The 115,196-nt window shown below is 47.7% G+C and overlaps 3 protein-coding genes across 7 annotated transcripts; 2 read left to right on the forward strand and 1 right to left on the reverse strand.

Annotated features, from left to right (window-relative positions):
- Positions 1–1,952: 1,952 nt before the first annotated feature.
- LOC149344107 (ATP-dependent translocase ABCB1-like) lies at positions 1,953–44,913 on the reverse strand. Of its 5 annotated transcripts, none has more exons than XM_089546151.1 (7): positions 44,772–44,872; positions 24,873–24,925; positions 15,999–16,064; positions 13,334–13,500; positions 9,593–9,653; positions 6,240–6,403; positions 1,953–2,309 (listed from the first exon to the last, which is right to left on the reverse strand). In XM_089546151.1, exons 4-7 carry the CDS (start codon positions 13,450–13,452, stop codon positions 2,078–2,080), a joined length of 576 nt encoding a protein of 191 aa, XP_089402277.1. In that variant the 5' UTR covers positions 13,453–13,500; positions 15,999–16,064; positions 24,873–24,925; positions 44,772–44,872; the 3' UTR covers positions 1,953–2,077. The 5 variants fall into 5 exon arrangements, with proteins under 5 accessions (XP_089402277.1, XP_089402275.1, XP_089402276.1 ...); XM_089546149.1 differs by lacking the exons at positions 24,873–24,925; positions 44,772–44,872 and adding exons at positions 40,658–42,908; positions 43,360–43,848; XM_089546150.1 differs by lacking the exon at positions 24,873–24,925 and having other exon boundaries at positions 44,772–44,913.
- Positions 44,914–48,389: 3,476 nt separating this feature from the next.
- On the forward strand, positions 48,390–64,837 carry LOC149344108 (cholinesterase-like). Its single transcript, XM_089547145.1, has 6 exons — positions 48,390–48,526; positions 59,372–59,518; positions 60,849–61,083; positions 63,429–63,575; positions 64,309–64,542; positions 64,619–64,837. Exons 1-6 carry the CDS (start codon positions 48,390–48,392, stop codon positions 64,835–64,837), a joined length of 1,119 nt encoding a protein of 372 aa, XP_089403271.1.
- A 17,686-nt stretch (positions 64,838–82,523) lies between these two features.
- On the forward strand, positions 82,524–88,602 carry LOC149344109 (acetylcholinesterase-like). Its single transcript, XM_089542547.1, has 3 exons — positions 82,524–82,682; positions 85,295–85,560; positions 87,676–88,602. Exons 1-3 carry the CDS (start codon positions 82,530–82,532, stop codon positions 87,878–87,880), a joined length of 624 nt encoding a protein of 207 aa, XP_089398673.1. The 5' UTR covers positions 82,524–82,529; the 3' UTR covers positions 87,881–88,602.
- Positions 88,603–115,196: the final 26,594 nt, after the last annotated feature.

Raw genomic sequence — 115,196 nt, forward strand, 5'->3', positions numbered from 1 at the left:
CGTATTCCCTTCCGCGGCCATGAACTTCGTCGACATGATGCCAGCAGTTTATTTTTCTCGAAGACTATCGAGCTTCGCGGTGAAAACAGCCAGAAACGCGCCAGAAGAAGAGCTTACAAGGGGCGCGCACGCACTTCAGAACGCCTGAAACTGGCGAGCCGGCGATGCCGATGTCTCAAGTGTGCGTCATTTCCGGTCAGGTTTGTTAGTTATCCAGCACACCGCTAGGGGACTGCGTCGTCTGCTACAGAGGTTTTTGAACGCTTCTAACTAAAATTCTAGACGCTTCACATCCCTAATATTAAATATAAATATTGTTAATAACATGCACAATATATCGAGCGCAAAATTAGCCGAAGTAAAGTTTCGGTCAAGTAGGCCTTTAACACCGTATGTATGCTTCTACCATCATACATAGCGTTTCTCCCATAGCTAAGATGGCGGCAAGCGAAAGTAGTTAGTCGATAAGACTTGCAGTGCTTTAGAACCTGAGCATTGAAAACAGAGCAAATGAGTAAGGAAAACAGAGTGATACATGTGCTTTTTGTTTGAAATATTGAGTTTTCTGCATTGTGTTCATTTTTTTTAATGCATGCAGTGCCGCATGACATAATAACCAACATATCAACCAAGGAGCTCGCGCTCTGGAAATACTTGAAAACTGGCACAAATGTCTTGGCCGGCCGTTTGTTAACCCAATGAGAAAATATACACGGGTGTAAGGTCGAAGTTTCCTTCACTACACAAGCCCGAGTCCGTCCCAGGCCCGTCAGCTACAAGCCTGAGCCCGGCCAGGACCTGCAAGCCAAAGCCCGCACCCGGTCCAAGCCCGGCAAAGCAATGCTGCACCCGGCCCGGACTTTCAGCTAAGCCCGAGGCTGTGCAGTGGTTTACCAGCACGGCGGCAGTGGATAATGTATTGGGGCAATATCGGGAAGGGTATCTAGTACACCTAACTCTTGGCATTTGTCCTCGATGAATTGAACAAAGACGTGCGCGATTTTCATTTCATCACAAACGACACATTTCCAGCAGACTCTGACATGCAGGAGTAGAAAGTAGAATTTATGCCTGCTGTTTAAGGTTGAATGCAATTAGCGGTAAGAGCTGCGCAGTCTGAAGAAGCTAAAGCGTAGGACAGTATGCAGAGGCAAGCTTGCTTATCAGTATAAGCCTGAGGAATATAGTCTCTTAATGTATGTAAATCTTGTGTTCACGCAGTGGCTCAGCTCAATGTCGCGTTGCCAACGAGTCAATGAGAGCGTGTGCACAGTAAAAGATATGTAATCTTGTGTGTATCGAAGTGCTTCCGCCTACAAATCCCTTATCTACCATGAAAACCGGCTGGGGGCTATGTCAAAGCATGTCTCCATGACAGTCCCATTGAAGAGTGGCATGGTATGCAAGGAGGCTGTTTTCAGCTCCAACTGCTTCGTATTTTGCAGCACAAGGCAACTTTGGGGGATTGCTACGGCTGTGTAGACGATTGTGACATGCTTTACAGTTCAGTACTCCCGTTTAGAGCATGCACATTGCAACAGTGACTCTGAAAGAGCTATCGTAGGTGCTTACAAGGCATCGATAAGTACGGCATACCGCTAGTGGCATGGAATTCTATTCTCTGTAGTGTACAATACTCAAACTCAAAACTTCCGGTTTCAGCTAGCAGCTAGTCCTAGTGCTTTTTAAACAGCAATTTCGGTACAGAACCATCGCAAAATCCATCTTCAAAGGTGACACATAACCAGAGAAGATCGTGAAGAGCTGTAAGGCTTAAAAAATCAAAATAAAATCATTACTTTACTCCGCTACAGAACCGATGGCAGCTGGAGGTTTGAACTCTTCTATCCACTATCACAAAATTTCTACTGTTAAAACAAGGTGGCCCTGGCCAAGGTGACGCGAGCCAACCCCCCCCCCCCCCCCCCCCCCCCAATAAAACGAAATGCCAGTAAAATCACGCCATTTATTGGGAAACTGTACATTTCAGAGAACGCAATCATGTGCCTAGTAAACCGGTTTCTTGCGACGTAGTGGTGTCTGTACTGTAAGGCGTGTGGGCTCGAATAGCATTGACTCACGCCGTGATGCGACCGGCGAAGTCCCCTGCGGTGTGGGTGTCGAACCACCCGACCTCCTGGTGCAGCATGGCGCGCATGAAGTAGTGGCGGATGCGGAAGGACTGCTTGGTGGCCGACATGCCGAGGCTGCCCACGATGATGACGTTGCTGAGCAGCATGGCCAGGCCGACCAGGGCCATGTAGCCCGCGATGAGCTTCGCCTCGCTCTGGAACCGGCCGATCGTCAGCCTGCTCTCCCCAACCCGAACGAGACCATTGGCATTGGCGCCACGTATTCGAATGACGCTTCTTTTCACACAATATGATGCTTATAAGCTGAGTATAAAATCCGATTACTTGGACAGATATGGCTTTTCGCTCGGACAGCAGCAGTGTTCAGCAGACAAATTGCTCCCTTCAGCCTTCTTATGCTTATAGTAACCAGAACATAGGGGTTCCAAACGCGCCCTTGCATGCATACGCTAGGGTCCAACCTCTGCCTTTCAGGCGGGTTTCGCAAGCACAACTTGCGTACGGAACGACGAAGAAAGCATAGCCACGCTCGCTGTCCGCACAGCGCTGCCCACAACGATGTCTCGTTCAGTTTTTAGTTGAGACGGGAGGAAAAGTTTACTTGATGCGTGCTCCTATGAACGAATTTAGTACAAGGCTATCTTGTTACCTAGTTGCACGATAGCAGTAACCGCGGATGACGCACAAACTCCAGCCCATTCTCGTATAGTTTTCAGGTGATTCACTTGCGCTACTACGTTGAAGTAGAAATTTTCCTCCGCATCTCGTCAGGGAAATATTCGGTCCATGCTGTCTTTTCAAAGGAAGCCATGCATGCAGGAAGGTTTCTGATCGCGACGTCTAAGTAAATGAAGGCCAAAGCCGGTGATGTCAGAAATGGTTTAAAACTAAAAGGCGATGTTCATAAGTCAGATAATGTGGATAGAAGGAAAAGCGGCACAAAGGAACGCTTCGCGCTGTGTGCAATGAGGGTTGGTATCCCCGATATAAATAGCACAGCCGTGTAAAGCACTAAACTCTAGCAGTCTATGATTGCAGCCTTGAACTAGCAAAATGAATTCCGTTTAGGCGAATGCACTGAATGAATGATGATGTTACACGAGACGCATTTATGGAAAATTCGTGCGAAATTTTTGAACAGAAGGACCCACGAGCTTCACAAAGAAATGTGTCCGCTCAGCGCGTAAGCAACGCAGTAGAAAAGTTTTATTTTGTGTGCTGCAATCGGGAACAATTTTCTCTGGTACTGCTGCAGAAGCATATAGAGCGAGCTGTGAGGTTACAGGCCACCCTTACAAAAAAAAATTTCTTTATGTAGTCCATAGCCTTCTGTGTAAAATCCATACACTGTCTCTGGACAAATCCTAGAGAATATTCCGCTGGCAATACAAATCCTATAGGCTATGTGTAGGCAATCTATAGATTTATGGCCATACACTTTTCATATACTTTTGTCTGTACACACTGTAGAGACTATGAAAAGGCAAAAAGTAATATTCACAGGAAGGCAAAGTCTATAGACTGTCTATAGATAATTTTTACAAAGTTTAGTGCAGCTTATGCTCGTGATTGTGCGATGTCAGTGGACGTTAATCAACCCCAGGTGGTTTGAATTTCCGGAGCCTTTCACTATGGCGTCCCTCATAGCCTGATTGCTTTGGGACGTTAAACCGCCATAGACCATTTTTTGGAGGGGCGCTCTCGCTGTCTTGAACATGAGCCCTAGAGAAAACAGTCTTCGTGGGTCACTTGGCCACGTGGTTGTGGCTTCATACCACTGTGTCAGAACAAGATGTCACCGAACACAGCACTGCATGGACGTCTAGAGTTTAGGCTAACGACACATTTTACGTTGGCTGGTCACGCAGAAGAAAACGAAAAGAGGGAGGTAACTCCCAACAGAAGAGACACGACGCTTGCTTGCTCCATAAAAGGAGAGAGGAGGGGAATAGATGTGAGGCAGAGAATAGAAATAGAATGCTATGCGCAACACCAGGTAGGCTTTCAAGGCCACAGTTCTCGCTGCGTGACGTCACGAGACGGTGCCGAGTGCGCAACGCCGCCATGTGCGCAAGAAGGGAAGCGCTCAAATTTGCGCACTCAAGATCGTCGTATGGCTTGAGTGGGATTAATCCACGAACGCGCCTTTTGTTGTAGGGTACATTTATAACCACTTCCCTTCCCCTGTCAGACCTGCCAACACGTGCTTCCCTCTGCCATGGTCGCCTCCATATAACAACGGGCATCATCGAGTCTGTTTCGCGAACCTGCCTTTACCTCGTGACGTCACGGAGTGAGCATTATGACCCCGAAAGTCTGGACGGTGTTGCTATGCAACGCCACCGACAAGCGAGAAGAGAAGAAGGACAAGGGGCACATAATTAAACGAAACGCTCAAAAGCTGGACAAGAGAGAGAAAAAACAAATATTTCACTACGTAGTCGGTGCACTATCATTTGGCAAAAGGAGTAACCAATACTCATCATACTTATGCAATAGCCCTCACGCCCAGTGTCCTTAGCTACCCAAAAACTTTCTAAAAGCGCCAAAAACGCTGTCAGCGGCCCACCTGGTCACGACTGACTGACGCCGATAGCGAGAGTGTGGTCCCTATGTATGTCATTCCAGCCGCGGCGGCCGCAATTAAGTGCCCACTAGTAAGAACTGTACCTTCAGGGGAGGCGGTGACGTCATAAGCATATTGATTTGTATGCATATTGTTCACAGCTGTTTCCGCTTTGCGACTAATTTGCATTTTAAAGATGCTGCCAAAGGGAGTTCTCGTCGCGCTCTGCAACATCTTAAAAGAAAGTTTCACCTGTATAGAGTTTTTCGAATTCAAGTAGCCAAAAGTAATTACGTACTAATAGGACATGAATACCTTGAAGTATGCGCCTCGATTTACGTGAAGCAGATTGTATATCACAGTGCGTCTCGAAAGCCTGTACAGTCGATTAATCTGCCAAGTATCCGCGTGGTTAGGTAATGACCTTAATGGCTGCCTGAAAAGGGCGTACCACGTGCGCAAGGTGGCATTGAAGCGTTCGCATACACACGTTGGGGCGTCCACCGCACGACGTGCAGTCCTGCCGTTCTAACACAGTCTGGATTCAATGTTAGGTACTTACTCACTGCAAATTTGCCCCACCGCCTATCTTTGCTCGAGATGAGATGATAAAGCCAAACACAACAACCAGAAATAAGTAAGTCTTCTTAATATCTGGGTGCGTAGTGTTGGATTTTATGGCGCCTAAGCAGCGACGCCTATCACGCACCAAACACTGGGTTAAAACGGTGATATGTTGGAATGGAAGATACCTGAGAAATGCAAAATCAGAATCCTCTGAATGTAATGTAGCATGATTAAAAGCACAAGCCATGAACCACCAAAATGCGAAAGGTAAATCATAACAGGGCTTTCTGAAGGCAGTTCCAGAAAAGAACACAGTGCAGTCGGCACCAGAGTGACAGTAGAAGTGAAGAACAGATTTGCTGCGAGGCATACAAAATCAGCTGTCGTGAATGAGAATTTTTGCGTATAGTTACTTTTAGAGGGCAGGGAGAAATATTCGTTCACATGGTTTTATTCTACATGACGATGTAACTAGCGCTAAATGCGCTACCATTTGTTTGTGATGTCAAACTTATGCTCCGTTACTGGTGACAATATTCACACAAACATCGGCGTCAGTAGCTTCAGAGGAAAAGAAAGAAAATAAATTAAATGAATAAATTTCAGTTGCTAAGGCCACTCTTTGGGCTTCAAGGCACATGTTTTCAGGGTCTCCTCACTAATTTCAGCAACCTCGGATTCCATAACAAGCACCTAAATCTGAGCGCCCGGATATGTGATTTTCGCGGCGATCAAATGCATCTCTAGTGGCTGGGATTGAGCTGGCGAACTCGTCTTGAATCTTGAAAGGTGGGCCGGGGCTTCAACCTCACAAGTAGTAGTGCACCTCCCACTAATGCGACATGCGAAACTGGCGGTTTAGCTTCATGCAAGTGAAGGAAAGTTGCGCACGTTGTCAAAACGTATTTAGCTGCACCCTGCTGAGTGGGTTACAGGCGGGCGTTAAAATCTTGCAATGTCGAGTGGTACAAGGGCTCCCCGAAGGGCGCGGAGCGGGGATCAATTGTACGCACCTCTGGTTTCCGCAGAGCTCCGCCTCGACTGACTGGAAGACGATGAACTTGCGCAGCAGGTGTCCCATGAGCACGACCAGGGTGGGAAGGGAGCAGCCCGTGACCACTGCCACCGCGCACCCGATGGCTGTGAAGGCGTGGTCCTTGAACGACGAGTACTTGAACTGCAGGGTCGAAAACACCAAGATCTAAACAGGAGCTTTGCGCAGTTTGGAATGGCAAGTTTATGCAGTGATTATAATGCTGAGGGCAAATATAAGTGGAAATATAGCAGAAATAAGGCGAAGCTCAATGTGAGCGCGAAGATTGTGCAGAATCGAAGGAAGGACGCCAATTCTCAGTTTGAAATGAGAGTACAGCTCCTGAAAAATATCTTGCACGGCGTATTAGCCTGTGTAGCCAAAACACGTTGCCCTCTCCAGTAATATTACAGCAGTGTGTCGGTGCCTCTGCAGCCCGAAATTACTTGTTTATGGGTCCTAAATCTCTATGTTAAGTATTCGGTGATCACAAGGCATGCTCTCCGCTCAGCGCCGCTTTGAGGCACCTATTGAAGCAAGTGTGGAAAAACCACGGACAAGGTATGTGCTGACCTAACCATTTTAGTCGCTTTATGCGGAAATATGCACAATGGTAACGGGCATCTTTTTATGGGAGAGTGCTTCACCTAGCAGTGACTTCTTTGTTTCAGGCGTATTTAACACTCCGGACGTCGCAGGTGGAGCTAGCTTTTTTCATGCTCGGTGGCGAACTGAGTAGTTATTTCTCAAATCGGTCAACTTTCTAGCACGCTTTCATCTATTTTCACAGATTTTGCCACCAGCACTGATGTTTTATTTTTATTGTTACCCCCGTGTGGGTATCGATGGCCTTGTGTTGTAAGCACCTCGTCAGTGCAGGCATTGAAAATCTTCACATCTCAATTAATTTCGCTAAACATGAAGCTAAGACAATGTTCTTTGTCTCCACAAAAATTAACCATAGTCCGTAAGTCTTCCAAGCGATTAGCTAATAGTACACTAGTACACCATCGTACTCACAATAAAGCGCTGCTCGGTACGTCAGACCCCATTCCCAGTGCTGTGCGTCTCATATCAGCCGCACATGTTTCTAGACATGCAAGACCATGTGTGTTCAGCCTTTGGCATATTCGTTTGATGTCACACCACTATTTTTCAAACGAGGACGCAGTTTAGGGTTATCATTTTTCGCAGCAGGTATGTATGCACCAATCCACCGCTACAGTCACGCGTAGTAGGAGAGGTGCAAGAGAGTACCGGGAGTCTTGAAAAGTATGCTGTGGTTTGCTGCCCTTAAGCAGATTGTCTTTACCTGAACGCCCGTTTTACGACCTATGGTGCTGGTCAGCAACGTGACTGCAATGCGTATGTCAGAGTATTCATTCCCGCAAAAGTAATTGGTCCAACACAGAGTTTCACATGTGCCGAATACCGGAAGGCGAGCTGTCAACCGCGAGACAGGCGCTTAGTTGAAGGCATCATAGCGATGACAGAGGAACCTGGATGCCGCGAGGATGTTTATTTGTTTATTTGCACCGTTTGTCACAACACTTGGAGCGAATATCAAGTGCGTTCTGCGTCAACTTGGGTCTCTTTCTGCTTCTGGAATAATTTTGAAACAGCAGCTCAAAGGCTTTGCATTCTTTCTCTTTCGAATGTCGGCATAGCCGAACGAAACCGGGAAATAAGAAATTCCTTCACTAAGTAGGATAACGCTGCTGGCGACCGGACCTCACCAGTGGCTGCATATGCAGCCAATAACGGTGAGTAAGCAGCATTGCACATCTGAATAAAAGCGACGCTTCGCTGCTTACTAGTGTATTATTTTGAGGAGATGGAAAGCTGAAGTCATTCGCTGACAGTTAGCTATTTTTGACAGTCTGCGAAAGGATAAAGAACGTAAATGGTCCCCTATATTGTAGTGCGAAGTCGAACTGAATTTTTCCCCTCTGATATTTTGCATGAAGGAACAGCTAAAGGATGCGCTCCTGACAGGGCTCACACGACCAGAGAAGTCTACTCATACTTGCTAAACATTGCTGAGTTGTGCAAACTCTTGATGTACTGCCACAGAGCGCTTTAACGCTGTGTAAGCGCACTGTCGACCGGTATTCTGCATGCAATTTGTAAATATAACTTGTACGACTATCACATGGCCTAAACACTGATTTGGCTCACGGGTAGCGTTTCACGTAATTCAAAGTCCCGGAGCCACTGCAAAGGACACGCGACCATGGTGGATGCGAACTGAGAAAGCAGGCTGCATTTTTTGTGCTCTTCGGATAGCAAGGATTAGGAATAAACAAAGCCAGGAGACTGGAAGCAAAACTGTCCTGTTTCTCCCAAAACTGTTTCTACCACTCCTGCTGTCCCTAGTTCGGCTACGCCTTGGCCTGATGATCGCGTCCATCATGCGATTGCTCTTAAGGGACGACCGGCACTTACGTGAAGGAACGGATTAGAAAACATGCTTGTTTGTGACGGGAACCCCCTCAAGAAGCCCAGCCTGGCGAGTCGTGATGTCAAGATTGCACGTGCTTGTCAATAGATGACCGGCTTGGACACAGTAAGAAAACGCGGATTTGTCTATGCTTTGCAGTTTTTTCACAGAATGAATATAAAGGAGTGTTAATCCAAAGCTGAGACAGGAAACTAATGGCGACCTGAAGCAGCAGCTTGGCTTACTCATATTGGTATACAGTGTCTTCCTCCGACGCCTTCTTTAACACTTACGCCCCCTGCTAACAACGCCAACGCGAGCGACCACGAAACGCAGTGCGAAATCTCAGCTCGTGTCCTACATTTGTCGCGCCATTTTCCATAACTGCAGCCCCTGAACTGGCTGCAGTTATCGGAAAAAACAAAAATATATATTTTTGCTCCTTTATTTGTTTTTTATAGGTCTGCATATAAACTCTGTATGGCAACAACGGCTTCTCTGCAATTTCTCTACAAATACAAACGAGCAGAAAGAAATTGCTTAATTTAACCACCCAAAAACGTTTTTTTGTAAGTAAAATCAAGAGCAAAGAAATTCACTCACTGTGTGTGTGTGTGCGTGCGTGCGTGCGTACGTCTGTGCGTGTGCGCGTGTGTGTGTGTGCACGCGCGCGTAGGTTAAGTCAGTGGAACAGTGCTTCTCTGCTTTTTATTTCGCTGTATAATTTGATGACCACGTGCATAGTTTACTCGTTATCACCCCCCCCCCCCCCCCCCGCCTTGTGCAATGCCCAACCCAGGGCCGTTCGGGGACAATGAATGATGATGATGATATCACCAAGGAAAAGGCAGCGCTTAAAGCAAAGCACAGCAGCCTCCTCGACTCACGCTCACCAGCTGCAGGAAGGAGGCCGGCTCCGCTTCTTCTTCGAATTTGCTGGTTGCCTTCTCCTTCCTACAACAAAGTGCAGAAAAAACAAAAGGGAAAGTTCTGGTTCACTGCATCACTTTGTAAGAATTTAGTTAGTGCACAAAACAAACAATGGTGACGGAGTTCGACTCATCAGGCGATCATGACTGCCCTATCCCCATGTAATGTGGGTGCGCGCACGTACACCTACATTCAAGAATTCTTCACTGACCGCACGGCTGAGATACACTTCGGCCCTCTCTCTACTTCCTCGTACACGCTTCAGCATATCGGCACCCTTCAAGGGTCCGTTCTTTCCCTTTCCTGTTTAACATCACCCTCATCCCCCTCGCCCGAAAACTGGCAACTATTCCCTACCTTAAGCGGACTCTTTATGCCGACGACCTCACGCAGTAGACTACCCACAGCAGTGACGGCGGCATAGACAACACCTTACTAGAATCAGCCCCCACTTACACAAAATTACGGACGGAACATCGGACTGTCTTGCTCCGCATCTGAACTGCTCCTCATTCGGCCTAACAACCGCCGCTCCCTTCGCTCCCCCATTGCCGCTGAACTGAATGGGGACCTGGTACCGGAGGTTGACAACCTCCACGTACTGGCCGTGCACATTGAGTACAGTGGAAAAAGCACCAGCACCCTCGAGAAAAAGAAGGTTGTAGGCACGATAGCGCATCTCAACCGCAGGCTTTCGGGCCATCATAGAGACATGAAGGAGCATAAACTCTGCCGCCTCATTCATGCCTTCGTCCTCAGCAGTGTGCTGTACACTACCTCATGCCTACAAGTATCCAAACGTGACCTAAATGCTTTGGATGCCTTGATCCGCCAGGAATTTAAGGTAACACTTCATCTTCCCCTCAGCACACCGCAGAACGATTACTAGGCCTGAGTTTCGACAACACGATCGGGGAACTTGTGCAGGCCCACCGACAAGCCCAATACATCAAGCTCACGCAAGCCTCCACAGGCCGGTATATCCTTGACTCCCTCGAATCAGAATATCGACCAACGACACAACCCTCCTCGCCATCCTTCGAACCCTTCATCCTTCGAACTCTTCATGAAACTGCACCCGAGGAATAAGTACTCGTCTCACCATGAGCAGCACCGCAGAGCCCGTGCGAAGGCACTCCATCGAGCGCCCGGCTCCAAGCCGGAGGTGTTCTAGGGCAAGAGGCTTACCGGGCTTGGGGATTAAAGAGACACGTACATAGGTCCACGTGACGGCTTGGCTATTGTCCATGGGTGGTCACAACTCGTTTACGGAGCTGACCGAGGCCCATTGTACGGCGCAGCTCCTCCGTCTCTACCGCACCCGTCCGGGTCGCGCACTTCTCTCCACCCTTAAGCTCTCCCCACTTATCACCCTTCCCACCTCACTGCCCACCCCTTCCCATGTCTCCTCCCTCCTAACCATTCATCTCCTGCCTAAGAATATGCATCCTGAACATCACCTCTCCCGCAGAGCAGCGCGAGCCTCCGCGCTCTGGCGTGAGTACGGACGGAAACCTTCCGTGGCTTATGTGGATGCCGCCTCGTACACCCTCTACCCAGCCCACACCCTTGCAGTCATTGACAACTCTCTCCAACTCATTCTTACTGCCTCAGTTTACACTTCGACCACTGTAGACGCCGAGGATGCGGCTATTGCCCTTTCCATCTCGCAGACCTGCGCAGAACACATTTTCAGTGACTCCAAGCCTGTGGTCTACAACTACTCGGCTGGACGGGTGGCACCCCCGGCCATCGGGTGCCACGTTCCGACACCATCCCCGACACCATCCCCTCTCGCCCCATCCAAATCACCTGGGTGCCCGCACCCTGGCAACGAGGCGGCTAATTATATCGCTCGCGATTCGACGGACCGAGCAAGCCCGCCCCCGCCGGAAGTGGACACGCGCGAAGGGCTCCTCACGTACCATGATATTACTTTACACTACAGCCTCTCTCGTCTCACTTTGATCCCTCCGCGCAAATCCCTTTCCCAGCACCACCAACGCTTGTGGCGCCACCTTCAGGCCCACACCTTTCTCCCTCCCGCACGTCTTGCCCTCCTCCACCTCGGAGCGTACTCGCCGGCCTGCCGCACAAGTGACAGCCTAAGAGCCAACTACCCTCATATTCTATTCTCCTGCCCAGGACAAATGCCCCCCCCCCCCCCCTACCCTCGCCATAGGCACCTCAACCGACAGCAGCAGTGGGAGGCTGCTTTGTACAGCACCGAGCCGAACCTCGAACTTTGGCTGCTGACCTCGACAGAGGACGTCGTGACTAGTGCTGCTGCATAATTTAGTTTTTTTAGACCTGTAAATAAAAGCTTTTCACCACGACCACGACCACCGAGCCGGACGCCGTATGGGTGGAGGCTGCCTGCACGGCTGATGAAGCGGCAGCAGCGGTGGTGGACTCTTCATCCTCCATCCTCCCAGTACCTGTCCCCCGAGACACCTTCCCAGACGCTGCAGCGGAAGCCGTTATCGCAATTGCCATCACCCGCAGGGAAGTCTGATACATTTTAACTGACTAAAACTGCTATTCTAAATTTTGCTCGAGGCCAAGTCCATGTCCCTGTTTTGGTATACTGTGTTCGCCCGATATGGGTTCGCCCCTCACTCCTTTTAGGATAAAGTTTTTTACCTCTCCCTCTCTCTGCTTCAAAGCGGCGTGGAGAGAAAACTTCTTAGGGCGCCTTTATAAACTGCAACCGGGTCTGGGCAAAGGAGACATCATATAGGCACCGGAAATAGGTTTAGAGGAAAGGAGAGGCGCCGTAACTGCGTCGACACGATGAACACCTGAAGTGCACCGTGAGAGAATGAATAAAGGAGGGAGTCACAGAAGTTTGAGAGAAAGAGGTGCCGCAGTGGAGTGCACCGGATTAATTACTACCCCCAGAGGATACCTCATGTGGACTGAACTCGCACACCGCAGAGGCAGCTAGGATTTGATCTGCCGCCAGTGGGGCCAGTAGCCGTACACAGAAGGGAACCCGAAAATGAGGTCACAGCGTGTTTCACCTGTTGCAGAAAGGAACCGCTTGTGCTTAGGCTACTTGTAGGATATTTAGAGTGGACTGACATCGCACAGAACTAAGGCGCCTTTTGCGTTTCGCCTCTATCGAAACGCCGCCGCAACGGCTGGATTCGAAACGGGGAATTACGGCTCGGTAGCCGAGCGCCCTCACCGTTGAGCTACCGGGACGTTTTGGACATCTCAACCACACCCTGAGCGAAGGGATTAGAAAGGGAGTGAAAGAAGGAAGGGATAAAGAGGCGGCGCTTTGGAGGCCCGTTCAAAAATTTCCGCTAAAACAGCTACTGCGTAATTCATTCCCTCAAAAGAAAATTTTTCGTTTGACTAACGCTGAAGTTGGGACCTTTAGCTTAGCGCCTGCACATTCGTATTCGTCGGGCATTAATCAAATCTGATGTGAAGCGAGTAACCAGGAGGTTACAGGGAAAGCAAAGGCGTGGACACTGTCTAGCTATCGCGGACACCTGAAGCGCTCTGTTTAAGAAGGGATGGAGGTTGAAGCTGGTCGCTAGAAGGCACTTCTGAAGTAAGAATCGCGCCTTTTCGAAGAACGTCACGCGAGTCAAACGCTCCGTGGTAGCGGGAACAGTTAGGGTTCACCGAGATCTGAGCGAAGCACGCAGCTGAAAAAAATTAAAAAGAAGAAAGAGAGAAGGTGGTCTCACTCTGCTTCCATGGCAGCTCCCGCATCTACCGACGGGACCTCGCCCGTGGTCGATCCCCCCGCGGCTGCGCTGGTGCTGTTCGTGTCTGGAGCGGCCGTGGTGTCCGTCGCCGGCTCCATGGTTGCTGCTGCTGCTGCTGCGGTTGCGACGTCAAGGGGCGGAGGTCGCTGGGTAAGAAAAAAATGAGATCCTATAGGTGGCGCTGTAGTTTAGGCGCTTGAGTAAATTAAAAGCGCAAATAACGATGTGACAGCAATCTGAAGTGAAATTTTTCGCAGTCCAGTTTCGCGAGTTCAGCTGCGTGTAAATTAAAGATTAATTAGTTCCACCTTACGGTCAGTTGCCGTTTTTCCAATATGAAGGTTTATTGTTTCCTTTCCATGCCCAGCAGTTATGCACTTGTCAAGTGGAAAAAGTTTATGAACTGAATTTTTTCGTATATTGTAAGGTTTTGCTATAACAATCAATATATCCGCATGTGTCTTCGGCAGGCTGGAGTTTTTTTGCTGCTAACGTTCTCGCTATAATCAAAAACGTTCTTCATTGCTTTTTTATTGTAACCTAGAGAGCTCAATGCGAGCGATGGAAAAACTAAAAGAACGATTTCGGTAGGAATTGAAACAAACGGACGATTACCTTCAATATTTACATAAAAGTACCCGATTATATTCCAATATTCAACGATTTTGACCAAGAAAGCTTGAAATGCATCGCTTCCTGCGTTTAGTATTGTTTGATGAAGTGGATATGATCGTGATCTGAAAATAATAGACGGTAACTCGTGTATATACCACCGTGGTCATCCGGTTCGATGTGATTTCAGCCCCTAGCATAACAAAAAACGGTCACACAAGCCCGATTTCACGAATAAGGAGCACTGATCACCCGCTTGCACCGCGACGACGTATCAGAGCGCGTCCGCTACACTGCTGGAGCAGCAACTTGGGAGAAAACGTTGCATAAGCCAGAATTTTTCACGTTCAAGTTCCAAAACCTTCGGCCAGTGGACTCACCAGAAGTCGGGTTGAGATTGTCTGTTCGCTGTAGCACCGGTTGCCTGGCTTATGAACGCGAGCAGGTTGGGGAGGATCGCCTGGAGCGAGTAGGTTGAATCACTTCGCCTGTTGTCTAGGGTGCGCTTAATTTAATTTACATCACGAATTTGCGGCGTGTATAAGTAAAAACAGGTGCTCATTTAGCAGAGTCCAGAGCACGGATGGCTGGGACTCTTTTCGACAACAACGACGGCCAGAGGCACGTGCGTCAAAACAGGCGTCCTGGTTAACTGTTCAGTCCGCCGTTCATGTGCTCGAACCTTGTGCATTCAGAACGAAAAGCCAAGCACTCCGTCTTGTCTTTCAGGACATCAAGTCAACGTCCCAATCCTCTGACTCCACTAACGTTGATGTGCTGTCAGGACTCAGAGCTGTGCAAAAGAATTGGCGATGCTAAACAGTTTCTTCCCTTCGTGAGATCAACCTCGCCTCATACCGCATTAAGCAAGCATGGTGAAGGAACCGCGACAGTTCAAAAGGGTTGAGAATTGGGCGAGTTGGTACGAATTCATACTGAGCCCTTGTGTTGTCGTCACTCTGTCTCCGTCCCTGTCCTCGTGGTGCCACAGCAGCATGAGCCGCGACACATGAAGCAGGGATCCTTGCATGCCGCAGAGTGAAAATTCTGGATGAACGGCTAGTGTTACATAATGCAGCTTGAAAGTGCGGCATCAAGATTCCGCGCGCATCACAGCATTGTGCTCCACAATAACATCAAACTGCTACGCGACAGCGCTTTAGCCTGTATATACTGGAGGCACGCTCATACAGAAAGTTCTTTATAATTTCTGAAGTCTATTCCATCACGGCATGCGCCCGCACATGGTAGTAATGTTGTTAAAAGCATTTGGAGAGCCTTGAGATGAAAATAACTTGAGGCCGACGAGCTAAACAGGGGAACAGAGGAGAAACAGACAAACAAACGAAGGAACCAATGACAAGAGTAGTAAGAAACTGGCGGCAGACAGGACAAATTCAAGAAATAACTCAGGCCACCAAACCTCCTGTTCAGTAGAAATACACTGTGAAGACTGCGGAGATTTTAAGGCGGATAGTAGAAAAATAAAGAAACTTTTTTAGGTTTGGTTTGGTTTATGGGGTTTAACGTCCCAAAGCGACTAAGGCTATGAGAGACGCCGTAGTGGAGGGCTCCGGAAATTTCGACCACCTGGGGTTCTTTAACGTGCACTGACATCGCACAGTACACGGGCCTCTAGAATTTCTCCTCCAAAGAAATTCAACTTTTTTAGTTAGCTCACATTTACCTCGAGACACGCCTTCAAGCACACTGCCCTGACGCGGTGCATGAACCAGTTACTTGAAGGAACAATGCGAGCAGTAGGTAGGCACGGTGCAAAACAACGCATGAATCCTTAGACAAAATACAGTGAAAAAACAGAACAGCTCATCCAGTGACTTATCCTGCCGAAATCTAGACGTGATAAAGCGGCGGCAAGAGTGAAAATTAGCAATTAAAAGAGATCATCCTGCATAGCTCAAGATGCGCTGTTACAAGGAAGCGTCGGGGGCTATACTCGTTAGCTGAGACTGAAGAGCTCCTTTCAGTCAGCTACACCCGGAGGCTGGCTAGTGCAGATATTCGGACTCACCTTCAGGAAGTGCCAGCGGACAGGAACGATACGCTGCGGCGAGACAGGGAAGACCGTGGCCTAATGCTGCGAGAATCGAACAAAGACTGCGCGTGAGGCGGTCTTCTTCTTCTTCTTCTTCTTCACCTCTTTATAATGCCACAAACCCACGGTGGGGGATTGGCCAAGGTATAGTGGTATAAATAAGGAAATTTCCATAGGATTACGACAAAATATCGGAGCCAAACGTGAATTTTGAAAAATATATTCATGAAAAACGGCAGACGAATATACGCAGTGAAATAACAAAGAACATTTTGGCGAGAATAATAATAATAATAAAAAAAACTCCAAGACTTTTAAAAAAGTTAGCAAATCAACCTACCAGTTGCAATTATGTAATCATGGACATCCCCACAAATTGAGCCCAATGCAAATCTTTTGGCGCTCCGTCCGATCGATAACAACACTGGCAGAGATAAAGGGAGCCCTAACCTGGAGAGAGGGACCTCCAGGTAAATCTTTCTCTGAAGTGCGAACTTTGGACAGTAGAGAAGGAAATGATCCACAGATTCAACGTCCCCGCATGAGTCACATAGGTTTGTCGGTGACCACCCACATCTGCATAGGTATAAATTTAAACTGGGAATCCTGCACCGCAGTCGCGTCATTGACACCTCACACTGCCAGCTTTTACACGAACGGACGTTCCATTTATACGCTAAGTGCTGATAATCAGTAGTATTTAGTAAGGGATCGCGTAACCTGGCTGATATGTGTTGGAACCGCTGAAACCTGGAGATCGCCAGCAGACTGAAATTCGGGACGGGATGCGTTACTGGCCCGTCAAGAGCTGACCTTGCTAAATAATCAGCCACCTCGTTGGAATGAATGCCTGCATGACCAGGAACCCAGACAAAACGGACCTCCTTTAAAGTGGACGGGACAAAAAATCGCAGAAAGTGGCACAAAAAATCATTTTGGGAAGATTCAAGGGAGACTAAAACTGACAAACAATCAGCCAGGATAATAACGTGAGATACATGACACGGAATTTTGTGCAGGGCCATTCCAAGAGCCAAAAATTCTGCAAAGCATATGGGGATATAATCTGGGATGCGGACAGAATAGCTCCATGCCAAATCCTGCGAAAAGATGCCAACTGCAGCTTTTTGGCAGCTGACGGAGGCATCAGTAGAAAGCACCACATGATGGGGGAATTCCGCTATATGACCAGAAAGAATGCCGTTTAAAATGTTTGTGGGCATGTGTTTCGCATGAGGTGGGAAGATGTGGTCAAAATGGAATTCCATTGCTGCCGGCGTGTCGTCAACCCACTGCAAAGAACTGAGATCAACACCAATCGGGGTTAAAAGTATCTGCGTTAAGGTAATTTGTGGCATTTGATATCGTGACCAATGATGGTTAAAAAATAAGGCCTGCTGAGACACAAAAATAGGAGTACTGACATTAGTCATCGGGTCCAACGACCTGAGGAAAGTTCGCACCGTATTTGAAAGCGGGAAATTAAATCGGGCACACTGGCTTCGAGATAAAGCAGGGCGTTTGAAACTGATTTTGGGAGACCAAGGCAGAGACATAGAGCACGCCTTTCCAGTAAGATTAAGGGTTGAACCTTGTAGTTTGCGCTAACAGAGAACAAAATGCAACCAAATTCAAGTATAGGTCTTACATAAGCTTTGGAAAGTAACAATAATGTGTCACTGCGCATCCCAAATCTTTTATTGGCGATTCGTGGCAGGCGGCCTAGAGCGCGTTCTCCTTTACGCACGTTGTTCTTGATATGAAGGCTCCAACCTAAGGTTGAATGGTAACACCTAGATATGCAACAGATTCCAATTGTGGAATCAGATTAGAGTGATGGGCTAATGAAATGCACAAAGGCGTGTCTGGAGGAAATACCAGTGTGCCACATTTGTTAACATTCAGGGATAAATTAATACGGTGCAACCAAACTCCAAGAGCATCCAAATATTCGTGCAGAATCTGGTAAAGCGAATGGATATCCGTGGCCGAGGCGAAAAAAGTTATGTCATCTGCATACACAAAAACTGTTATATCAGGACGGATGGGGATGCCACTGACCAAAATATTAAAAAGCAGCGGTGATAGTACCGAACCTTGCGGCACTCCTCTTGATTGATGGTAAGTATTAGGACATAGGGTACCCTCTGCGCAGTAAAAGTATCTGTCCTTTAGAAATTCAGATATCCATGCATAAATGTAGGTTGCAGGATGTAACTGCGCAAGTCTGTCAAGTAAAATAGTATGCTCTACACTATCATAGGCCTTTGCTACATCAAGAGTCACCAAAGCTGAAACTTCTCTTCTGCGTATCGAGAGCCGGATTCTACTCTCTAGATCCACATGCGCGGTCCATATAGAGCATCCGCGACGAAAACCAATCTGTGCTGGGCTAAGGCCATTAACATCCTGAACATGTTTTGTGAGACGGCTGTGCACTACCCTTTCAATTAATTTGACTAAATTTGAACTTAGCGCAATTGGCCGAATATTATCTAAAACGTGCCCTTTACCTGCATCTTTCCTCAATAAAATAATTTTCGCTATCTTCCAAATGCTTGGAATCCATGCATTTTTCAATTCGAAGAAATTAAAACAAGGCTCGTCAAAATAGAAGAAGATTGTTCATCCTTTGCCGCGATTCGGGAAGATATTAGCGATGTGCGAGCGCTTGCGGAGCAAAATTCAGTTGAAGTTGCAAATCTGTCTTCCAAAGTGGCTGATTTTGAAGATAGATCCCGCAGAAACAATTTATTATTTTTCGGCTTGTCAGACACTGACATTGAAACATGGGCCGAGTCTGAAAAGTTGGTTACGGAGTTATGTAGGGATAATCTCGACGTCACAATCTGCCCCATGGATGTTGAAAGAGCGCACAGGCTTGGAAAGTTTCAAAGCGACAAGAAACGACCTATCATCGTCAAATTCGCTCACTTCAAAACTAGAGAGAAAGTTCTTTCTTGCGCTAAGAAACTAAAAAACAGTAACTACAGAATCTCGGAAGACTACTCAAAACCTACCCTCTTTGTCAGGAAACAGTTACTGCAATTTGCGAAACTCCAACCACAGACATACAAACTCCGCCATAATAAACTGATTATTGATAACACTGTCTATATTTTCGACCATTCCTCACAGAAAGTAGTCACCCTCCACCCCCCGCCCTCCTCCGTCCGCTCACCCTCCCCCGACCGCACGCCATAGCTACTGCATAAACCTCCCGTCACTCCGAAGCTCTGCTCCTTGTCCTTCCTTTACACTAATATCCGAAGCCTCCTGCCCAAACTTGACGCCCTTGAAAGCCTTACGCGCACAATAGACAGCAACATATTGATACTCACTGAAACTTGGTTAACATCAGCCATACATGACTCTGAAATACTTTCCGTTTTTCCCAACTGCACCATTTTCCGTCGCGACAGAACTAATAGACGGGGAGGAGGCGTACTAATAGGAACCCATGATTCGCTTCGTTGTTCTGAAATTAAAACTTCATCCCCTCTAGAAATATTGTTCATTCAGTGCCACGCTTCATTTCCTCCCGTAATCATCGGAGTTTGCTATCGTCCACCTGATTTAACCGATTCTTTTGTTGCTAATTTTCACGAAACACTTCGCGCGATAACAGCGGCTCACCAACATACTCCCATTGTTCTTTTCGGCGACTTTAACCTTCCTGCAATAAACTGGTCCGACCTTTCCACCACTACATGTAAAGATAACATCGAAAGCGATTTTGTCAACACGTGTCTAACCTTTGATCTGTCGCAGCTCGTATCAAACCCGACAAGACAAAGCAATCGTTCCTCCAACATACTCGACCTCGTATTAACTTCTCACCCTGATAACATCCCGCCGCTTCTTAATTTACCAGGACTCAGTGATCATTCCGTAATTCAATCCACGTACTCCTGCCAGTTGTCACACACAAAAAAAAATACAAAAAACATTAACCCTCTATGACAAAGGCAACTATGCAGCCATTAATTCTGAACTAGCTGATTTCTGCATGTGGTTTCTCCGAGATTTTTTAGCACGATCAATCGAAGATAACTGGTCCCTTTTCAGAAACAAAATGCATCAGCTTATAGATAAACATGTCCCTACTATCACCATCACCGAAAAACCATCGTCACTATGGTTCAACAAAGAGCTGAAACGCCTCAGAAACAAAAAGAAAAGACTTTTTCGATCCGCAAAACGCTTTGACACCGCATCTGCACGGGAAAGATATTATTCTGCAGAAAAAACATACTTATCTTTAACAGGCAAAACTAAACGTACATTTTTCTCGTCTGTTCTACCTTCCATGTTGCACACCAACCCCCGCAATTTCTGGAAAACTATAAACCCATCACATTCGAAGCCTCTAACATTACATGACGACGACAACAATCTTATCCCGGAACACGAATCTAGCCACGCTCTTTATAACTTTTTTTCTTCAGTTTTTACTAAAGAACCTGACGGTGACTTACCGGATTTCGCAGCTCTCGGCCACCCAGCTATGCCACAGATTACAATTGATGCTAATGGAATCATGAAACTTATTGAATCATTGAAACTTACTTCTTCATCTGGTGTTGACGGCATAAATTCTAAAATCCTAAAAAATGCTAAAAACACTGTAAGTGTAATATTGTGCCACCTCTTTCAGCAGTCCATATCAACAGGTGTCCTTCCACAAGATTGGAAAGTTGGTAAGATCATTCCAGTCCCCAAAAAGGGCTCACCTGTTTCATGCAAAAATTACCGCCCCATTTCCCTCACAAGCGTCTGTTCGAAACTAATGGAACATATTATTTATTCGCACATAGTCAAATTCCTTGTCTCCGTAAAATTCTTTCATACTAATCAGCATGGCTTTTTGAAAGGACGTTCATGTGACTCCCAATTGGCTCTCTTTATTAATGACCTAAGCTCCAACCTTGATTTAAACGTTCCTACTGACACTCTCTTCCTTGATTTCGAAAAAGCTTTCGATAAAGTACCGCATAAAAGACTGCTACTAAAGTTATCGTGTCTAAATCTTAATTCGTTAGTATTAGAATGGCTTTCTAACTTTTTGACTAACAGAGAGCAATTTGTCTATGCTAACAATCATTCTTCTCCACGTAACCCGGTCATTTCAGGTGTTCCCCAAGGTACAGTCCTAGGACCTTTGCTTTTCCTCATATATATTAACGATCTTCCTTCCAGTATTTCCTCTACCATCCGTTTATTTGCGGACGATTGTGTAATTTACCGCCCAATCACTAACGGTACTGACGCTGGAATTCTTCAACAAGATCTTAACCGAATCCAAACTTGGTGCGAACGCTGGTTAATGTCTCTCAATATTTCCAAAACATGTTTAATCTCATTCCATCGTCGGCAGATGCATACTCCTTCTAAATACACTCTTTTCGGTTCAGAAGTATCGTCCGTCTCTTCCTGTAAGTACCTGGGTATTACTGTAACGCAAAACCTAACATGGTCATCTCATATCACGAACATCGCTAACGAAGCTAATCGTACCCTTGGTTTCATACGGCGCAATCTACGTTTTGCCACCCCATCCATCAAATCATTAGCATACATAACTTTTGTCCGTCCTAAACTAGAATATGCTTCGGCAATATGGGATCCTCACCAGTCTAACCTCTCTTTAACCTTAGAAAAAATACCAAATCGAGCTATCCGTTTCATTTATTCTGACTATTCGTACTACACTAGTGTGTCTGCCTTAAAAACTAAAGCTAACTTACCCAGCCTTGAAACGCGACGAAAAATTTCTCGATTGTGCCTCTTTCATATGTCTTATCATTCATCTTTAGGAGAATCAGTCATATCACCTGCTTATCGCCTCTCAAGCCGTATTAACCACCATAAGGCCGTCTACGCCCCCACCGCAAGAACTACCGCTCATTCTCGATCTTTTTTCGTCACGTCATCCCGGGACTGGAGTGATCTGCCACAGGACGCCGTGCATCACATCAAAGCCATCCATTTTAAGAACGCCATCAAGACCATTATTGTTTAACTGTCATGCCCATCCCTCATGTAATGCCCCATACCAGGGGCCTTTGAGGTATCCAATAAAAAAAAAGGTATTGACAATATCTAAGAGGTTGCTTGTGAAATCCTGGGCTAAAATTTTAATCATACCAACAGTGACACCATCTTGTCCGGGAGCTGCAGTGTGCATCATTGCCAGGACTGAGAGGAGCTCTGACGCATCAACCTCGGTATAATCTGAAGAGGGTGTGATTGCGCGCAGAAGGACATTTCTTTGAGTCTGGAAACGTACCGCTAGTCCCTGAGCAATACTATCCAGGGTTTCCTGAGCCTGTTGGGGTGATAACACTGTTGAAGAAGTAAGGTGAGGGACTGGAGACTCTTGTTACGTTCCATAAATCTATGCAGGGCCTTCCGATTACGAGGGTTTGAAAGATAAGTGTTCAAATTTTGGTTATAGTCCTCCTTGGCTTTTGCAATTGTTATTTTGAAAGATGCAGAGAAAAATTTGTAATTTAACCAATTTACTGGACTCTGGTTGCAGGATAGCCTCTTCCAGGCCGCTTTTCTGCAACGATAGGCCTTCTTACATTCTTGTGTCCACCAGGGAGACGGCTGTTTATTAGAGACTGCTGCGGGCACAGTGAATATTGCATGGTCTACTGCACTTTTTAAAAATGAAACCGCCTGCTGAGCTCTGTCATCCCGGCTAGTACTGACTATAGAGGCAAGTGAGGCGGTCATCAAACTTTTATAAATGTTGTGGTTGACAAATTTATGGTTTACACAGCTATTTTTGTGCGGAGATAACCGGATTGTGAAAGTTATAGGAAAGTGGTCACTAGATGTACCCGAGTCTTTTGTCAACCAATCAGTCACCTCAAGCCTACCTGCTGATAATGTTAAGTCAATGGCTGAGCGAGCACCACCTCGCATAAATGTTATATCTCTTGAATTACAGCAGCGTACAGCATTTGCAGACAGCCACGACCAGAGAAGCTCGCCGCAGGAATCAGTGCGACTTCCCCATTCACTGTGGTGGGAATTATAATCTCCCGCAATAACTACGCTGCTTGCGCCAGCCACCAAGCTGTCTAAGCAGTCTGTCTTCTGTACACCTAAAGGAAAGTAGGTATTAGCAATTGTAATATCTGCACACTGCGGAAATGAAATTTTGAGCGTTAAAAGCTCACCGTCAGGGAGAAGAATTTTCTTAGAGATAGATGCCTGATGATATATGTGTTTAGAAAGCATGATTAACAATCCGCCTCCCCTACCAGCATTTCGATCTAATCTGAAAATTCGAAAGTTTTTCATTGAAAATGACTTATAAGGTGATAACCACGTTTCTTGTAAAAGCACAATATCAGGGTTGTGTTTCCGAATAAGTAGTTCTAGATCTGGAAGAGAAGAGAATGCGGAGCGGCAATTCCATTGTAACACTTTGATACCTGCCATGATTACTGACGAATTGAAGAGGCAGACACCGCCTCTTTGAGGATATCAACATTGGGAAGAAGTTGTGGTGGTCCTTTTCTAGCTTTCATCTGATGAGAACTAGATTTAGATGGTGACGAGGAAGCACGACGCTTCTGCGTAGGACACGACATTTCAACATCTGTTGGGCAGATATCGGTACAACATGCATTGCTAGGAAGAGAGATGTTAGTTGGGACCTGGGAAGCATCAGGAGGTGATGCTGAACTGCTAGCAGTAGCGGCACAAGCTGAAACAGACGCAGGCTTCGCTGCCAGAACGGATGGAGATGGTGACACAGATTGAACTGCAATAAACTGGGCCAACGCCTCAGAAAATGTGTTTAGCATACGCTCAACAACATTGTTAAGGGCTTTTTCTACAGTGGAGACAATGGAGGCAGTCAAGTTAGACTCAATATCCCCAACAGAAGCGCGCACACGACTAGCGTATGAATCCTTCTTCCTGTTAAGAAGAGCGTAAGCATCGGCTCTTGAGCACCGCTTCTCTTTGATAATGTCCAACAAGCTGCGCTCCTCACTGCGTTTTGCGCAGTCGGCATCATCTGCTGGGTGGTTATTGCTGCAGAGGCAACAATGAGGCTGCTCTGAGGTGCAGTTATGCGCAGCATGACCTTCGCCACACAAACGGCAGAGGGTCTCTGACTTGCATGCTTTGCCGCTATGCCCGAACCGCCAACAGTTGGTGCATTGAAGTGGGCGCGGTTGCAGAGTGTCTACATGGTATACAATAGACCAGATTTTTAGTTCAGTAGGGCAGGAAGAGCCAGCAAAAGTTGTTATTACCAATTCAGTAGCAACATGCGAGCCGTTTACTTCTCTACTGCACCGATATGCCGAAAGGACTCCAACACCTGCATCCTGAAATTCTCCTAGAATTTCTTGCGGGGACGATGCTGGGTCCACACCGCGTACAATGCCCTTGACGCATGCAAGTTGCTCGGGAATGAATGCTTTTACCGGTAGTGAGCTGAAAAGTTTGCACTGCAGCAAGTCAGCAACACAAGTGATATCGGAGAATTTGCAGACAATGCCTCTACGACCAAATGGGCGCACTTCAGAGATCTGAAGATAGTTGGCTGTCAATGATCGTAGTTCCTGTTGAATAACTTTGGGTGTTTTCATTTTGATCGCCCCCTCACCGATTGGGACGAGAGCCACAGGAATTGCCTCAATGCCATTTTTCTGGAAGCACTCAAGCGGCAGGCTTTGGGCTGGCAAGCTGGCGAACCAAGCTACCGACCCTCCACCTGGGGAGGTCAAAGACATCTCACAGCCAAACACCCCCTCAGGTTCACATTAACCTAACCTTAACCTAAGCCTTGGCCAAAAACCCCCCAACGTAGAACGGCCTCACCAATGAAGAACAATCCGCGCTCGGGGAGGCGGGAACCCAGAGGCTGCGCAGTCCTGAATGGGAGTAAAATAAAATAATGGGAATTCAATTCAGTAAACTCATTTTCAAAAGCAAGACCTGAAGGTGTTTGCTGGAGAGAAAATATAGTAGAGAAGGTACAGAAGGTACGAAAGGGAAGTACAGTATGTCGCCTGTCAAGGTGTCGTTTAAATCAAATCAAGATGAGATGTTTGGCAAGTTCGCGCTACCTATCCTAACACCCTTGCCACATCAGACCCTGCTCTCAGTTACATGTACCATCGGGGACGGAATCTCCAGGACGCACCGCCGCTGGCTCAAATGCATCACTGTGTCATCAGTCTCCTGGCGGTCAAAGAATCGCGCGTCTATTTCGCGCGCCAAGTGGTGCTTAGGGTCTCTACGCGCCCGCTTTGCTTGTCATGCGCTCTGTGCGAGGCACAACCCACACATTGAGTTCAAAAGCTGCCGCGGTTCGCAACATATGCCGTCACTTTGATAAGGCGTAGGCAAGCTACATTTCCTATTGGACTTTACGAGCTGCTCTTTGTTGAAGGCTGCCGGAGCGTTGCTTGGCGTTTCAAGCCGAAGGATTCGAACATCGTTTCGGGAACATTCTCGGAGGACCGTTGCTTCTAGCAGGAATTGGCATGGCGATAAAAATAAATCGTAGTCATCGCCATTAAACCGAGTATTACGTGCGAAAGCACTTGGTTTCGAATTACCGTGACTATTCCCTAAGCATTGCCTTAACTTGTCCTTCAGATTCGCTCGACTCTTGTCTAGACCATGCCTTACATTGTCCTCCAAGGCAAATTTATTTTAAACTTTCGGACCACATGACATTCCCCTTGCAACACCGACACCGTATCCAAGTCATGTCATCTGAAGGCTTAGGTGTCAGAGGTCAAGGGTCAAAGGTAGAACGTCAAAAGTCGAGACGAGACACACCGGCTTTTTCAGGATTGTTAGATCACCAAAAACATATCCCTGCCAGCAGTACGCTTTTTGCGAGCGCTCGCTCGTCGTCCTGGGCCCTCCTGTCCCCGTTAGTAGATTGCAACGTTTCTTACAGCCTGTTTATATTTGTGGGAAAACGCATTCATGGTAATGCGTCATTCTTGAATATTTTCTTATCTATATATCTCGTCAAAGTAAGAGCTTTACAAGGGCCTTCAGGGCGAATAAAATGAAGAAATAAAAATTAAAAATGCGGGCACGTCCATTGAGCACATCGTCGCCGTACTACAGACTGCCGGAAGGACACATTTAGGGCAAATATTATGGCGCAGCGAAACCAAAAAAAAAAAACATTCCCAGAAGAAGGCAGTAATGGATGACGTTCTTCGTCTTACTCGATGAGCGCTGTTTCAAGACTGATCATGCAGAGCGAGTTTTAGCGTTGTGAGGCGCCAAACGCTTTGAGGGTTGACTAATGCGTGCAAAGCAAAAAATCACCTGCCATATTTTCCTGGCAGTAGAGGATATATCGACTTTTTTGTTTCTTTGTATTAAGCAGCCGTCGAAGGCAACCGCATTGGTAAATATATAAGCTAATGATAAAAAACACAGAAATATCTGACTCACATTGTAAAGTTTTTTCTTCCCGCTATAACTGGAGAATTGTGCAGGCGGAAAAGAAGAAATGCAAGAGCGCGTTCACTGCCCGTGCGTCGCGCGCCTCTGGTCATCTGAGAAAGAAGATTCCGAGCCGGACACCTCACAAGGAACCGCGTCCCTGGCCGCCTTGACTCTACTTCACAGCTACCAACTCATCCCATCTTCGCGGACATGTCTAAGAAAGTAAGCCCATCTGAGAGCCTCATATTCGATGTGCGGTGTACGTGTCAGGCTTCAGCAGCATTCGCTGATCACTAAACAAAATTTCGGCTCGTAAATCAGCTCTTGGCGTGTAAAGCATTTATTTCCTGTAAAAAAAGATAACTGCTTGAGCTAATCAGGTTCGTTTTCTTTTGCTCAGTGATCAAGCAGAATTGAACTTCGCTGCCTACATCCACATAGAGTCCGTACAAGCTCTACTGAGTTAGGAAGCTAATGGTGACACGGTTCATTCCAGCGGTCATATTTTTAGTATGTGGCAATAAACTTCATTGCCACCGGCTGTTTTCACCTTTGGGTGTCGGTGCGACATCATAATTTGCCTTTATGATTGTAATCCATTTCTAAAAGATTTGCGCGTAGGCCGTGCGCCTACGTCGTGGAACTATGAACACGCACATACAGCACAATGTCCACTCTCGGCTGGATGGTTAAAGCCCTTCCTTAACACCTTATCACTGCTGCTGTGCTCTACAAAACGCCTCAGTGTCTGACAGGCAGGTAGTTTAGGTGTAGCAAACTCCCACCTACGGGTGCAATTTGCACTGCATCACAGGACAGGCGGCCCTGTTATAATAAATTAAAAAGAAATTTAAAGGTGAGAACAACGATTTGTGGCCTAGTTTTCCTATAATAAGCGTATGTTAATAAGCTTAACAAAATACGCGGCAGGATAATACTTGTCATACATGATTGTTCAGAAGCACGGTATCATTGAGAAAAAACGTGCTTGACAGCGCTAATTACGACCGGATTTCTAATTTTAGAGTTCCGCTCCAATCGTGACTCCGAGCCGTACAGAGCTTTCGGAAGATGAATGGAAGACCACAGGAGTTTGAATCCGGTCCATAGCTGCAGTCTCAATTAACCGGCTCAATGTTAAACGAGCGGCAACATAGAGCCCTCGGTTGTATTAGGATATCAGCTTGACAAACAGCTGCTCATTTTGGAGCGAGTTGAAGGGATTGAGGGGTAGACTATCAAGTCGCGAAACTCGAGTCAGGTTCGGTTTAAACTACTTCAGCGCGCCACGTGTCTAATGGAGAATTCATTCTTAAAAATGAATAATTCCTGCACACCAGTGCAGCGCGAGGGGCTGCGACGGTGGCCGAGTTAAGTACTTGGGAGTCCCACTACAATACTATAGGGACAGTGAAGCTTACTGTATTGAACAGACCAGACAGTTGCGCGCCAAAACAGAGAACCTCAACGGCCTTGGCGTATATTTTGCACGTGCCACGGTGTGCAAACTTTTCCTACTGAGCTAGCTTTGGTATGTGCTTCAGGTCGTTCAGTACTCGCGAGTTAACGTGCAGAAACTACATCGTATATTTGCAGTATTCATTTGGGTGTCTATATACGAGAAACTGCGCAGTACAAATCTTTTTTAGCAGTAGTGGACTGAGTTTGGCTCACCTGTATCGGCGGCAATTTGTCAGCAGATTTTTTTTCAGAGATGTTTCATACCGCTTCTTGCCAATTGCATGTGAGTCTAGGCTCGGCCTTTATTTGCCCAATTGGATTGTCTTAACAATACAAGTATATAGTGGACGTTTTCAGAAAACTATTTCACCTTCCGTTGCGTTGAAGCCCGTTTTTCTTCAGTACATTAGCAGCGTCTCTCGGAAAAAACTCTGTGAGGATATACCTGCCCTCTTTCTAAGGTATAAGGAAGTGTGTGATGCTTTTCTGCCATTCGCAATGTAGAAGTCTCTGTGGAATCAAGGCCCAGATCAGAATGTTCTAAAAAGGGTGGCGGGATTAAAAAGTTATTGTTTTAAATAACGCATGCACATTCATTAGAAGCACACATATAGGGCGGACAAGGGTTTTTTGCACCGTGGGGAACACACTGGTTAATTTGTCGAAAGCCCGAAGCTATAGCGCTTTTCTTTAGACTGTTGGGATGTTTCTTCTGGGACAGTTTCCAAGGGACACTCAAAAAGTCTTTCCACTTACACGCCTGTGGAATCAAGTTTCAGCCAGTGGAAGGTGATGACGGAATGCTTCCAACTATAATAATGCTGCTGGGCCTTCATAGCATTTGACCATCTAGAACGACAGCTGGACACACTGACGCGGACGCTAGGGCTTTAAAGGCATGTTTTGAAGAATCCATCCGCAACGCAACCTGTAGGTGTGAGGATACAATCTCAAGCAGAAAGACTTTCAAGGATGAAAGCATTTGAGCCGTATTCAATTTAATTCCTTTCTAAATATTGCATAATGCTTTCTGTGCGAATATGTCTTCTGTATGTGATTATCTCTTGTTCCCTTATTTGGCAATAAGAAAAGTGCTGATGACCGAGCTGTTTCAGGCGCCGGAAATGGAAGTTCTCTGTTTTCGCCGGCGGTGGTTTGAATCTGCCTCATGGGTGCAGTTTTTTCCGTCTGTTTACCGCTGCCATGACAGCAATACGACACTCCAGATGGATTTGCTCCGCCACTATCGAAGGAATTAACGATGATATCTGGAGGGGCTGGACAATGATATATATAAAAAGTTCCCTACCGTTGACTGGGACTCGATACCTGCTCCTTCCATGGAACAGGTATTACAAGACCCAGTGGTAGGCGTTAGCTTTACAGTCCGCTTTTAAAACAGTTCTGATTTGAAAGAACTTAAAACTCCTCGCTATTGCCTAGCGTGGTTGTCCTGTATATAGTTCAGCACTTCTTTGAGCTGGTTCCTGTAGCGGTGGCACTATTCTCGTTTATTGCAGCCTAAATGTCTCCAAACTCGCGTGACATGCATTCTCTCCGATGCACTCCTTATGACACTCGTCGTCTACCATCGTAGACAGGGGCACATATGTGCGGCTCTTCTGAATGACATGGGTTACACCTGTTCATCGCACTTGATGTCTCCTGCATTTACTGGAGCTATTACATAATACGATGCTTCATGCCCATCATTATTATAGGCATGTATACGACTCAAATCTGTTTGCTGCAGTCAAGCTCTCAAAGGCAGTGCAAGGGTTTCAAATCTTTAGGCAGGGCCATATGGCAATCAGCGAACACTACAGACAAAGTCTTCAGCTAGCTGCAAAGCTGCAGGCAGCCACATGCCCTCGGTAGCGCTAAATAGGCACTCGCTTTCGTCTACCCATAAGCGCGAACAGTGCTAGCCGCAAAGCAATGGAGTCTGAGGTTCAATGAAGGTGAATTCCGAATGAGGCGCAGTCGGAGGCATATTACGCTCTGCACCCTGTGGACAACTGGACCACTTTCACACCCCACGGCTTGCCCGTACCGCACGGGGGGCTCGTAGCTCACGCAGGCCTCACTACTCCGATTTCCTAAGCCCACATCCTTTACCCTGGCGGAGACACAAAGCTCGGTGCACTTTTATACAAAAGTAAACTGCGGCTAGGGAGAAAAATCTGAGCTGATGTATTATACATTTCAATCAGTATCCTATCATAAGGGAGTAGTTGTTATCCGGCACTTCTTTCATTTTGTTGTAATTTTCCCGAGAGAAAGTTATATTTCCTATATCTCTCCTAGTGGTTTATAAGAGGCTTTGCTTCCCTCTCTTTGCGGCCTTATGTTTAAATTCGCCAGTCAGTGAGGTGCATATAATCTTATGCAACCCTTTGGAGTGTGCCCACCTGCTGCAGTCGTAACCCTGGTGTTGTACTGGAATTGAGATAGGTCATCACAGAAAGATATTACTGTTAAAACCACTGAAAATAGGCTCGATATTGTATTACCCTTTAGTTTGGAGTCAGTTGGAACTGACAGCTTTAGTCTTGTGGTTTCGACGCCGTCCTCAAGAGCTTCGTGTGAGCAGGTTTTAACGGGACTAGAAGCACTCATATTTGTACGACCGTGTAATTGTGGACGTGCCATACCGTCTTTTAACCTTACTACATAGTGTCCACCTTTTTCAGACTCACTGTTGTTGCAATTACGAAGCTAGCTGGACGACAGAACGTGGAATGAGGTCTATTCCTCTTGAAGACATTTACAACATTTTAATTACGGTAACCTTTTACAGGAGGAAAATAACGAGCCCGAGCAGAACCTACCGGGTCCCAGCCATGTTGCCGCTTCGCCGCCAAGGCACGGACACAAGAAGTCTAAGAAGGGTGAACCTGAATTTGTGTCAGACTGCCAAAAGGCCGGAAAAAGAAGACACAGCCGGGGTGGTAAGAGTAAGAAGCGAGATGGCGCTCTCTCCGCTGAAGCATCTGTCTTGCGGACCCGTAAGGCCTCCAAATCGCGCGGCAGAAAGCGCTCGAGAGTACCAAATCAAGACGGAGGAAAGTTGGTGAAGGAAACGCCCGCTGAGGAAATCCCGGATATAGAGGCCGAGAGGCAGGAACTGTCGCCAAAGGAGGAGGAGAGCATTCCACATGGCCGCACTTCGGGGTGGACGACGAAAGGTCGCAAATCTTTGGGCGCTGAGGAAGCATCTCCGGTCACGAAAGGCCGCCCGGGTAAAGTCGCCGACAGTGACGCCGGAGCGAAACTGTCTGGTACGCCTTCTCTACCAAGTACCAGAGACCACTCTACCTTGGAGATAGCGGTCCGTGCCGATTCTGCGAAAGGCCAAGCCCATCAACGTGATGGAGCAACACAGCCTTCTCGCAGAACCAGCACTATGAGGCAGGCTTTATCGCCACCACATGGTCAGGAAGGAGCAACACAGCCTTCTCGCAGAACCAGCACTATGAGGCAGCCTTTATCGCCACCACACGGTCAGGAAGGAGCAACACGGCCTTCTCGCAGAACCAGCACTATGAAGCAGCCTTTATCACCACCACACGGTCAGGAAGGAGCAACACAGCCTCCTCGCAGAACCAGCACTATGAACCAGCCTTTATCGCCACCACACGGTCAGGAAGGAGCAACACGGCCTTCTCGTAGAACCAGCACTATGAGGCAGCCTTCAACGCCACCACACGGCCAGGAAGGAACTCTGCACCAAGAAAGCTCCTCCCGCCGACCAAGCGCGATGCTTGCGGCCGAAGTCCCTGAAACCAGCGGTCGAGTGCCAGAAGTCCCTGAAACCGGCGGTCGAGTGCCAGGAGAGCTCTGCGTTCTAAACGGAGAAAAGGAATCACCGGAAGTGAAAGGCGTGGATCTGGAGGTACAACGCCCACAGGGGAAACGCGATTTGGCCAGCCCAACAGCATACTTGCCAGCACCAGAGCACAGGAAAAGCGCACAAATGATAAATGCGTTCTTTCCACGTACTGCGTCCAGGCAATCCGTAGTGACCGAGGGCTTCGAAGAACAACGATTAATTCAGGAGGAGCACGATGTGCCGGTCGATCCTAAAGAAATTGCGCAGTCCCCGCGAAGCGGCTTCCCCGCCACTGTATTCTCAAGCACTACAGACTTTTTCGTCTCTCCAGATTTCCAAACGGAGAAAACTGAAGTCAGGCAAACAGACAGTCCTAATCGCATGACTGACCGGTTTGAGTCGCACGACCCTGAGAACCGCTACCGGGGTGTTCAAGCCCGTAGATCGGTAACAGCGCTTAAAGAAGAGCTTCCTCCAACAGTCGAGCCGCAAAGACTAGACGAAAAAGAAAGACGGCCTGAGACCGCAGAACCCGAGCGCTATAGGAGCCCTCAGAAAGCGCAAGTCGCACAATATGTCGACAGGCCAGTCCCTCTTAGCCAGGGCCTAGATCACGAGAATAGGCTTCAGCAAGACCAGCCTACGATTCCAGCTGGCCTGCAGTATCCTCGGGAAGTGCCTGTCAGGACCGACAATGCTGATCGCCCCGTGGACCGAGTCCAACCGCAAAGCGAGTGGGAGCAGCGTCTCCGCACAGGTGAGGTTCAAAAACCACTGCTTCGGTGGACACGGCAGAGCGGGCTAAGTGTTAGAAGCAGCGGCGCACCTACAGCAGCTCAGGGTTAAGAAAAGTAAACGCCGCAGGAATCCCATCGAACCGAGTCGTGCGTCGCAGCAGCCAGCAGCCTTCGCCGAGGGAAGCTCGGTCCAGGAAACCAAGCCGAGCAAATGTAAAGGGCCTTGGCATTCAGGCAGAAAGGAGCCCGCTGCACGGCCGGGACAGCCGAACGCGTGGAAACGTTGATGTGAGTATTACATTTTACACCCGCCTGGCCACGATAGTCTCCTGATACGTAGTTGCTTGCAGAAACTTGAAGTTTTTCGAGCCTCCTTCCCTCTCTCCCCCCCCCCCCCCTCCACAATTTCCGCGAAAGCAATCCATCTCGAATTCTTTGTGCCAGACAACGTCTGGTATCCATTTTATAAGCGTTATTGGTAAGCGTTATTGGTGGTCGTATGGAAAAAACTGGCGCATATTATTTCAGCATATTTCTCCACCAAATAGCTAAAATTGACTATTGAGAAGGTCCTATAAGCGCGCAGAATTTATTAAAACAGTGCGTATGGCGGATATGAACTTCACTTTGCGTATTCTGCAGCACGGAAAATGAATTATTTGTATTGCGAGTGAAAAGAACTGAATCGGGGTTTCAGGGCAGTCAGCTTAGTCGCAATTACGGAAACTTCACCTAATCTGTTACAATATTATACGGGAGCACTCTCGAGCAAAGGAAATTGGAAATTATAGCACCGAAAAGTTGTTGTGAGCGTTTCACTGGTGGTGTTGTAATCGCAACAGACAGTTTCGAGCAAACTTATTCGCTAGGAAAACTACGTCTCCAGTGTTTCTGTGCGGACAAGTGAAGCAAAAAGAGGTGCTTGCGATGACATACATGACAGAATCCAACAGCCACCGCAACCAAGAGACAAGGGGGATGTCTTTAATTAAGAGTTTTCTATCAGTGGGAGATTATTAAAATCAGAAGAAAAAACAACCAGATGCCCCTGCGGTATCTGACTCCATGACTTCCGAATTTCGCGTGCGGGCCTCTCTAATGTCAGCCTTGATGCCATAGGTAGTTTTAGAGTGTTCTCACACAGCTTCCGCCCTCACCGTTCGACCACGTCTAGCGGTACTAGAGGACGTACTACGTCCGTCGCTATGGTCGAGGGTGGCGCTGGTGGACACTCTCAAGGGTCGCTTGTACTACACAAATAGCCCAGGAAGCAGTATATTGGCCAGCCATCGCCGTGGCTCAGTTGATGAGCACAGGACACGACATTCAGAGGTTGTGGTCAAATCCCACGAGCGGCATGGGGTTATTTTTTCTTTTGCTTTTATTAATCTCTTATGAAAAACGAGACATTAAAAAAAAAAACTGCCAAAGATTACGTTACTTCCTAATGCGAAATTTGAGCGCAGCTGATTAGCTGCTTCAGCTTTTCGATAGATTGAGGCAAAAAATTTGAGCAAGGCTTGCATTCACAATTAGAGCCAACTTGTTATTTTTCGCACATTGTCCTTCTTGAAGAAACACTGCACTGATATTTCTTGATTGCCATCAAGGAATGTTTGTGGTTGGAGAAATAGATGGATATACGCTCGACCTGCTGCTCCAATGCCTGGTTTTGAAAGACGAGGTCTGTGCAAGTATTTCGCGAGGTTGTCACAGTCGTGGGAGGCGTTACGAGTGAGATTCAGAGCCCGCAGTGCAACATAAGCAGAAGAGGTCGCAATTGCTCTCGCGGCCTCACATTCCAATTCAAAATACATAATCACCGACTTGCGAGGGGCCTGTCGGAACGTCGAACAAGGCTGCACTCCCTTCCTAGCCTATCGAATATACCAAAATTGCATACGGGATACGGACCCCGAACACCGCTACCTTATATGGGCCCCTGCTCATCAGGGGTTGGCAGGAAACGAGGCAGCAGACGCAGCCGCCCGCGCGCTCTCTCACCGGGCTGTTTTCTCCTCCCCACCTTATCAGGAACTCGATTTTAATCCGGTCTATACGTTCAAAGATATCACGACCTACTATCAAGATAGCCATCGCCTTTACCCTAGCCCATGTAAAGGCCTCAAAAAGGCGGATGAGCGGCTCCTTCTCCGCCTCTTCACCAATACACTGATGTGCCCGGCAGCCCTAAAACATTTCAACCCCTCCTTTCGCGGCAACTGCCCGCACTGTAGTGCGGTGTCTTCGGACACTTATCACATGGTGTGGGCCTATCCCTCCAACCCGGCTATTCCCCCCATCCCCAACCCAACCCGGGAGGACTGGGAGGCGACCCTGCTCGGCTGCCACGACTTACAGGCCCAACAAGCCTTAGTCGGGCGCGCCCGGGCGGCGGCTACCGCCACTGGGGTTCCAAACTAGGGACCTCCACCTAGTGTTTGTAAGGATCGGTCCCTTACAGGCTGATCCAAACACCTCCTGTCCGTTCTGAATAAATGTTTTCACCACCACCACGAGTGAGAGGAATGGGATGCTCTCTCATATAAGTGGTAGGAAATTCCTGTTTGTCTCTATATCTACATTAAAGTCCCCACCCACCATGCCACCGTGCAGGCGGCAGTTAATGGTTGATAGAGAGAGTTCGCTCACCGTTGTGAGCGCTAACGTATACAGCCCACGTCTCTCTCTCATCAACCCTACCTATAAGCGCGATTCAGGCGTCCACTGACCCAGGGATCCAGTTATGCGCAGTTCCTTTCCTTAAAATGATCGAAGTGCAAAACATTGTCAACGCCCACGCCAATGAACAGAACAAACGCCGACGGCCTATCAGCTACGCGTTTCTGTCACAACGTTGTCAATGCCAACGCATGCAGCGCACATCTGTCACTACTGCCACATACCTTAAAGCACGATTGAGGTGTCCACTGTTCTAAGAGGGCAGTTATGCGCCTTCCCTCTGGTTCAGGTGTCCACCGAGATGTGTGAGACAGATACTGTGCCATTTCCTTTTCTCAAAAATCAATTTACGAAATTTTAACCCCTGCTTTCCAAGCTCCCGCTCCATTAGTGTCGCAGCTTAAAGCGCGACAAACGTGTTGTCCGCTGCTGGCTACAACGGACAATGGCGACAGCGACGCCGCGAAATGCAGAAATGGTCGCCATAGAGCTGCGCTCTAAAAACATAAAGGGTAACTTTGGCTTTCTAAAGTGCTGCAAGGCGAACGCCTTTCCTGGGGCACTGTTTGGCATTGATTTTTTATTTTTGCTTTAATTTTGCGTTTTTAAATATTCTGTTTATTTTTGATCTTTTATTTTTTGATTTGCTCAACTTGATATGCTTATTTTTTGTAGTTTTTAATTTTACCTTTTTAACTGTTATTTCAACTTTTTCTTAATTTTTTTTATTTCCGTCGGTGACCTCACTACACTGATTCCGCGCACTCTGACGTCATAACCATTTCGAACAACCGAAAAGCGTGACATCTCTGCTGACAAGCTTTTGGTTTTGTTTTAGTTTTGTGGGGTTTTAACGTCCCGAAGCAACACAGGCTATGAGGGACCCCGTAGTGAAGGACTCCGGAAATTTCGACCACCTGGGGTTGTTTAACGTGTAGTGACATCGCACAGCACACGGGCCTCCACGGCCGCCGCGGCCAGGAACGACCCCGCTCTTTCGGGTCAGCAGCAGAGCGCCGTAACCACTGAGCCACCGCGGCGGGGTGACAAGCTTCTGCTGACAACCTTCTGTCGACAACGAGGTGGCATTTAAAGCTTCCTTAAAAAATTGGCTGTGGTTTAGCTCTGGTTAAACCTGGAGAATTACGGAAGCAACATCTGCGCGTAGCCATGTATTGTTGCGCGAGCTACGTTGCCCACAGTCTCGCCATTTCTCGTGCTCTTGCACGACCATACTGCGCATGCGCGAGGACACTGCGCACAGCTGGCGTGCCTCTCCTCGCGCGCTGGCCTTCCTGTTCTTAAAATGACCGGAGTGTAAAACGTTGACAACGCCAACGCCAATGAACACAATAAACGCCGATGGCCTATGGCTTTAACGCCGCGTTTTATGCGAAGCATATTGTTTGCAGCACTACGGAAGGTAGAGCTCTCTCGTCCAATCAGGGCTGCAGAAACGCAGAAAATAGTCCCTCGAATATTTGAGGAGTGTATGACTATTAATCAAAACAATAAGCATTGCAACTAAAAACATGATTTGGACAGGTATATTTAAATGGTAGGGAGTGTTTCAATCAGTGGTGAAATTACCAGACAAAGCCCGTACGGACACAGCTCCGCGGAGGCCTGGTGCGAGGTAGTGATGCGTCGCCACTTTCAAACATGGCGTCGGTCGAGTCTGTTGTGTCTCTTGTGTGCTCTACACCGACAGTGCGCTGTTTCCCCAAGCAGGTGAAGCAGGTGGCTTTAAATGTTCTTGAAGCGCTTCGCGTCGAGTGCGGGGGCAGTTGGAGTACAAATGCGCTCATCAAGAGGACGGCAAAACTCACGCAGGTGAGCGAGCGAACGCTTTACAAGTGGACAACGGAGACGTTGAACGCGGGCCGAGTGTTGTCACTGAAGAAGCGTTCTGGCGGAAGAGGCCGCGAGCGGACGAAGAAGCTGGACGATTTTGACCTGAGCGTGTTGCGAAGGGTGGTACACACCTTTTTCCAGAGAGGGGAAATTCCAACTATCGCGAAGGTGGTTGCGCATTTCGAAGAGGACGAAACGCTACCGACCGTCTCCGCAGCGACAATGCAGAGGATGTTGAAGAAACTTGGCTTCCGATACAAGAAGCGCTCTCGGAATGCGATGTTAATCGAAGCGACGCACATTGTGCAGTGTCGCCGCCGGTACCTGCGCCAGATAGCGGAGCTGCAACACCAGGGTAGGCATATTTTCTTCACCGATGAAACGTGGGTTAACGCCGGCCACACGCGAAGTCGACTGTGGACTGACTGCACCATCCAATCTGCACACCAAGCGCATCGATCCGGACTGTCGACTGGTCTACAAAACCCCAGTGGCAAAGGTGGCAGGCTTATTGTGACGCATTGCGGTAGTGAGCAAGCGGAAGTTTTCCGAGCGAAGAAAAACTCGGGCGATGACCACGAGGAAATGAACGGGGAACACTACGAAAACTGGTTCTCCATTAGACTTCTCCCACTACTACCACCCGGCAGCGTTAGAGTGATGGACAACGCGCCATATCATTCTGTGAAGCAGGATAAAGTGCCGTGGATGAGTAGCCTCAAAAAGGGCATACAGGCTTGGCTGTCCGGAAAAGGTGTCGCGTGGAGCAGCGGCATGGTGAAGGCCGAGCTCATGCAACTTGTCAGCAGTGTGAACACAGGTGGGGAGCGATACCGTGTCGACTGCATTGCTGAAGCTGCTGGCCATCTCGTTGTGCGCCTGCCACCGTACCACTGCCAACTGAACCCGATAGAGCTTGTCTGGAGCGACGTCAAGGGTTTCGTGGCTAGCCAAAACAAGACGTTTAAGCTCCAAGACGTCGAGCCTCTGGTTTGGCAAGGCATCACGCAAGTGACTGTTGAGAAATGGAAGAATTACGTGCAGCATATTATCAGTGAGGAAGATGTGATGAGAAAACTGGACCACATCATCGACGATGTTGTTGACCAGGGACCGGCCATTGTTGTCAACCTGGAGGACGACACAACCAGCAGTGCTGATTTCAGTTGTTATGAGGACGATGAGATGATCGAGGCCGATTAACGTGCGTTGCCTCTCGCGCAGCACATGGGCTTGTTTTGCATTTCGCCACCATCGACACTCGGCTGCCTCGGCACGCTGGAGTAAATAAATTTATATGCACATGACACGATTACTGAAATTTACTGCGACGCGACAACAGAGGAACTGATGAGAACAGGTTGCGACAAAAAAAAAGTGGGGCTAGTTCCTTTGGAACGGGTGTCCGCCTGTCCAAAAACAAACCAAAAATTACCGACGATTACGTTACTTCCTAATGCGAAATTTGAGCGCAGCAAATGAGCTGTTTCACCTTTTCGATAGATTGAGGCAAACAAATCGAGCAACACATGTATGCGCTATCACAGAGTTTTTTTTTTTTTCACACGTATTCCTTTAACAAAGATTCCACTAACAGTTCTTGACAGTCATGAAGGAAGCTTTGTGGTCGGAGAAATAGACTGATATATGTTCGACTTGGTACACCAATGCTTGATTCTCAAAGACGAGATCTATACAAGTGCCTCGCGAGGTTGTCACAGCCGTGGGACGCGTTACGAGCGAGAGGAACGGGATGTTCTCCCGCATAAGTGTTAGGAAATTGCTGTTGGTCTTTATGTCAACATTAAAGTCCCCCACTACTAACATCGGTGTGGATCGATGGACGGTTAATGCGAGTTGCAGGAAGTGCACGACGTCTTTCGTGAGTGTGGTAGGGGCGAAGTAGGCAGCTACTACCAGCAAGCCGTTGGGCAAGTTTGCGGCGCACAGTTCGCCAACTTCATGTGACGTGCCAAACATTTCGACTGGTATTGCAGAGAGACCTGTGCGCAAGTAGATAGCGACTCCCGCCGCTCTGTTGTGGTCTCTGCGAGCACCACAGCAGTATAGGAAATGTATGATTTCGAGAGGCTCTTCGGGATCCATCCAGGTTTCAGCAAAGCAAAGTACAGAGGAATGGCGCAGAATGTGATCGTGGTGTACGTCCTTGGCATGTGCGGCAAGGGAGCGTACGTTAAGAATATGGTTGTGAATGATGAATCAAGTGCTGCCAGCGAATGACGCGTCCATTGGCTGTCTGCGTGTGTTACTGATGTGTGGTTAACATGTTAAGCTTCGCCTGTAAGAGTGGAACGCGACAGCGTCTTGCAACGCTGCCAGGGAGTCCACAGAACGCCATTGCCAATTCGGCTGTACGCCTTGCTGGACGGTAAATTTATTTTTTGAGGAAAGGAAATGTATCTCTCTTGCATATCTGGGTGGACCAACACCACCTAGACGAACTTAAGGCCTCAGTGCTCCTCCAGTGACGTCACAGGGATGGGGCCTCACCGGTTTTTCCGAGGAGCATGTATGTTTCTTTTTTACTGCGCGAGGATATGAGGCGGCAGCACAGTTGGCTGCAAAAGGTTGTTTTTACTCAAGTTGAGACATCAGTGGAAAGAGTTACAGGCACAAAACATTTATTTACATTTCGATTATTGTAACACTGTTCTTGATGCGGAATAATATATACATTTAAAAGTCCAACAAACAAACAAACAAACAAACAACTTTTCACTTCCTTGAAAGCGTTGCAGCTTTTCTTTCCTTAGCCTTAGCATTTGCATCGGCTACATCATCGTTGAGCTTGCGGCTGAAGTTTTTGAGCAGAATGTTAGTACTGCTCCACAACACATGCTTCAACAGAAGCTCAACTGTGTGCCCATCTTCGCAGGTGTCAAAATCTGATGACTCTTGATCTGCAAGCAGCTGTAATGTGAGTTCGGTGACTAGACGGCGCTTCCAGGCGTGTTCGCTTCGCCTCTGGCTCCTCTCTTAAAGTCTTTGTGCTTGACAGGTAACTAGGGCAGCCTGGAAATAATGATGGAATTGCACCTGACCGAAGCCGCAGATGCGATAACTCTGCTGTCGTCACTCAACCTGTAGCATCGCCGACATATGACGCCTCTCGCACGATGTCGTCGTCTGTGAAGTGATGCTCACAGACCTAAAAAATAAATATTTGTCTAATATAAGTAACAGCCTGCTACAAATAAGAAACCGTGATCAAATATTAAATACACATTTAGAAGGTACTGTTACGTTTCGGGCGAATCGACGGACGAGCAAGCGGCGACACCGAAGGTTGTCTGGAACGCCTTTATTCCAACTTGGCAGACGGGCAGGAAAGAGCGGCGCAGCGCTCTACCGTGGCGTTTGTATAGCATCCCCAAACGCCGGCGCGCGTCCCACTCGGCTCGCCTAGAACGCCGGCACGCGTCCCACTCGGCTGGTCCAGAACGCCGGCGCGCGTCTCACTCCCCTGGCCCAGAACGCCGGCGCGCGTCTCACTCGGCTCGCACAGAACGTAACAGTACCCAAAACGTTTTGCAAGTTTGGCGGTGCTACAATTAAAAGCTACAAAAGAGGACGAATGAAAAAAATTATTCATCTCTTACCCTGGAATGCTCAGAAGGGACGAAGTTTTTCCGTGGAATGGCACGTATCCATGATTGCTGCAGCGCTTTATCTTGCGGGAACTTAAACACATGAACCTTTGGTCCCGTTTTATAGTTACCTCGGCACTGAGGCACACAACATTTGTTCGGCATTTTTGCGTTAATGTCGAAGCGTCATCACAGCACTCGCGCACAGAAGAAATAGACGGCAGCCAAATAAGCCGTGAACACACCATCGGACACGAAAGGCGACTGACCGCTCCTGCCGGAGCCACGTGCAGTGGCTTCCCGATTCCCGTCTAGGAATTCAAGGAAGGCATGCTTGGGGCAGACCGATTTCTCGCGCCCCGTCGCGACTTCCACGGCTAGGGTGCCTCGATGCGCGCCCGCTCTAGAGGAGCAGAGCCGCGTCGCGACACCGGCCTCATCCTTGTGACGTTGCTGTGACGTCAGCTCTCAGCGCAGAGGCCTTAAGTTCGTCTAGGTGGTGTTGGGTGGACACCTGCACCTCGCCGTAAGGGAAAGGGGGAAGATGGGAGTGAACGAAGACGCCGTATTAGCTAGACGCGCCTTTGTTCATTCCAAACCATTCAGCTGGCATTACAGAGTGGCTAGCGTGCTCGTATCGCACTCCGGAGACCCTGGTTCGATTCCCCAACTCGACCAATTTCGTTCTCGGTTTTATTGATTTATGCGGTCTAACTAGAAAGGTTAATTAGGCTATTTCATATTTATATTCTTGTATTTCTATCCATCGTGTTCTGTCATTAACCTGTCAATTGTTGGAACTGTCTAGGATGTTCGACACAACGTATATGAAACGAGCAACGTCTTACTGAGTGGGGAAGTGCGTGGTGGTGGAGGGAACGCGGCTTCGTACTTATGTTTTTTTCAGCAGCGTCTCCTTCCGCGGACGCTGTTGTCGCTGCGGCGCGCGTCTTTCTTTTCTTTTCTTCTGACCTCTTCATTCTGCTCTCTATTAATTAGGCTAATTGATTAATTAAGCAATTAACTAAACTCAGTCCAACTTAGTTGCAACATCACTATACGATCCCTTTGATTGGTTGCATGGTTACTAGCCAAAGTACAATTGGCCCCATTTGAAATTCGCGCACTGTGACGTCACGAGCATTTCGACCAATTGAAAAGCGTGACATTGGGGGCGGAGCTGGTTACGAGGCCGACGACGACGCGAAACCCAGGAACAGACGCCAAAGAGCTGCGCTCTAAAAAAAGAATAAAAAGACATCACGCGCCACCTGCTAGAGGTAGAAAGAAGCCACCTGGACATCAGGTGGACTGAGCCACAGGTGAGTAGGAACACACTAATGCAGTGCGCGCCATCCTGATTGGACGAGAGAGCTGTACCTTTCGTAGTGCTGCAAACATCTTGAGAGACGGAGTATAGAGGTACACTACAGCCCTTCGCCGTGGTTACGCGCCGTGCACACCAGGTGGTACAGTGACGTCACACCACGTGACATACCACGTGACACATGACGTCACGACAGAGGAAGACGGAGGTGCGCTCAACACCACCTAGACGAACTTAAGGCCTCAGTGCTCCTCCAGTGACGTCACAGGGATGGGGCCTCACCGGTTTTTCCGAGGAGCATGTATGTTTCTTTTTTACTGCGCGAGGATATGAGGCGGCAGCACAGTTGGCTGCAAAAGGTTGTTTTTACTCAAGTTGAGACATCAGTGGAAAGAGTTACAGGCACAAAACATTTATTTACATTTCGATTATTGTAACACTGTTCTTGATGCGGAATAATATATACATTTAAAAGTCCAACAAACAAACAAACAAACAACTTTTCACTTCCTTGAAAGCGTTGCAGCTTTTCTTTCCTTAGCCTTAGCATTTGCATCGGCTACATCATCGTTGAGCTTGCGGCTGAAGTTTTTGAGCAGAATGTTAGTACTGCTCCACAACACATGCTTCAACAGAAGCTCAACTGTGTGCCCATCTTCGCAGGTGTCAAAATCTGATGACTCTTGATCTGCAAGCAGCTGTAATGTGAGTTCGGTGACTAGAAGGCGCTTCCAGGCGTGTTCGCTTCGCCTCTGGCTCCTCTCTTAAAGTCTTTGTGCTTGACAGGTAACTAGGGCAGCCTGGAAATAATGATGGAATTGCACCTGACCGAAGCCGCAGATGCGATAACTCTGCTGTCGTCACTCGACCTGTAGCATCGCCGACATATGACGCCTCTCGCACGATGTCGTCGTCTGTGAAGTGATGCTCACAGACCTAAAAAATAAATATTTGTCTAATATAAGTAACAGCCTGCTACAAATAAGAAACCGTGATCAAATATTAAATACACATTTAGAAGGTACTGTTACGTTTCGGGCGAATCGACGGACGAGCAAGCGGCGACACCGAAGGTTGCCTGGAACGCCTTTATTCCAACTTGGCAGACGGGCAGGAAAGAGCGGCGCAGCGCTCTACCGTGGCGTTTGTATAGCATCCCCAAACGCCGGCGCGCGTCCCACTCGGCTCGCCTAGAACGCCGGCACGCGTCCCACTCGGCTGGTCCAGAACGCCGGCGCGCGTCTTACTCCCCTGGCCCAGAACGCCGGCGCGCGTCTCACTCGGCTCGCACAGAACGTAACAGTACCCAAAACGTTTTGCAAGTTTGGCGGTGCTACAATTAAAAGCTACAAAAGAGGACGAATGAAAAAAATTATTCATCTCTTACCCTGGAATGCTCAGAAGGGACGAAGTTTTTCCGTGGAATGGCACGTATCCATGATTGCTGCAGCGCTTTATCTTGCGGGAACTTAAACACATGAACCTTTGGTCCCGTTTTATAGTTACCTCGGCACTGAGGCACACAACATTTGTTCGGCATTTTTGCGTTAATGTCGAAGCGTCATCACAGCACTCGCGCACAGAAGAAATAGACGGCAGCCAAATAAGCCGTGAACACACCATCGGACACGAAAGGCGACTGACCGCTCCTGCCGGAGCCACGTGCAGTGGCTTCCCGATTCCCGTCTAGGAATTCAAGGAAGGCATGCTTGGGGCAGACCGATTTCTCGCGCCCCGTCGCGACTTCCACGGCTAGGGTGCCTCGATGCGCGCCCGCTCTAGAGGAGCAGAGCCGCGTCGCGACACCGGCCTCATCCTTGTGACGTTGCTGTGACGTCAGCTCTCAGCGCAGAGGCCTTAAGTTCGTCTAGGTGGTGTTGGTGCACTAGAGCCCTTCGCCATGGTTATGCGCCGTGCACACCACGTGGCACAGTGACGGCGCACCACGTGATATACCAAGTGACACATGACGTCACGACAGAGGAAGACGGAGGTACACTACAGCCCTTCGCCGTGGTTACACGCCGTGCACACCACGTGGTACAGTGACGTCACACCACGTGACATACCACGTGACACATGACGTCACGACAGAGGAAGATGAGGGTCCACCTCGCGGCGTCGCTGTGGTTGCACGCCGTGCAGACCACGTGTACAGTGACGACACACCACGTGACATACCACGTGACACATGACGTCACGACAGATCGCCGTCACGCGCTGGGAGAGGGAGAACGATGCCATCGCACAGACACCGGAATGTCCTCGAGCGGCATTCCCGCGCATTTCGAACGCGCGTTCACACTCGGTGTAGGTGAAACGCTCGCTCCACCGGGCAGGCGGACGCGGCTTCCGTGGCAATCCAGGCGCCCACCCAACGCGCGTCTCGGGGTTAGTCGGCGTTCCGCTGTAGCCATGCGTTGTCTTCCCCCACGACGAAGGCTTCTAGTGGTTGTATTAAAATGACCAAGTATTCAACCAAGGAAAGCCATGTATTACCAAGCCTAGCCATCAATATGCTTAGCATCTGACCAGGGTTAACCAAGTTAAGCCTCAGCCATTTTTTGTCACAACCTTGTGAATGTCTGCAGCTCACATCTCTCATCACCCCACGTACTTATAAGCACGATTCAGGCGTCCATTGATCCAGGGAGCCATTATGCGCACTTGAAACGTGTTCAACGCCAACGCCAATGAACACAACGAACGCCGACAGCCTATGACTCCAGCGTCGCGTTTCTGGTACAACGTTATCGATGACAACCTTTGCAGCGCACACTTGCCACCAGCGCCACTTACCTTAAAGCATGGTTGAGTTGTCCACTGTTCCAAGGTGGCAGTTATGCGCCTTCCCTCTGGTTCAGGTGTCCACCGAGATGTGGACACCTCGCCCTCACCTCACGCTGTGTATATCCTGGCATAGCTGACCTAAGCCACAGCCAATTTTATATACACCACAAACCACGCAGATGGCGATGCGCAATCGCTATTGCGCACCAGAGAGGGAGGTGATGGAGAGCGCGCGGCGGCGGCTACGTTGGCGGCCCCGGCGCGCCAGCTGTGCGCCCTCCTCCGCGGCGCTGACTTCGTGAACGCATTCTCCGTCCGTTTAGGTGTGATGTTACCCGATGCCACGCACCTAGCAATTCCACCTCTGCGTGGCTCTACGTAGCCGCCGCCGCACCCTTTTTATCTGCGAGCTAATTTCGTGAAGGCAGTCGCCGCGGTACCGCGGCCTGCGCTCCGCCTTAAAAGTATCATGTAACAGCTAATGCCTTATTGCGTATATAAGTCGGATTGATCTTTCTCTACTTACTAATCAGAGATCCTTAGGAACCCTCATACCACTTCTGGTGCAGTGGTGCGGCGGTTAAGCGGTGCGCCTGTAGTCTGGGAAGGCAGCTGCTGCCACCGGTGGGGCTTGTGCGATACAGGTTGCACGAGGATGCGGTCTTTTATGAGTACATAGAGGGCTATCACACACACACACACACACACACACACACACACACACACACACACACACACACACACACACACACACACACACACACACACGCACACGCACACGCACACGCACACGCACACGCACACGCACACGCACACATACACACACACACAAGCACGCACGCGCACACCACACATACACGCGCACGCGCACACAAACACGCAGACACACACACACGCACACAGACGGATCTTTGCTCAAGTCGTTTCCGTGGATATAAGGTGTTCATTGCTGAGCAGACTGAGGCTTTCTCCACCCCCCCCCCCCCCCCCCCCCCCCCGCCTGGTTCAAGTAATTTTGACCATATTTTCTTGTAAAACACGCGCCCTTTAGCTAAGTGCACTTGGAACAGATTGCTCTACGCTATATATGCACCGCCGCCGCGGAGGCTCAGTGGCTATGGTGCTCGGCTGCTTTCCCGAAAGACGCGGGTTCGATCCCGGCCGCGGCGGTTGAATTTCTTTGGAGGAGAAATTCGAGGCCCGTGTACTGTGCGATGTCAGTGCACGTTAAAGAACCCCAGGTGGTCGAAATTTCCGGAGCCCTCCACTACGGCGTCTCTCATAGCCTTAGTCGCTTTGGGACGTTAAACCCCATAAACCAACCAAACCAGCTATATATGCACCAAGACAAAAGAGGATATTCACCAGCAAATTCACAAACAAATTCACTAGCAAACGCTCAGTAACAAAGATTCGTGAAAAACCGGGAACAAACAGGTACTTATTGCGGTACACGCACAAAATATCCAACGCAAACAAGTTACACGATTCGTTTCAAGGGGGTAAGGAGATCCCTTATCATGAGATGGAGTCGCATTCATCTAGTAGAACGTATATTAATATGATTTATACCTTGTCCGAACAGCCTATTTCCACCCTAATCAAGTGAGTCAGGATGCACCTCAGCGCTGGCGCCGACCAAAAGCTAAACTTGCGGTAAAAAATCGTTGTAATTAGCAATTCACGCTACTCTATAGTGTCTTGCTAGGCTCATAGGCCTCTTTCAAGGTGAAAAAGAAGTGGGGGGGGGGGGGGGGTTAAATGTAGTTAAACGAGTAGACGTGCGGAATCATGCGTTTTGCCTTGTTGGCTAACGTTTTGCTTTGCTTGGTCGCCTGCACGTCTGGCGACAATATTAGTCCTATAGTAGTAGTAGTTGACGAAGACCATGATGTTCAATGCACGGTGGAAGGATATGTTGCAGTTTAACACGAGGCTTGATGGGCTGCGGCGATAGCATATAGTGCTCTCGTGCAATGGCCAGCGAAGCCGATGCGTTCGAGCTGGCGCGGTCTGCGAGTCTCAGTCGCGGCAACATCTGCTTTGTTTATTTATGGTTTGGTCTACGCCACCCTCAAGGTCAATCTTCACAGAGACTCGTTGAGCCGGTTTGACCTCGTGAAGTATTGCTTTCGCATGAAAAGGCAGACATTTGGTAACATTGTGTTTGCACCCCCCTTTAATAAAAAGAAGCCTTTCATGCATCTGGTGGTGAACCTTTCATGCATCTGGTGGTGACCTCAAAGGCTATGGCCAAGGGTCACTGAATTGTAAAAGAAATTTTTACACAGAAATATTTTCTTTTCTATACGCAATGGTTCCCAGAGAAGTGATCTAAAAAAGTGTCTTTTACATCTGGCTAAGTTTCGACGCACGTCGTTCTTTGGTTTGTATGTCCACCAAAGAAAATTATCAACACAAAGAATAAATATCCTGCCTATGCAAGCGTTCTCTGATGAAGATTATATCTTATGGCACCACTGCATGACGCTGGCAGACGCGAGCGCTGATAGCTAACTGTTGCTTGCGCAAACTTTCACCTGAGTTGTTTTCTCTCAAACGGCCCACGTGTGATTTTCGAGAGCCTGTGATGTGTCGGAAAAGACAAAAAAAAAAACATGCTCTTTTAATAGCGGTGAAACTGTATTTCTAAAAACAAATTTCGTATTGAGAATGAAAGGTGGAACGCATGAGCAACTTTTTTAATTTGGTATGGCGGAATACAAGCCACCAACAGAAGCACTCTTAAAAGGCCATGAGCTTCGGGACACTAATTTGTTTGCTTTTAATGCGGTGCCTTAAATGTCCCGTTCAGTGGATAACCAGGAGTAGTTGGCGCCCTTGCCGGAGTGTGAGTAAAAGCCGGGCTGGTCCACAGGGTTGTGACGTTACACGTGGAGCTATGGAGTGAAAAGTGATCACGAGATTAGAGAATGGGTTATTAGAAAGTCGCAAAGTGACTCGAATATTATTGTCACATCTCAGTATATAACGCAGATAAATTGCGCTCAACGGAAAATTGTGCTGATTCGAATCGTACCCCTGGCATTTCGGTTGCGAGTCATACACGCTACGCAGGCCACGCAGATGTGTTCGTATGGGTTGGTTGAAGCGGGGCTTTACATGTGTGTCGTGTGGCCTTTCGCATAGCATGTCTGCATGGGCAAGAGGAGCCGCTGACAGGACCCATTAACGTTACCGCGTCATACCCTCAAACTGCGTATCTTAATTCTCCCATTCATTTTTTTTCTGTATTTACATAAGTTTGCAATATTATGCAATAACATGCTGCCATAGTTATCCTGTTGTGTACTTTAAAGATTTATTGTGATCCCTTGATATTTAAAACAAAAGAAATTTCTTAATATTGCCCCAATTTTTTTGAGTTCAGAACTATTTTCCAGCATATACTATACGTCCTTCTACTAGAGAAACACTTGATGCCACATAGAGGAATAGGAATACGAACACTACTCATATTTAGAACTTTTATCCCTGTCCTGCTTTTCCTTAGCCTGCCTCGATTTCATGTACACCGCTTTACAAAGTCATAATAGCGCAATCGTATTCTTCCCTTCTGTGAGCCAATGCTTGGTTGCCTTCCTCTCTCAGGAGTTTGTGGAGAAGATGTCTGTGAAGCCCATGTTCCAGGACGGCTGCACTAGAGGCAGCTACATCATCACGGCCGACATGGAGCAGTTCATCCCCAAGCATGTCATTGCCACAGCCACCGGAACTGATGCACAGACTCAGAAACTGACTCCGTGAGTACAGGCGCCATGTTTGCTTTGAATGGCAGCAGACGGCAATGAAATGCGCACAAGGATTTCTGTTCTTTATAAAGCACAGCACTACATACCGGCTGCGAATTCGCCAAATGCAGCGACTACAGCTATCTCTTGTCAACGTACAACGCTGACGTAGCACATAGAAATGTCATAATCTTGGCCAAATATAAAACACACCAAACACATCGTTCATGTAAAAAAGTGCTCGTGCCACTTACTAGCTTCGCAGCACTGAACGAGCCTAATACTCACAGGCCTCTACGAAGACGGAAACATTACATTCACTTCGTCGGTCGAGTGCTATACTGCGTCCTCCGCGGTTTTACGGATCGCTTGCGAGCTATCACTAAATTCACGATGACGAGACTGAATCACAGTAGCAGACAGTGTTACAGCGCTGCCATCGTCAATCCTTCCGTCGTCCTGAGAGCAGCGGCTTCGAGAGTCCCCACTCACCCTGCAGTGCTGGTAACCGTTCGGACAGAAAGTCTCCGAAAGTTCGTGTCACAGTGGCTGCCAGAACATGCTGGATTGGTTTGCAGAGAACAGGAGCTAAAAGTGTTTGGCAGGACGGTTATAACTCTTGTCTCACTAAAGGCTTTTGCGACAGCTGCTTGCGAGACCCCTTGGGCCACAAGACTCGTCTATACACGGCCTTGGCGAACTCAAAAAGCGTGCCAGTGGTTCGTGGAGTGCAGAACGATACCAGTTGCGTTGAGCATTAGCGAAACTCCTCCCGCCGTGACATGGCCTTTCCTGCGGAAGGCATAGAGCGACTGCTGAAGCTGATAACCTTCGCTTTCCCTGTCGGCTATCGAAATGTAAGAAAATATATGAGGTGCACTTAAGTCTCCTTACATGAGCAAATGCCAAAGTTGTATGCTGTGCGCCACTTGCGCCATCTGCTGGGCGAGTGCCGTAGATTGCGAGAGGGGTTTTCAGTGGGTGCCACATGATGGCGCTACGACGAAGGAAATTTACCACTTAATTGCAACATCTGTGATTAACATGCTCATAATTACGCTTATAGTCAACAGTACCCATCTCAAAGATACGTTTTCAAAAACTGTGCATTCACTAGAGGCGCCTTGATTCAGCTGCACACGTATTTAAGCCACGCAAAGTGTACAAGGTGCTATGTTATGGCGATATTGTTATCAGTTCGAGGGGGCAGTCGTATTCCTTGAAACGGTTCTTAGTTTCTCATGTGAGTGGAACGCATGTCCGCTGCTGATATTTGAGAGTGGAGTGCAGCACATAATCTGTTTGGGACCTATTGTAAACTGTCAAAACAGCCATTACAGAACAAACAAGTCTCTGGCCGAGTGGCAGCGCGCCCGTCTCGCACGCCGGCCTCCCTGGTTCTATTCCCCACCTAACCAAAATTTTCGTTAATTATTACTTTAATTACCATAGTGCGGATAGTTTTCCGGACAGCCTTTGTCTTCAACTTTCGCCCATGCCACTGCGGGTGGTGGTGGCTGTGAAAAAACTACGACGGAACACGAGCTACGCTTGCACAAGCACTAGGTGGAGGTCCATACTTTGAGACCCCAGTGGCGGGGGCCGGTGCTCAGGTGTGCGCGACTAAGGCTTGTTGGGGCATGTAAGTCGTGGCTGTCGGGCAGGATCTCCTCCCGGGATGGTTTGGGTATGGGTGGAATAGCCGGGTTGGAGGGGCAGGCCCACACCACGTGACAGGTGTCCGAAGACGCCGCTCTACAGTGCGGGCGGCTGCCGCTAAAGGAGGGCTCAGAATCTTGTAGTGTTGCCGGGCGCAGCAATTTATTGGTGAGAAGGCGGAGAAGGAGCCGCTCATCCGCCTTCTTCAGGCATTTACATGGGCAGGGGTAAAGGGAGATGGCTATCTTGATAATAGGTTGTAATTTCTTTGAAGGTATAGAGCGGAATAAAATCGGGTTCCTGATCGAGTGGGGAGAAAAAAAGAGCTCGGTAGGAGAGCGCGCGGGCGGCTGCGTCTGCTGCCTCGTCTCCTGCCAATCCTTGATGAGCAGGGCCCATATAAGGTAACGGTGTGCGGGGTCCGTATCCCGCATGCAATTCTGGCAGATTCGATAAGCTGGGAAGGGAGTGCAGCCTTCTTCGACGTTCCGACAGGCCCTCGCGAGTTGGTTATTTTGAATTCTGGATCGGAATTTCAGGCCGCCAGAGCAATCACGACCTCTTCTGCGTGTGTTGCACTGCGGGCTGTCAAGGTGAGGCCGTTAACTGTGTTGCTGTTGTGAACTACCGCGGCCGTGGTGCAGGCCGGAGGCGTTCACGCAGTATACACCTGTTTTGTTGCCATAATGTCTGTCTAGGGCTTCCGCTCGTACCCTGCGCCGACCATTATGATGCTCGTAAGACATGTTGGCTGGAAGAGGGTGCACATGGAGGGCGCGTCTACACAGCATGAGAATGGTATGCTGGATATGGAGTCGAGCAAGAAGGAGGCGACCCGAATCCGTTCGCGTCACGCGCGTGTACTCGTTTGTAAGGTGCGCCTCCCGGTGCTCCCAAAAGTATTCACCACCCCAAAGGCCATAAGCCGGCTGCTTGAAGTAGTGATGGGGAGATCCAGAGAACACTTAATTTTGCGAAGGATGACCTACAAGGCATCCTCTTCTTGTTTTCGTAGATGGAGATAAGAAGCCGAAAAGAGAATGCGAGTGGTCACGAAAGCGTTTGCCATTCGCAAGGCATCCTTACTTCGTAACCCTTCCCCCCCCCCCCCCCCCCCCCCCCCCCCCCCTTGGCCAGTCTAGCGTCCGGTCGTCTGTGTTTTGGTCGTAGAGTACGAGTAACTGTATCTCGCCAGTTTCGCGTGTGAGACTACTCTCAAGGGAAAGAGAGATTTCAGTTGTGCACTTTGTTGAGGGGCAGAAGTGCACAAATTTCGATTCTTGAGGGTAACATTGAAGACCGCAGCAGCGGGCGTAGCGGTGTTCTATCATCACCGCTGTTTGCAGGATGGTTTCAATGTCCCCTATGCTGCTCTGCGTGGCCCACAGGGTGATGTCATCGGCGTACAGTGCGTTCTGCAGGCCGGCAACATCACCCAGCTGGGCCGGCAGATGCATCATAGCCAGATTGAAGAGCAGTGGAGGAAGTACCGCGCCTCCGGGGTCCCCCACGTGCCGAGTTGGTAAGGACCATGCTCTCTGTCTGATGAGGATGTAGGATTGACGATCCGTTAGAAATTAGCGTATGTATCGGAATGTGTTCAGACCACAGTACGTCTGGCGTAGTATGATCTCTTGTGTTACATTGTCAAATGCCCCTTGAGAATCCAAAGCGAGTGCTACCTGGTCATTGGGGGGGGGATTCGAGTGGGTCATGGACTTCCTGATTGAGTTGCTGGAGGACATCCTGTGCGGACCTCTGTGGGCGGAACCCGAACATGGTGCTGGGAGAGACATGTTTGTGTTCAAGATATGCAGATAAGCGATCCGACCCCATTGTCTCCATTAGTTTGCCGGCACAAGAGGTGAGAAAAAGATGGGGCGGAGGTTATTCCAAGTCGGGCAGGTTTGTCAAAAGCTTAAAGGTGACCTTATGCCTTCCCGGCGCAGAGTCCCGCTTCATTTTGGCAACAGCCGCCCGCAGGTCATGGATCTGGAAAGGTTGATCCAGCTCCATGTTCTCTCAGCGTGCATACGAGTACGCATATCCACGGGGTCTTGGGCTGTATACAGATACTGGTCCCGAAGTTTCTGTGCCAGGGAAAGCGTGCATGGCTCGCTGCAAATGCTTTTGTGTTTCGGTTCGGGTTGGGTCGATTAAGGCTCGAAAGGAAGGCCATGTGTTGGGACTGGACATTTGTCGCACGGCCGTGTTGCTTCTATCCACCTAGTTGTAGTAGGAGAGTTGGCCACCTCGTACACTGCTGCTTTCTGGGTGAGCTCGGTAATTTGAACTTTAAGCTTTCTATTGCGCTTCTGGCGTCTTCAATGGCGGACGAGGCTGCGACGGGCTTCCCAGAGTTGTAGAAGGTCCATGACCGTCCGTAACCGCCACGTCTGTGACCGCCTCTGAGAGCTGGATGTGTGTTTCATGCGAGCGGAGGTGTGCCAGCAGAGGTTGAGACCATGCTGGGTAGCCTTACTCGAAAATGAGGGGGTTATTGTTGTATCGTAAGAAAGGTTAATTAGAAATTAAGAAACAGCACACGCAGCATACAGTCGAGCCCATCTGTAATCTCTCTACTTCCTCCTCTTCTCTCGTGCGTGCGAGGGCGTGCAGCGCACCTGCCACACTTCGTCTTCATCACAGTTATCAAGTGAGTCAACATTTTCCCTTAATTTCGTCCAATCTATGATACGGACTTGTGTTCTGGGACGCTTGAGGGAGCGTGTGCGTAGTGTAGTGTTAAGGATGCAGTGGATGCTACCGATAGTCTTCTCGTTGCTGAGTTAGTCTGCGTGTCGTATCTAGCGAGTGAAGATTAAGTCCGGACACGTATCCGTGTCACGGAGTTTCCTAGCCGGGTTGGGTGGGCGGAATCCGTGTGGAGGGTGAGGCCCTATGTGAACGCAAGCTGCGCCAGCTTACGTCTGGGCGACTCTTTGCGATACCCCCCCGCTGACTAGGGGATCGTGGCCCGCTACTCTTAGCGCGTGGCTGAAGAGGTCCACTCGCTTGAGTTTGGGAGAGCACCGTTGGGATAGTCACCGTTACATAGGAATACTCGAGCTGGGGGTCGAGATCCACTAAGTTTGCTGTGTAGGCAACATTTTCCCTGAATTCCCTGGACGCCACACTTTCAAATTACACGACGTTCCTATTGGAACGTCGTGTAATTTGAAAGTGTGGCGCCCAGGCCTGGCTCCTGGAGGGCAACCACGGCTGGTAGAGACTCGAAGGTTTCAATGTAGAGGTGGAAATTGGCCCGCTTAGTGCGGTCCTTACAGCCTCTACACTCCCATTGTGTTAGTGAAGTTGACTTGACCGAAGTGGAGGTGAGGGAACACCTTTGATTAAGGCGTCTCACCATGATATAAAATTTTTAGGGCGGAGGAAGGGGGTGTGGCTTCCCCAGAGCCAGCTGCCTGCGCCACCAAGGGGTGCTGACGGAACGAGAAGGGCAGCGGTCCTCATTGTCCGAAACAGTGTTCAGAGAGGTGAATTTTGATGGACGGGATACGTCCCTAATGGGCGCCGTCAGATGGAGGAGGCGGAGGTTGTCCGACATGTGTTTTGAGACCACCGCGGTGACGGAAGTTGTGACCTTAAAGATGTTGTCCATGGTGGTCTCGATCAGAGATCGCAATCTTGAGGTTAAAAGTATCGCCATCGAGCAGATTCATTCATTCATTCATTCATTCATTCATTCATTCATTCATTCATTCATTCATTCATTCATTCATTCATTCATTCATTCATTCATTCATTCATTCATTCATTCATTCATTCATTCCATTTATTTCTACTCTTGCCATACAAATCATCAAAACACTGACGGAACCCATAGCCAGAGGCTAGTGTGGGGTTCAGAAACAAAATACATGATGGCAATGACACAGCACTTATATAAAATGAAAAGCACAAAATCACAGCGAAAGACCAAAATGCATCATACAACGAGGAAAAAATAAAATAATGGGCATTTTACAGCAGAATGAATAAAAATATGTCATGAACAACATGGTACAGCCGACACAAACCGAAAAGGACTGTCACATATGTCGAATAAGGCTCATAAAGTATGTTCGTAATGCTCTATTTGTTTCATGGGGCTGTTTTATTTCTGGGGGTAAAGCATTCCAAACCTTGACTCCTGAAAAGAGCATCAATCTTTCGCTGTAGATGTTATTATTCGGTGGCAGATTACAGTTACTATGTGTAAGGTTTCTTGTAAGTCGAGAAGAAGAGCGAAACAGGGAGGCATTGACAGGTTGATTATGTTTTACTATGTTGTTTAATCACACCGTTATCTTTAAAAAGAGCAAAAGGTCAAAAGGCAGGATATTTAATAACTGGAAAAGTGGTTTACTTGGCTCGGTATACTTGCTTTGTGTTATAATTCGGATAGCCCGTTTTTGTAAACGCCGGATAGGATCAAGGTAAGTGTTGTATGTCAAACCCCATGATTCTACACAGTATGTTAAATGAATATTAATAAGTGCAAAATAAAGGGTACGCAGTGTTTGTGGGTTAAAACAATCGCGGGACTGTAATAAGGCATAACAGCCAGAAACCAACTTCGAACAGATGGCGTTAATCTGATCTTTGCAGCGAAGATGTTCGCCTAGAATGACTTCAATATACTTAAATGAGTGTGTTCGTTCAAGTGAGTGGTCATTATAAAAATGTTAATTTGGTTGTTACCAATTACTTTTCCTCTTGAGCTAAATACTATATATTTGGTTTCGCTTGAATTAATTGTTAGCTTGTTGGTAAAAAAACAGCTTGAAATTTTTTCCAATTCAATGTTCGTTTTTGCTTCTAGATCCTCATGGTTGTCAGCTGTAACTATCATCGCAGTGTCATCTGCATACATTAAAATATCAGAGCAACTTAGGACCTTCGGCGAATCATTCAAATATAACGAAAATAACATGGGCCCTAAAACAGATCCTTGAGGAACCCCGGTCTTCATGGCATGATATAATGTTATTCATAATTATAGCTTGTTGACAGCGTGTTCAGATGGCTGTCACGAGGGCACGCGACAGCTCCGCTCCGGTCGAAATTCCGTGGCTCCAGCCAAAAGTTGGCGGAGCCGATGCGCTGCAGGTCCTCTCGCTCCGCACGCTCACACCGCCCCCTACGCCACTGCAGACAGCCCGTCGACCATTTCCGTCCTCGGCACTCATGAGCTAGGAAGGGCTTTCGCCTTAAAACACCGTCGCAGTTAACTGCCACGCCACACCAGAGGGGAGTTTCTCGTCCACTTCCGTCACCTTGCATCAGGAATTACGCGAAATCAATGGAAAGTTTAGGGGTGAATATCGGAAAGCGCATGCCCTAGAGGAATTCTACCGAATGAAGTAGTTATGAATGCGGCCACCGCTGTTTTCGCTATAAAGATTCGCTCTAGCCTCAGTGGCTAAGAAGTTTATTATGGTGGTGCAAATCATCCGTGGGCAGAGTTGTAGGGAGGATATTACAAAGGGAAAAATGGGGATAATGGTTAAGGGAGCATGGTATCATTGCAAGAAAAGCAGGTAAACACAGCATGAAAAAAATTTCTTCAAGTCAGAAGCAGTACAGAGAAGCGTCATTTCTTCAAGTCAGAAACAATACAGAGAAGCGTCAAGACGAACGAGCAAATTGTTACAGACGGAAAAATAAGCAATACAAAAATACACTGCGGAGCGCAATACATGCTAACAGACTGGTGACACGCTTTTACAAAGATGATTTTTAAGCACAGTCTTGAATTCCTTGTCACACGTGTACATTACGGCCAGAGGCAGTATGTTCCGTTCATTAATGTTTCGGCGAAAGAAAGACGATTATGACACTTTTGTTGGGCAGGAAATTTCGCATATTTTTCTGCAATGGTCATGTCTTTGTGATGAGAAGGTAGGTGGTTTTAGGAAAACGGTAGCGGTTGATAGTGATATGACTGCGCTCAATTTAGTTTAACAGTAAGCACCTAGCTACGCTATGGCGGATATCAAGCGTGTCCCAGCTGAGCATTTTCTTCAGTGTGGTGACGCTTGTGTTAATCAGAGAGAGTTTTTTTACTAATTGAGCTACATTTTTTGGACAACTTTAAACTTAATAGCGAGGGTTACAGACTCGGAGCCCCCTACCGAAGCTCACATTATAACATAGGCATACATCAAAAAGTATAAAACCTGTTTGACTTCATGCGATGCTTTCCTGGTTTCTTCGCAAAAAGTTAAGTACGCGGCTACCTGTTACCGTTACGTGTTATGTTTACGTGTCTATTCCAGGTTAGGTTCAAAGGAAATACAGCTCCCATGTATTTTGCTTCCTCAGTTATTGCTCTTTGCTGACAATTTAAAGAGTAGTCGTTTCCTATGGTCTCGCATTGGATTTCCAACATTATGGTATGTGGCAAGACGTGGGAATATTTATTGTTAATTGCCATTTACGGCACCATGAAGCTACGCGGTGTCTACGTGACTATTAATGTCTCCATAAATCACGCAGTAATTGGCTCATAATCTAATCTTGGATCTGACGCGCAAGTTATTCACTATATTTCAGTTAATTCGGTGCCTAACGGTATTCATAAGGAAATAACGCGTGTTGGCAATACTTTGTAACTAAATAAACATAGCGCAGGAACAAAAACACGACGACGAAGAGGTGGGACAAGTCTGTAGCATTGCTACAGATGGCCATCTGGCTAGAAATTGTAAAAAATGCGACGCGGAGCCGCCTTACCATCCCTTGTTCGATAAGGCCTTCACTTTGTATCGATACCGCAATGATCTGAGAAGGGAAATTATGGAAGCTGAGGAGATAGCTCGGGCTGGGGATAAATGTGTCAATAGGCCGTGTGTGGCGTTATCAAGGAAAGAGCTTGATATCTGGTCTGAGCACGTGGCTTGGCTATTTGTCAGCAACTTCTACGTGATTTGTTTTGTTTATTCCCTTCCGCTAGTCCAGAAGGGTATATATGCTTCTTTTCCGCAATAAGCGCTGTGTTGGAAGTAGTGCTTGTCCCGTGTCGTCGTCGTCGTCATGTTTTTGTTCCTGCGCTATGTTTTTTTGGTTACAATGCCTAACGGTGACGGTTATCAAATCTCAGTTTGTGTGCCCCTGGTCACGTAAAGTATATGCAAAAGTGGTTTTCAAGCTTGACTCAATGGCTAATTCTAAGAAATCTGAGCTTAATTTTGAACACATTGTATATCTATCTGTGAATGAAATCACGCAATCCGCGCAAGTATGATAGGGAAACCACACACGGCATTCACCAAATGTAAAATTTTCTGTCTTTTGATATATTTATAACTTGCTGCACTTTTTCTCCAAGGAGAGAGCCTTGTTTCGACAATTACCATTTGGTTTTAAGGCGTGCAGTTTTTACCCAAACAGTCTCTTAATGCTACATCTGTTTGTGAGAGATTGCATATCATGGCACTGTAAGGTAATGTAACAAGGCGTCCACTAATTCAGTAAATGAAAGTACCGTTTTCTATGGTCCTTTCTGCTGTAGCAATGCGCATCGCAAACAGAGATGCCTCTGCAGAAATCTTTTCCTTCGCAGCCTGAAGGTGAAATAAAAAGTGTGGTTCTGTTTTAGCAAAAAGCTTTTACTTTTGTTTTAGCAGCACAGTTATGCAAGCCAGCCGTCGTTACTCCGCCTTCCTATGTGAAGGGTCTTCTTTCTTGTTATCTTTAACTGAACGTGTTATAAAATTGAGTTCTAAGTCACACATTTCATTGCTCCTTAAATCACAAAGATAAGAGCAATATGCTGTCATTTAGAGCTTCACTTTCCAGTTTTGAACAGCAAAATGGGCTGAAGACTATTTTAGACGTGGTAAGGCATGATTCGGTGGTGTTTTTTAGTCATTTAACTTTTTCTTTTTCTAAAAGAGCTGTGGTGTCTTATGTGCACAGCTGGCCAGTGCTGTCCTAAACAACGAGAAGCGTCCAATAAAGCTACATTTCTAGGCACTCTGTGCATCGCTACCTTTATGTCATTGTTGTCGTGAACTTCTTCATTTCTTGATAACAGTGAACAGATACTGCTCTCCCTCCAAAATACAGGGTGTTTCGAATTATTCATTACAGATTTTCTTCGAGAATACGCGAAATATTAGCCTGTACGGTCTCTGCAGGCTAATTATACGGTGTGGCGGACATTTTTTACGTTAAGCACTGCAACAAAAACACGAGTATGCATCTAAAATAAGCTGATCAACTTCTTTATTTTTGGCTTCAAGGCACAAGATTATATTCAGAAATTGAAGGCCTCCGACATAGAAGGGGAACCCAGATTATAAAACTTCTCAGTCAGGATTGTGCTTCGCGATGTGGAGCCTAGAAAATGAGCGTTTGGCAGCTCGTTTAGTTGGCTTTCCCGCGTAGCGTGTTGATGTGGCGTCGCTGGACGTGGAATCATGCCAACATTATCTACGTACTAAGAGAAGTAAACTGCGGCTGGATTTTTCATTCATCTAACGCGTATTTTCTCAACATGCAACGTGGAAAAGCCAACTTGAAGAGATTTCAAAAGACTTTTTTGGACGTTATCTCAGAGCATAATGAATATTATGATTTTTCAAAAAAGGCGCTCACCTTGGATTTTGAGAGGGTTAAGTTTCGAAATATAGCATTTCATCCTAAATTGTAAATTTAAAAGGTAATGAGCTAACTTTAATTAATTATTAGCCTTTTCATTGCACTTCATCATACAAATAATGTCCCCCTTCGCATAAAATAAAACTACAGACACCGCGCCAAAATATCTTTCACGGCTTTTTAAAGAAGAATCTGTATTGCAAAATTTGAAACATCTTGTATATACTGTACAACCCACGGGTGCGAGCAAGCAACATTCCTGACGAAATTTTAACTAGCGGGGAGCATCAGTGTGCTCACCGCTTTCACAAGAGGTCTTGTCTTTATCTGGGGCGAAGCGCTCATGACTGGCACACCCTGCCCATGGCGAAACCCCCTCCAGTGATGACCACTTTGTCCACACGAAGACAACTGCCCTTGTTGAAATGTTGGCTAAGCACCTGATGCTCGCTTTCTCTTGTTTACTTTGTGTTGTCAAGAAATTCATCTCCTTGCTCTAAATTTGCCACAGCGTTATAACTAGTTATGTATTACTGGCTGTTTGGATTGGCGCCATCGCTGTCTCTTAAATGGCGCCCATCATTCGAACAGACACAAGTTGTGCCTGCTGCTCCTCCTGTTGACGCTGGCGGTCTTCCTGCTCCTCGTCTACTCGCTGCCGGACAACAGGGAAGTGCTGGTGACTGTCAACACCACCAGCGGCATGGTGCAGGGCTTCAAGGTCGCCTTCGAAAAAAGGCAAGGAACCGCGGCCGCCTTCGACACTTCCATTTATTTTGTCAGCAGACGGCAAGCCTCCACTTCCGTTCCGTTTTCTTACAGTAAAATGCAGAAAAAGATTCCAATAAGCAACACACCTTAAGGTTAGGCTGCCGTATTTTGACCCAAGCCAGAAAAAGAAAAAAAAGCTTTCATATACTGTAATATTGAATCAGCGTCAAATGTTCAGCTGTCATTTTGTTTTTAACTAGCGCACGAGAAGGAAACGAGGACTGAAAGAAGACACACACCACAAAGCGCCGTAGAGGGAAAGAGCCCGAAGAACTGGTAATGAATGTGCTCAGGACGAACTGGCGGGCTAGTTGGTTACACATCTCAAAAATTTTAACGAGCGCACGAGAATGAAACGAGGACTGTAGAGGGAAAGATGGTGTAACCAACTAGCCCGCCAGTTCGTCCTGAGCAAATTCATTACCAGTTCTTCGGGCCCTTTCCCTCTACAGTCCTCGTTTCATTCTCGTGCGCTCGTTAAAATTTTTGAGATGCGTAACCAACTAGCCCGCCAGTTCGTCCTGAGCAAATTCATTGTCATTTTGTGTATAGTGGTCATGAGGTCAATATATTCTAAGGGGGCTGTGTGTAAGGGCTTTTTCGGTAATGTGACCTCTTGGTTGTGGTAATCACAGCTAGGTCACGTGAAGAATTTATGAATTAGTAGTGGCAATGGCTTCCGATACAATTCGTTTCAAACAACTCGATGTCTGCAGAAGAAGCCAGTAACAGCTCATGCTGCAGAATTGCCCACGACGGCTTTTGCAGTACATCTCTAAAAGCAGATAAAACAACTGATTGGAGTCAGTGTCGTGTGAACAGGAGCACCCGATTTTCTGTTTTTCAAGGCCCTCTTAGCGCTTTGGATCTCACGTGGACTCATAAGTGTGATGCGAGATGCACTTTTGACTCCATGCAATTCTTTCGCCAATCATCACGTGAGACGAGCGATTACATAGTGCATGGTTACAGCCTGCACTTTTACTGCGGGTGAAAGATAGCAATTATACTTGGTTTAGCACCTAAAGCTTTACATAATCGTGCGCACTCTATTTGTCGCCTCATTGTGCACGTAGGAGTGATGTGCGTAGCACGGCAGCAGATAGAAAGAAGACAGCTATTTAGAATTTTTGGGTGCCTTCTAAGCAATTTTCCCATTCACGCCCCAGGAGCGGCGGCAGGAGTGAGCGTCATTCACCACGTGATAATTGATTATCTTGACTCGATGCGCTCTAGCAGCTTGCGCTTTTACCTCACCGAATTTAACTTTCGTATACTCGCACCGTGGCCTCCACAGAACCGTGTACGCTTTCCTGGGCATCCCCTTCGGCAAGAGCCCCACTGCCATGGCGCGATTTCTGCGACCACAGCCGTTGACACCGCGAGAAGAAGTGATAGACGCGACAAAAGTGCCGAAGCTCTGCATCCAGGCCAGGCCTTCGACAGGCCCTGATGACCTTTCTTGGAACGACACCGTCGAAGATTGCCTCAGTCTGAACGTGTGGACGCCCGTGCAACCTGGTAAAACTATGGTACGAGCCCCCAATCTAGCGCGTCAATTCTGTTTTTTTTTTTTCGTTTGAGCTTGCTACAGCTTGTGTGTATGAGAAAGGCTGGCTCTTGTTTTTTAAGGACCTGAACGATAATTCTCGTAGTCCCTTGCAGATCCTCATACATGAATTATTCGTTTCGTTCTTTACATGGTTGCTAGCTAACTCATTATAACTTGCCGCCTGAATACAGGACTCGTAATTGTGACGGCGAATTTGGTTAGAACTCCGGATGTTAGTCAAATGCTCGCAAATATTACTGTCTCCGCACTAAAACTTTCAGGGGAGAAGCCTTGTTTACTCAAGCCGATGTAGATAAGTATACCCTGTTTCAGCTTAGATAGTCACCATGTTCCCTGGCTGATGATGGGCAGAGAGAGAGCAAGGAATTTTAATGTGAATAAAAGGAGTAGAGGTCGGCCGGTGGTAATATGGCCCTGGCCTGCTACTCCACACAAGGGAAAGGGAAGGGGCGGAAAGGGAAAGTGCGAATGAAAGTTGATGATGACACACACACACACACACACACACACACACACACACACACACACACACACACACACACACACACACACACACACACACACACACACACACACACACACACACACACACACACACACACACACGCACACACACGCACGCACACACACACGCACACACACGCGCACACACACACACACACACACACGCACGCACGCACGCACGGACTGGCTGGCTGGCTGGCACTCGCATCGCGGTGAGTAGACGCACGTGAAACTCGTGTCTTCAACACACACACCGACACATGTAATTAAGACATACTGGAGTAGGGGCTCCATGACAACACAAATGTAAACCATGTAAACTGTGTTAACCATGCAGGTAATGCACAGGCGGTCAGAGACGGGTATCCAGGCCTGTTTCACACAAAAACTTGAGTCACACACCACCAATCAGAACGTTCCGCCCTGGTGCCCAAAAAAGTTTCTTCAGAAAGAGGGCGAGAGTCCAGTTGTTTGGCGGTTGCTTGTAATGCTCTCCTCTCATCACTATAGTTCGGGCACTCGCAAATATGGTGCCCATCTTTGCGAGAGTCTAGAGTGTGGCGCTGTACGCAATTTGGGTTAGTTTCTATTCCGATCTTGTGAAGGTAGTGTTTGGTGTAGGCAACATTTTAGGCCCGAAATCGAAATTGGCCTCAAGATCATGGTCTCTCTACAGCGTATTTAGAGCACAGCAAACGATAAAGAAGACGACGGACAAACCCATGCTCTCAGTCAGTAGCGAAGCGAACAGATCATGGGCGACGATCAAAGACAGTAGAAAAGACTGCTTTTGTCTTGTCCATACGCTCTCGCTTCGTTACGGATCTGGTCATTTCAAAAGTGATTTTCCCGCTATCTCAACTTTCTGTACTGCGTTCGATCAAATCTGCAGGCGTACACAGTGACCAATATCGCGAGTCTTAATTCAAGTCAGCACAGCCCCATAATATTGAAGAACTTTGTAGGGCGGCTTAAGTAAGGGTCGCTTGACTAGCTTCATTTATGTACAATGCTTTTTATTCATTGGCGCTAAGCTTATAGTATGTAAACCTCATCCGGGAAAATCGTGTTTGCAATGTTACCTGCTTCAGGGCTTTCCGTCTAGTATATGACATTGCCGTCGCTGTTCAGGAATGTTGTAGCCGTCCTCAAATTAGTGCCAAATAAACAGTTATTAGCTCGTTCTGAGGTCTGTGATCTGGAAAATCTGCTCTGTCTATGAATATGATCACAGTAGACGGGATGTAGCTGGTGTCGGAGTAAGCATTACCATAAGGAGGAGGCAGCTGTCTTGCTCTCTGTGGTAGTTTTGACTTCATTTTGGAGGACGAAAATTCTTGAAGATATTTCCGTGCCACTACAACTACCACACCGTCTATTTATTTATTTATTTATTACCGTTGCTTCTTTTCTGCACTAAAATATGCAACTGTCAAGCTTAAAAGCTCTGAACTGCTCGACCGTCTACAATCGTCAGAAAACACATTCTTCCCTCTGCCGGTTGCATGTCTTTGCGAACACATCACTCTGCAGCAGAATTTGAGTGTTAGACAAGGCAAATATGCGCATTATAGAACACACTGCTAAACTTTCTCCGCCACTGGAAACAGAGCGTGTTATCGAGAGGGTAAGACACACTAAACTTGCGCACTCCCCGTAGGTCTTCCGTTAGACGGCTTCAAGTAGCGAAAAAGGTGAAAATAAAATCTATTCAAAGCGGACAGCGGCGAAACAGCGTCATGGCGCATGCAGGAAAACTCTCGCACAGTTCTCTTTGTTCTCCACGGCCGGGATTTCAAGTGGTCCCGCGAGTACGATGCAGTGGCGCTGTCTGCGCTCGGAGACCTGCTGGTTGTCGTGCCCAATTACAGGCTGCATTTACTAGGGTTTCTCAGCAACGGCACCGACTTCGCTCCTGGGAACCTGGCGCTCCACGACCAGATACAGGTAAAAATTTCTGTGCATTAGCTTCCGAATGCGCTTCTTCCGGGCATGGACGTCTCTGAGACGCTTTGATACAGACTAAGACGTACGTGAACTTTTGTAGTTGTTTCTAGTCGTTCTCGTAGCGAAAGCTACACTACGCTAACAGAAGTGCATTTCGCGATGCCTGCCAAAGGCCACTACTGCGCATGCGCCGCTACCAAGGCAACTAGTACGATTGTAATCATGGCACCGCTGCCGCTGCGCCGCACTGCGCATGCGCAGAGTCGCGCCGCTCAGCTAGGATATAAGACGGAAGCGATGCGCTCGCTCCTCAGACGTGCACCATAAAAGAAGGTAAGCGGCCGTGCTTGTCAAGGCACCAGGACAGGCTGCGTGAAATTGAGTCTTCTGATGCAGAAGATGTCGCCTGGTACAAGGCCGCCGACAGCATGAAAAGTAGGCGAGAAAGGCTAAGCCGGCGGCCGAGACGCCCGAAGAATGAAAGGAACGTCTCGCGAAGAGACGCCGCCAAGCTGCTGAACGACAACGACGGCATGTCGCCACCGAAATGTCATTAGACAAAGCTGCTTTCGCTACGTATATCTTGGCCTAGCTGAGCTAAGCCACAGCTAATTTTGCTAAGCTCTTCTCTGATTTCATCACGGTTCTAATGTGGAACACCGAATAGCGCTCATGGTCGTCATCCTGAACACAATAGCGCCGCACTCTGCCCTTCACCTCTGTCAAACTGCAGGCACTGAGATGGACGGTGGACAACGCAGAGCAGTTCGGTGGGAACCACTCGTCCATCGTCATCTTAGGCCACGGTTCCGGCGCGGTGTCACTGGGCCTGCACCTACTCTCGCCCATAGGGGAGCAAGATCTGCGGCCCATCACCCGACTGGCTTTCATGAGCGGATCGCCCCTGCAGCCTTTGGCCCCCACCAGCGAGGTCGCTGTGGTCGCCGCCGAACTGGGCTGCAACGGGGTGCGCTTACCACTCTGTCGCTGATGCTACGGTGCTGTCTGGATTGTCACTGATGCTTTTTGCGCGCATTATGCAGACCCGGCCGGAGGAAGATGCGGAATGGCAGTGGGCGTGCCTGCTAAAGCAGCCGGCCAGTGAGTTCGTCAGGGCGCACGTTTATGCCAGCCTAGCTGCAGGGCCGTCCTTCGACTCCGACTATTTGCCACAGCGGTGGCCACAGCTCAGCGAACGGGTGCTCCGCAAGCAAATCCTGATGGGAAACACTGTCAGCGAAGGAGCCGTCGAGGCAAGATGAGAACTGATCTCGCTGCTTTCAAACAAAAGTAGGGTACAGTTGCATGCCAAAGATGCTATGACGACGACCCCAAAGACATATCCTGCCGTAACTCGGTATTGACGTAATGGGACCAAGTTGTCTGACCAGAACCGGAAATGAACCGGTATTTATGGCCGGAACCGGATAAGAACCAAACCCATGTATATTTCGCCATCTTGGAACGTAAACCGATCCGAAACCACTCCCACAAACACGTGTTACAAGTCAATATATTGTAAAAGAATAATCACTGAACCTTATAGCCGATACGGAAGAGTGAAGTAGAAATGATCAAAATCGTAAATGTAGCAGAGATTGCTAAGATATCAAGCTGGATAACGTGACCCACATTCTCATACTCCATAAGCTCTTTTGCGTTCTGTTTTGCTGGGTCTGCTAGCGCATTAGTATCTTAGGCGGTCATGCGGCAAGCTCAAATTCTATAAAAATTGTATTATGCTGTATTTCATAAAAAGTGCAATGGCGGTGCTCCAAAGGGCCTAAAGAGTTATTTCACACTACCTAGTTGTTAAAGAACAAAAATTCTGGAAATGGCTGTTAATAGAAGTTCGCGACCGCCCTGGGCTGAGCAAGGATCTCGAGGCTCCCAAAAACTCATGTAAAAGCCTCAGCGCCCTTTTCAGGATGGAAAAAGTGGCTGATGTGTGTCACTATCATGAAGCACAGGGTCAGATAATTAAGGGTTTTTGAAGCATACCGGCTTCCCTTAAAAACCTAAAAACATATTCAGTGTCAACAAGTACATGTCCCCTAAAACAAAGGCTGGATAAAACAATGTGTTCTCTGTAAAATAGGGTAAAGTATTTTTTTTCCCCAACGATTCAAGCTTTGTGCATGAGAATAAGATATGGTTTACTGTAAGTTCATCTCCACATGTTTCACAAACAGGTTTCACTTTTCTCAGTAGGAAGTAGCGTGCAAGTTGTGTGTCCTATACGGAGACTGCCGAAGATAACTTCAGCGAAACGTTCTTGGTGTGCGCACGACTTCAGTCCTTCTCTGATGTGCTTTACTGTGTGTAGCTTATTGTTTACTACAATATTTTATTGAGTGCCTGCCATTAATCTCTGAGCTTACACTGTACCAACTTCATGTCATCTTGGTGAAAGGTTAACTTCCCTTATTTCTTAGTTCCGAGCATTTGCAGCACATGCTTTCGCTTTCTAATTGCCAGTGATTGCGATGTGGCTGGAAACCAAGGAAAAGTTTCTCTTCTCTTGCGTTGTGGCTCTAGTTATGTTGTTTATGATGTCTCCAATTGGCGCCGCAACTGCATTTCTATGATGAAATGAAGTGAGTTTACTCAAATAAGTATAAATGACACTGCTCTCAATCTCATCAATTATTTCTTCTATAGTCACAGAGACTGTTCAACACTCAACACTGGAAATGGATGCGCACTGAGGTAGCCGTACTGTTTTTTTCTCGATTGTTTTGAACCACAGTACTTCCGACATAGTGTGCTGGTTTTGATGCATTGATATTATATGTTGTGCATTGTCCGTATTTTTCCGTTAGTGCTAAATGTACTTGTACTACATGCTCATGCGGTATTTGTTTTTTCCAAAACTGTGTTAATGGGAAGTCGCACACAGACGGCAGACAGTACCAATGAATCAGATTTGCGGGCAATATTACGCAGTGTGTCCATTACGCCTAGCTCTTTGCATTTCTCTTTAAAATAGAGAAGTGGTTTGATTGCTTGAGGTCTCTTGGTAAACAGTGTTAGAGATGGGCACTTTGTAACTATTGCGTAACATAAGTCTTTTGGCAGGTAATGGATTTCTATAATGGATGACCATGTGAACGTAGTTCTGTTTGCAAGTGGGGGTTCATTAGTGTCTACATGTAGACTGCTTATGGGCAATGTCTTGTAAGCAGCAGTTGAAAGGCGCAAATATAAATGGTGTACTGGGTCCAGTCATTTCAAGTATGACGTTCATGATGTAACAATAGCGCACAAGGAACACGAGAGACGGAAAGGAAACGACGCAGACAAGCGCTAACTCGCAACTGGGGTTTATTGCTTAAACACGCAGTTTATAGAAGTCACTTTAGAAACACAAAACAAAAAACGGAGCCCCTCCTCGGAAGCCCAAGTCCGAGGAAACAACGGAAACAAACCACGCAGCAAGGCCCATCAAGAATCAGGCGCCACTCACTGCTGTGGAAGAATCAGTTGAAAAATTCGTTATCAAAAAGGATGCCAGTGCAATGCTGAGGCTAAGAAATCGATTTCACAGTCTGCCATGGTAACAGAGGGGTCGTTGATACACAGATTCTGACATTTCCTAATATGATATGCCTCCATTGTCTCGCGTACACGCTGATCGCGATGTATGAAAAGTATGATGGTAGAAGAAAAAACTGGTGTGCAATTTTTCCCCTTTGCTCGTCTTTTTTGCTGCATTCTCGAATGCTCAGGAAAATTCCCGTAATGATATTTTTGGGAATTACTCTTGTGAGTTGTGTGCGACAGAGAACTCTTGTGAGTTCTGTTCACAGAAGTGCAATCCTGTAGAAGGGGCGAAGGCCTCGTCAGGCTTTTTGGCTTTGGCCTCCTCTTAGACACTGTCGGAGGACCAAGCAAAGCAAAGAAAATATTTATTTTCAAAAAGTGGTTACAATTCGCAAGGCGATTACATTGGTCGCAATTCAAAATTTGGGCTCAGCTGTTACAACTTAGGAACGGTGCTCCGCGAGAGTAGAGGTTAACGGCCGTATGTATCCTGCGACTTTGGTAGTCCTGAAGCAGTTTTCTCGCAGTGTATCTTGAGCAAGGGCTTTCTTACTGAGCACAAAGCTACCGTCGACCTCTGATGCAAGCTCACCAAGTTTTCCACGGACAATCCGTACCTTCGAAAACAGTCTTTATTTATCCTGTTTCCCTGAGTACCCTCGATGAGCTGAGTTCCCCACCTCAGTCAAGCCTCCGCTTTCTCCTGGGTAGCAGGAATCCAAAGGTCATTGAGGCATCATTGAGGGAAATGTGCAGTTGCCCTCAGATCGCGAACTCGGCATCGCAAGTGGCGTAGGCCGTTTCGGAATGGAAAGGCTGAAGTGATGCTGAAAACCCTCTGCAAAGAATTCCGACACATAAACCGTGGCGCAGAGATAGCGTTCTTCAAGGAACTATACCGTCGGACGCCTTCTCCCTCTCCGATCGATGCGCAAAATAATTTAGGGAAGTCCACTCACCCGCCTTGGTCTCAAATCCAGCCCTGCCCCGCAACAGACACGATCACATCTCAGTCTTTTTCGAAGTTACAGCGAGTGCTTCTTTCCGTTGTCAAAGACTCGACTAACACCGATCGCCGAGCATCGGATTAACCTATGAGCTCGCTGACCTGTCCGCCAAAGCTCCTGTTGTGCGTAGCTGCGAGTGCCAAGCCATCCGGGACTGGAACAAATGCTTCGTGGCGACCTCATCCAGCCGTCCAAGAGTCTCTATTCGGCATCGGTTATTCGGGTGAGAAAAGAAGGAGCTGTACGGTTAAGCGTCGATTACAGGCGACAGAACAGCATGGCGAAGGAAGACGTCTCCACATGACCGCGGGTCAACGTTATGCTAGATGGACCTGACACGCCAAGTGCTTCTCGTCGATGGACGTGAAGAGCGGATAATGCCAGAGTGAAGGCGGCTAACGAGACCGAGAGAAGACAACCTTCATCAAGCCGGATGGCCTATACGAGTTCAAAGTCATGCTTTCAGTCTTTGTTCCGCATCAGCAATGTTTCAACGATTACTGGTCATGGAGCTGACAGGCCTCAATTGGCAAACCTGCCTACTGTATCTGGGCGACGTTGTGGTCTTCACGACAAGCTTCGACGAACACCCGCAAAGGCGGAGATGTGCTGCTACACCTATTAGTTGATTGCTTTCGGGCAGAATATCAGCAAGGGCACCTTGTGCCCCGACCTGCAGAAGACACGTGTTATTTCCCACTTCCCGCAGAGTGACAAGAAAACCTTCCGTAGATCTCTGGGACTACTTGCGCATTACAGACGGTTTTTTAATAACTTTCACGCATCGCCGAATCTATGACCGAGCTGACAAAGGCGGAAGGGCCGTATAAATGGGAAGCGCAGTAAGCGGTAGTCTTCAAGGCACTATAGCGTCGTTTACAGTCGCTTCCGGTTGCTTGGGCACTTTGACGAAGATTCCGGTACCGAAATTCATAGGGACGTGGGCCTAGGGGCCTTACTTATTCAGAAAAGGGATGCTCTGGTGAAAACCATCGCGTGTGCTAGCCGTTCCCTGCCAAAGGCAGAGACTATGTACTCATCGTCAGAGGGGTGTCCGGTCATTACCTAGGCGACATCGAAGTTCTGCCCGTAGCTGTACGGCCGACTGTTAAATATTGTCACTGATTGTAAGGGATCGTTAGTGTACGCGGGGTCATCGGAACGCGGCTGGGAGCGCTCAAAGCGAAGCGTCTCCTTTCTTGGAACGCGCCCGCTCGCGAACGCGCTGGGAAGAACGGGTGTCCCCCGCCCCGCGGTACCAATGCACGCACGTGCTGGCACGAATGTATATTTGTGTTCGTTTTTATTTTATTTTGTGGTAGAGAGGGTCGTCTAACTTGTAAAAGCCGGAGGGCTGGCCATGCCCTTGAAGAGCCAATCATGTTAATAGTGCAACATGATTGGAAGTTACCGAATGTGGGCTGGGCCTTTAGGGCTTTAAAACCGGGCCCCGGAGCTGGAAGCGAGGTTCTGCGCTAAGGTGAGATGCTATGCATCTTCGGCTATGCCCAGTAGGGGCCTCCCCTAGTATTAGCCAGTTCCGCCTTTTTGTTGTTTGTCCTTTTGCCCTTGTATCTAACTTGTATATTCTGTAAACATTTGTATATATAAATCTTCAGTTATTCCCTTTTTTATCCCTGCGTGTCAACACATCTTGAGGCCGTCTCTGACGGGGCACCCCTGGTGCGAAGATCAAGCTTCAGTCTTGAGAGTTAAACCAAACGTCTCTGGCGGGGCACCTCTGGTGCAAGGGAAGAAAAGAACCTAGAAAATTTACTGGCGCAGTCGGCGAGGATCCTGTGGCCATCGGAAGACGGCGCAGGAAGAAGATTGAACGCAGGGAGAAAGGCGACGATCAGGCAACAGCAGCGTTCGAGAAAGGACCTGCGGAGAGACGGCGGCAAGGATGCAAGGACCACGGCAGTAGTCCAGCGACGCGGGACGGCATACGGTCCAGAAAAGCAGCGCGTCGATAACTTGACGGTCACCGGCGGCGGACCAGCGGCGTGCGACAGCTCATCTCAGCGTCCGGGGAAAGTGGCGGTGGACTCCGACGCCAAGGAGCTGGCAATGCGGATCGACGCATCGAAACCGTGAGTTTCCTTGGTCGCATTGTTCACGTCCCTGTGTTCGAGCCGGTAGGACAGCTGAGGGGTACGGAAGGCGGTATGGAAAGCTATCCAAGCCGGCCCTCACTTGATGTGAAGTACCGAGTAGAACTGGCGAAGGCGCGCTTGGCTTATTTTCAGGCAGAGCTTGTAAAAGTGAATGGTGGAAAGGCGCCGCTATGCGAGGAAAAACCTCCGGATTTGCAGGAGTTAGAAGCAAGGCGCCAGCAGCTAGAGCTCGAGCTGGCTAAGCTCAAAGAATCTAGGAGAGCTAGTCAACTAGCCAGGGAGAACTGCTCCGAGTCCCGAGCGGAGAGGCCGCCAGTGCTGGAAGGCAAAGGCATATGCCTGTCAAGCACAGGTGAGGAAAACAGCCAGGCAGAAGTAAAAAGTGAGCCCGATTTCTGCGAAGCTGGAGTCGCAGTTCAAGAAAGCAGCCTGATGGAACGCAGCGTCGCGGTGTTAGAGGCGGTGAACGCGCACCCCGACGATCCAGCTGCACAGGTTAGCTCTACCCCAGATAAGACCAGGGACGAGGGCGCGAGTTCCGGAATAAAAACTCGGTCTCAGGCAAGTTGCGAAAAAGGGCAGTTGGTCTAGCGTGAAAAAGACAGACGCCAGATCGGCGAGCGAGTGAAAGAAGGAAGTCAAGCGTTGCCGCAGCGGCACACTGTGTCAGGGCATAAAGTGTCCCGTAGCGCTATTGACGCCAGGAAACTTCCATCCGAGGCAAATAACGAAGGTTGGCCTGATGTGCCGACTGGACCGAGCGCCGCGCAGTTGTTGAACGCACCCGGCGGGTGTCCCACCAGGTCCTTCGAGGACGATGAAATGTGTGGCGAGTTGCCACAAAACAAATTCGGATCAAGCGACTGCGAGGGAGCTCATGCAGCCTCAGACTATGCCACGAAGCCGGCAAGCGCCGATCAAGCGCGGAGCGGCAATTTGAAGGTTTGCCCGTGCAGTAAAGGTACATACAAATGGCTCCAAGCGAGGCAGAGTAACAGGAGGCAGGTGCGTGGCTTTCACGGTGGAAGTCGGCGCGGGGAACAGTACGTCCCATGCTGCAGAACGCCAAATCACGTGTGGCAAAAGTGGCCGCACTGATATGATTAGGCTGGACAGGGACTATGTTCCTCACGCAGTACGCGTTTCGAACCGGCGCGCCGGAGAAAGCTTGCCCTCAAGTGCGTCGCGTGCTGAAGTATTTGGACTTATCGAGGATCAGGACGTTGTTTTCGATCCTGGAGGGCAGCAATTTTTGAATTCTTGCCCCGCTGTGGCACCGGCCTAATGAGCATAGTAGCCATTGGGCGTTGATCGTGTCGGTTGAGACGCGTGGTGGCTCGAACTCACAAAGGGACGCTCGGTGCGACCAAGGAGGCTCACGTGGCCGCTTTCGGACCCCGTATCAGTGCTACTGAACGCTCTGGTTGCTAGTGTCGGTGTGTGTGTGTCGAGCAGGACGCGGGTGTGCATGCTGTTGAACTGGGTGCAACGCACCAACTTGGACGCTGTGTTACGGCGCACGGCAGGCATGCCACTGTGTGTATTTAAGTGTGCATTTTGCGTAATGTTGTGTTGGTGCCCGTGTCCATTTTTTTGTTTTTGGTTTTGTTGGTGCCAGTGCTGGTGTAGCTGCGGCATGTCACCCACAGGGTGGTTTTGTGACCCGTACCGATCCCTTTGTTATAATTCTAAAAGTGGCATTAGAGCCCTTTGTAGAATCTTGGGAAGGGCGTGTAAGCGATCGTTAGTGTACGCGGGGTCATCGGAACGCGGCTGGGAGCGCTCAAAGCGAAGCGTCTCCTTTCTTGGAACGCGCCCGCTCGCGAACGCGCTGGGAAGAACGCCCCGCGGTACCGATTCACGCACGTGCTGGCACGAATGTATATTGTCACGTTGTAGTGACGGCAGTCCAGCGGTCAGGAAGACACCAGAAATTCTTGCAAACGAAGCTCTTTATTTGGGCTGACTTGCGCCCGCAAAAGAACTGACTCACTCGGTGGCGGCGTAAGCAACAAGCGTGCTCGTCAATCGTCGAACTACGAATGTCCGCCGCTCGCGGCATCGCTCAATTTAAAGGCGGCAAGGAAACTTCCAGATAACAGGACAAGATCATCTACAGTAATCTGGAAAAACCTAGATGCAGCCTTTCATGGCTGCGATCAATCGAGATTAGACTGGTCGGTTCTCGCGTCAGGAACAAAAATGATAACAGCCCTTTCCTGCAGCCTTGAGCGTGAACGAACAAACACTACAATGATACGTGGCATTACCCCCCTTCCAAAGAAGCATCGTCTCGATGCTTTAAAATGAAATTAAACACGGAGAATGCTTCGAGAACTTAGAGTCCTTTAGCGTTCCTAATAAGGTGTAAGGGCAGCGGTAAAAGCTTCAAGTCTGGCCGTGTCGTCGTCGTCGTCGCTGTTGTCGTCGGTGTTGTCGTAGTTTTTGTCGTCGTAGTAGTCGTCGTAGTAGTCGTCGTAGGGATCGTCGTCGTCGTAGGGGTCGTCGTCGTCGTAGGGGTCGTCGTCGTCGTAGGGGTCGTCGTCGTCGTAGGGGTCGTCGTTGTCGTAGGGGTCGTCGTTGTCGTAGGGGTCGTCGTTGTCGTAGGGGTCGTCGTTGTCGTAGGGGTCGTCGTTGTCGTAGGGTTCGTCGTCGTCGTAGGGTTCGTCGTCGTCGTAGGGTTCGTCGTCGTCGTAGGGGGCATGGTCTTCTGTTTTCGTCGATGGAGGATCTTAGTTCTTGCGCTCAGAAGCAACCTCACCTCCAGAGGCTGGTTTATTCACTTTAACCTTCGGGGGCTGGGGGAGCGTCCACGCATGGCGTAACCTCGGCTAGGAGATACAAAGCGCGGGGACGATGGCGACGGGGAACGTGATAGGCGGCTCGGCGATGAGTATTCTTCCCGACGCAAAAAACTCCTCGATTTCGGCTGGTCGCTGGCAGGGTCGGGGTCGTGGAGCATCGTAAGAGAACCCTCGGATGCCCAGTCTTCTGTATGGGCAGTGCCGGAGGGTGACCGGCTTCGCCACAGTGGAAGCATAGTGGGCGGCGCTGGTCGGGAGTTCTCCACTCGTCGCATTTCCTCGGCTGCGCGCGTCGCTCGTAGGACGGGCGGGTTGGGACGAGTGAGCGGCGGTCCAACGCAGCTGGCTGAGGGTGATAGGGGCTTGGGTCCCGTCGTCGAGGTGTAGGACGGCGCACAGCTGCGGCGTAAGTCATGGCTGGGGGCTGCATAGGCTGCATGGGTGTCGGCGTCACACCCAAGGCCTGTTGAACCTCGTCCCGGATGACGTCAGTGAGCGATGAAGGTTGCGGCTGCGTTCCCGTTGGCAGCAATCGTCGGAGCTCCTCTCGCACAACTTGACGTATAACCTCCCGCAGGTCATTGCTGTTAGCGGTGTCCAGGCAGCTTGCTGAGAAAACGCGCTGCTGGCGGTCATACTGGCGGGCTCGGGCATCAAGAGTTTTTTCCATCGTGGATGCCTCTTCTACAAATTCCGCGACAGTTTTCTGTGGGTTGCGGACGAGGCCGGCAAAGAGCTGCTCTTTAACTCCTCGCATGAGCAGCTTTACTTTTTCTTCTTCCTTCATGTTTGCGTCGGTACGCCGGAAGAGACGCTTCATTTCCTCAGTGTACACAGCAAAGGTCTCGTTTGGGTGTTGTATGCGAGACTGTAGCAGCTGCTGGGCTCTCTCCTTTCGCACGACGTTCGTGAAGGTCTTTAGAAGCTGCTCCTTGAAGGTTTCCCAGTTCGTGAGGTTAGCTTCCTCATTCTCAAACCAGACTTTTGCTGGTCCCTCCAAGGCGAAGAACACGTACCTAAGTTTCGTGGCATCGTCCCAGTTGTTGAAGATAGCCACACGGTCGAACTGCTCCAGCCATTCTTCGGGGTCGGCGCCAGGCGAAGCGTCGAAGGTTGGTGGCACCCGAGGCTGCTGAAGAATGATTGGAGTCATCGTCTGGGGCAAGCTCATGGTAGATGTTGCTGCTGGCTTTCGCTTCCGGGTAGGGTCCGGCAGAATCCCGAACTCAGGTGCATCTCCTAGCAGACGTCGGCTTGCGCGGTGGACTGGACTCAGGTCCTGCGGTGAATGACTCGAATGGCTGGCGTCGCGACTTGCTGGGGGTGTCCGGTACATGGAAGGCTACCCAGCACCTCCACCAGATGTCACGTTGTAGTGACGGCAGTCCAGCGGTCAAGAAGACACCAGAAATTCTTGCAAACGAAGCTCTTTATTTGGGCTGACTTGCGCCCGCAAAAGAACTGACTCACTCGGTGGCGGCGTAAGCAACAAGCGTGCTCGTCAATCGTCGAACTACGAATGTCCGCCGCTCGCGGCATCGCTCAATTTAAAGGCGGCAAGGAAACTTCCAGATAACAGGACAAGATCATCTACAGTAATCTGGAAAAACCTAGATGCAGCCTTTCATGGCTGCGATCAATCGAGATTAGACTGGTCGGTTCTCGCGTCAGGAACAAAAATGATAACAGCCCTTTCCTGCAGCCTTGAGCGTGAACGAACAACACTACAATGATACGTGGCAATATTTGTGTTCATTTTTATTTTATTTTGTGGTAGAGAGGGTCGTCTACCTTGTAAAAGCCGGAGGGCTGGCCATGCCCTTGAAGAGGCAATCATATGATTGGAAGTTACCGAATGTGGGCTGGGCGTTTAGGGCTTTAAAACCGGGCCCCGGAGCTGGAAGCGAGGTTCTGCGCTAAGGTGAGATGCTATGCATCTTCGGCTATGCCGAGTAGGGGCCTCCCCTAGTATTAGCCAGTTCCGCCTTTTTGTTGTTTGTCCTTTTGCCGTTGTATCTAACTTGTATATTCTGTAAACAATTGTATATAAATCTTCAGTTATTCCCTTTTTTATCCCTGCGTGTCAACACATCTTGAGGCCGTCTCTGACGGGGCACCCCTGGTGCGAAGATCAAGCTTCAGTCTTGAGAGTTAAACCAACCGTCTCTGGCGGGGCACCTCTGGTGCAAGGGAAGAAAAGAACCTAGAAAATTTACTCTGATAATCACGCTTGCCGTCATGGCTCATCATCATGGCTTGCCAATTTTAAGAACCCCTCCGGCCACCTCACTCGATGGAGCGTGCGTCTCTACGAATTCGACGTTTATTTATTTACGAATGTTGCTGTCTTTTGTAAGATACATAGGAGGGGTGGGTTACTCAGCATTTTGTTACAAGAAGGTCAAGTAACATGCTTAGGCGGAACACAACAATGTTAAATTGAATTCAGCGCAAAAATACAGACAAGGGACAAACAGAGACACACTGAGACGTTCACGAGCGCTAACTACCAACTGTTTATTCATGCTGAAGTACAGGGGATATATAGGAAGGGAATGAAGAGCATGCGCGTAGCGAGGTACAGATAATGCACATCCGTCAAGCAAACGAGTTAATCAAAAAACGAATCTAAAAAAGCACATTCAGATGAGTATATGTGTACCGACGTGTCACTGACACAACGTTCGGACAGCTTTCTGATATATCAGAAAGCTGTCCGAACGTTGTGTCAGTGACACGTCGGTACACATATACTCATCTGAATGTGCTTTTTTAGATTCGTTTTTTGATTAACTCGTTTGCTTGACGGATGTGCATTATCTGTACCTCGCTACGCGCATGCTCTTCATTCCCTTCCTATATATCCCCTGTACTTCAGCATGAATAAACAGTTGGTAGTTAGCGCTCGTGAACGTCTCAGTGTGTCTCTGTTTGTCCCTTGTCTGTATTTTTGCGCTGAATTCAATTTAACATGCTTCACCAACTAGCCCGGCAGCTTGCTCTCCTGAACAACAATGTTAAGCAGGATGCTTACGCACTCCGGTCTTTATTTGATTAGTCGGCAATGAGCGCAAGGAACCACGGAGGCCTACGTTTTTCCATAAACAATGTGTGTGGAAAAAAAGACAACTTAACAAATTTAAGGACCGAACGAAAGGAACTATGAGCAGTGGGTGAATCTGTCGGGTAACTCGGCCAACAGTAGTGATAAGTTATATAGGCGATTATATCTTAGTCGATCCTTGTACGGTTTTGTGCAGCATGATCAGACGGTCACACGTGCATCTATACGACGATGGTGCTAATGATAAAGCGCGGGTGTGAGATGATGGTGAAAACCTACGGTCATACTGATTTTATATCAAATGGACTGCTTTTCTTTGGACGGATTCTAGTTTGGAGGTATGATTTATGAAACGATGCGACCACACTACAGACGCGTACTCGAGAATGGGTCCAATTGGTGCTTTGTTAGCTGTTAACTTGCATTGTATAGTTGCGTGCTTTAAAGTCCGTTTTAGGCATCCAAGTTTTCGAAGCGCGTTAGAGTCGATTACATTGATATGATTAATTCTAACATGAATGTATTGAATTCGTCAGCGTGCATTAGACTATAGCATTAAATCTTACCCGGTAATTTGAAAGGCTGTTTCTTGTTTGTAAAAGCCAATGCACCATTTTGGTGGAATTGGTGTTCATCTGCCATGCATTATTCCGGCCTAAAATAATGAAATGACGTTGTTCAGTAATTGTTGGTCTTGAGTGACACTAATGTTAGAGTAGAGAACTCAGTTATCTGCGTAGAAGCGTCCTTTCATGGTATGCATTTGGTTACTCGAATGATAACACATGCAATTAGTAAATATGACTCTATAGCATGGATCGTTGTGGCCTGAACTTTAGAAGAGTTGTTACGATTAAAATTTACCGATTAAGATCCTGAGTTGAGTTCATCAGATATCCAATCTTTAAATTTGCAACCTGAAAAATTGGAGGAAGTTTTATCAGTTTATTGTGACTTACCGTGTCAAATGCTGTCGAGTACGATGGCGTCAAGCTTGTCATGGTTATTTATTGTTGTGGTCATATCATGCGAGAATTCCAAAAATTGCGTTGTCATGGAAGATTCTGGTCTGTAGCTGTGCTGCTGAGACAGAAAATTGTTTGCTGATAAACACTGAAGGATGCGCTTAAGAATGATGCGCTCGAAAGTTTGCAGCAAGTGGACAGCAATTTTATTGACTGCAGTTAGTGATTAGCTCTTTGTTGTCAGATTTTGAGACCAGAGAGACAGCGTGTTTCTATACCCGCTAGACGCCTGACGTGTCGAGGGATTGACCGAATATTACTGTCAGGTAACGGGCATTTTATTCAGAGTTCTACTTCGAAAACATCGCTGGCCCTTCATGTTGACCAGAACTTTTTGTTGTGCCAGTTGTCAACAATAGGTTATGAACGTTAGCGGTAGTTATAACAAGGGCAGGAAGTTCTGGCAAGGTGCCACTGACACAGAAAGAGGGTTTGATGCCATCTCTCTGGCATCGACTCTTTAATGCATCTGAAATAATCTGAGGATCAGATGAAGGATGATCGTTAGTGAAGACTCACGAGATGCGGAAAGTATCGTTGTTCAGAACTTTGATGGGTTTGCTTTTCTGAATATTGATAAAGTGCAACTGAAATAAGAGTTCCTCGCTTCATTCACTTTGGTCTTTAGCTCAGCTTTAAGCGTTTGTAGCTTTAACTTGACTGCGCGGATTCATGTTTCTGCGTTTCCGGAGTCTTTTTTTATGTGGTTGATGAGGTGAATAATGTCCCTGTTACAGCTTAAATGCTTCCCGTTGAGCTTTATATACGTTCGGGGAAAGAATTGTGAGATAAATTCTTGTGCAATATAAAAGATTTTTTAACCAAGCTCGCCAACACTGCAAATGCTGCTACTGAGCGGAAACTCTTCAAAAGAAGACGCTAAAACATTTACAATAGAAGTTGACAATATTGACGTCAGCCTTCGAGATTGAATTCTGCAGGCTCTCTACAAAGAATTGTCAGCTGGGCACCTCAGGTTTACCAACACCTTACGTCACACCCAAGAAACATACTATTCTGCTCGACTACCGCCGACGTCGCCCGGTACGTAAGAGCCTGTCGAGATTGTCAGGGCTGAAATAGACCTACGAGCAAGCCGGCAGGGCTACTCAAGTTAATGTCACCACAAACTAGGACCTTCCAGTCTATCGGCATTTATTTCCTCACCCGCTTCCCGACGTTGACACTCGGAAACAAACACATATTGTGGCGACTATTCACCCCCCCCCCCCGCGCCGAAGCATAAACGATACCAAACGGTAGAGCAGCAGCAGTTCTCACAGTTTTCTTATGAATCATCCTCAGGCACGGCGCCTCCGAAGGGCTAATCACGGACACGGCAACAGCGTTGAATGCAGCGCTGGCGCACGCCATCGTAGGCTACAATGAGAAAGCCACTGGAGGTCGACTGCGTATCACATGCAGACTAACAGCCTCACAGAGCGCTTGAACAATCATTTTAGGCATGCTTTCATATATGTGGCAAAGAACACAAGACCTGGGATTTCATTCGCCCCCAAATCGTCTTCGCCTGCAACACTAAAGTGCACGGGGCCGCCGAAACGATCCATTTGCGGCTCGTCCACAGCAAGGATTCAACTACCCCGCTCTACGCCATGCTCCTAAACGTCAGCATTAGTGGCGCATTCCGTACGTCTGCGTCCCCATACACGCTTAATAGATGGAGGCGAAACGCAAAAGGCGCCCATGTGCTGTGTGATGACAGTGCACTTTCAAAGATCCCTAGGTGGCCGAAATAACTGCGGAGACCTCCACTACGGCACCTCTTTCTCTCTTTCTTCTTTTCACTCTCACCTTCCTTCCTTCCCTCACGGCGCGGTTCAGGTGTCCACCGAGATATATGAGAGATACTGCGCCATTTCGTACCCTAAAAAACCAATTTACCAATTTACGCTACTGTTCGAATTTTCGACGTGTCTTTGGGTTTCCTTATTAAGTTCTCTGATGTACTGTCGCGATCACAATATTGCGGGACGTCGGAAAGTGTGGCAGAACTGCGTTCCGCGCCATCTAACGGCGCAGCCTCGCTCCTTCTCCCCCTTTCGGGCATTTCTGTACTGTCACTCCTAGCTCGCGCGCAGCACGTAGATCGCCACTGGCGCCAGGTGCCGCTTCGGAATCTAGCCAGCATCAGGCTCAGCCGCTGATGAATGAAGCAGATAGCGTGTCGCTATCGCGGTGCAGCGACTGTTGATAGGGGACAGGGAGCGAGCAATTATGTTTTGTCTGTTTTTGTTGTGCGAGAGTATGCGCGTTGAACGAACAGGCCTCAAGGCTGAATGCCGGGATGACCAACTTCTTGTCGCCAAAAATTTTGGTGTACCAAGCACTCCCCTGAAAAACAAACTACTCGTCTTTGCAACTCCCCTCCCCTTTCCCCGGAGTCAATCCTCCGCGAAAGCGGCAACTATCTACTTCACCCATCGCAGCGCCAGCGGCCCCTGGCGCTCGTTCCGTTCTTCATGCACCGCGCGTAAAGTAGTAGTGAGGTTACAGACATGCCCGAGCAGAAAGAACGAGCGGGAGTGCGCCGTTAGATGGCGCAGAACGCAGTTCTGCCACGCTTTCCGACGTCCCGCAATATTGCGATCGCGACAGTACGCTAGTGTTCGTATTTTTAGATTTTAGTGCCCTAGCACTAAAACCGCCAATCTCAACTTTCGCCTGTTTTTCTCAGTGAAGCCTTTGTCCGTGACCTTGAGGATACTGGGGAATAGCAACAGTCTCACTAGGCCTACCGGTGGCGGCACCTGCCGTTGTAGGGCATTTGTGCATCGATTAACCGCTGCACCCCTGCGCCAGGAGTGGTATGACTACTAGCAATCTATGAATGTAAAGTAGAGGATGGCCAATTCCGCATATGTGGGCATTAACTCATCGACGGTGTCGCGTCGTACCCTTGAGGAGGAATTGAAGTCCGATTTCACCGAGCCTACTTGACCTGAAAAACCGAGTCTGGATGCTACACCGAATCGAAAACCCAGGTGCGAGCGCCCCTAATTCGCATTTGACCTAAGCACGCTAAATCCTCCTCGATTTTCTTGGCTATCATTACTTTTGCTTTTAGCGTCGCGTCGATGTGTATTCAAGAGTGGGCAACGAGCGAAGCTTTAAAATAATTGTTTTTTTAATGCTCAAAGCCGCCGGCACATGGCTTTAATAATTTGTTTGTGACCGTAGATGCGGCCTCACTTATCTTTAATGTTTGGAGCCCTGCGCAGCTACTTTTACGTTGTTGGAGATTGTAGTTTCTTTCAACGCCTGATAGCTAAGTTCCTAATGACATCATAGGGCAATTGAAAATTGAAAATTGTTTTTTTTAGAAAGGATATGGCGCAGTAGCTTTCTCACATATCTCGGTGGACACCTGAACCGCTCCGTAAGGGAAGGGATAAAGGAGGAACTAAGAGAAGAAAGGAAGGAAAAGGTGCCGTAGTGGAGGTCTCCGGAATAATTTCGACCTCCTACGGATCTTTAACGTGCACTGACATCGCACAGCCTTACGGCGCCTTTTGCGTTTCGCCTCCATCGAAACGCTGCCGCTCTAGTCGGGTTCGAACCCGAGTACTTCGGCTCAGTAGCCGAGCGCCCTAACAACTGAACCATAGCGGCGGGTAGGGCGATTGAAAAGCTTTTAGAATTCGACGAGCTTAATGACGTAGCATACGCGAAACTTGCGGGTAATGAATGCGAAGTATTTTAGGGCTAGCATTGAAATGATGACATAATCGACGAATGCAGCCGCGTAGATCGACATTCAGGCTTTTCCGCAGTGCACAGCTCCAGGCAGGGGCCGTGATGATGACTACATGTACGGTGATGCAACGTTTATAGCGAAGAAACTGCTGCTTGAAGGAGGAAAACCAATGCCACTGAATGTAAACTCAACGAAGAGTTGCTTGATAGCGTCGGATGATGGACGGCAACCTTTGGTTGAAGGCAGCGGGAACCCTCAGTTTCGCTAACAATGGCGCCATCACGAATTTCTCCGCATTTCGCCGCAGTGAGGAGAAGCCTGAACAACGTCGCTGTTCTAATAGGCGCTTATGTCATCATTTTAAATGCCAGCACAAATCTACTTGACATGCTTCATCTCGAAGCTTCATACCTTGAAATCCTTTAATCATCTCAAACTCTCCGAAAAACCTCTGCTTCCGCTTGAATACAGCGTTGCAGGGATTTCACTCGAGGACCGCCGAGTACGACTGTCTATTGCTACCGCCGAGGACTTCCTTTCTTTGTGGATGCGAGTCAGCCCATTAAAGAATCAAATTCAGATCCACGGCAGTCTGCTAGTCTGTTCCCTACGGCGTTGAAACCATCACGTTACACTATTTTTCACATTTAGCTTGAGACGCCTACCCACGACTCCTGAGGACGTGCTCCTCGATAACTCGCACGCCCTCCTTCGGCTGGGGCACCCTTTTCTTCTTTCTTCTCCATCTTCTTTCAACTCGATAGCGTTGACGGTTCCGTTCAGCAGAAAACAGGGTCGTTGTCGGCGCAAGAGAGAAATGCCCAAATACGCAACTTAGGTGGGTGCCCAGCAAGGCTGTAGGTGGGCCAACTAGGTCACATGACCTTCTTACGTTTCACAGCCTGCGCATCGGATCGTGAGCATCATATGACCTTTTTACGTTATCACAGCCTGCGTATCGGACTCTGAGAAAACTGCCCATCGTAGTAGGTAGCAATTAAATTAAGGTCTGGTCGCGAGAGGTTGCTCAAAAAGTGTAATCTCGGTTTCACTAGCGCCACCTGTGGCCGCGCCTGCCATCGTAGGCCAACGGCGCATAGCTTAACGGCCGCGTCAGTTCGCCAGGAGTGCTATGAGGACTACCAATGATCTATGAATGTAAACTGGAGAACGACGACTTCAAGATATATGGTCCTCAATCTATTAACGCTGTCATGTCGTAACCTTAAAGCGGAGCTTAAGTGCGCGCCCTCTGTCCCTGTGACATGGTGGTCGCTGGACACTTAGAAAACTCATTTCCTTGCCGCTCTTTTTCCTTTTTTCCCCTTTGTTCCCCTCCCCAAGTGTAGGGTAGCCAACTGGGCATCGCCTGGTTAACCTCCCTGCCTTTCCGTCCTTTTTTCTCTCTCTCTCTCTCTTAAATGTCCCCTCCAGTTTTTTTTCCTTTTTTCCTCCTCTTTCAGCGTGGGAGCCGCACCTCATGCACTGATCCGCCACAGCTCACTTCACAGCGAGAATCAACAGTAACACTTTAGTGACCTCTCCTCTTGAGTTGTTTTCGCTACATGTGCCCTACAATTTTTTTCCACGTAGTGACTGCCAAGCCAAAAACTACGCAATTAGGGGCCGAAAATAATGACGCATGCTGCATGTATCTCCTGCAGCTGGCACTGAAGATGCAGCTGCTGAGCGAGGACGAAACAAACCTGACTGCGTTCATCATGGACGAGATGGACTCCCTCGGTGTGAGCAGCGGATTCGATGTTTCCCGCGGTGTCTACACCAATGCCACCAGCTGCACTGACCTAAGATGCACCGTTGACCTCAAGGTGCGTGTGCAGTCTCCGCGCTTAGGTTTAATTGCATTTCATGAATTAGCATTGTCAATCCAGAGAGTAGTTGAAATTATTTCTCAAGGACGAGGAGAGGTGAGAAACATAACTTTCAGGTTCAGCGGATAATGGAGGTGAAATTCTAGTGGCTCGTGTACTGTGCGATGTCCGTGCACGTCAAAGAACCCCAGGCGGTCGAAAATTCTGCAGCCCTTCACTACGGCGTCCCTCATAACCTGAGTCGCTCTGTGGAGCTTTACTCCCATAAACCGACTCGAGCACTGTGCAGTGCACATTGTCATCAACTAGACGATAACGATATTAGTATCTATCGAACTAATGTCGTCGCCTGACGTGCTGACGACCCAAAGAAGCAAAGAAATGAGCCTACAGAGACCGAGAGCGCTTTGCTAACCCTGCAGCCGATCACGCCTCATGCTGAATTGCAACACACTATCACCCTGTGCATTGCACATCGGCGTCGTCTTCTACTAATACTGCCATCGAACAAATATACACGTTATCGCGCGCTGTGCATAGCAGATTGTCGTGTTCAACTAATGCTAGTATCGAAATATCTTCGCTACACGTGCTGACGACCCAGAAAAGCAAAATAATGATTTACAGAGCCTTCGACTTCGATAGAGGTGCTCTCAAATTTCGCATCAGGGAGAATCGTAATCATCCTTAGAATTTTCGTCTTCAGCTACGAAGTTTCTGTAAAGACTGTATAGCGTCCCTGTGTGGCCATAGGCGAGCGCTTACGTGGATGGTAATTAGCATGTATTTACTTTGTTGTTAGAAATCTACTCTCACTTAGGGGTGCTCCTCAGCACCGGCCAGCACGATTTTCTGCAGCGTTGCGCAGTGTTCGGCAGACCCAGTTCTGTAGCTGCAGCGGGCGACCCTCCCATTAGAAGAGTTAGGGAGGGCACTTAAGACTACTTAAGGGCTGTGAATGCAAAATAACCATAAAAGATGTTCACCTTAATGCCTTCAACTGAAATATGTTTGCCTTGAACGACAATATAACTGTGATTAATGACCCCCTTCATTATTTAGTAACACCAGTTTCATTACCCATTAACTATACATTGAGTACAGGTGACGTCACCGGGAGTCTGGACGCCACTTTTTCTATACGACGCCGGGATCGGTTGCGAATGAGGCATATAATGCTTCTGCATTAATAAATGGTCAGTGCAGCACTGGAACATCGGTATCGGTGGTTGAGTGGCAGAATACTAGCCAGGCACGTGGGTGGTTCGGGTTCGATTCGCGGCCGACGCATGTTTTTTTTTTTTCAGGCCAGCAGGAACATACGACAGTAAATGTTGTAGTTTGGGAACGGCTGTGTCGTATTTTCGAATGGCAACGCCCATGTTGTTAACGCTACATTATTTAGAACTGGCCATTCATACACAGGCGCAGTCAAGGTACATACTATGTTCGGGACTGAGCTGCGTGTCAAATGAGCTATGTAAAGCACATTGATAATGCGAATTAAATGCAACACAGATGTATGCCACGTCTACCTGCTTTCATATTCAGGCGCTGAATTCTCTACGTCTGTACGCCCCGCTCTTTGATCATCCCTCAAGACAAGAGTGATGTGGCTGGCAACCGGTGAAAGCGATTATTCGTCTGCATCACAGCAGTCGGAGATAGACGTTTAAGTCAGATTGGATGTTGTAAAATGGACGTTCTGTACTTTAATGCGACATTAATGGCATCACAACACCAACCGTGCGCAGTATTCCAAATCTCTCAGAATACTCATGGCTCCATCACTTTACCGGAAAATCCTGCACAGATTAGCCAGAATTAACTGTGTGAGGGCCTTCTGCCTTCGTTTAATGCACCATAGAACCACCAGCCCGCGTTACCAAGCCTAAGTTTTCTGACTGTCGTTTTACTCTTTGCTTTAAAGTTTAGAAGCTTGGCTAATGACTCCGAAGATATGTCTTCGATCCCGGCAAATGCGGACGCATTTAAATGGAGGTCACATGCTAGAGGCCGGCATACTGTGTGATGTGATTGCACGTTGAAGAACCCCAGGTGGTCGAAAATATCCGGAGCCCTCCCTTACGGCGTCCCTCACAGCCCGACTGGGTTTGGGACGTTAATCCCCATAAACCATGCCATAAGCAATTTAGATCTTTTGAGCTGATGAGAATAACTGTTCATTTTTGTTCGAATCGACCATGATCACGTTGCGACTCTCTCGTATGCAGGCTTTTTCCTATGTTTATTTTTGCTTTGAATTTCGTTCCACGGAGGATCACGAAGTCCGCGAAAAGGGGGTATAATGCTTTCACCACTATTCGGTCATAGCCCCGAGAGATACCAGAAACTCTTGCAGCTTTTTGTTCTGGTGAAAGACACAATCATTTCCTCACTTGTGTTAAAAGCACTGCGATAAAGGCCTGCCGGTCGCGGAGGGTCCTACATCATTGTCTTTTTCAGAGTAGAAGCGAAGCGTCCCTGCAGCACGCAGATGAATAGGGAAAGCTTGTCCTCAGCAGAAGTCAACTTATTGCTGAAGAGGGCATGTGTAAAGGTCAAGATATGCTCTCACAGCGACCGTTCTGGCGCCAAAACTGTCGCAGGAAATGTACGGCGACGTGATGACCAAGTGTCCGGTGCTGTACTTCTCCGAGTACCTGAGTTCTCTGGGCCACAGCGTGTACTCGTACTTGCTCAACTACAAGTCGATTCCGCTGCCTGTTGAAGAGACCGGCCATACCGTCATATTCAAGGACGACCTTGCCCTTCTCTTCGGAGAGCCACTATTGGACGTCAGCAGTACGCCCTACTACGAGCAGGACATAAGTCGGAAGCTTATCGGCATCTTCAGCGGCTTCGCCAAAACTGGGTGAGTAGGTGCATGATGCTTCCACGCTGAATGCACCCCGACTCATGTTCAAAGCAGAACGTGCAAGGCATCTCCGATTAGCAGCGCAACCTGCTAAAATATATCTAGCACCATCTTCTTCAGTAAGAACAGGCACTATAGGCTCACCTTAAGGAGGGCTGCATTTGTGGCACCACAATTAATGCATACGGGTTTCACTAAACCTTACACTCCTAACCAGGAGCTATATCCAAATCCGTAGGAGACAGTTAATGTCCCAAGTGCAATAAAGACTTTCAAACGCAAGCCTCGAATCTTTTTAGAGAAGCACTCAAAGTGGAGAATAGTCGAAATATGGGACTAATTACTCGCCAGAAGCCACTCCAGCGCAGCTCTACGGCCCCAAATAAATGAAAGCTTTCACGGAAGCTTCGTAGTTGAAGAAAGATGCGTCCTGTTCTGCGTATTCAACCCGAGACCGCCGTCTGACCGGAGCAGCTGCGGTACCAGCTAAGGGACTCTGGTCAGCTAGGAGATGGTGCGGCAAGACAGAAGTGATGAATAATTCGTGCTGAGAACTGCGAGAATGTCATATGTTGAAGAAAACCCGCAGGTGGAATAGACTGCAAATAAAGAAGTAGTTTACTCGCTTTGTTGCGATGACGTCACATTTTTTTTAACGACGAAGGTTCTGTACAACCTTACACCTTCACTTTCGGGTCGAATGGCTGGGATTGGGCGGGCTGATAAGCGATTATTCAAATATTTTCAATGGAATCGATGTCACATGGAAAAAAGCACGAGAGCAGTTGCGTAGACATCGGTTGCAGCCAAGAGTCCAATGGCAACGAATGTACAATATGCATGTATCAAGGCAAAGAACCGAAACTGAAAGCGTGGAGACAACTAACCCTATATATTGGATTAAAGAGGAGCTGTTGCGAATAATAATAAGTTGGTTCTGTTTCTCAGTGCTTAATTGTGTGTGCGTAGCTGGCTAGACAACCTTCTACTTTCATCACACTATCGCGTAAGAATTGAGACATATCGGCCAGGTTGCGACCGCAATTAATTTTAAAGCGCAAGCTCTGCTGCTCCCGTTCTTCAAGTGACCATGGGAGGTAGCGGAGCGCAGAATAAAAATAATAAAATACTCCACCGGTTCTTCAAGGCCATCTCGATATGTAGAACGACTTTAGGAGGCAGCGGAGGGCGAAATAAAAACAAATAAAAATAATGCAAAATAAGCAGTAAAAACAACATATATAAAAGTAATGAATTGTAGAAAAAAATTTGTAAAGAACTGCAAAACCAATTGCAGAAAGAATGGTAGATTGATATGTGCTAAAAATTGCAGAAAGAATTGCAGAAAGAAATGTGCAATGAATTACAGAAAGAATTGCAGAAAAGCAGCTTTCGCTCTGTATTAGGCTTCGGCAGAATTGCAACTAACATGCGTTCATATTTTTCTTGTGAACTTATATACATCTCCCGAGAACGCTCCGTTAAGAAAACAGAGTACAAGACAATGAATAACAGAAGGAATCAGACTCATGTAGGAATGTTTATTGAAGCCGCTGACATAAATGGTTAATTTACCAGAACGATAATCGTTAGAAAGTATAAAAAGGTCACGTTTATCATTTCGGGTGCCATAAATCTCTAGCTCAAATTGGCGACGGCTGACATTAAGAGATCAGCTGAAAAAAAACAATTAAAGGGGAAATATAAGCTACGCTTTAAAGGTATGCCGCGGTAGTTTTAATGGGTAATTAATACCCATATATGCGGAACTGGTAATTTTCGACTTCACACTCATAGATCGTTAATTCATAGGTTAGTTAACAGCCATCTGCCACGGTGGGTAGCTCCTCCGCGAATATTTTGTAGATGTTTCACTCGCGGTCACCGAAGCCGATGACGACGCCTGCATTTTTGTGACACGAGCTCCGTAACGCTATCGCTTGAAAACTCCCGAACCACTGCGGCCGACGTAAACAACTGTCTTGTCGTTGCTTTATATCGTCCTGTTCAGCCTTCGCGGCGTGAAGAAATATATATATTGATAAACATAATTTAAATAACCGCTTCATTTTCACTTCTCGTCTAACCACACGCTGTGTGCTTTGTGTGCAGGAGCCTGCCGCACGCGAGCAACGCAGAGTGGCCAAGGTTCTCGCGCAGTCACAACTACCACGTATGGATAGATCACAAAGGAGCCGAGCTCATCAGCGACACTAGGAAGGAAGTGTGCGAAAAACTGCGCACTTCAATCCTTCCTCCTGGCTTCCCTAATCTACCGGACAAAATTAAGTCGGCGAGGAGTTACCGGTACTTGTAGGGTGATCGCCTCGCCCTGAGCAAGATTTATGCCCCAGGACTCCTCCCGATGAGCTGCCTGAACCGCAATGTTATTTTAGGCTCTTTTATTCTTTTGTGGTACTACGGAGCGCGCTGTATTTACAGAGTGAAGACTTTTTCCTCTTCCAAATTGATTTAGCGCGTGCAATTCTCGTTTTTTTTTGAAGTGAATGTGTTCCTTTCGTTTTTTTCAGTGCCTTCTTTAAAGCTTTTTCAGTTCGCACGAGATTTTGCGATGTTAACTGACTTGGTATAATTTTTCTATTTGTCGAATGTGTTCATCTGCACTAAATTTTGTTCCTTCACCTAGATTTGGCTGTACATGTCAACTAGAAATCAATTTGTATAATGTCTGTATAATTCATATAATGTATAACAGCAATTTTTTCAGCAAGAAGCGCTGTGTTCTGCCGTCAAAGCTTGCTCTACGTTTCACCATTATGTAATACTTTTTTTCTGTCTTCTTTCAGGTAGAGGTAGCTTTATGCGCTATGGCTTCGTCACCTGAATGGAACCCAATTTTTCTAAGTGCGCGTGGCTTCGATACGTGTGCCGTAGCCTGTTTGCCATGAGATATTGCTTGCCTGCGATTGCCTTGAGCGCCGGGCACGTTTGTCGTAAGGCGATTTGTGTTAAGGACTTCATGCGATCAGCTGGGAGCTCACTGCATGCTACCGATTGGGAGCCACTCCTCCGACTGAGACTGCACTTTTATGCATAAAAGCATTGTGAATAGTCGGCATCAGGACATTTACATGTTCCTCATGACAGCGCAGAGTGGCACCTCCCCCTCTTTAACATGCAATAAAGTTTTATTACTGCTGGTGAAGCACCAGACTTTCCATGTTCACTTTGTGGCTGCTACATTATACATCACACCTGCAAGGATGTAAGAACACTAAATACTGGGTGTTTCACTTAAAACATTCTGCAGTTTGTTCTGGTTTTCATAGGGGAATGCACTATACGATTCGAGCGCGCCCTGAACCTGGACACTATAGAGTGCATTTGTTATGATAGCTATTTTTGGAATATCCATGGACTAGATCCTTCCTTGAAAAGATGGTCGTGCCATAGAGCTCTGGGCAGTGGGTAGCGATAGGCCATGGTGCGGGCTTCAAGAGACCGGTGGTCGCCATATGGCTATCAGTTCCTGGTCTTTTTGAGGACCCTGTGAAGAGGACAGGCCCAACTCCGAATTCGGCCAAACATGTCAAGTTCGAGCAGGTGCTCAAATTCCGCATGCGCGATCATGAGCTTGTCTGGGGCAAGGCGACTTGGTCGGAAAATGACAGGCGGGAGTGTGTGCCGAGACGACTGCATTCAGGTGGAGCCGTGGGGGTGAAATACACTCGTACTAAAGGCGCAGCTGATGAATGGCAACTGTGCCACAAGAAGGCGCCACACGAGTAGTTACCTGCGGTTCATGACCGTGGATAGAGAGATGCATTGTCAAATCCAGAAGGTGGCGGCACGTGATGTCGACGAGAATATTATTTTTAGCGATGAAGTTGGTACCAATAATTGATTACCGGACGTCGACTACCAAGGAGATTGTCACAAAATTCGGCGCATTTTAGAAACAAACAAAGAAAAACCGCCGCGCGCACGGCGTCTCGCCGGCGCGAGCCCAACGGGAGAGAGGGAAAACCCCCGCCGAGCACGTGCCTCTCTCTCCACCGCCACGGCGTCCGCCGAAGGAATGAGTCTTCCACGCCGATTTCTCTAGAGCATGCGAGTCGTTTCGACTGTTAACCGGGGGAAGAGGGGGAAGCCTTGCGTGCGCTAAGACATGTCCCCCCTCCTCTGCACTCGGACGTCGGCTACGCCGCCACGACGGCGCCACGCTAGAACACGCTGGAACCTTCGCGAAACGACACTTGACTTTAACCAATGAGGACGCGCGGCCGGCGAGAGAACAGAAGGGAGGCAGCACTGCCAATGATGCGTGTATGTGCGCGCCTACTTCGGCGCGTGCAACAAACAGACATGAGAGCGAGCCTATAAAAGAAGGACGTTGACCGCTGTCAAGTCAGCCCGGACCGCCGTTTAAGCTTCATCGAAGCGCGCCCGTCCGACTCCCGGGAAAACACCACTCGGCCAGCATCGGACCAACGAGGCAACGTTCGCCAGTCTGCGGGACGGCATCGTCGTGGAACTCTGGTCGTCGGACTGCCGCAGTGCCCGGTGAAGAAATTGTGTTTTGTTTCTTTACTTCTCTCTCGTGTGTTAGTGCACTTTAGGTGCAATTTTGCCTTTGTATTGCATTCTCTCTCGAGTTTAACTTTGCACGAGCTGCATTGTTCTGTTAATCACTTTGTATGTGTCTGTACTAGTGATTGTGAAATCCTCTGTATCGTCTCTTTGCTGTATAAACTTTGTTTTGTTTGTGAACCTTTGGCTCCGACCCATTCTCTAGCTTGCGACCAGCGAAAGTTGGGCACCGAACGCCCAAAAACCTCTTGTCACTTGGTAGCTGGTCTCCGCTGAGCTTGCCACGCTCAGTCGAGGGCATCTCCTTTGAGTCCGAGACCGCTACTCCCACACGCTCTAAGGGTGTCTGGGAGCTTCCCACGTAAAAGTGCGCGAAGTCTGGGTGACAGAGATCTAACGAATAACTCGACGCAAGCCCAAGTTCGATGTCAAAGACCGTAAATGGCCGGGACGTACGTTCGTGGCGCGTGCGTGAGAACAGTTACTTGTGCGCCTGTATCCGTGACGAATTTGGTAATGGTGGACTTATGGGTGACGTACAAAAGTCGACAAGCTTCCTGACCTTGACCACTTGTCACCGCTAGCGGCTGACCGGCCAGTTTTCCGCCCAAGACGACGGTAGCAAGCAGCGACGGGCGTCGGCGCTAAAAAGGGTGGTGGTACAAAGCGTGTCTCCACTTCATTTTGTGAGACGGAATGGGAGCCAGGCGGGGAGAAGTGGCGGTGTGGCTACAGTTGACAATGGCATCCAATGGACAGGCGTGGCAGTACAGCAGCCAGAATCATCAAAATGTTCGCTGGAGGCTGCTTGAGGAGCAGCTGTCGTAGAGAATGCCATCCGCAGGTTGGTCTCGTACGTCGAGGAGCGGCGTCATGCGACTTAAAGTTGACTGACACAACTTTGCACAATGCAGCGGAAAGGACGGTGTCAAATTCTTCACCACTTTTGGAATTAACAAATTTTTGAGCCACTCCACGAGATGCGCCACTTCGAAAAATGCGCAGTGTTCTATAGAGCTAGCACAATCCCGCGCATATGTCAAACCACGCGACAAACACCGACACACGGCCGCAGCAGACGAACGTTTCTGCACTTTCGCACTCGATTTGGCCGCTGCACCGACAGCACTAGTGTCAGGCTGCACTCGCGCCGCAAGAATTGGCACTGCACTGGCACTGCACTTTTGTGAACTAGTGCAGAAAGTGCAGCCAAATCGAGGAGACCTTCTATCCCGTCGTGGCAGTTCTATGACGTCTTTGCAATCCGACCAATCAGATGCGACACTTCCAAGGACTGGAAACGCGGCCAGAAATCGAAAGTCAACAAACCAGTGGTCACGGCGGCAAGGTGCAAGTGCATGCCGCCGCCACCCCCACCAATGTCCATTCCAGCCACGCGCTCGAGCGCGACGTCACAAGGTCACGTGTCCTCTCTCGACCAATCACCAGTTTATTTGACACTGCGACGGAGGGCGGGTTGCTCACAGTCCGATGGCCAGGTTGCCACTTGTCACGATGTTTAGGCTGCGATGACGTCACCATGTCATATGACCTTTTAGGGCCAATTAGCGATTTTTGTGACAGCGAACATCAGCGGGGTATTGGTGCAATAAATCTACTATTATCGAATTAAAAACACCGTGTCATTTAATTAAAATATGTGTTGGCTATGAGGTAGGATTCGAATCTGTTGATGTATTTGCTTGACGTTCAGGTAGAGCTTGTCAGACTCGGCTTTCTCTACCCAATCTCTTTACGTACGCTAGCTGCCGCCTGTGCTGGTTGCCAGGTGGGGCTTCACACAGAAGAATTTGATTCGCCGACATCACTGCCAATCTAGTGACGTCACTTCCTGTAGCGAATTCTCATTACCCCCTCTATTCTTGTAATGTCCCTTCTGCCAACGTTTCAATATAGGGTCAGTTAGTAAAGGGAGATGGCGCGCCAGGGAGCGAAGCGGGCCCACGCAATCGCCGCTTAGGCGTTGGAGTTGCGGTTGCTTTGCGATGTCGCGCGCACCGTCTGGTACACCTTGCATGATGAGCGCCAGCTGACGGCGGCTCGCGTGCGTACAAAAACGCATTTGAGCAATACTAAAGCGGTTTTCTTCTTGATCTCTTTTGGATTACTGAGCAAAGAAGGTTTAGTAGCAGTTATAAGACAATCTCACCCTGGGAAAATAAAGACGCGCTCTCAAAAATGTCTGCTGACATGCGCACGAGACGTGCGCTCAGTAGAATTGACTGCCTCAAAAAGATAATTGTTTACTTTAAAAAACTCTTACAACTGACATTCCCATTATGCTTCTAGCTTTATATATTAAAGAGCTGCGGGCTACTGAAGTAAAGCGAGCACTGGCCGCGAAATTCAAAAGGTCGAGAGAAATGGGTCTTCATTCACAAAACTGAACAAATTATTTTCGTAAGTTTTTGTTTCAGAACATAGATTTACGGCGAACTAGTAAAAGTCAGCCGGCTCCAGATATTTATTAATTCACATCTATGAGCGAATCTTACATAACGCATTCCGATAGGTTATTTTTTCGCCTTTTAAATTTTTTTTTGTGCTGAGTTGCTTTATCCGATTCAACCATGCGCGATAGCATGGGCGAACGAACCACAAAAGAGGAAGTTGCATTCGGGAAAGCTAGCGGTTTATGTCTGAAGCCTTTTTTATCATTTTTGTGCGAAGCCTTTTCATTAAGTCCTTTTGCTATCAGCTGTTAACAATCGCGGTTCTATATTTTTTTATGAAGACGGGTGTAGGTGGCCATTAAGTTTGCAACACCGCAACAAAAGCTCGTCCTGACTTCTTAGCTGTGCATGTTTCAGGGAGCTGATATAGTGAGGAAGTGCCGTGTCTCGTCAGTAAAGCTTGAAAGCTCGTCCTTTGGGCTACTTTAACCGTAGCTGCATGCATGCCAAGGCAAGCATTTTTCATTAGCCGCTTAGAAGGCGCCAACACGGCTTCTAGGTGTCAGATTTCGCATTCTTTATGGCGACTTTAAGAAGGAAATGGGAGTTTGCACGTAGGCCAATAATGCGAAGTGTTGTGAAATTGTGAATCAGTTGCGAAAATCTGAATCGCCCAAACCTTTTTTCCTTAGCGCAGCTGTCCAAAGAAACCAAGGGAAAATCTTCTTTATACGGCTGCTTTCTGCCGCAGGTAAGCAGTAAGGAGCCGCCGCTTCGGGAAATCTAATGCTGCAACTGCTTCTCCAGCCGCAGCTCAGAGGCAGCAGCGCGCATAAATGGGACATCACGCCAGTAACCAAAGGCGACGGAAAAAAAAAACTTAAAGTAATGTACGTAACGGGGGAAAACAGCTGGTGAGGATCAGGTAATATCATATCACTTGAACGACAGAGGGGAAATTGTGCTAGAAAAACTAGCCACCCTGTATACACAATGCATTATCACCTCGAGTGTACCAGAAGCATGGAAGAACGCTAACATTATCTTAATTCAGAAGAAAGAAGACGCTAAGAACATGAAGAATTCCCGACCGATCAGCTTACTCTCCGTTGCCAGCAAGGTATTTACTAAGGTATTCGCTAATAGAGTCGGTACAACCTTAAACTTCAATAAAATTCCAGTAAGAAGGGTGTCAGGCAGCGAGACACAATTTCGCCAATGCTATTCGCCGATCCCTAACTGTTCTCTTTTCAGGCCCCGGAATGCCTCTTGGGCCTGAAATGGGAACAGTTGGGGATAAGGGTTAATGGAGAATACCTGAGTAATCGGTGATTCGCTGCTGACGTTGCCTTGCTAAGTCCTTGAGGACAGGAAAGTGAAAATCATGATCAGTGCGTTAGAGAGGCAGAGCAGAACGCTGGGGCTAAATATTAACATGCAGAAAACCTAAGTAATGTTCAACAGTCTAGCAAGGGAACAGCAGTTCGCAACTGGTAGCGAAGTGCTGGCAGTAGTAAGAGAATATGTCTACTTAGGGCAGGTAGTGACCGCTGATCCGGATCATGAGAGGGAAGTAACTAGAAAAATGAGAATGGTGTGGAGCGCATATGGCAGTCTCTCTCAGATCATGAATGGCAGTTTGCCGATATTCATAAAAAATGTATAGAAGAGCTGTATCTTATTAGTACCATGGAGCAGAAACATGGAGGCTAACGAAAAGGGTTCAGATTAAGTTAAGGACAACGCACCGAGCTACGGAAACAAAAATTATAGGTGTAAAGTTAAGAGACAGACAGCAGGCGGAGTGGGTGAGGATCGGGTTAATGACATCCCAGTCAAAATGAATAAAAATTCTTTTTGAGCTAGTTGGTGCATTTTGAACCTAAGAAAAGAACCAGCGCCAAAGCATGCAACCACAGACGAAGAAAAGAGACGGCGAAAGTGCTGACTATCCACTGAATTTTTTTCAAGGAAGGCACACCTTAAATAAGGTCAGGAAAAGAGGTGAAAAGGAGGGAAACGAACCGTCGTGAAAGATAACAGCAAGCCCAAGCAAGCAACACGACATACAAAGTCAAACGTTAGCTGCTTCTATAAAGTTGACCTCTGCTGAAAAAAGGGATAATGAGGGAGTGCTGATGCAAGTGTCGCCATATCTCTTAATATATTATGCTTCCAGGCTAACACGCGTAGTCTTGTGGGCAGTCTTACCTGGAATCCTAGTCTCACCCAAACGAGCCACGCATCCTGTACTTACGTGCGCAACCAAATGTGCACACTTATCTTTCAATTGACTCAAAAGGAAGAGGGAAGGAATTAACTCGAAATCAAGAGGAAGAAATGGGCTTGGGCAGGGCATGTAACACGAAGGGAAGCGTGGGATGGGGCGACAGAAAGTTAGGTGGGCGGATGAGATTATTAAGTTTGCGAGGATACGACGGCCGCAGCATCTGGCAAAGGCCAGGGTTCATAGAGAAGACATGCTAGAGGCCTTTGCCCTGCAGTGGGCATAGTCAGGCTGATGGTGATGAAAATATAAATGTTCGGCGCGTAGTGTACATCGCCAGTAAGACAAGGAAGGGCAACATTAACAGTCAACAAAGATGCGGCCTGAACATGGTTGACGAAGCGTACCTGCTTAATGCTCTGGCATTAAAAGCAGAGACATCACTTACTGACAGGTGTCCATCAAGCACCTGTACCAGCAAAGTAAGTAACACCCATGGCGCTCTAATCATCACTTACTCACAGGTGCCCATCCAGCACTTATATCAGCAAGGTAACACCCATGGCGCTCTTACACAGGCGCCCTGTAAATGCGCAATATTGTGGCCTTTGAATGTAAGATTAACAATTTCTGTCATCTCTGTAGTTCTGCAACGTCAGGCTCATTGTGGGTAGTGCCAGGAAACATAAAAGGGTTCTGAAAAAGGCGCTAAAGTTGCGGTATGCATAGGATGTGAAAAACGCCACTTCACAAATATCCTCCAGCAACAATTTTTCTAATCGCCTTGTTGAAGCTTCTGCGGTTAAAATTTGAATTTCGGTGTTTCCGTGCCTTTCTCTCTCCTCTCGTCACTTTTGCACACTGAAATATCGGCGCTCTTCCGCACGCACTCGCCCCTCCGCCGGGTGCCGACGTGCGCTGGAGTTTCCCGGTGGGCGGACCTGCATGACGTCAGAACTAGTAAATTCTGTGTAAGAAAATCCGCAGTGTTCAGCTCACATGACCAATGCCATCACCTCTAGGGCCGGACCGCTGTGGAGGTACATTCAGGCATGTTTGCCAGCATTTCAAATGCGCTGTGGCAGCGCATAACTTACAAAAATGTATTTCGAAATGCAGTTCTCCCTTTCACAATATATTTTTATATGTTTCCGAAAAAGTTCTATTTCAATGTCTTCTAGATTAATGGCTCCCATGAATTACAGTAACCTCTTCGAATTAAACATTTTGTACCGGCAGATTAAAATATTATCCGACAAAATCCGTGGTAGGTAGGTGCGGAGGGAAAATCAGAGCCTTAATAGCGACAAAAAATTACGCTTATGAAATCTGCAAGACATGTCGAAAAACGCTTGTTCTCACGACAAGAACGTCCGCAAAATTTAGTTTTGCAGTTTTGTTAAACATATCACGCTTATTTTACTAGGCTGTCTTCGTGCAAAAGAAAGGAAAAATGTAAAGGTACTCGCGGGTAACCCGCCATCATGTGAATTGCTCTCGCATTAACCGAAGAAGATAATATTGAAAGAAGGACCGTACCTTGGCTAATCCCCCCTTGTGGCTATGTGCAATGTTTACTGAGAAGAAGAAGACGACGACGTTTGGGTTTCTTGGTCAGCCTTTGGTTCGTCTAGCGCTTCTGCCATGGGTGAGTTTTATTTGAGCGAAACTTTTCCACTGCGAGGAGCAGTGCAAATAGCAATCCCCATGTCCCGCGATTTAAATGCATGGTTATGGAATGAGGCCCCCGTTGACTGGTTCCGCGGATGTCATCCCCTCGCAGACAGTCTTACTTGGTGTAATCACCTTGGTGTAATGAACATCCTTGGTGTAATGAACGCCCCCAAATTTAGTTTTGCAGTTTTGTTAAACATGTCACGCTTATTTTACTAGGCTGTCTAGGTTAATCCCTCTACATTTAGTCTCGAGAATGAGTAATGGTCGTGCCGATGTGGTTCGTCCGCGAGAGGACAACAAAATCGCATAGAATGTGGCGTACACTAACATGCCTCAGCACTCGGGCCTTCTGTATTAAGGCGGAAGCCTTTAATGCCTCATCATTGTAAGCAGGGGTTGTCGACAGAAATGTCACGCTTTTCAATTGGTCGAAACGGTCGTGGCGTACACTAACATGCCTCAGCACTCGGGCCTTCTGCATTAAGGCGGAAGCCTTTAATGTCTCATCATTGTAAGCAGGGGTTGTCGACAGAAATGTCACGCTTTTCAATTGGTTGAAACGGTCGTGACGTCACAGTGCGCGAATTTCAAACGAGGCCAATTGTACTTAGGCTAGTAACCATTCAATTGATTAAAGGGATCGTATAGTGATGCTCCAATTAAGTGGGACTGAGTTTAGTTAATTGCTTACTTCACCAATTAGCCTAATTAACCTTTCTAGTCAGACCAGATAAATAAATAAAACCGAGTAGGAAATTGGCCGAGCTCGGGAATCGAACCCCGGTCTCCGGAGTGCGAGACGAGCACACTACCACTCCGCCATGCCAGCTCAATGGTTTGGAATGAACAAAGGCGCGTCTAGTGAATACGGTGTCTTCGTTCATTCCCATCTTCTTCCCTTCCCGTTACGAAGAGGTTTAGGTGTCCACCGAGATATGAGAGACAGATACATTTCCTTTCCTCAAAAACCAATTTACCGACGAGCAAGGTATAGAACCGAACGGGCGATGGCGTTCAATGGACTCCTTGGCAGCGTTGCAAGACGCTGTAGCGTTCCGCTCTTAGAGGCAAAGCTTAACACCTTAACCACACATCAGTGACACAAGCAGCAACACCACGCTTAAGGCTTTCGCCTCACCGCACTTTAGGTCAACAAAGTGGCCCTGATTTTTTCTGCACAACTGAGATGCGGCCGCCGTAGCCGCGATACTACCCCGCGACTTGAGGCTCAATAACCGACTGCGTGAGTATGTCGTCGATGGAGGCCTTTGAGTCCCTTATTGTCCCTTAAGCTACTCCAGCGTTTTTTGCACATCCGCGGACTTTCGTCAAACCTTCAGGCTAAGTTCTTCGCAGTGCCCTGGTGATTTTTGTCAAATTTAGCAGCCGGGCGACGTCTTGTTGCAGCGCAAATGAAATTTAAAACTTTTCATTTTGTGTCCTCAATCGGGACGATTTTTATGGGAAATCTTGCGTGGAACGACCTTATTCTGCACGTTTGAGTGTGTGAATACCTCGAGTATGTTACGCGAGTGACGCGCATTCTTGAGTAGGAGGATGGCGCGAAATGAAGAAAGGCAATTATGATGTGCGTACACAAGACGCTGGTCTGTTATCGAACTTAGAAATTTAAGATGGGTGTATAACGGTACCTGTGCTAATTCTCCTCGTATTTTTGTGTGCTGCAGAAGCTCATTTTTGTTCTTTTTGAACTATTCAGGCACTCACACAATGTAATATTTGTATTAATATTGGGTCTATCACATTTAGACCCAGAGGCCTCCTAACAAACAAAACTTCAACCGGTGACAGGAACACGGGATGAGCTTTTAACTCTTCCTGATTTTCTTTCAGAGCCCGAGCGTTCCTTTCAACCGGAGCCTCAGCCAGGAACAGAGCCCGAAAAAGAGCCAGAAGGTGAGTTCCTTGCTGCTTTCTGTTCATGCGCGTATGCCAATGCTCACGATGGCACTGCTGCAGACAAGCTTTCAGTTTTAGTGCGCGAGCACTGAGACCCCCACTCACCAATATCTTTGGCTCCAGTGAGAATCTGCCTGCTTTACTTTGAAGCAGCCTAGGTCTTCCAAGTAGGTAAATTTTCATTAGAAGTTTGTTGCGCTCATTGTGGCGGTAAATCTTCATGGCGCTCTCGTTCTAGCGAAGAGCATCGTGCGAGCTCCACATTGTAGGGTCTCTTTGGAAGACATCGCAAGCTCTGGTTGCACTAAACGATAGACACACCCGATTGAAAAAATGCTTAGCACAGTACGTAATACGGTGCATTGAGCCAGAAAGGTGTGACTTGAGATCTACTTCCGGTAGCATTGTGCGGTTTAAGCCTTTTATTTAATTTCAACGCTTGCAGCCACAAAACTATTTATAGCTCTTAAATACTCCACATTCTTATTCGCATAGAATGTCTATGAACTAAACGGATCCTCTAGAGCTGGGTGAGCCTCTACTGACAATCTTATTCTAGTTTAGCGCGAATAGCATGAACGGCCAACGTTTGTCAGCCACAAAGAGAAGAAAGTTGCAAAAAAAAAGCACGATGTAATTTTTCGCGCCCTTATGTTAGACAGCAGGACCGGTTGGTAAAATGTGGCAGGACTTTACATGGTATTATTTGTCCCAAAATATGTTTTCATACAGATGCGGAAGCACGTCGGTAAGTATTACTCCAGCCAGTGAATTGCACGAAAAATAGTTTTCTTTTCTACGCGTCGTGCGACGTGCTGATTGACATGAAAGAGGAAGATATATCAGCGTCATTGAAACAAAGCGGTGCAAAAGATACCGCCTTTTCTTCTGCCTACTGTTGGGTTGTTGTTTTTCTTTTACTATCCTGTACAACATTATTTCCACTTCAATCTCGGTCTAAGGAGAGGACTGGTACACTGTTCTCCACAAAGGCCTGGCTAGGCTTTTTATTCCGTCCAGTTTGTAGACTGTACATACGCATAAAACTCTAGGTTATTGAATTATTTCTGTGTGTGGTCTTTAACGCTGGTAACCTGACACTTTCGGAAGTCCTTATCCCAAACACTTTGGATGACCAGTTCCGCGATGATAATGCCACCCAGTCGGGCTATGGGAGCCATGCGGTCATGATTTGCCACTGCTGCTAAGGTGTCACTTGCAATCGTCTCCTACATATCGTCTTTGAAGGGGACGCTGAAGATTCTGTGCCATAAAATTGAGCTAAAAGCCGCAGATTGTTTATTGCACACTTTGCGATCCTGACTGACGATAAGGTTGAAACGATTCGCGAATTTCCTGGCTTATATTAAGGCTTTGATCACTCCGTAGACATCTGAATGGAAAACTAAAATGTGCGGTGTTTTAAAGTGAGGTATGTTACATGTGTGAAATGTGCTATCTAAAATAGGTGCGTTTCATCGGAATACATGTACGTTGAAACAAAATCCATATGGCTCATGTGCTTGACACGGTGCAAATGTTGGTTTGGTTTATAGGGGTTTAACCTCCCAGAGCAACTCAGGCTATGAGGGACGCCGTAGTGAAGGGCTCCGGAAATTTCGACCGCCTGGGGTTCTTTTAACGTGCACTGACATCGCACAGTACACGGACCTCTAGAATTTTGCCTCCATCGAAATTCGACCGTCGTGACCGGGATCGAACCAGCGTTTTTCGGGACAGCAGCCGAGCACCATAGCCGCTGCGGCGGCTGATGAAAAAGTTTATTAAAGAGATCTACACACCCAAAAAAGTTTACTAAGTTCATTGTAGGGCGTGCGGTTTTGATATGTGCATTTTAAGAAACGTATCTGGCTACTTGGTTTCTTCATTTGTGCTTCTGTTGAAAATTTACACCCTGGTCTGTTTATTGGTTGAAGTGTTTTTTTGGTTATCTTAGACCACTGGGAATTTTCTCCCTTTCGGCGAAAAAGTAACACTGTAGTGTGTGGTACATCAGCCTGATTGGACAGATGCCCGAGTAGTGCAGGTATAAAAGAGAACTGGGCAAACGCCTCTCTGTGCGACTACTTTTTGTTAAGGGTGTGCGAATAGGGATTTTTCCAAACGGAAGGAAAGCCGAATAATGCAGCCTCGCTTCAGAATCGAATATGAAGCGAATAGTGATACGATTCGAATATGAATCAAATATTAGTCCGGGACGGGAGATCGTTCATGTCCAGCGCCTCAAGCCCTACTACGACCCCGCCGTCTTGCCATCATCCTAAGTCGCCAGGATGGCTCCTCTTGTCCCCGGGGCGATTGTAAGGATAAAGAAGATGCGTCTGATGGTTTGCAAAGACGAAGACGAGGTGACAGTGCTCTCGAGAGTCTTTGGCCAGCGCTACGCTTGTGTGCCTTTCGCCGACCTGATCCCGGACTGCTGCCGTTGCCATTCCCGTCGCCCCAGTACCTCGTAATAAACCCCCCGTTACAGTACTAATATCTGCTACTTGTTCAAGTATTCTTGCAAAAGGAGCAATCGTAAGAAACACTGAAGTGCTAATGGTGGCCCTGCCGTACGATGTAATACCCTTAAAACTTCTGAATGCTACAGCTGCTAAAAAACGCAGAACCAGTCTCCACATACGTGTCGCAAAACGAGGACACTGTAATACTAAGACCATCAAGTTGCAGGCATAGGAAAATCACCATTTGCTTGATTTGGTCAGAGACCCGTTTCCCAAGCATTTGATCCCAGAATAGCCGAGTAACTGACCCGATGAAGCATCTTACCCATTATAAAACCGGGGTTACACGGCGCCACTAGATCGACACCGTAGGAAATGAGACTAGTGACCCTAGGTATAAGCCTTGACCTCCGAAATCGAGCATCCAAGCAAGGTATTGGCAAATTTACCTTAGTCCTGCCTCGTTGTCCAATATTACAGACAGTCTGCAAAAACTGTAAACGCCGCCAAACAAATCAACCCCATCGGGGCGCTTAACCCTTCATCCAGTTCATACTTTTCGCGGAAGAACCGTGCGTGGCTTGGGTGTGGGACGTTTCTGGAACTGTGGCCTAAGAAAAAATACGGCGTCTTATTTGACCTCCTCCCAATTATTCGAAAAGCATTCGTTAAGTTGAGAGCATATTCGATTCGTTTTGACCAATTTTTGAAAATACACTCTTGGAATCTTTCGAATAGTGCATTGGAGGGTATTGAATTATTATTTTTATTTTTTTTGTTTTTGAGGAAAGCAAATGGCGCAGTATCTGTCTCACATCTCGGAGGACAGCTGAACTGCGTCGTAAGGGAAGGAACAAAGGAGGGAGTGAACGAAGAAAGAAACAGAGAGGCGCCGTAGTCGAGTTCTCCGCGATAATTTCAACCACCTGGGGATATTTAACGTGCATTGACATCGCACACCACACAGTCGCCTTTTGCGTTCCGCCCCCATCGAAACGCTATTCGAAGTTTTCGATATTCGCACAGCCCTACTGTTTCGTAAACGTGCCGCCGACGCGTCTCGAACCTCCCAGTGGCAGTGCGGTAGCAGTGGGGCAAAAAAAGAAAGATAATTTAAAGAGAGGAAATTCTGAGAAGCTAGGTAAATTTTTCAATGCAGGAAATGCTGTACAGCGCCTTAATCTGCTGTTCACCTTACTTATGTCTGTTCCTCACGACTACACTCGTCTGTACACACGCGCAGGAACAGACTGGGCGATAAAGTGCAGCGCGGGATAATAATAAGCAGCACCGACCCATTTCTAAGCGTTCGCTCTTAACTGGCAACGTCTTTCTTTGGATGCAGAGGACGATTTCAGTTTTCCTCCGCAGTGCCCGTCAAGCTTATATGAGGAGTTAAATAGAATTCAGCGCAAATTTTTTTTTTTTTTGCGCTCAATTCTATTTAACATGCTTCACCAACTAGCCCGGCAGCTTGCTCTATATGAGGAGAGCTAATCTCATATGGGGGGCGATAACAATCTCAGCTCACGTAGGTAACGGAGAAGTGTCCGTGCATTTTCAGGCGTACACTTCTTACACTCGGCCATGCATTGCATAGACTGCGTGCCCGCCCGCGTGAGTCAGTTGAAGGTCACATTATCGGTATTATTCTGCTGAGCACAAGAGAAGACGAAGAGGAACAAGTAGACTGAGGCGTAACCATCGAAGGAAACATGGGCCCTTGACAGCCCATTTTCATGGCAGGGGCAATGTGAATACTACACCTTTGTCAAGAGGCCCAACAGGTGTAATTCTATGTCTTGTAGTGATGTTCTTGTAGCATCTCTGAAACACCAAACTTTTGGCATAGTGAGGGCGAGAGGTGATTTCACTTTGAAGGATTTGCAGTGTTGGTTCTGCTTAAGAGGCTCCACATAATGGCGTGGAAGCAAACGCTCTCAGCTCTGAACTATCCGCAAAGGCTGTACGTTTCAGTACATAGTTTTGCACGTAGTGAGATACAAAGAAAGAAAGAGAGAGAGAGAGAGTAGGGGAGAATTAAGTTTTGTAAACAAACAATAAATGTTGAAAATGTCACCTGTTTGGAGCAATAAAATCAGCTTATGCTTTAGTTCAGCAGGCGCCAGCCGGCAATTTATGGAGAGTGGAGGTGGATTAAAAAGAAATAGAGCGGATGATTGACACTGTAGGAAGCAGAGATGCTGTGTCACGTTTTTTGTTCTTTAAGACCAACAAAAGCGACGGAGCTTAAGAACAGGAAGTCTCCGCATTACAGTTGGACGCCTGGAGGAATTTAATAGAGACTAGACCGTATGGTTGAAATTATTTAAATACGGATCACGTTGCCCAAACGCGAAATTTTCGTCTAATATTCATGGGTGTTATCAGTTTCACACCGGGTTTTGTATTCAGCTTTCAGAATGCCCCGCTGGGGACAGGCGAGCTATGGCCAGAAGGACAAACTCGTAGAGTAATGACACCTTGGAGAAAGACTCGCCTTCGCTAAAACGGCCTCCACCAGGCATAACAGCTAATGACATGTTTCAAAGTTAGCGGCCTTGTTCCCCCCTGACTTCTACAGATCGTTTCATGGATGACCAGCGATTGAGCCTCGTAGGCTCCTGTTCGTCTACAGTTGTGTTAGGCAGTCTAAAACTTACGACATACATCTCTTGTAAATTTACTAACCGGTTAACCTCTTACTGACATTTCTGGTCCACTTTAAGAAGGCCTTGCGGGTCTAGATCAACGCAGAAGCTTCCTCTAGTGCGTCCTGATAGCTTAACTACACGTTCAGCAAGTAAATCCTACTTTTGTAAGTCCACGCGTCATAACCGTGCAGCTATTCGTTGAAGCTTTTCTCCCTAAGGATATTTTTCTAATGTAGAAGTGCCCATGTGAAAAGCAGGTGGTGCTTACTAGCATACATAGCTCAGCACAGCCATTTCTAGAGCGAGCAGTTTTTAGCGTGCCTTTTTCACTCATGAACGCCATTATTATAGCGCCTTTGCATGGTGATGCGATAATTCACTACCGACGGGGTTGTTGATACTACTGTCTTAACCGAATTCTATTTGAGTTCAATTTTCTGCGGTCATCGTCATTGTTGCATAGCCTCGCTGTAACTGGTAGCAGTTATTCGGGTAGATGGGAAAAATTGACCCGAATAGAAAAGAAAGGATTGTCACATGAGCATTAGAACCATCACACGTTTATTATCCAGTGCTTACGACAGCACTGAATGCAGAAGGTACTGATGCTTTTAAAAGGTAGTGCGCGAGAGAAATGCCACCTTTGCAGTTTCGCCTTGCACTTTACGGGTGTTTAGAAATCTTCCTAATAATCAAATTCAAACCCCCAAAACAGTATGAAAAGGGCCAGTTTTACGAGGCAAAGTCAAATAAAGCTCGGTAACAAACATTCATGTTACTCATTTACTTAGGAAGGCGCATTACGATTGCACTGCTTTTTTAGATTTTAGGATGATCGCGAAAAACTGTGGGAAACAACCGGTGATCAATCCCGAGATTGAAAAACAAACCCCATACTACATACCGCAAAATCAGTCCTCCTTAACCTTTTCAGGCATGCATTAAGCTCTATTATCTAGGAAAATCTAAAATTTTCGGTGTGCATATTTGGAGGAGGAGGAGGAGGAAGAAACTTTATTCGGCTTTTCTGTCGTCGTTAATCCAATTTCACCCCAGGTGGCCTCCATGAAGGGGCGACATCGAGGATCCAATCTGCGATGTTGGCTTGTACCTGCTGGAGTGCTGCTGTTCACAAAAATGACAAGAATGGCTAGAAACATTTATAAATTCTCGGAAGGGGCACATTTTCACGCGGACGAAATTGCAGCCATATTCTTCAAAAATAAGTATTGCCCACTTTTTATCATTCAATATTGTTTCCGCATTGAAAAATTAGCCACAGTGTCCTTTACAAAAGCATTGCACAGCGTTCGAGAGAAAAGAAGCTAGAGCCCCACACAGCCCTTCCAAAGCGCGCCGCAGAAATCCGCGATGTCCGACTCTGTTGACTAATCTTGAAAAACGGTTCTGTTTTCTATGCTCTGATTGAGTTTTCCATTGTGTCCAGGAGGGAATTGAAATGTTGCCGGCATCACTGGCTTTGCGAAAATTACGCTAGGACTTACCGGCAAAAGTCACGCGCACAAAACTGGACACCATGCCGCAAAGGGTTAACGACGCCATATTGGCTGTATCGACAAGCCCCGCCCAGGCTGAAAAGTTAGCGATCTCAGCACATCATAGTCTGGAAATATATTTTTTAAACGACTGGCAACTAAATATAACTGCGAAAAAAAGTCTGAAAGAGCGACGGCACCTGTGGCAATACCAATGGTCAGCGCGAGCTGCTTGCGTTTCAGGCTTTTGCGTCTCCTTTCCCTTACGTTGTGGTTTGCTTCAAGTCTGCCTTGTTCGTTCTGGCAGTTACCACCCCCATCATCTTGACCTGTCCGCGCCGGTGCCTCACAATTACGCGCCGCGTCATGAGCATGAGCTTCCATGTGCTGTTTCTCCGCTTTATTGATGGCACTGCTCTTAGCGCGACTCACCTACCTCGGCGATATTCCGCGACTAACGCATTGGTTTTAGTCGTGCTCTCCGAAGCCCGCCGCGTGTGGTGGCGTTGAATGTATGCTTTATTCCATTAATGCTGTTAGAATTAAAGAACTAAAATGTTACGGCACGTGGCGTGATGCCTGATTTATAAAAGAGTTCCGATATAATATACTATTAGCATCATTGCCAATTTCACATTTGCTGCCGTTGATGCGTAGAGTGAGTTAGTTTGATCAGGCTATAGGTCTTTTTTTTCCCGGAGTCGAAGTCAGTTTGGTCATGCTAAAGGTATACTTTTTTTTCGCTAGAGTCGAAGATAGGAAGAAGCCGTTATGGCTCTGTCTGGTGGTGATCGGCGAACTCCTCACTGCTTCAGTGCTGGCTGTGGTGTTTTACTTAATGCACGGTGAGTAAACGATGCCTTTTCTTCCATTGTTGCTACTCAAATGAGGGCTACTATAATAAGAATCAAACGATTCAAGGACCGCAGTGATGTGCTCCTTTTATTCGAATCTCTATTTTTTTTTTCACGACAATTATGCTGGCTTTAAGTTCTCGGCAAATGTACATCACTAAGCATTCACGTTACCGCAAGGCACGTAAGGCACAGCGAAATAAAACAGAGCTTCACGTACCTCAACTGCAATTCAAAAAGCGAGTTGGAAGTCACGCACTATTCTTTCTACATAATTTTGGTCGAAAGAGCCACGGCGTAATTGAAGCCAAGGAGCATGACGACGAGCGGGCTGCTACGGTGTGTGTACGCATACGACGTCCCGCAGTAATGAAAACACCTTTGGCTCCACTCGCTTGCACCAGTTGAACAATAATTTTGAAGCAAAACTCAAATATCTGTTACTTCCATCTTGTCTGAACAATGCAGACGTAAGACATGAGGTAATGAAGCAAGATTAGGGGTCTCACTACATTACCGACGACGCTGCATAGTTGGAGTAAGAATTTTGCAAAGTGTATTCGACCCCTATGAAGGCTGCAGCTTTTCGAATTTCGCGGGTTTTGCCCACGAAACGATGTTATCCGCACTGGGATTCGAAAAAAGGGGGACAAATTTTGATACCTTGAAAGATTCTTCCTAATCTTAATTCTTAATCTGCTCTCCTTGACCTTCTAAAACAACGTCACATTTTCCGGTCGATCTTAAGGATACCGACCGGGTATATGCGTCTTCGTTAAAAACTGTATGATTTCGTCTTTCTGCTCTTAATAATCAAAGCAGAGTGTAGTAAAAAAATTGGGGTCGGTCTTGTCCGTGAGTGTCACTGTAACCAGAATGAAGATGCCAAAATAATGCGCACAGCAAACTAGGCATGCGTCTGCGCTGAACATCGCTTAATGGCTTGCCCTCCCAGCGCGGCCTTAGTGAATGCTTTGGCGGAGCACGTCAATACTTTTATCGTTTCTACACAGAGGACCTACCGTTGCATTGGCCGGCTTTCCCTGCTCTCAAACAGCATGGAAGACGCCGCATTATTCGACAAACATCTCATTTAAACCGAGTTATTCATTGTAATTCGTTTTCTCAAGATTCGCCTTTCAGGATTTTTGTGCTGCAAGAGGCTTAGTTGGTCCGACGGGCTCACCATGTGCAATAACTGTTTGCCTGGAAGAGCAGTTTCATTCTGAGGTCGGATGCGTGATATTTGGTCTAGCCGTACAGTGTATATCAAGTTGTAGATATCGCACAAATCGCTACAAAAAGAAGAAAATTTTCTGTTAGTGTCTGGTAGAGAACAGTTTTGTTAATTAATAAGTGCGAATTAAGTGTAAACCAAGATTTTTCAAGAATAGGCATTTTCATAGCTTTTCGCCGATGAACAAAGGTGCGGTAATATTCTGTATCAGCTGTAGTCACGTGTATTCCTTCAACGGAAAAAAGCTATATTAAACAATTGCGCGGCGTCTTCAGATTTTCGGTAACCTCTTGTAAAACTATTTTTTTTTTGATATTCTACTAACGTGTTGAACGTTCAGTTCTGGCAGCGTGATCAGCTTTGTGAGGTTTCTGCCAATGTCTGGTCCGGAATGGGTCTTTTTAGTCTAGGAAGCTGTATTTACTGCACTCAGCTGCTAGCGAAGAAACGCGATGTCGAATAAGCAGCGCGATGAATATAGGCACGCACTTCTCCCGCTTTGATCTGTAATAACACTGCACTCAGACAGACACGGACATACGTGCAACACAAATGCACTAGAGAGGGGAATCTACGCCTGACTTGTTGCGGTGACTACAACATCGCCTGCGATATCCGCTAGACTTTGTATCCAGTAGGGCCTTCTCCAGGCTATATCGGTAGAGGAACATTTTAATAAATTTCATGAGTAGTCAGGTTCATGCTCTACTAACTTAAGTGGATTTTACGAGCTGAACATGGGCTGCAGTTTTGGTTTCTGCCCCGAGAAACTAACAGTGGTTCCACTTTCGAAGGAATAAGTTGGAATTGCAATTATTCCAAATAAAGGTTGTAAGCTGAGGCATAGTGTAGAGAATAATGGAAATCTTAATCACAGGAGGGATTTAGATTTTGTGTTCCGAATGCCATGTTCATGAGAGTTATCACACAATTGGCGCAAAAATTGGCACCTGAGCAACAAATACAACATAGCCGGCCCTGCAGCGGTGGCCCCTCTTGAACAAAAAAAATTTCAGCTTTAGAAGCTGTTCGTAATCATGCCGCAGGCCCTTCACACGTGAAGACAACATTGAAGATATGTCCCAGGATGCATTGTATTCTTTCTTCAGCAGAGTTTCTAGTAGCAGTCGCAGCATCTGCTTGCTGAAGTCTGCTTATTGGCCTAAGTGCTTCATCGCATTGTGAAGACTGCAAGCGGTCATATAAAGCGGCTCTCCTTTGCTGTATAAAATGTATACTCTAAGACTAGGCGACCATTTATTGGGAACCTTACGGAGTGCACATTCCAAAATCTGTGGCCTCAAAGGGAGCTTTTATTAAGCACGTAAGAGGTGTCCACCGGAAGCGCTGAATGTTCTTCCAGGTGGTGATACATTATTAAAATAGTTAAACGCAGGCACACAAGACAGACAGGTAAACGTGCGTAGCAAGCGCTTGTTTTCGAGAATTTGAATTCTAAAACTTAAATGTGGCAATAAAGTTTTCTCTCTGCATCTCAAACAGCCGGGAAGTCGTCAGATGTTGCAATGACCACTTCAACTGTGCCACGTGAGTCTGCTTGGCAGATTTGCTCATTGATTTCATATAAGGGTTTATGGTGCTGACGGCGATAACGTTTCCAGGATTCTTATACAGTTATGGCTATACAAATAGCAATTAATCAATGCGAACAAAATTTTGGTTGTGCCTCAGCTGCTGCTCTTCTTAGTTCCTCTGCACAATATTGCATGATCTAGCGATTTCAGAAGTCGAACGCCGTCATCAATGTTGGCAGAGGCAACCCATTTTGTAACCGCAATCCTGAATTCCATGAACTTACTTTGACTGAGCGTGCAGCTGAGCTACTACTATTCCATACTTCAAGGTTAAAAAACTAGAGCGTAAAGACCGAAGTAAAAAAAGAATGCTCTGTTCCTGATGTCATTGAAATGTAAATAAGCTATGAGAGTTCTAGACTTTTAACTAGAGTTCTAGCCTTTTAATGAGAGTTCTAGCCAAGAGTCATCGAAACCATGGGAAGCAAAGGGTATTTTCCTTAGTTTCTATTTTTTATCACTGTGAAATTAGCACTGTATTGTTTTCTACTCTAGAAAAAAAAAAAGAAAACTAGTCTTATGTCGGCCGAGGGATCCAAACGCACGACCTCAGTACGCCACATACGGAGGTCGTGCGTAGGGATTCCACTGACGCTATGTGGCCGTCTATTTCCTAATCAATTATATTTAAGGCAAAAATGATTAAACTACTTATTTCGCATTCATCAACGTTGCAATGTTTTAAAAATTCTACAATGCTTTCGTTAGTTTTGGTCTGATATGCGTGAGGCCAGTGTAACATTGCTAGAGCGCTACAGGCTAATTTGTTTTAGTGTGAATGATGTACAGTCCAATGCCTTATTTTCTTGATCATTCAGTCCAAAAGAGCTAGCACAACCTGATAAATCCGTCACGGAAGCTGTCGCTCTGAACAGTGAATGTAATAACTAACCGTGGGGGCCCTAGAGAGAGTTCCCAAAAGTAAATAAAAGTGAATAGTACTCGAGGTTCAAAACATCGTTGGATAAAAGGGCAGTCAAAATTGATCTGTTTTCTCTGTTGAGATTGTGCACTTTCTTTGTGAAGCATTTTAAAGCAAGAACAGTGCACCTTGGCAAGAATTTACTCTTTTTATTTATAATTATTCCGATCTCATAGAACACCACGGAAAGGTGAGTGCACAGAAAAAAACGCACGTAGAACACATAGGCAAAATGATCAGATATAAAGCCCTTGCAGGGGTTTTTGGGAGACCAATAAAGCATTCTCTGCAACGCTTAAGGTTATTCCAGTCTACAGTCTTCCTAGGGAAGAAACAATACAGAAAATAGTCATTTCGTGCATTTAAACGTGTTATTGCTAGAGTATGCCTGCGTTCCGCAATAAAACCTGATGATGAACAAGTAAGCGCAAAGTAACAATGTTACAATTAGCATTTACGAGTTGTAACAAAGTTCTTACCGGTAAACACGATTGCGCACAGACACCGGGGGCAATCCTACGCGTTTTAAAACCTGAGTAACATAAGTACGACTGCATGAATTGAAAATAAAGCCGTATACTTTGTTTATTCTTAGTGTTGCCACACTCAAGACAGATACTTGGATCGATTTTTAGCTCGCACGCAAGCAGGAATCCTTCAATAGTATAGCAGACAAGTGAAGAGAAAGGAGCTGCTCTTTATCACATACTTGATGGAAGCCTTCCATTCCCTTTTATACTTAACAGTGTAACGAGGGCGTCGAATCTGGGCGTTTTACGCCGTGGGTAGTACGTGTAATAAGGTACTCGCACAGCTTCTTCCCTCGCCGTGCGATCACGTTACTACGTGGCACTCGTTGTAATACAGGCCGTTCTACCTCCGCCACTACGGACGAGGGTGGCGCATGCGAACACTCTCAAGGTTCGGTTACACTGCACATAAATACTCCCGAAAGAAGAAGATTGGACAGTCATTGCCGTGGCTCATTGGTAGAGCACGGGGCGCGAAATTAGGAGGTTGTGGGGTCGGATCACACCGGTGACGTGAGGTTGTTTTTCTTCTGCTTTGTACCTTTAAGCGATATATAATTACACTACACACAATAACGGAAAAGTGAGTAAGTATGGGTGCACGCTTAAGCAGCGCAGAAAATAGGACAAAAGTCGAGCTCAAAGGGCAGCGCTCGTGTCTCCTCCCGTCTCCCTTTTGTCCTGTTTTTTTTTGCGCTTCATAAGCTGAATTACACTGTTATTATACAATTAATTAACACTACACATAAAAAATCATCTATGCTTCTTGGTTTCGGTAACTTTTGGCTTCCTTTATCTGTATAGGCCGTTAGGGTACCGCGACCAGCAGACATAAGGTTCACGAGGTGGTGAGAGACAAACCAGTTCCTATCGCGCATCAGGAGCGAGAGGTATCTCACCGTCTCCGGCACAGTCGACTGCACCACCCCAACAGGGGAAAGACAAACGCTCGAACACGGGCGCCTTCAGACTATGGACACAATTTTGCGGCGCCACCAGGAAACTTTAATCTCCGACGTCGTTGACAATGGCGGCCGAGAATGGGCATGAAATATAATGTGGTTCATCACTGTTTGGCGTACGGCAAGCAGAGGTGCAAACGTCGGCCGCAGCAATACCCCGAGTGAGACGTTTTTTTTGGTGTCGATTCGGTAAATATCGCATGGCATGGAAGTTCCTTGTGCAGTATGATTTACCCTTTTCTGATTAATATCGCCGCTGATTGGTCGGCCCGTGGGCTTCGCCTGTTGTTCTTGTGGCGAAAAAGGATGGCACTCTACGGTTCTGTGTTGATTACAGGCGTCTCAACAAAGTCACCAAAAAGGACGCTTATCCTCTGCCGCGGATTGATGACTCCCTGGACAGGCTACGCCACGCCACGTATTTCTCGTCACTAGATTTACGTAGTGGCTATTGGCAGATGGAGGTGGACGAGCGCGACCGGGAAAAGACCGCCTTTATTACACCGGATGGCTTGTACGAATTCCGGGTGCTCCCTTTCGGACTGTGCTCGGCTCCTGCCACCTTCCAGAGAATGATGGACACCGTGCTTGCCGACCTAAAATGGCAGTCCTGCCTCGCCTACCTGGATGACGTTGTCATCTTCTCCGCTACGTTCGAAGAGCACCTGATGCGCCTGCGCGCCGTGTTCGCCGCAATTCGTTCGGCCGGTCTTTCCCTCAAGCCCGAAAAGTGTCACTTCGCTTTCCAGGAGTTGAAGTTTCTGGGCCACATCGTGAGCGCTAAGGGAGTAAGCCCTGATCCCGATAAGACAGCCGCCGTCGCTGCTTTTCCCATGCCAACCGATAAGCGCAGTGTGCGCCGCTTTCTGGGCCTCTGCGCCTATTATCGGCGTTTTGTGCGGAACTTCTCCCAGATTGCTGAGCCCCTCATCCGCCTCACGAAAGATGCCGACCCGTTCTTCTGGGGCCAGGAGCAACAACAGGCCTTCGAAGACCTCCGCAGTCGTCTGCAAAGTACGCCCATCCTTGGCCACTTCGACGAGTCAGCCGACACTGAACTGCACACAGACGCCAGCAACATCGGCCTCGGTGCGGTCCTTGTGCAGTGGCAGGATGGTCTCGAACGCGTAATCGCATACGCAAGCCGCACCTTGTCACGCTCGGAGGCGAACTATTCCACTACTGAAAAAGAATGCCTGGCAATTGTGTGGGCAGTGACCAAATTTCGTCCATATTTATACGGCCGCCCGTTTCGAGTTGTCAGTGACCATTGTCACCATTCGCTGTGTTGGCTAGCGAACCTGAAAGATCCCTCGGGGCGGCTTGCACGCTGGAGCCTTCGTCTTCAAGAGTTCGATGTCACCATCGGTTATAAGTCCGGTAGGAAGCACAGTGATGCCGACTGTCTGTCTCGTGCCCCTGTCGAGGACAACCGAGCTGATCCCGACGACGATTCTGTGTTTCTCGGCGCCATCTCCACGTCCGTCCTCACTCAACACCAAAGAGACGACAGTGAACTCCGGCCTCTCATTGAGTATCTTGAAGGCAGCGCAGAGTCGCCCCCGCGACTCTTCTCACGTGGTCTGTCGTCATCCTGTTTGCGCGATGGCGTTCTGTATAAGAAAAACTACCGCCCGACGGAAGCTGTCTATCTGCTCGTTGTACCTGCGGCTTTGCGCGAAGAAGTCCTGCAGGCGTGCCATGATGACCCATCTTCTGGTCACCTGGGTTTTTCTCGCACTTTGGCGCGGATACGCCAAATGTACTACTGGCCCAGGGTTGCGGCAGTTGTACAGCGTTACGTCCGAACTTGCCGCAAGTGCCAACGTCGGAAGACGCCACCGACTAAGCCAGCCGGACTACTACAGCCCATTGATCCGCCACAAGCCCCCTTCCACCAAGTCGGCATGGACTTACTCGGCCCCTTTCCGCAGTCCTCGCTGGGTAACCGCTACATTGTGGTGGCCACCGACTACCTCAGCCGGTACTGTGAAACTAAAGCTCTTCCCCGTGGTACCGCTGACGAAATTGCGAACTTTTTCATTCAAAACATTGTGCTTCGTCATGGTGCCCCCCTCGTCGTTATAACTGACAGGGGAACGGCGTTCACCTCGGCCCTCATACAGGAGGTTATGCGCCTTAGCGGCACGAGTCACCGAAAAACAACCGCTTACCACCCTCAAACGAACGGACTCACCGAACAGCTCAACAAGACGATCGCCGACATGATCTCCATGTATGTTGACGCAGACCACCGGAACTGGGATGCCATACTCCCTTACGTCACTTTCGCCTATAACACTGCACTACAGGAAACTACGCGTTTCACTCCGTTTCGTTTAGTGCATGGTCGCGAAGCCACCACCATGCTGGACGCAATGTTGCTTCCAACTAGTACTACCTCAACTGTTGTGGGTGCTGACCACTTCGTTCGTCACGCCGAGGACGCCCGCCAACTCGCTCGACAGCGCATCCGGCACCAGCAAACCCACGACGCTCGCCGCTATAACCTCCGCCACAGAGCTATTAGTTACAAGCCCGGCGAACAAGTCTGGGTTTGGAGCCCAATCCGCATGCGTGGACGCTCCGAAAAGCTTCTGCGCCGATATTTCGGCCCCTACGAAGTACTCCGCCAAGTAAGTGAGGTGAACTATGAGGTCCTTCCCCAAGGAACAGTTCGCTCCTCCAGACGGCCGACCTCCGAAGTTGTCCATGTCGCACGGATGAAGCCATACCACGCCCGCTAGCGCTTCAGGCATGTCTACACCTGCCGCTGGACACATGCAGCGTCCCTTCTCTTCGTGCTGCCCATTGCTGCGGCACCGAGTCGGTGCCCTTCAGAGAGGGGGAGCAATGCCACCGTCCGACCAATCAGTGGCGCCGTACCGCGGCCGAACTGTTTAAGCAGGGATTTGCCAAGCCTTGGGCATTCGAGGTGATCGAAGATCGACTTCTTCCTCGCTCGAGCTGCCTGCTGGCTGGCACGCCCACCTCGTCTAATTAGAACCTGGGCTATTTCTTCACCCGTTTGTCGGTGACAATATTGTTATGCTTTTGTACTACTTCAGAAAATTCAGTAAAACACAGGTAAACCATTGAACAGGCACTACAAACGGTACATTGACCCAAAAGCTTCGAAATCTTGAAACAAAACATTTGCTTCCGAGTGAAAACCGCCTTGCAGGGAAGCAACCTAGACTATTGTGCTCGCACTTTATGATAATCGCGCTAAACAGAGCACAAGTTTCACTGCCTGGCCAAGGTTTGGATACCTGCAGGGCGAAAGAAGCCTTGAAGCGTAAAGGCATAGCTATGTTCCGGCATAGCTAACATATGCCCAATAAAATGACATTGCGGAAATAGAAATAATACCACTGAAAAAAAAAACAGCTGTTAGTACTGAAGAAAAAAAGCTTGTGCAAAAATCCGCACACATCAAACGCATGTTATGTGGGGTTTAATCTCCCGTATCGTCACATAGACCATAGCGGCCACCGCAGTTGAGGAATTGGGATGAATCTCAAGCCCTCAGGTTCGTTACCGTGCATTGGGATGCCACAACACACGAATGTTCTTAAATTTCGCCTTCATTGAAGCATGGCCACCGCAAGAGGATTCTGATGCCGCGTCCGTGAACTCAGCAGCCGAACGCTGCACCTTGGCATTCACTGCGGCGGGTTCATCAATCAGCACACATATTGTCACGTAGCGGTGAATACAGTCCGGCGAGCAGGAAAGGAGTGATAATGACTTCCGAACGAAAGTCTTTATTTGGGCTGACTTGCGCCCGCAATAAACTGAACGGCTCGGTGGCGGCGTAGCAACAGACGCGCTCGGCGGTCGTCGAACAGAATGCCCGTCGATCAAAGCTGAGAGCGAACTTTCGAGATGCGACTCGCAAAGTTACCAAAACATTCTGCAAATTACATGGAATCTGCTCCGCCTGGATGCGATCAATCCAGATTAATCTTATCGCGTCTCGTATCACAAACAACGCGATAAAACAGCGCGCAGGCAATTTTGTAGAATTAGCAAACAAACAACACAAAGATGTGCGGTATTACTCCCTTCTCAAAGGAGCATCGACTCGATGCTTTAAAACAAAGCGCCTTCAAACCAATGAAAC

Source organism: Amblyomma mixtum, chromosome 5 (assembly GCF_055824585.1).
Source record: "Amblyomma mixtum isolate Tamu chromosome 5, ASM5582458v1, whole genome shotgun sequence".
NCBI lineage: Eukaryota > Metazoa > Arthropoda > Arachnida > Ixodida > Ixodidae > Amblyomma > Amblyomma mixtum.

What these genes read in the sequence shown, in the direction of transcription:
- LOC149344108 (XM_089547145.1), top strand. Translation starts at nt 48,390, where the DNA reads ATGTCTGTGAAGCCCATGTTCCAGGACGGCTGCACTAGAGGCAGCTAC. An exon ending in AAGGTCGCCTTCGAAAAAAG is followed by an intron (nt 59,519 to 60,848) that starts GCAAGGAACCGC and finishes TGGCCTCCACAG; the next exon opens with AACCGTGTACGCTTTCCTGG. An exon ending in CGCTCCACGACCAGATACAG is followed by an intron (nt 63,576 to 64,308) that starts GTAAAAATTTCT and finishes GTCAAACTGCAG; the next exon opens with GCACTGAGATGGACGGTGGA.
- LOC149344107 (XM_089546148.1), bottom strand. Translation starts at nt 40,810, where the DNA reads ATGCCGAACAAATGTTGTGTGCCTCAGTGCCGAGGTAACTATAAAACG. An exon ending in TCCCTTCTGAGCATTCCAGG is followed by an intron (nt 13,501 to 40,657) that starts GTAAGAGATGAA and finishes TTTCTTACCCAG; the next exon opens with CGACCTCCGCCCCTTGACGT. An exon ending in GGAGCTGCCATGGAAGCAGA is followed by an intron (nt 9,654 to 13,333) that starts GTGAGACCACCT and finishes ACTTTGTTGTAG; the next exon opens with GAAGGAGAAGGCAACCAGCA.
- LOC149344109 (XM_089542547.1), top strand. Translation starts at nt 82,530, where the DNA reads ATGCAGCTGCTGAGCGAGGACGAAACAAACCTGACTGCGTTCATCATG. An exon ending in GATGCACCGTTGACCTCAAG is followed by an intron (nt 82,683 to 85,294) that starts GTGCGTGTGCAG and finishes AAACTGTCGCAG; the next exon opens with GAAATGTACGGCGACGTGAT. An exon ending in AGCGGCTTCGCCAAAACTGG is followed by an intron (nt 85,561 to 87,675) that starts GTGAGTAGGTGC and finishes CTTTGTGTGCAG; the next exon opens with GAGCCTGCCGCACGCGAGCA.